Source organism: Ctenopharyngodon idella, chromosome 16, assembly GCF_019924925.1.
Source record: "Ctenopharyngodon idella isolate HZGC_01 chromosome 16, HZGC01, whole genome shotgun sequence".
NCBI classification, from domain to species: Eukaryota; Metazoa; Chordata; class Actinopteri; order Cypriniformes; family Xenocyprididae; genus Ctenopharyngodon; species Ctenopharyngodon idella.
Window position 1 is genome coordinate 26,632,815 of NC_067235.1, and position 101,048 is coordinate 26,733,862.

Here is a 101,048-nt window from a genome sequence, read left to right on the forward strand (position 1 = left end):
CTAACAAACGTTTCAGGAAGTGTGTGGATCTGTGTCCCAGGTTTCTGACACCCGATGACACACACAATCTGTGCATTTTCTGTCTGGGAGAAGAGCATGCACGGAGAGTGCTCGAGGGCGCTGTCTGTGTAAACTGTGAGCGTCTGCCTATTAGGACGCTCCGCTCTCGTCTGGCCCTCTTCTCGAGGGAAGAGGGGCCAGCATCTGTGCCTGGTGGTTCTGGTCCCGCCTGTGCTGAGGCAGAGCGGCGGCTGAAATCATGAGGCTCTCAGGTGGAGCTCGCTGAGGAGTTTGAGAGAGGTGTAAATCTCTCGCAACCCCCAGTGGCTGACGAGGGTGAGCTGTTGGATGATGATGATGTCCTCTCGTTGACATCATCAGATCCAGCAGCGAGTGCTCTTCTGGCGTTAAGCCCAAGAGAGCAGGAGATGGCTGTTGAAGAGGAAGCAGGCGAGCCTGCTGAAACTTCAAAGCCTCCCTGCCCTGCGTATGCGGAGCTGCTCGAGGTTATGGAGCACGCTTCTGGCAGGCTGCAGCTGCCTTGGGAGAGTGTTAAGAAAGGGGCTGCATGCGGACGGCTCGACGAGCGGTTCCTTTCTGGCCACAACCCGACAGCCCCCGTGAGCCTTCCATTCCATCCTGATCTACATGTTGAGATCAAGAAGGCATGGAAGAACCCATGCTCGGCTCGTATTCACTGGCTAATTTCACTGATGTTGAGGGATTGAGCCAGCATGGGTATGTGTCGATGCCCCCTATCCTCCTCCTCGGAGCAGGTCCCAGAGAAGGCGGGACTCCAGGAAGAAGAAGCAGGATTTGAGGGAGGTAATCAATCGCAGACGCCAGCAGCATTAGTGATTGATTTCCTCTCCATGAGGGTAGTTATATCTACACTCTCCTCTCTTCTTCCACCTCCTGAGTAATGGTTAATTTGACCCAGGCGCTTCTTACATTCAGGCTGAAGGCTGGGCCCATGATGAATATATTTCTGATGGCTCGCCTTCTGGCTTGATAGTGAAGGGGCTCTTTCAGGCTTGAAAGAACCATAGATTCCATCCTTCTATGATGGTAAGTCTTCATTCTTCGAGCCGCAGGGAGTAAGCTTGGTCTATTTTATATTAAAATGTGTCGACCTTAGTCTTCCTGTATAGTTTTTTCCTGGGTCTGTAAAAAGTAAGGGGATTCAGGGCCCTGAAGTTCCCATTAGCTTGGTTATCTTTGTGTTGGTTATATGGCCACCTTTACAGCCACCATATGGTAGAGTAGCTTTCTTCTCTGGTCATAGCTAGAGTTTGTATTAAAGATTGGCACTCTTTACTTCAGATAGATCTATGTTAAGCGTCAGCCTTTGGGGCCGCCTGACATTGTTTGGCTTGGGTTGAGCATCGCTCCTCTGAGCTCTTGTTTTTAGAGATTTTCAGAGTTGCCACCTCTCTATTGAGAGTTTAAGAGGCAGATCTATGCTTTTGTGTGGCCAGATAGGCCCACAGCTATAGCTGGCCTAGGCTAGAACTAGGGTTTAGGTGATATACTGAAGCATTTCACCCTATGTATTACTTCCCCTGTCAGGAGAGTGTAGTTTCCTAGTTCTGGCCTCCTCTTATCAGAGTTGTCAGGCCAAGGCCCGTTACCCCTTTGGTGTAGGTGCAAGATAGATAGCAGCTAAGGTAGCAGGCTATTGCTAGTCTCCCTGGTGCCATTGTCTCAGGTGGTAGGCCCTATCGCTATGTGACTAAGAGAATTCTAGTGTTGCTGAGGCCCCACTTTTCTAGAACTTTCATTCTATACTTTGTTTAGTCTTTTCCCCTGAACCCCTTGAATTAACATTCAAGTTTGAGTGAAACGGTGTTAGCTTTCATTAAGCTCCTGTTCCCTAGGGTTCAGTACAGATATCTACTGTCTTTGGTGAAAAGCGTCCACCCTTGAAATTCAGGGTAGTATGAATAAAAAGTAAAGCGTTCCCCTGTTTCTCAGGGTTGTTAATGCTTTAGTTCTAGTTTTTGCCCTACACGATGTGAGCCCAATAACTCTATTGCTGCCACAGGTTAGCACCTGTTTCTGTAGTAGTAGGCTTTGTTCTGGCCTCCTTCAGAGCATGGTGACTAAGTTTGTACTCCCCTTGCTATAAGGGTAAAAACTGTTTTTTACTGAGTATATGGCCTGTTGGAATGCATAGCTCAGGTTGAGTTTGTTCAAGGAACCTCTCTATTCAGTTTGGCTCCTATGTAGCTCCCTTTAGAGTTAAACACTGCCACAAGATTTGATTGTGTTGTTTGGAGTAGAAGGCTTTGTTTTTGGGCCTCCTTCAGAGTACAATAGCTTGTTGTTTCACAAGTTTTGTTGGTAGATGTTTAATTAGAGTTTGCTCACTTAAAACTAGCACTGCCACAGGTTTATGCCCGTGATCATTTGAATTAGTAGGCTGGTGCTGGCCTCCTTCAGAGCATGGCAGCATATATTCTTTGTACTCCCCTTACTGTAAGGGTAAAAAGTGTTTTTACTGAGTAAATTGCCTCTTGGAATGTGTAGATTTTAAGCTCAGGTTGAGTTAAGCTATGTAACCTCACTTGATAGTTTAGTTCTCTGATTACGCTCCCTTAGAGCTTAGACACTGCCACTGGCTGACGCCCGTGTCTTTCTGGAGTAGTAGGCCATGTTTGGGCCTCTTTCAGAGCATGTTGGCATAGTTTGTACTCCTCTTGCTTAAAGAGTATAAGTCTTTTACTGAGTACATTGTGTAATGTGTTGAATAGATTTAAGCTCAGATTGAGTTAAATAGTTAACCTCACTGGATAGTTTGGTTCTCATATTGGCTCCCTTAGAGCTTAGATACTGCCACTAGCTGACGCCACGTGCCTTTCTGGAGTCGCAGGCCCTGTTTGGGCCTCCTTCAAGAACATGATGGCGTAGGTCTGTACTCCTCTTGCTTAAAGAGTAAAAAGTGTTTTTACTGAGTACATTGCATGGTGGAAATTAGCTCAGGTCGAGTTAAATTAGTTAACCTCACTGGATAGTTTGGTTCTCAGATTTGGCTTCCTTAGAGCTTAGACACTGCCACTGGCTGACGCCTGTGTCTTTCTGGAATAGTTGGCCCTGTCCGGGCCTCTTTCAGAGCAGAGTGGCGTGGTTTCTACTTGTCATGCTTAGAGAGTAAAGAGTGTTTTACTGAGTACATTGCCTGTTGGAATGTGTTCAATTAGAATTAAGCTCAGGTTGAGTTAAATAGTTAACCTCACTGGAGAGTTTGGTAATCATATTGGCTCCCTTAGAACTTATACACTGCCACGAGCTGATGCCACGTTCACGTCATGTTGCAGGCCCCTTCCTGGGCCTCCATGATTTTGTGCCTACAGTACGGTTTATCTGTTAGGTTGAGCCCAGTACTCCCCTCGTTTGAGGGTTGGTCTGCATAGTACTTAGCTCCCTAAGTCTGGTCAGTGGTTGAAGGCCTCTCTGAGGCCTCCCTATTCGAGATCAGCCCCCTAGGCTGGTTGTACTCCCCTTGTTTGGGGTCTCTTTAGAGTGCACAGCCTCCTCAGTGCAAATAATCAGGCGATGAGTAGATCCTAGGATTGAGCGAAGTGTTACTCCCCTCATTGGTAAGGGTATAAAGCGCTAAGCTGAGTCCTGCGCTCCAGGATACCCGTCTCTAGGTTCTGGTCTGAGTTGGTTACTGCCTTTTTGCAGTCCCTCTTACTGGATGTTTTCTCTGAAGAATGTGAATTGAGACTCTGTGATCAGACAGGTTGTTGGCCAAGACTAGGTTGTTTTTAGACCAGGTCGGCCTCCCTGGTAGCATTCAGGGTTGACGTTGTTCCCCTGACAAGTGACTGGCTAGGGTTCCTTCGGGCCCCCTGGCCACATTCCCTTAGAGGTACCCTCTTTTCTCTGAAAAGAAGTTTGGTCCCAGAAGCATTTGAGCGGCCTTGGTAGGCCTTCTGTGGAAGGCCTCTTTGAGGCTTATAGCTTGGGCTGTTGGCCATAGGGAATGCTGTCACTGACAGCCTATGTATGACCCGTAGGGGGAGTGGTTCTGGCATTTCAGTTGAAATTGCTAGTTCTGACGTTTGTCTAGCCATCTTTTGCATGCACTCCCCTCAAACATGGCAGCGTGGGTATATCGTTCCCCATATGCGTTTCAAACGCAGTGTAGAGTTCCTTTTCGAAAGGGAACGTCTCAGGTTACGTATGTAACCATGGTTCCCTGAGAACAGGGAACAAGACACTGCGTTACCTGCCATGCATCGGGGCTGCCTGCTGAACAGTCCCTTCAGACTATAAGGTACTGACTGCTTCTCTAGGCGCTCCTTTTATACTTCCGGGTCGCGTCTATGATGACGTCATAGGCTGTAGCCGGCCAATAGGATTGGTGAGATTTGATATTGCTTTCAGACACCGGTTCACGTGATGACGTTCCCCATATGCGTTTCAAACGCAGTGTCTCGTTCCCTGTTCTCAGGGAACCATGGTTACATACGTAACCTGAGACGATTTCTTTCCCGACATAGGCTACTGTAATTACCACAAGAACCCGCAGTTAACAATCTGACTAAGTGACTTTGCGAGTTTACGAGTTTTTTTTCTGCGACTAACTGTCTAATAAAATGTTGGTCGACTAAGACTCTTCTCGTTGACTAACGTTTAGTTGACTATTAGATTCACAGATTCAAACCTGCTCTTGAAATACACCTATACTAAAGCTGATATTATGTATTAGTCTGTTATCTTGCTCTCTTTGACTGGTATATTAGGAATTTGAATATTGATTGTTTTATTAGTCCTAAATTTTATCTTGAGTCTGTAAATGTGACATATAACTGACTGATCGCCTGACAACAAACTTTGCTGGTTATTAACCTGGACTGCCTATAATCAAAATGGGTGAGTTATTTGCATTGCAGCAAAATTATCAATTTGAATAAGTCAATGAGATACTTCAAACAAAACTGCCTGCACTCCTTTCAGCACACCTCTGTTTGATCTAGGCCTTTGTGGAAAACATACACAGTATAGTGTAGGGTAGGGTAAGTTAGGGTGTGTGTGTGTGTGTGTGTGTGTGTGCATTTGTGCTTTGCAATGAATTTTATCAAAACATAACATAAATTTCATTTTCAGACAGACTTTTAGATTACATAAATGACTTTTTCAAAGGGTACTTTACCTGAAATCATTTTGTGAGATTTTTGTTTTGGTTACTGCACATTCATAAAAGATGACAGCATTTGTAAAACAGAGGCGTGACAGAATCATTTGTGCCAAATAATGTTACAAAGCGATTCTCCTATAAGGACATATTTGCATGCTTGTTTGCATAGAGAAAGTAGGTCAACTGCAGTAGAGCTTGATTCAACATGTACAAAAAGTCTGATTAGAAGGAAAAATAATTTGTTACTTTCTTATAACATTTTTTATATACACTCAAAAAATTATTTATTGATGAAATGAATTGAGTAAACTCAACTAATCTTGCAGCAGACCTCTGCACAGACCCCTACGGCCAGCTTCGATTCTGCCCCACCATATGCCGGTGTGATGTATCCTAATCTTCAAGCAGAAGGAACTGGATGAAATATTCTGAAATATACCAATCCACAATCTGACTTGTGATGCAGCCTGGAATTAAACCACGCCCATGTTGGTTTTTGGGCCAGAGAAGAACTGGCCCCCTGACCTTCTCCCAAGGTTTTTTCCCTATTTCTGTCACTGATGGGAGTTTGGGTTTCTTGCCACTGTCACCTTTGGCTTACTTAGTAGGGGAAACTTAATATTCAGCAATATTATTTACTTGGATGCACTGATTGGATGAGAACTGAACTGAGCTGGACGATGACAACATTTTTAGAGCTGCTTTACAGCAGAATTGAACTCTGTTTGCATCATTGAATCATTATTTTTCTGTTTATCCCCGTAAAGATGCTTTGAAAAAATCTGTACTGTATAAAGCGCTATCAAGCCTAAATAAAGGTTAATAACTTGATCTAAATTACTTTCTTCTTTCTGATGAACACAGCCTTGTTTACGATGGATGGATGTGGCTGGAAACACCGGGGGGTTAATAAAGTCCTTCTGATGTGAAGCGATGCATTTGTGTAAAAAAAAAAAAAAAAAAAATCCATATTTTTCTCCTGGGGGGAGCCGTGTGAAGAAAGTGTAAAACTCTCGCAGTTCAAAAAGTTTGCACTACGTCATTCGCCTTCCCTGTTCAACTTACGGAAAATGCTTAACTGACGCGACACTTTCTTTGTGAGTTGAATACGGAAGGCGGTCTGGCAGAAGCTAGATATTTTACTTCATAACTTGTTAAATATGGATATTTTTTTTTATATACAAATGCATCGCTTCACTTCAGAAGGACTTTATTAACCCCCCGTGTGAAGTACATGATGGATGTGGATGGAAGCACTTTCTTCAGCTCATACTCTTTGGTATCGCTCACTGCAATTATAAGGCTTGGATGCATCAGGATATTTATTAATATTTATTAGTAAATCTCTGATTGTGTTCATCAGAAAAAAGAAAGTCATATACAGCTAGGATGGCTTGAGGGTGAGTAAAGCTTGGGGTAATTTTCATTTAAAAGTGAACTAATCCTTTAATGGCAAAAAGTGTCCCAAGTAACCTATATATATATATTTTTATTTTTCACATATTTATGTGATATAATAAAGTAGCATAACATGCAATCACTGATATAAATATTTTATATAAATGTGTATTACCCTCAAAATGTGATATAATGTAAATAATAGAATTATATTTTATCCCCCCCCCCCCCCCCCCCCCAACACACACAAAATAATATATTGAAACACAACATGCACTCATTGATTTAAATAAATTTATTTTGAACAAATTTTAAAATAATTAGCCTTCATGATATAATAAATGCAATAATTGGTATAAATTGTCATATAAAAACTAAATGAAAAGAAAAAAGTGAGAGGTACACATGAGTGATCACAAGAGGGTTTTATTAGTGTCCACAGAACTATAAATTACACTTTTGCAAAACGTCTGTAAAGTAAATACTGTTTGTTAAAAAAGACAAACATTTTGCACAATACCATTTTTACTGTGTCATACTGTCTTAAAGCATATAAAATTGTTGGCAACATTATAGAGAACAGTGTGAGACACTGAGAGGTACAGTCAAACCAAAAATTACATTTCTGATATATTTTTACTAGTGTGCAGGACACTATAGTTCATTTATGTAAGTGAGGATAGCAAAATAAAGTAAACTGTGACATATTATACCCAAAAATTCTTCATACAGTGGACTACCAGTAAAATTTATACAAATTTGGAACCAAAAATTATTCAGACACTTTGACCTGACCATGTTTTGCTTAAGTGTTAGCTGACATAATTAAGATAATTTTTTTTCTGACAAAGTTTAACTCCGAGATCTTGTCATATTTTATTACCATTTTTTTAAACTATAGTGAATAAACTGTATTAATAAATGAAATGTTCAAGGTGTCTGAATAAATTTTGGTTTAACTGTACTTTGGGACCTTATAAGAGGCATGTGAGGAGAGTGTGTGAAGGACGTGTGTGTTCACTTATCCTGACACCCTCTGCCCCTTCCCCTACACTTTTCCTTGCCGTGCTTTTTCATATAGTAGGCCCTGGCAAGACCAGCAATACACTGACTGAATTCACGGAAGTTCACTTCTCCATCATGGTTCTTATCCAGTTCTTCCATGACCTCCTTAATATTCTCTGGATCCACTTTATCCTGAGACAGACGTAGAGGGAGGAATGTCAATCCTGTTATTACTTACATACCACTCATAGCTGTATTGCAAAAAACGAGGAACAACTAAAGGCAGCAGTGTCTATGAGATACTAAAAAAGTATGCTAGCAAGCGAAATAGAGCAGGAATGGAGAGCAGGAATATTTTCGAGTTTTCTTTCATACGTTACGACTCATTCGTGTAAACCCTTCTCACGACAGGTTGCCGTAATAAGCCTTGACTGCCCAACGACTGCACAACATTATGCAATAGATTTGTTGCAACATGTTGGAGGTGTTCACCTCCCCTAACCAATGACTTCCTTTCTCAAAACTTCATCTTTATTTCTCTGTATCTCTCTCATTCTCACCTTAAATTCAGGACTGGTCAGTTGGGCTTTAATAAGCTGTCCGAGTTCAGCATTACTGAGCTGGGACTTTTGTTCATCTGTTCCTGCATACTCCTCAAACACCTCCACTATGGCCACAATGGCTTTCTCCAGCTTAGACATGTCTATGAGAAAGAGATCAAGATAAAAAAATTCATGAATGGCGACTAAAGCCAGTTAGAACCTCTTAATGCACATTTATCATCCTAAAGTCACCACAAAGAAGTTCTTTGGCCAATGCAAAACAACACACATTTATATTTTCTGCAAGACATACCCACAAAATGATGGTCTAAAACTCAGGAATGCAATTTTAGCTGCACTGTGAAAATACAAAGTGTCTAAATGAAATGAGATTTTGAAGAATGTTTTTGTCCATACAATGAAAGTCAATGGAGTCCAGTGTTTTTTTGGGTCCCACTGACTTTCATTGAATAGACAAAAATAATTGACATTTCTAAAATATCCTCTTCCGTGTTCCACAGAAGAAAGAATGTCATCCAGGTTTGGAATGACATGATGGTGAGTTAATTATAAGTTATAAATTGTGAGTAAGTTATGTAAGAAGATATTGTGCTGTAAATTCCTCTAGGCTTCTAAAATCTTCTTCTGTTCTGCCCTATTTTTGTAGCTGTTAGTCTATATTTCCTACTTTTTGCACTTTCCTTTTCTCTTTCTCTCTTCCTATTTTCTTGCACTTACCTCAACGCTGTGGTCCCAAAGAAGTTATGATGATTTTTTGTTGGAGTAAATCGTCTGCTGCTTTTAAAGCACAGATTTTACTCTCCACAGCACACACGCACACACAGTGGTAAGAATGATTCATTCTTGGAGGATCCGTAGCACACCCATACCAGTCTTGACGAGACTCATGCTTCATAAAATAATACATTATGTAACTTGTAACACTTTTTAGATTCAGAGATAGTTATGCAATTTGATTATAGTAAATAAACATTTTTTAAATATAAATATGTTGGGGATTTCCCAATTCAGACTGCATGGGGGAATATGAGTCACACTTTATAGGACATGAGTTACTCTTTCGCTCTTCTGGGTGTTACCCATGCACGCTGAATTCCATATTTCCATGTTTGTTTGTTTTTTGTTTTTCTGATGTGACTGCATGCCCTTTCTTTAAACATTCTTTTAAAAAAGTTTCAGTTTCAACATTTAGGATAAAGCTGAAAGACTCATTGTGTAGCTGTGACGTTGTTGGCTATGTTTTCTTGGAGGCTTGAATCACAAGCTTCAAACGAATAATTTGCAGTAAACAGAGACACGCTTATCCTCTCTAAATCTAGCCTTCAGACATCAAAGAATGCCTGATATTTGCAAAAAATGGCCTCAGATCATTTTAAAGGAGACTACATGCAGCTGTACACAGAAACGCTAACAACGACGAAGCCATCTGCAGACATGCATACAATGGTGCACAAAACCACACACTAGACAATGACTCATCATCCTGAACACTGATGACCGCTCGGTTGTGCAGCAATAGGATTTTTTTTTTAGCATTTCTCTTAAGCTTTTTCTTCTTGACATAAATACTAAGACACTGACTCATCATCCAGTGTCATAATATAGTGATATGAGTATAGTTTTGGAGACCGAAGAAGTAAACACCCGAATAAACAGACACACCCTTTCTAATTCACTTAACCTAACATACTTATCACATATCCTTCCTTTATTGATAATCACAGAATATTTTTATATATTTGCAGAACACAACCAAGATGGTAACACTAACAATAAATTAAATAACAGTGTATGTAAACCCCACAAAGTCTTAACCTCTGAGAAAAATGTGGAGTGTTAACAAAAAGGGTGTGTGCTTTTTAAGTGTGCTCTATTTAATTGTCTTTTGTTCAGTGCAGGTTCTTCTACATTGTACGGTAAGCATATATAAACTGTCAGTGTTTTTACTGTACTGCACGTACACACACCTAGACAAATATGCACATAAAAAAGGAGCATTATAGGAGCCATTAAAAAAAAAAAAAAAAATGGGGCACTCTTTATTTTAGTGACCTTGTTTAACAGTGACCTTGTTACATATGTTATATTTACTTAACAGTAAATTATGCATAATTACATGCAACTAATCCTGAACCAAATTCTGTTCCTAACCCTAAGTACATGTTGGTTAATTAATACACTGTAACACACCTTAAAATAAAGTATAACCAAAAATGATAATATACTATAATAAAGTAAAAAAAAGAAAGAACGTCAAGTCAAGTCACCTTTATTTATATAATGGTTTTTACAATGCAGAAGTGGTGTCACTTTGTCTGACATGATAATACTGATGTGTTGGAAAACAAAAATGTTGTCTATGTTAGCAATGTCAGTTAAAATAATTAATCACAGACATTCAGCAAAACAAAGGTCTAAACTTAACCAACAGACAAGTTTGATCTCATCTGTGGAGTTATTGTAGGAAAAAAAAAAACGTATTGTAGGCTTATTTGTCTACGACACATACCTGAATTGGGACACAGCTATAAAGGGAGGGGAGAAGAGGAAGAGCGAGTTGATGGAAGAACTCATAACGTGTGGAATACTGCTGACATCTAGTGATCACCTTCCTGAACTATAACTATAGACCAGAACAGCGCCATAAAAGGTATAAAAGCGAAGTTGTAAGACTTACCGTGTTTTCAAAGGCATCCAGGGTAAAAGCTGTACGCTCCTAGATCACTTATAATTTTACATAGCTCATGTTGTGTGATTCGTAAGCAAAACAATCCAAAAACACATTAAATAACAGAACAACCCACTGAAGAAATGTCTGTCTATCCCTCACAGCTTCACTTTAATTCCCGTTAGAAATCAAAGATGGCGCTGCTGTGAATAATGTCTATATGATCACATGACAGACACGCTTCAATTCACTTTTACAAGAAATAAAAAATAAATAAAAGTGTCCATGTGTCATTCAGTTTGTTTGTGCCTAATGCATTTTATATGTATTATATAATGTACTATAAATATGTGCATAATAATAATAATTATTATTGTATCGATATAGCCTACTCATTGTAGTTATACTGAAGATCTAAGGTATGTATTTATGTATTTTAAGTCCAGACAAATCATACGGAGGAGGAAAAAAAAACATTATAGCACTTAGTCCCATGATCTCATGTGGCTGACACACCCTAAGAGTCATTTATGGTTGCAAGGCAACGCAACTGTTTACACGGATTTCAAACACCCACATAGTCTATTGTCGGTGGTTCCTGAAGGGGGAGGGGTTGCACATTTTAAAACCACCAAAGTTGTTTGAATCAACAGATCCTAAAAGTATATTTTATTATGAAAATGAATTCATACTTGTATCTACAATAAACACCAGCTTACAAGAACTCTGATCGCAGACTTCATGATGTCCAGTGAGGTTAAAATATAAATAAATAAAAATAGTAAAAAAAAAAACAAAAAAAAAAACATGAGTATAATGTTCCACAGATCACATAGTAATGACAGACTCAAGGAAAATGAGATTCGTGAATGTCATGACAGGTTTACATAAAATATTGTTATGCCTGTAGTTCAAAGTTAAATCTGTGTTTGGTGTGTTTATTGAATGTCTGATGTGTAAACGGTGGATTTAGGTAAAACAAAAAGTGAGGGCCGGGATGATTATTGTAGAGGAGAGTTTTCTATTCAAAATAGAAAGCATTCAGAAACAACATATTGTAATTTTTCATATTCTTGGTCATATTTTAGTTATGAAACTAATTTCAGGACAATAAAAAGTGTTTATTTAAATATGGTCATATATTTTATGTTTATATTAAGGCATTTCTGTGTAGTTGTGGTTGTTGTCATCCCATTTGAGTGTATAGTTTCAGTCATTTCTGGGAAAGGCAAAGCTAATTGTTTTGTAGCCCTCTCTCTCACCATGTTAAGCCATTAGAAAACAGAAGAAATACAACACAGAAACATAAAAAAAAGTTAAGTTCCAGTGTGTCTGCACCCTTAAGTCAATCATAAAGGACATTTTGCATTCTCTCTTCAAAATGTCTCCAAGAGTCTCATTGGAATAATGTCTGACATGATTTCTTAATAATTTTGCAAAGAATTGTAGAATCCAGCCCTGAACAGTATGGAGGCAAAGGAGGACCAAAAAATATCTGGAAAATCATTGAGTGTTTATTTCCATGGTGGAACTTACAGGACTTCTGAGAATGATATCTTTTGTGTCTAATGCAAATACTACTTATAGACGAGTTTCTTGTATACAAACAATACTGGATGTGTGTGCATCCAGGGGGCAAAACCACTAACGAGTCTTATGCCGGAAAAATGTGTAACGTGGCTTAATGTACTAAGACAAAGGTATTAACAAACCGAACTCTGTAAACATCATACTAATAAACCATACTATGTACAGCAAAGCAGATGAGCCCAGAATATGAACGCAATTCGTTTGATTACACGTTGTGTTTTCCTCCCATAAGAAAACCGTTATAAAGAAAAAGCTTAACGTCACTTAATGACCAATTTTTCTGTATAGTATGCTTTGTTAGTATAGTGTTGTTTACTAAGCTTGGTCTTTTAATGTCACTGTCTTAGTACATTAAGCCATGTTAAGCGTTTTCTTTATGGGAGGAAAATGCTTAATTAAACATGTTGCGTTCATATTATTGTTCATATTATTATGTTCATCTGCTTTTCTGTACATAGTTTGCTTTATTAGTATAGTGTTTACTAAGTTTGGTCTTTTAATGTGACTGTCTTAGTACATTAAGCCACGTTAAGCGCTTTCTTTATGGGAGGAAAATGCTTAGTTGCGTTCATATTATTGTTCATATTATTATGTTCATCTGATTTTCTGTAGGCCTACATAGTATGCTTTATTAGTATGGTGTTTACTAAGTTTGGTTTGTTAATAACTGTCTTAGTAAAGTAAGCCACGTTAAGCTTTTTCACGTTAAACATTTTAGAACATCCCATTATGGTGAATTCTGCATGCACCTCACAGGAGGTAACAGAAAAGAGGTGGATGCATATCTCTGCAGGTAGCCTACTACAACATCTGTTCTGCCGAATTATTTATCACCATTAATGAAGCCCACAAAGAATATTATATCGTTTTTAAACAGTACTTGGAGGTGCATGCAATTCTAGTTGTAACGTTAATCATCAGGTCTCGAATGAAATTGTCCAACTAAGTTTGCTAATCATAAAAACCTGACATACCCTATGAATGTATGAACTTACCTGGTTTTGTTGGTTGTTGAGCCTTTCTATCCTAAATGTTTACGACAAGGCTACATCACGACCCACCACATTTGAAAGAAAATTGATACTGTAAACAAACTGTACAAGACATGAGATGTGTGACAGCTAGCTAGGTGTGTGACAGTGAGGAAATGGCTAACATCAATTACTTTGAAAGCCTAGGTAGCGCGGACTCCACCGATTATATTAAGAAATGAACTCTCAGTAATGATGAGACATTGCTTTTCTGCCCCCTAGTTGCACGTGCATCTCTGTGATGACGGTGCACAGAAACCCCTCTATAAAAACTAAAAGTAAATTTGAACATCACTGAACAAAAATGACAAAACATCCTCTTTTGCAAAACATACATACAGTGTAACTACAGTAACAACTTCAAATCGAGGCATGTGGCTGAAAGTGTAAAATATATTAACAAAATGATGAAGCAGAAAAACAGACATTCCTTTTTCCCTTCATGTTTGGCTATTTATTGCTTTTGACAACCGCTGCCTTCTGGTAGAGCTGTTCACAGGCAATGGACAGGCCCACCACAAGAGACACAAACTCTTCAAAATTCACCTCTCCATCTCCATTAGCATCCAGATCCCTCATAATCTTGTCTACGGCAGCAGGGTCCTTCTGAGACTGGAAGAAACAAAAGATACATGTTTGCAATATAATAGAATTGAAAGTAGGTTTCCACAGATGATGGAGAAAGAGTGAAATATGAAGAAGATCTGAAAGGTACAGATGCTCAGGACTGTCCTGCACCGTACTGCACTTGCTTGAGGGGGCTCCACGATCGTGAATGGCCTGGGGGCCGCTTCCGTTACCTCACAATGGGCCCCACCCCATGCTTCAGACAGCCCTGCCCTTGCTATACCATTAGAAGGCCCTGATCATTACAGAGCCCAAGCCCATTTTTAAAGTTGTCCCGCCTTGGGTGTATGTCAGAAGGAATGTTGTACCTTCAGAAAGCTAGACAGCTCTTTCTCCATCAGCAATTTGAGCTCTTTGCGACTCAGGGATGCTTTGCTACCCTCTGTGTCAGCATAACGGTGAAACACCACGATCAGGGTCTCCATTGCTCTTTCCAGATCAGACGGCATTGTGACTGTAAACAGTGAGAGATAATGTGTTAGTTTTTGTGTTTGACCCCTTAATCAAACTGAATATTATGCAAACAGTCCATTGTTCTATTCCTATTGGGAAGATTGGGAAACAGAAGTGGATTTTTCCATTTGGAAATAAGCCAAAGTGTGAGTAATGTCAACCAGATGTCATGCCAAATAGATGCAGGAAAAATCAAGGCATTCATTATTAGTAGGCCTATATCCTAATGCAACGGTTTAAATTATTTCAAAATAAATAAGTTGTTTAAACTTAATATCGAACTTTTAATCTACCTATAAAAACGATTAGATTAAATTACGTAAGTGACACTGACGGCCATAAAATCTGTGCATCCACGCATATACACACCATTTAAAAAGTGTATTCGCATTTCAAAGTTCTTTCCTACTATCACTTAACAAGTAGAGAAACACTACAATACTAAGGTAAAAACTTTTAAAAAGTGCTCTCGGTTAGTAACTAAGCAAAGTTTTACTATGCCTTTATTTAAATGTCAACGTGTTTCTGAATAGTAAAAGTTTTCGTACTTACGTTGATAAAAGGCAGAGGATCACCTGAAGATAAAAGAACGAACTAAATGTCCTGCACAAGAGCTGCTCAAGAAGCAGCGCAGGAATTTATAGCGGGGCACCGCCCGGATGATGACTGTGAGGCTGGGTGAGTCTGTGACTAGGAACTTTAGCCTAAATGTTCACTGTTCAGGGCTTAAAGCTACAGAATACGCTGACTGGGGTTTACAGTACAAACGCGAATGAATGTTAGCCAGTGTATGTAAATGAATTTAACAGTGCTGCTGGTACAGATTTATTAATGAAGAATTCCACTCTAACCAACTCTGCTGGAACAAAACACACCTTAAATAAGCATAAGGTGGTTTGCTCTGGTTTCCTGGATTCAATGGATTTTGAAACACGTGAAACCAGTTAGACCATCGAAAACCAGCTAAAACCAGCAATCACCCTTGTGAAAAAGAAGTGTGCTTAATTGTATGGAATGTGCACATGTAGTGTACTTCAAAGCTTAGATTTTAAAATGTACTTGCAGATAATATAACATTAATGAAATAAAAGGCCACTTAAATGTACTTAAAGACATTGTGTATCATATATGTACATGCATATGTATACATTATATACATGAGGTATCATACTGTAGGCGTAGGTTGGTAGAGACCTATGTGATTTCACTCATTGGTACTATGTTAGACAGTAATTATTTATGGGAATATTAAAGGAAGCATGGAGAGATAATAAGGACAGCATCTATGAACTGGCTGCTCTTTGGACATCTATGTTGAATAAATCTACCACAATATTTCTGTAATGGACATGTTTATGAAAATGATGTTTCTTTCAGTCTGGTTGCTCTTAAGGCATTTGTTGTTGTTGTCATCCCATTTGAGTGTATAGTTTCAGTCATTTCTGGGAAAGGCAAAGCTTGTTTTGTAGCACTTCTGTCACCATGATAAGCCATTAGAAAACAGAAGAAATACAACACAGAAACATACAAAAGACTAAAGATGTTAAACATTCTGTCAGGTAGCCTATATAGTGTGTCAAATAGCTAAGAAATTGCAGTCTAATCTCAAGATAAATAAATTCATTTTAATGTGGTGTATATTTGGACATAATTATGCATAAAAGTAAAACATGGCCGATCAGTAATTTTATATTCCAATGCTTGTGCTTGTGTAAAGAGATTTATGGCTTTAAAGCTTTAATTTAATGCTGATACATCTAATCAGCTGTTTAACATCATGGCCAAATGTGCATATAAAGGACAAAAAGAGAACGCATTTTGTAGAATGATCCTTATAATATAAATGTCAATTCAAGCAAAAGTTCTCAGAGGCGTAGTTCTGGAAAATATTCCATGTTAAGATTGTATTTGATGCTCTTGAACTCAATCTAAGATGTCTTTAAGTTCCAGTGTGTTTGCACCCTTAAGTCAATCGTAAAGGACGTTTTGCATTCTCTCTTCAAAACGTCTCCAAGAGTCTCATCGGAATAATGTCCAATGTGGTTTCTTAATAATTTTGCATAGAATTGTGGAATCCAGCCCTGAACAATATGGAGGCAAAGGAGAACCAAAAAAAAAAAAAAGAAAATCTGGAAAATCACTGAGTGTTTATTTCCATGGTGAAACTTACAGGACTTCTGAGAACGATATATTTTGTGTCTAATGCAAATACTTATAAAAACTACAAGTAAATTTGAACATCACTAGACAAAAATGACAAAACATACATACATACAGTGTAACTGTAGTAACAACTTCAAATCGAGGCATGTGGCTGAAAGCGTAAAATATATTAACAAAATGACGAAACAGAAAAACAGACATTCCTTTTTCCCTTCATGTTTGGCTATTTAATGCTTTTTGACACCCGCTGCTTGTATCTGCTTCTGGTAGAGCTGTTCACAGGCAATGGACAGGCCCACCACAAGAGACACAAACTCTTCAAAATTCACCTCTCCATCTCCATTAGAGTCCAGATCCTTCATAATCCTGTCTATGGCAGCAGGGTCCTTCTGAGACTGGAAGAAACAAAAGATACATGTTTGCAATATAATAGAATTGGAAGTAGGTTTCCACAGAAGATCTGAAAGATACAGTATAGATGCTCAGGACTGTCCTGCACCGTCCTGCAATTGGGCCCTTGCTTGAGGGGGCCCCATGATTACGAATGGACCAGGGGGGCGCTTACACTACCTCACACTGGGCCCCGCCCCATGCTTCGGACAGCCCTGCCCTTGCTATACCATTAGAAGGCCCTGATCATTACAGAGCCCAAGCCAATGTTTAAAGTTGTCCCACCTTGGGTGTATGTCAGAAGGAATGTTGTACCTTCAGAAAGCTAGACAGCTCTTTCTCCATCAGCAATTTGAGCTCTTTGCGACTCAGGGATGCTTTGCTACCCTCTGTGTCAGCATAACGGTGAAACACCATGATCAGAGTCTCCATTGCTTTTTCCAGATCAGACGGCATTGTGACTGTAAACAGTGAGAGATAATGTGTTAGTTTTTGTGTTTGACCCCTTAATCAAACTGAATATTATGCAAACAGACCATTGTTCTCCTCCTATTGGGAAGATTGGGAAACAGAGGTGGATTTTTCCATTTGGAAATAAGCCAAAGTGTGAGTAATGCCAACCAGATGTCATGCCAAATGCAGGAAAAATCAAGGCATTCATTATTAGTAGGCCTATATCCTAATGCAACGGTTTAAATTATTTCAAAATAAATAAGTTGTTTTAATTTAATATCGAACTTTTAATCTACCTATAAAAACGATTAGATTAAATTAAGTAAGTGACACTGACGGCCATAAAATCTGTGCATCCACGCGTATACATACCATTTAAAAAGTGTATTCGCATTTCAAAGTTCTTTCCTACTATCATTTAACAAGTAGAGAAACACTACAATACTAAGGTAAAAACTTTTTAAAAAGTGCTCTCGGTTAGTAACTAAGCGAAACAAAGTTGTACTATGTCTTTATTTAATCAACGTGTTTCTGAATAGTAAAAGTTTTCGTACTTACGTTGATAATAGGCAGAGGATCACCTGAAGATGAAAGAACGTACTAAATATCCTGTGCGAGAGCTGGTCAAGAAGCAGAGCAGGAATTTATAGCGGGGCACCGCCCGGATGATGAGTGTGAGTAAGTCTGCGGCTAGGAACTGTAAATGTTAACTGTTTAGGTCTTAACGTTACAGTGGGCTACAAACGCGAATGAATGCAAGCCAGTGTATGTAGATTAATTTAACAGTGCTGCTGGTACAGATTTCTGCTGTAACAAAAACACACCTTAAAATAAGGTGTTTTGCTCTGGTTTTCTGGATTCAGGGGATTTTGAAGCACGTGAAACCATCCAGCAAATCACCCAAGAAGTGTGCTTAATTGTATGGAATGTGCACTTGTAGTGTACCTCAAATATTAGATTTTAAAATGTACTTGCAGATAATATAATATTAATGAAATAAAAGGCCACTTAAATGTACTTAAAGAAAGTAGACTTTCATGACTGTTTCATTAAGTACAGTGCACATTGTAATAATGGAAAATTAAACAAATTTTTATTTAAGGTACATTTAAATTTATTGTCATCTTTTGTAGTTCTTTAAATGCTGTAAGTATTCTTATTTTGATGTGTTGACTAACACAATACAGCATATGTAAATTTGATTATAATTTTACCTGTAGTGTGTTTTTTGATTTTACATTTTAAATTGCAACTTGCAAACCTTTAATTAAAATTACATTTAAATAGCCTACCATAATGCTTGTCAGTACATTCAGCTGTACATATTTAAATGACAATAGAATTGTGCAATTAAATATAAAAATTCCTATAAGTCCTATAAGTGGCTCGAAAATAGCACTAAGTTCAACTAGGCCTAATGTCATTAAATATAAATGTATTATGTAATATATATATATATATATATATATATATATATACACTAACATATTTTTAACATTATACATTGTCAGTGCATTCGTATTCATGTTCTGTTCTGAATGTTTCACAAGAAGGACCAGCCCTTTAATTCCTTTCCAGTATTTCCTAAGTGAATGACTCAAAGCTTTCACAATGCTTCTCATCTGATAACACAACATGTCTCACTCTCCATTTTGAACTGTTAGTAAAGGATACTTGCCTGGGCATTATTTTTAAGGGATGGGCTGCTGATTTTGGCAAGGATATGGTCTGTTCTGACCTGCACAGTAGACTTGAAGGGATGTCTCTACCAAGCACAGAAAGTGCCTTTAAAGAGAACATTCTGTCATCATTTACTCACCCTGAAGTTGTTTCAAATCTCTATGAATTTCTTTCTTCTGCTGAAAAAGAAGATATTGTGAAGAATGTCAGTAACCAAACAGTTGATGAACCCCATTTACTTCCATAGTATTTTTCCCCCATACTATGGAAGTCAATGGGGTCCATCAACTGTTAGGTTACCCATGTTCTTCAAAATATAATCTTTTGTGTTCAGCAGAAGAAAGAAATTCATACAGGTTTGGAACCACTTGAGGTTGAATATCATTTTTGGGTGAACTATCTCTTTAACTAATTAGTTCATGTAAGAAAAGATAAAATCATCATTCAAGTGACAAACAACACTAGCTATAGGTGTGTTTGGTAACAGCATGGCTGTGGAGAGCGTCAATATGTTCAGCCCGAATTCATGAATTCACAGACCTAATAATTCAATATTTATATAATTCAGGGAAAGTTATTCAGACACTGTTATATATCATATCACTTTGTGATACACTGTTATACATTGTATCACTTTGGAAACTAAATTTAATCTTTATTAGTAAGACATGGGAACGAAAAGGGGAAGAGAGAGAACAGTCATGGGTGGATGACACATGGTGTTTTGAGCAAGCGTGACTGTTATCATAGTAACCATGTTGAATTCCATTCCGAGTACAGCTCTGGAGTTTTTTTGCCACTGCAATTCTCTCAAGTTAAATACCTTTCAAGCAAGGGCATGAAGTTTTTTTTTTTTTTTTTTATGTGGCCAAACTGATAGTTCGGTCCACAAAGGACTAAAACAGATATACATCTATTCATTAATGCTATAAAGAAAAAAAAAACAAAAAAAACATTAACTTTAACAAATACAGCATTGCTCCATCCAGACACAAAATCTAAATGCAAAATAACTAAACTAGTTACTGTACAAATGGAGTTCCATCAGTTTTTTGTCCTTCTGAAAATTCAGTGCTTACGTTCATATAGCCTGGGAGAACTATTTCGACAGAGCACAGCAGTTTCACAACTATCTGCCTGGTTTTCATTTGAAATGCATTGAAAATATTTGGGTGAGATTCAACTGTGGTAGAGGCGCATACTTTTAATTCCATGCTAATTTGAAGCTTATCTGCGGTTTGAGCTTTAAGGACCGAGTAGGTTAAATAAAGTAGAAAGCTGACAATGACTGAGATTTTTGTGCAAGATCAGTAGCAGGACTGAGTCAGTTGAGTCCCAGGATGCAATGTGAGGCCTTAGGCAGGAAACCAGCACAGTTTAGCAAACACAAAGGGGGGAGAACACTGAAAACACCCCGCAGGTTAGTCATCTGGAGTCTAACAATTTACACTGCAATAATAATTATTCCTAAATCAACTGCAGTGAAAATTATTTTCATATTGGCCATGTTTCTGTGTTACAGAAAATTCACATTAAAGTCATGATGAAACTTTGCTTCCATATTGTGATGCACAGTGAAATTTAGGCCAGGGACTTGATTTGATCCATCAGATGTTGATTGATTGAATGAACTGAACGTGAGCTTGATGTCAAATTTAAGAAAAAGGTGGGGTTTAAGAGGACTAAATGATTGAAGAAGTCCGGCATACGCCATTCTGCCGTTTCTCTGGAAGATCGAGTAATGGCATTCTGATTAAACAATACAAGGTACCTATGCATGAATGAATCGTTCACAATAAGATGCATTTCGAAAATAGAAAGAGTGAGTTTCCATTTTGTGCCCACTTTAACAGGAAAACAAGAGTAGCTCTCAGAAGGGCCCATGATTCTTTTATCAACTTTTAATAACAAACCCTTTAAACAAAAGCATTTTTGTATGTAAACAGAACCAAAAATCACACATCTATGACTGGTATGACAAATTAATTTAGTTGTCTTTCATTGTAGATGGAATGGATAAAAAAAAAAAAAAGTCTGCTGTTGGCAAACACATCAGATTGCAGCGGTGTGGTGACTGAATGGGTGACTGATGTCGTAAGTGCTTCAGTTCTTCCTTTTGCCCTTGCTGGTGGGTTTGGCAGGAGCTGGAGCAGGTGCTGCCTGGTAAAGAGCTGCTGACACTTTGTTGATGTAGTACAGTGCAAACACAGAGAAGATCAGGCTATATGAGAGAGAACAGAGAAACAAAGAACAAATTAACATTGTTGAATGAAGTGTATTTGGCAGATTCGACAGGTAGCCTATACAGTGCGTGCAGAATTATTAGGCAAGTTGATTTTCTGATCATATTTTTTTCCAGGCACATCTTACCAATTCCAAACCACATTAATCTTAATATCTATTAATTTTGTATTTAATCATTTATGTGTGATATATAATTGTTCATGAAGGCTGGAAATAAAAAACGCCTTATATTCAGGTGTGCAGAATTATTAAGTACGTTTACTTTTACAGATAAAAAGAGCCAAAAAAGAGATTTAACTCGGACTGAAAAGTATTAAATGCTCATGAGAAGGATGCAATACTAGAAATTGCAAAGTTAAGGCATGACCATTGGACGGTGAAATGCTCCTTGGATCAGCAGGGTCAGACAAAAACAGGTGGAGAACAAAAGACACATGTTAACTGCAAAAGAATTAAGAATTAAGGTGAATAATTAAGTGTGAGACCATCAGGAACCCTTTAGTCTCCAGAGCCACCATTTTCCAGAACTGCAACCTACCTGGAGTCTCCAGAAGTGCAAGGTGTCAGGATCTCAGAGACTTAGGTTAGGTAAAGAATCCTAAAAAATGATTCCCACTTAATAAGAAATCACAAGCTGAAGTGTTGTGAAATACATGAGTACTGTTTTTTTTATAGGCTTTATAGACAGACAGATTGAGAGTGACTCTTGAAGGACCAGCACCACATCCTCTTGTACCACTGTTTGAAGAATTTATCTTCCAGAATCTGGCAGTAAGTTTTGGGAGTATATTTTTAGTCCATCTCCTACCCTGAAGTCTGTTTCACAGAGATGGACTAAAAATGAACTTACAAAAAGTCTCTGAGATCCTGATGGTCTCACACTTAATTCTTCACCTTAATTCTTATGCAGTTAACATGTGTCTTTTCTTCTCCACCTGTTTTTGTCTGACCCTGCTGACCCAATGAGCATTTCACTGTCCAATGGTCATGCCTTAACTGCAATTTCTAGTATTGCATTAGTATTGCATCCTTTTCATGAGCATTTAATAATTTGTCTTTTCAGTCTGAGTTAAATGTCGTTTTTTTGGCTCATTTTATCTGTAAAAGCATATTTCTGCACACCTGAATAAGGCATTTTTCATTTCTAGCCTTCATGAACAATTATATATCACTTTATAATATATATATATATATATATATATATATATATATATTTATTATAAACAGAAATTATACAATTAATTTCTTATATAATAATACAAAATAATAATACAAAATAATGTTTTTTTTGTTATCATCAAGAATATAATGCAACATCCAAAACAACATAACATCAAACATCGTAATATGATTATCATATTTATGAGGAATAAATCCAACAAAAGAAAAAAAAGAAAACCGAAGGAGAAAATCGATTACTTTAAACATAAGTAACTCACCACGTTGTCACGCACACACGATGCACCAAACCAGACGCAAACAGAGAGAGGCACAGGCACACGGCAACTAAGAGAGATGAAATATTTTTCAGGCAAGTACATATATTAATTCTTACTTCAAATCATTCAGATTTCATTTTCTATCAAAATGTGTATTTTTACATTATTAAAATATCATTATTAAAATATTCAGGTTTAATATACACTGTCGTAAGTTTTTTATTTTTTATTTTTTCATGGTTTTTATAAGTCTCTTATGCTCACCAAGGCTGCATATATTTGATTGTAAAAACAGTAATTTGTGAAATATTATTACAACGTTGAAAACAGTTTTGCTGCTTAATATTTTTGTGGTAAGTGTGGTTTTTCAGGATTCTTTGATGAATAGAAAATTTAAGAGAACAGCATTTATTTGAGATTTTTTGTAACAGTCACTGTTTCCTGTCACTTTTAAATTTATTTAATGCATCCTTTCTGAACAAAATTAACTTTAAAAAAAACAACCTCACAGACACTTTTTAATGGTAGTGTATTTACATTCATTTAAACTTTCTGCAGGTGGGGACTCCGGAGGAGGATACACCAGACAATAGCAGTATTAACATAAGGTTTAGTCATTCACTTACTCTCTGGGAAGATTTTGGCTTGGAAGCCTTTACCGAAGACAAGGTTTTCCAGGTTATTGAAAGCCTGTAATTGTGGGTTAAGAACTAACACACACACACAAAAAAAGCAAACTAAGCAAAAACGTAATATTACAAACTATGACTGTATGCATGGCAAAGCAGCAGAAGGATACTGTAAGAGAGCAGACAAACAGCACAGACCCCAGGAAGCCCCCCAGGATAGTCAGCCACTCTGAAGAGCCCAGCTGCCGACTGAACATCTGCATTCCTGCAAACACCAGCACGGACAGCAGACTGGACAACACCAGGGATGTGCTTGTGTTCACCGCTATAACAACAGAGAGACAGAGACAGAGAGAGAGAGAGAGTGTATGTGGAAGCACCAGTATAAAAAAAACAAACAATATTATTACCAGTAATAAGAATACTATTACTTTTTATTTATTAGTCATTATTGTGTATCATACCGATAAATAATATTTAAAACTTTATAAAACGTTAACAAGTAATTAAAAAACAAACAAAGAAAGAAATCCTTCTCTGAAATGCATTTTAATTTGAATATATTAAGAAAGAATTAAGAAAAAGTAAGCGTACAGTTCTTGACAGATTATTTGGTTCCGCGAAGGGCTAGTGTTCATTACGGAAGAATTAAATTGGGAACGAGGGAAGATTAATAAACATTTTGTCATCTATTGTTTTACAGACAGTAAACTATTACTACGTTTAAATTACGTAGACGAAGGGAAAAAAACATTAATGTAAAGGGGAAAAACTTACTATGGATATATTAGGAAGCAGGTAAATGTGCAAGAACTTGGACACGTCAGTGTACGCTTTTTAAAACGTTCCGTGTGGAAACAATCAGCGGAGCTACAATTTTCATCTAATGCTTTTCTTTTTATTAGTAAACGCACACCGAATTAGCTTACTATCATTATCATTCTTTCGCCTTTTCTACGAATACTATGCCAATGACAACTAAAAACGTATTAAATGTTTTAGCATAGGTTAGCGGTGGGCTAAACGCCATCCAGGCTGTATTTTTTCTTCTTTTGTTTTTTTGTCAAAACACAAAGGGACGATTCAAACACAATTCAACTCATTGTTAATGTTCACAAAGCGATATAAATGAGGAGCTGCAGTAGGCTCATATTTTGCGTTTAAGTGCTAAAAACTTTTAACAAGCCTACCCGTGTACTGTCTGTCATTTTTGAACATGCGTGCAAAATAGCGTAAAGAACCGTGCAAATTTCACCGTTTGAAATAGTAAATATAAAAGCTAAGCTCACCCATATTCGACTGTAATGAGGTAAAGAGACGGGTTTAACTCCTCTCTGTTCAGTCTCGGGGCCAGCAGAGCAAAGATGACGTGCTGCTAACGTGTAAAAACTGTGCAAAGTGCAAACTCCCTGCACAAACCCTACAGCTCCATCTAGTGGACAGAAGCGTGCAGCACATTTATCGCCACATAATCTTAATGCATAAATATTCCTAAGGGGCAATATTTGAACTGGAATTGATTTTCTGTGGCTTTTTATCTTCTATGAGAAGATATTTGAAATACGTAAAAAAAAAAAACAGTGTATTTATATCAAAAACTATAAGATCAAATAAACAAAGGCCTACACAAGTTATAACAATAAACACTATATATTATATTATTTTATATTATATTATATTATATTATATTATATTATATTATATTATTTTATATTATATTATATTATATTATATTATATTAAATTCGTTCCACCCAAGCGGCTGTCTCATGCCTGCTCAGCATCCACGCGCATGCTCTTTCCACGCGCATGATCTCCTCCTGAACACCTCATAACATCCATCGCCTGCCCCTACATGGATGGCTCAACATCCGTCAGAATAGAACACAACAAGCACTGTTGGAAAACCCCTAAATCACCATGGATTGCGTTAAATTGGACCTCTCAGTTATAGGCTGTTAGACACAAATATCGTCAATTTCAGTTGCAGGTTGAATTTCGTTTTATTTCGCGGTGTCCTGATCTTATAAACCGTTGGTTGTTTTTAATTATTCTATATATAGAAAAAGGGCGCTCAATAAAAGCGTTTATTTGCTATTAATCTAACAAACGGCATAGTTCCAGCAATGGCAGATGCGGAGTTGCAAACCTTTACATCCATAATGGACGCCCTCGTGCGCATAAGCGTAAGTACCTTTGCATGATTAAAACCACATATTTACACGTTATCTATTATTTGCATGCGGCTGTTATTTAACACACAAATGCACGCAATGTTAATGGTCAGCTTTCTAATAGGCTAAAGGGACATTTCAGTGGTTTTCATGTCCATATCTAACATTAAAAATATGGTTAAACCCCCTATTCTGTGCTGAGAGTATTCATTTGTTCGATAATGAATAACACCTGTAAGCAGAAACCGAGTATATATGTATTTTTTTTATCCACTTCTGCTATACCATCTTCTAAAACGCGTGTAGGCCACGGCTGCTTTTCCTCTGGTCTGATATATTTGTTCTTAAGCGTGTAGGCCTAATATATAACACAATACGCGTAATTATTTTCCCGTTAATACATGATTGAATAGACTGGAATCCTTAGAATCTGATAATGCATATCAGACGCTTGTGCGACATATACACTTATTTAAATGTTAGAGAAGACTTAAAGGAAAAATAAAGGAGCCTTTAAAATCTATATTAAAAAAGGCCTTATCGCTGCATGTTGCCATAGAGACGGGATGCAAGAGGGCTGAGGCCGCGAGGCAGCAGAGCCTCTGTGGGAAACGTCTGGAAGAGGGGCACGTGGACTCACTGGAAAAACTAGAGTCAGTGTATAAAAGAGGAACACGAGACAGCTGGGCGAATTTAATTATTTGAATGGCTTACTGACAGAATAAAATGTATATGCTGTCAGCTCTGGGGGAAATAATTGCTAGGTACTGAACATAAAACAGCTTAAAATAGCTTAAATTGATTTGATGGTCTCCTAGGCTGCTCTGTTGGCTGCTGTAGAGGTGTTTAGGGCACTTTTCAGCTGGTCAGCATTGGAAATCATCTTGCTAACCAGCCAAACCAGCTGAGCACCTGCCTGACTAGGATGGGAGAACAGTAAAGTTCGGTATTTTCTTTTTCAGTAGGGAAACCTTTTTTTAAGGATGGAGACTAATAGTGCAGAGTGCAGCAGTGCCCGTTTTTTTTAGCAGCCTTGGTTCCAGAAGTTTAATTTGAATCAAAACATTTTGAAAATCAGACAAAAACACACAAGACTGTGTATTCAACTGCTTTAATAAGGGGGAAAAAAAAACAATGAAGAAACATTGTTTATACTATTGGTTTAAACATGTTGATTGTACAATATATTTTACATTTATGGCAAAATATGCATATTAATTAGGGGTGTAACAATATATTGTGTCGCAATATAAAAATGCAGCAATATTTATCGTGGATAGTGACAATCTGTACCCTCATGTCAATCCACACCCGTAAGACCTTCGTTCATCTTCGGAACACAAATTAGGATATTTTTGATGAAATCCAATGGCTCGGTGAGGCCTGCATTGACAGCAAGATAATTAACACTTTCAGATGCCCAGAAAGCTACTAAAGACATATTTAAAACAGTTCATGTGACTACAGTGTTTCAACCTTAATGTTATGAAGCGACGAGAATACTTTTTGTGTACCAAAAAAACAAAATAACAAGTTTATTCAACAATATCTAGCAATTCAAAACACTGCTTCATGAAGCTTTACAAATCTTTTGTTTCGAATCAGTGGTTCGGAGCACCAAAGTCATGTGGTTTCAGTAAATGAGGCTTTGTTATGTCATAAGTGTTTAGCAGTTTGATACATGCTCCGATCCACTGATTCGAAACAAAAGATTGGTAAAGCTTCATGAAGCAGTGTTTTGAAATTGCCCATCACTAGATATTGTTGAATAAAGTCGTTATTTTGTTTTTTTTGGCACACAAAACTGAACTGTTTTAAATATAACTTTAGTACCTTTCTAGGCGTTTGAAAGTGTAAATTAACTTGCTTTCAATGCAGGCCTCACTGAGCCATCGGATTTTATCAAAAATATCTTAATTTGTGTTCCGAAGATGAACGAAGGTCTTATGAGTGAGGCTGTACGATTCTGGCCACGATTTGGCCGTCTGAGACAAATGTTGAGAATCCTAAAAGCCTTCTCAGATCCTAGACCAAAATCTGAAGTCTTTGATGACTAGTTTGACATGTTCGCCGACAGCCGATTAATGACCTTTGCGATCAAATCTTACCTCATATGAAATTCTGGCAGTGTCAGAAGATTTGACGCACAGTCCTGCTGTGTGACTTCTCCTACGACAACCATCAAATCAAAAACAATAGGAGCGCAGAACCTGATCATGCAATTATTGAGACAACAACAAACTACCACTTGCTCCACACACATCGCCTTCGCTTTTTTTCCATTTTTCTTTTCAAGACAAGCCATGACCAACATTAACGCTAGAGATAGTTTTTCTTTGCTGGCCACCATTTCAATTCCGCATGTGATGCAGCTCACAGTCAACAAACGTGTCACCGATTGATGATGTAAAACACCGGACGAGTCTTCTTGCATGCGTCTGTTTTTAACACGTCTTGACTGCCGTACAGTCTGACATTAAAGACAACCGAGATACTTTTACTTATAAATCGTACAGTGTGCATCTGGCTTAACCCAACTGTTGCTCTCTATTATCATTTTTTAAATTTAGATTCCACTGATGTAGAATTATCATTGTTGCTTTATGAGTATGATCACATTCAAAAAATAATTAAAATGTTCACTTCCTTAAATATGACTCTAAGTTAATGGCAAATATGAAACTCGGGTGGCTGGAATGAAAATAAACAAGATTTCTGTGAACTTGATTTGTATTACAGAAGCCAAAATCAAGTTTTTCGAGTTTGAGGAATGACACTTCTGTACCTCCAGCCATGTTAAATGTTTAAGTTGCATTTACACATCCCTCTTGGAAAGACCAAAGATGACTAACACATTTGAATGGATTTGTCAAAGCAGAAACAGCTCTTAAATCTCTCAATTGTCAATAAAATGTAGCTACTACAAATGTCAGTCATATGTGTGAATACATAGCAGACTTCATGATTTGAATGTTGCATAAAAGTATTTCCATTACTGGGAAAAAGTAATCAGAGTAATATGTAGGTAAAACTAGAAAGAAGGAAGTACTTTTAATAAACAACATGACTGTTTGTTTGTGTGTGTGATCTTTTTTGACATTTAAATTATTTTATGCAAATATTCTGACCTTTATGACACATTCATACTGACCAGCATATGCCCATGTTTATCTGACAAAAACTCAGTCCATATCACAATCCATAATCAGTTTCAGTCATTAAAATGTAAAAAAAAAAGTTATACTCCAAGTACACTAAAGAAAAAATAGGTATAGAAACAATTTTCACTCAGAAATTGCTGTTATATTTCACAAACAGTTATAAAGAAACATAACAACAAACATATAAATTATATTATATTATATATAATGTGTAGAGAGACAGTGTTGTATGTGCTTACATGTTTGATTGCATGTTTTCCACTTCTAAATATTTGTTAAATCTGTCCCTTTCTTTGTCTAGTCCAATATGAAGAGTATAGAGAGAGAGCTGCACTGTCCCGTGTGTGAGGAGATGGTGAAGCAGCCCATAGTGTTGCCATGTATGCACAGTGTGTGTGTGCTGTGTGCGGCAGAAGTCCTGGTTCAGAGAGGATACCCACCCCCCGAGCTCCCCCCAGAGCCCAACACACCCACCTCAAGCCCCAACACACGCTCGCCCCGACAGACACGCCGACCTCCGCCCAAAACAGACCGCCTAGACCGGGTGATCAGAACAGGTTTGTGTGTTCATAAATAGACACCAAGATCAAAATTACAAGAGGCTCTCTGAGATTATCAAAACTGATTTGTCAATCAATCAGTCAGTTCTGCAGTCGAGTATTTTTTTATTGACCACTAAACTATACACTACCATTTAAAAGTTTGGGGTCGGTATTATTTAAAAAAAAAAAAAAAATTTCTCACCAAGGCTGCATTTATTATATTCAAAATACAGTAAAAACTACAATAATGATATTGATTTAGTGATGGCAAAGCTGAATTTTCAGTATCATTACTTCAGTCTTCAGTGTCACATTTTAATTTGCTGATTTGCTGCTCAGAAAACATTTCTTATTATTATCAATGTTGAAAACAGTTGTGCTGCTTAAGATATTTGTGGAAACAGTGATACACTGTTTCAGGATTTTTTGATGAATAGAAAGTTCGAAAGAACAGCATTTATTAAATTAGAAATCTATGTAACATTCAAGTTAAATCAATTTAATGCATCCTTGATGAACAAAACTATTAAAAATATCCTACTAACCCAAACTTTTAAATGGTGTTTTATATTACCATTTTACATGATAACTAATATTACACTCATGTATTGTTTTGTGGTCATTTTAATCTCCCATAATCAAATAATTTCAGCTCAAATCAATTAATTATGATCATTTAAATGATTTGTTTGATTATCATTTAATAATTATAATTTATTCATTATTTTATTTATTTAAATTAATAATATAAATTATTTATTTAAAAATATTTTAATTATATTACATAATAGGCATGCCAGTTTAATTATTTATTTGGTTGTAATTTAATAATTATAATATTTATTAAAAAATAATTTAGTTATTTATTTAAATTACTTATTTAAAGATATTTATTTATTTCATTATATTAAATAACATTTAAAGGGTTAGTTCACCCAAAAATGAAAATTCTGTCATTAATTACTCACCCTCATGTCGTTCCACACCCGTAAGACTTCGGAACACAAATTAAGATATTTTTGATTAAATCCGAGAGGTTTATGACTCAATATCATTCATAGACAGCAATATCCACCACTTTCAAGGTCCAAAAAGGTATATGAGAATGACATAGAAGAGAAGATATTGTTGAATAAAGTCATCATTTTTGTTTTGTTTTTGCGTACAAAAAGTATTCTCGTCACTTCATAAAGTTAAGGTTGAATTACTGCAGTCAAGTCGACTGTTTTAACAATATCTTTAGTACCTTTCTGAGCCTTGAAAGTGGTGGTTATATTGCTGTCTATGGATAAGTCATATACTTCTCGGATTTCATCAAAAATATCTTAATTTGTGTTTCGAAGATGAACAAAGGTCTTATGGGTTTGGAACGACATGAAGGTGAATAATCAATGACAGAATTTTCATTTTTGTGTGAACTAACCCTTTAAAATGATGACATCATGATGCGATTTAGCTTTTAGTTTCAGCTCTGTGCAAAAAATGTATAGATGCTACTGTATCATTCAGATGTATTGCATCTGTACAGCACTTTGCAGGTGCGTGCGTGTTTAAAAGTAGCAGCCATCGTGATGGGCTGATTCTGAATGTGTCAGCACACACAGGGCCTTTGGATTCTGTTCTCTTTCTGCATTGATTAGCTTTTCCTTTCTTCTTCCTGCCTTAGATTTATAGGGGCTAAAAGAAGCTTTCATGTGGAAACAGCTTTTTTATCTGTATCTCTCTCTCTTTTTGTGCAGTGTGTGGGACACATCCAGGACGGAGGCGTAAAGACACCCCTCCTGTGATCATGCTGTTCCCCTGTCCCACCTGCGGAAAAGATGTGGAGCTGGGAGAGAGAGGGCTTGCAGATTGTCTGAGAAACCTCACGCTGGAGCGCATAGTGGAGAGGTCTCGCTCACATACACACGCACACACACACACACACACACACACACACTCTTCCTCAGAGAATTCCTGCTTTTATTAAGTGGAGCTACATTGAAATTGAATTCCGGTAACTGTACTGTAAGATGTAGAAATGTTGTTCTACTGGTTTTGAACAATAGATCAGATGTTCTGAACTTGCTTCTATTCATAGGCACATCACCATAGAGCTCTTTGAATATTCGCACGCAGTCTCACTACGTGGACCAATCAAATCACCTTACTGGCATAGCAAAATGAGGTCAAGAAAAGGCAGAGATAGAAAAATATTTAGTTTCTTCCTTCCAGTAAAGAGCTTGCATGGCTCCTATTCCATACTATAGTAAAATGTGCATAAGCAAATCTGGCCCTAAAAACACCACAAGATTGTCAATTGTAACTTAAAATAAGCAAGAGAAGTCATATATAACTCAAATTTAAAAATGTTATTCAAAACATGTATAACTTTCTGTCTTCCATGGAACACAAAACGGAACCATTCTTTTCCATATAAAGAAAGTAAATTTAGGCTGAAAAAGTAACATAAAAGCAGTCAATATGACTGATGCCATATATTGCAAGCATTCCAAAGCTACAGGATAGCTTTATGTGAAAAAAAGACCTAAATTTTGTCATTATTCAATGAAAATTGCATCAGCATCTATTAAAATTTGATGCCTTTAGATGCAACATGTCAGGTTTGATGTTGCAATGTCAAAGTAATATCACCAATTTTTATTAATGATTATGTGTCACATGACTATGAAGACCTACACATGATATGCAGAGAGAAAAAAAAACAAGATACCTTGGCCACAAAGTAAGAATTCATTCCTCCATTTTAGTTACATCGTAGTCATGATTTAACTAAAATGAGAGAGAAAATAAATACAGAGTGGAAACAAATTCTTAATACTTTGACATGAAATCTATTTTTTCTTGGCTGTCTGGCACAAGACTTTTTCTATGTAATGTAAAAAAAAAAAAAATGAAAAAGATATTTAAAATATGTATGTTAAATATATATATATATATATATATATATATATATATATATACAGTCAAACCAAAATATAACATTAAGATAAAAATAAATATTTACATATTAAATAACTAAAATATTTAAATAAAGACATGATGTTCCTTTTAACATCTATAATAAATAAAATAAACAAATCAATTCTAAAGATAGGTAATACAACAATTCCTTCCTCTTAGATATGTAGTTTAGATGTGTAGTAAAAAAGACACTGAGCATGAATATTTGTTAGTTGAACTACCCCTTTAAAAGAGAAGTTGTGAGAGGTAAATGTAAGTGAAGTGCTGATGTTTTGTTTTATGCAGTCTTTGGACTGCTGAGATGCATCTACACCACAATACACCACACATACAAACAAACACATGCTATACTTTATGTACACATACAAATATATAATACAATTAAACAAGCATGTGTACATGTAACCCAAGCCATACGTGTTTACTTTTCAGATTAGCCTCAATGCACAGTAGATGACTGATGTCTGTCTTTCTCCATGTGTGTAGGTACAGGCACACAGTGAGTCTTGGCAGCATGGCAGTCATGTGTCAGTTCTGTAAACCTCCTCAGGCTCTGGAGGCCACCAAAGGCTGCGCTGACTGCAGGTCCAACTTCTGTAACGAGTGCTTCAAACTGTACCACCCCTGGGGCACACCACGAGCCCAACACGAACACATCCTGCCCACACACAGCTTCAGACCCAAGGTACATGGGACTCTTCTGAGAGACGACCACTACTAATGGGCCACAAACATACAGAAAAGTCTTTGAGTCACACATATAACTCCAGATCAGACTGTGTTAACATCCAGGGTCCAAAATCGTTTTTTTTTTTTTTCACACCTACCAGTGTTTTAAGAAAATTTACCAGCCACATATACCATTTAAACGATTTTTGTTGTTGTTGTTGTAAGAAATTAATACTTTTATTTAGCAATGATGCTTTAAATTGATCAAAATTGAAAGTTTTGCATTTTCTATTTATCAAAGAATCCTGAAAAAAAGTATCACGGTTTGTGTCAACGTTGATGATAATGAGAAATATTTCTTGAGCAGCAAATCATCATGTGACACTGAAGACTGAAGTAATGATGCTGAAAATTCAGTTTTGCCTTCACAGGAATAAATTACATTTTAAAATATATTAAAATAGAAAACAGTTATTTTAAATTGTAATAATATTTCATTATATTACTGTTTTTTTTTCTGTATTTTGAACATATAAATGCAGCCTTAGTAAGCATAAAACATTTCTTTCAAAAACAAACAAAAAAAATTGTGCTGGCCCAAACTTTTAAATGCATAATGTGTATATGCAAGACAATATTTGGCATTATTTTTTAAAATTATTTAGAACATATATTGTTGTCCCTATGACAATGTATTTTTCAGCAATTTTTTCCATTTTATAGACCTAGACTGTCACAAAAACATGAAGACATAAGATTTTTTTTACATAAATGTCTACTAAATAGCACAAAACACTGAAAAACATATTGACCTTAAATTTTGTAGAAAAAAAGCCTTTGCCAACCCTATGCAAATAATTAATCCAAATATAAAAACATATTCAAATAATTATTCAAATTTTGTTCTTTTCCACAGCACACAAGCACACAAAGGATTTATGATAAACCTATTAGTCTCAAAAGTTCCCCTTAATCTCATTTCCCCCCTCTCTGTCTTTTCCCCTGTCCATTTATCTTCTCTCTCACTCAATTGCAGGTATTAGTTTGTGTGGAACATGAGCAGGAGAGGTTGCAGTTTTACTGCAGGTCTTGTCAGCGTCTGTTGTGTCCACTTTGTAAACTCCGTCGATCCCACAGTGGACACAAGATCATTCCTATTGCGTTGGCTTACCAAACTCTAAAGGTATCTGTTATACGCTCTATAGTCTTTAGACTACAAACATCGTAATTATGCCCAACATGTCCTTCTTTCCTGTATAAAATGGTTATTTGGGCTAATCTTTCTAAGCTCTAGCCCTGCACAGCTCTAAATGATCAAGGATAGAGGGGAAAGGATTTCCTCTCAATGACTAGGCAGCTAGCAGAAGCTCTACAGTGTTGTCAGTGTTTACTGTAACTCATCTTACTCCATGTTGTGAAATCACAGGAGAAGATCACCAAAGAGATGAACTACGTCTTGGGCAATCAGGATTCTATACAGGCACAGATCACCCAAGTAGAAAGCGGCATTGCTCAGACTGAGGTACACAGCACTGTTGTTTTAATTATACTTTCAGTGTTTATGAGACACATACTTCAGCTTAGAGTAGAAACAGAGCAGGGATGAAGTTGCAGGATTTTACCTGGATCCAGGACAGGAGTGGTTTTGTCAGTGTCCTGTTTTTTTCCTTGGCTCTACAGACTTTTAACTGTCAGAATGACAAAAGATGGAAATTGCGAAATATTATTGAATATCATAATAACTGAAAAATGTATTTCAAAAATATAATTTTGGCCAAATGTGATGGTGGGGATGACCAAGATCCATTCTGGAAATTAAGGAAATATGTAAAATTTTATAGGTCACACTTCAGTTTAGGGTCCAATTCTCACTATTAACTACGACTTCTGCCTCAATAAACTCCTAATTACTGCTTATTAATAGTTAGTAAGGTAGTTTAGGTATGGAGTAGGATTCAAGGATTAGTTTACTTCAGAATTAAAATTTCCTGATAATTTACTCACCCCCATGTCATCCAAGATGTTTATGTCTTTCTTTCTTCAGTCGAAAAGAAATTAAGGTTTTTGAGGAAAACATTCCAGGATTTTTCTCCGTATAGTGGACTTCAATGGAGTACAATGGGTTGAAGGTCCAAATTGCAGTTTCAGTGCAGCTTCAAAGGGCTCTACACGATCCCAGACAAGGAATAAGGGTCTTATCTAGTGAAACGATCTGTCATTTTCTAAAAAAATAAATAGAAATCTATATACTTTTTAACCACAAATGCTCATCTTGCACTGCTCTGCGATCCGCCACGCATTATGTAATCACGTTGGAAAGGTCACGCGTGACCTGGGTGGAAGTACCGCAGTAGGGTGAAAAACTCCATCTCATTTTCTCTTCCAACTTCAAAATCGTCCGACATTGTTGTTTTACCTTTTTTTTTGTAAGGGCGTTTGACTTAGTCTTTGCACGTTTGCTTTGTAGACACTGGATCGGTACTTTCGCCTACGTCACGCGTGACCTTTCCAACATGATAACGTAATGCGTGGCGCATGGCAGAGTTAGTGTAAGATGAGAATTTGTGGTTAAAAAGTATATACATTTTTATTTCTTTAGAAAATGACCGATCATTTCACTAGACAAGACCTTTATTCCTCATCTGGGATCGTGTAGAGCCCTTTGAAGCTGCATTTAAACTGCAATTTGGACCTTCAACTCCATTGAAGTCCACTATATGGAGAAAAATCCTGGAATGTTTTCCTCAAAAACCTTAATTTCTTTTCGACTGAAGAAAGAAAGACATAAACATCTTGGATGATATGGGGGTGAGTAAATTTTAATTCTGAAGAGAACTAATCCTTTAAGGTATGTAGAATATGGTCATGCAGAATAAGGCATTAATATGTGCCTTATAAGTACTAATAAACAGCCATTTTGCTAATATGCATGCTAATAAGCAACTAGTTAATAGTGAGAATTAGATCCTAAACTAAAGTGTTACCATTTTAATTAAATGGTAACACTTGGTGTTAAATGGTTTTAATACTTTTTTATTATTATTATTCATTATTTAATGTAATATTTATTATTATTTATTTTAATGTAATATTAATTACATGTAAATATTTTAAATTTAAAATATATGAATTATAAAATATCAAATAAATTAAATATTTCGATATTAAATTATTAAAATAATTATGACACTTAAAAAGACATAATGTTTCTTTTATGTGGCTAATAGGTCACTGTCTCTCCAGGAGTATCCTGTGTTTTTCAGTGGTGTTAAAGACTTTTAGAAGTCTAAATTTATTTTTGAAAAATAATGATGACCAAATGTGATGGTGAGGATGATCAAAAAAAAAAATTAAAAACAGGTTTAAAGTATTTAAATTTAACTGATAATTATTTATTATAATTAATTTATTTTAAAATATTATTTAATTTAACATTTATACTATTTAATTGAAACATTTTAAATATAAAATATATAAATTTTAAAATAAATTATTTACATATTAAATTATTAATATATTTATGATGTTTAAAAAGCTGTCAAGCTTCGTTTTTTCCTTTTTCTGTGCTGTTCAATGTCTTTATCTCTGTGTTCAGGTGAACAGCGCAGTGGCTAAGGAGCAGTTGAATCAGTGTGTGAGTGAATTGCGTGGTGTGCTGGCGGAGCGTCAGGGGGCCTTGGCCATGTTGATGGAGGGGGCTCGTGTCCAGCGGACAGCGGCTCTGAACGCACAGCTCTCAGAAAAACAGAGTCTTTTGGAAAACGCAGGGCTGCTCACATACACTCAGGAGCTTCTAAAGGAAACCGACCAGCCGTGCTTTGTGCAGGCTGCCAGAGTCACGCACAACAGGTTAGATGGATTATGTGAATCTGTTCATTTATGAAATACGAAACCCACAATGGCCTATTTTGTGTTTCCATTGAACCACTTTCAATAAGGTACACAAACGTTGGTATATTATGTTACACATAGTCAACTGGTTCACAAAGAGCTTCTTTTATATTCATTTAAGTTTTACTTGATTTTATCTTCTCCTCAGACTGGTAAAAGCAATAGAACATCTTCAGCATTTCTCTCTATCTGCTGATCCCTCATTTCGACACTATCAGATGGACGTTTCCAGAGAGCTCCAAGCACTCAGCAGCATGGACTTTATACAAGGTTTTCATAAAAACTATTTATAGCTAGCATTTCAATGCACGTGGATTTGAATTCACATCTAACGTGACCCCTTATTTTCCTTCTTCAGCCCCATTGGCTCCTGTGATTGACACTCAAAAGACCCTGGCCTATAACGAGCTCTATTTGTGCTGGCGCCTCCCACAGGACTCCGCCCCTGCCTGGCACTACTCAGTGGAGTATCAGAGGAAAGTGGGCGGAGCTGGAGCATTATGGGGCAGAGTATGGTCTGAAGGAAGCTCAGGAAGTAATGGCAGCCACTGTTCTTGGCAGCGTCTGGATGATGTGGGTGGCACCAGTGCAGTGATTGACAAGCTAGAGATGGACAGTGTGTATGTCCTGAGAGTTCGAGGCTGTAATAAGGCAGGGTTTGGAGAGTACAGCGAGGAGGTGTATCTACACACACCTCCTGCACCAGGTAAGACACATCCACTCACAAATATACAAACACACTTGCATTTGAACCACTTCAAAATATCAGTTTTTCTGAGACATTTATTTCCCTCAAGGTCCCCAGTTTCTCACATATTGAATGCTTTGTTTTTATTTTGCATCGTTTCCACTCATTCTACTATGACTTGCAATTTATATCCTCTATTTCTCATTCTCCAGTTATCCATTCATTCATCATTTTTTGTTTATTCATTTATCTATTGAATGATTCAGTAATTGACTGATTGATTCAATTATATCAATTCATCCATCCTCTTTTTATCTATCCATAATTTCATTCACTGATTAATTTATTCATGTCTGTTTATTTACTTGTCCATCCATCCATCCATTAAATGATTCATTCATATCAATTTTTCCATTCTTTCACTGATTTATACATCTGTTTGTTCATTTGTTTCACTTGTTCATCCATCCATCTATATCAATTCATTCATCCATTTGATTAATTCATTTATTTATGAATTCATGTTCATTTATATCAATTCATCCATCCATCCCCTGATCGATCTATCATTGATTGATTTATTGATCCATTCATATCACAATTCTATTACATCACACTGAACCTATTCTTGTTTTGTGCTATTATGTGCATATCATATTCTTTTTTGTTTTCTCTCATAGTTAATTCTGTTGCTTATCGTTAGTATATTTCTCAGTACTTATCCACAACTCTTTGACACATCTTTTTTTTTTTTTGCTCTTCTCTCTGTATTATTTCTCCTTGTGCTTCCTGTTATTCTCCACCTTCCTTTGTTCCTATTATCTCTGCTGTTTCTTTGACTTGTATTCCTATTTAACTGGAATATCAGCTGCTTGATCTCCTCTGAATCCTAGAGTCCTGGAATATGTACAATGTTCCTGCTGTCCTCTTTGTTTCCCCTCTTTTTTCTAAATTTCCAATCCCATTTCTTCCCTTTTATGCTTATCCTTACATATCCCCCCTCTGTTTCTTTCTATCTCCTGTTTATATGTTGTTTCACTCCCTTATCCTTTTTTCGTTTTGTGTTCTGCTCCCTATGACCTGGCCTTTCCAACCCTCTCCTCCACTCCTCTCCTCCTGCATACCTAAATCTCAGTGTTGTCGTTTTGCCTGGATTCGCGCTGGGGCCTGCATGCGGAGCGGGTAGCGCTGGGGAAAGGGCAGACGTACGCCCGGAGTGTTCCTGGGATGACTCTGTTGCAGGCAGCTGATCGGGCCCTCACCTCATGTCACCTCACCTCTGACCTCCTTGTGGCTGATGTTTCCATCACACAGGGAAGACACTATTGGGCATGCTCAGTGGAGCCTGGATCCTACCTGGTTAAGGTGAACATACACTACCATTCAGCAGCTGCAAATGAATGCAGCTTTTGTGAGCCTAAGAGACTTCTATCAAAACCATTAAAAATCTTACCAATTACAAACATTTGAGCAGTAGTGTACTGTATATCTAATTTTGCAAACAGTTTTTTTTTTTTATGTTTAATGGATTTTTTTCTTTCTGTGAAATTATAAGATAAGATTATGCCAAATTACTTGTTTTTTCCCAAGAATTGAATTAATGAATTTTTAATTTTTTCATTATATCACCTTGACATTTCTGACATTATTCCCTCATTATACACTTCATGTTCATCATAGAAGTGTATTCAAGTTATTATATGTATGAATTTTATTATATTTTATATACACCGATCAGGCATAACATTATGACCACCTTCCTAATATTGTGTTGGTCCCCCTTTTGCTGCCAAAACAGCCCTGACCCATCGAGGCATGGACTTCACTAGACCCCTGAAGGTGTGCTGTGGTATCTGGCACCAAGATGTTAGCAGCAGATCCTTTAAGTCCTGTAAGTTGTGAGTTGGGGCCTCCATGGATCGGACTTGTTTGTTCAGTACATCCCACAGATGCTCGAATGGATTGAGATCTGGGGAATTTGGAGGCCAAGTCAACACCTCAAACTTCTTGTTGTGCTCCTCGAACCATTCCTGAACCATTTTTGCTTTGTGGCAGGATACATTATCCTGCTGAAAGAGGCCACAGCCACCAGGGAATACTGTTTCCATGAAAGGGTGTACATGGTCTGCAACAATGCTTAGGTAGGTAGTACGTGTCAAAGTAACATCCACATGGATAGCAGGTCCCAAGGTTTCCCAGCAGAACATTGCCCAAAGCATCACACTGCCTCCGCTGGCTTGCCTTCTTCTCACAGTGCATCCTGGTGCCATGTGTTCACCAGGTAAGCGACGCACACGCACCCGACCATCCATGTGATGTAAAAGAAAACGTGATTCATTAGACCAGGCCACCTTCTTCCATTGCTCCGTGGTCCAGTTCTGATGCTTACGTGCTTTCGGCGGTGAACAGGGGTCAGCATGGGCACCCTGACTGGTCTGCGGCTATGCAGCCCCATACGCAACAAACTGCAATGCACTGTGTATTCTTACACCTTTCTATCAGAACCAGCATTAACTTCTTGAGCAATTTGAGTTACAGTAGCTCATCTGTTGGATCGAACCACACGGGCCAGTCTTCGCTCCCCACGTGCATCAATGAGCCTTTGGCCGCCCATGACCCTGTTGCCGGTTAAACACGGTTCCTTCTTTGGTCCACTTTTGATAGACACTGACCACTGCAGACCAGGAACACCCCACAAGAGCTGCAGTTTTGGAGATGCTCTGACCCAGTCGTTTAGCCATCACAATTTGGCCCTTGTCAAACTCGCTCAAATCCTTACACTTGCCCATTTTCTTGCTTCTAACACATCAACTTTGAGGACAATATGTTCACTTGCTGCCTAATATATCCCACCCACTAACAGGTGACATTGATAATCAGTGTTATTCACTTCACCTGTCAGTGGTCAAGATGTTATGAGGATCGGGCGGAAACCTTGAATCTCCATATTTTGTAATTTCATTACTATTTGTCACCTTTTGTACCTGCCTGTGCAAATAATTATTTAACCAATGAAAAGTATTGAAAAGAACTTGTGACCAAACCTCCCAACTCCATTGGATCCTCAAACTGTCGGTTAAAACCTCAACTCCATCCGCCTCTACCGTGCATAATAAACTGGTTCTTTGAATAAATACAGCGTTTTCTATGTGTGTAGGTGGGAGTGGGTGTTGAAGCAAAACTGCAGGAGTGGTTCCATCTTCCACAAGACATGGCAAGTCCACGGTGAGGAGAAACAGAACCTTTTTAAATGTATAAGAGTTGATTGAGGATAACTTTTTTTGTAGGCAGTATTATTGATGATTTTTATTTTTCCCCCACCATTTTACTGTAGGTACGATCCAGACAGCGGTCATGACAGCGGCGCAGAGGACGCCCAAGACTGCCCCCCTCCATTCTGTTTCCTCACAATGGGCATGGGCAAGATTTTACTACCTAAGTGTGGGGCATCCAACACTTCTACTGGCCCCCTCACTGCCCCCCTTCCACCTCGCCTCGGACTGTGTCTGGACTTTGAGAAGGGTCGGCTCACTTTCTACGACGCACACTCTCTGCGAGTGCTGTGGGAGGGGACTGTTGATTGCTCCGCCCCTGTTTGCCCAGCCTTCTGTTTCATTGGTGGAGGGGCTCTGCAGCTACAGGAGCTAATAGCCAATCGCAGTACAGAGCAGAACCCGCCAAGAAGAGTGACCATCCAAACACGAGCCACCGATGCCGGCCACTGAAACGTCTGATCGCTTTAAAACTAGTCAAATCAGCACCTTTAGGCAAATATTCTTTTATTGTTTTCTATCGACTTTGTTTACAAGCTTATTTCATAGCTAATGATGCATTGATTGATGATATTTTATAATAAGATTAATTTAATTTCAGAGTATACACATTAAAAATGGTTCTGGATGCTAACAACATGTAGCATGCTAACAACATGTAGGTCAGCATTAAATAATGAGGAATCGTTCATTTTTATGGCTACAAAATCAAAAACAATGGAAATATAGTCCATGTTTGATTCAGGTTGACTCGTGGTAAATTCATTTTGAACATTCTTATAAAAACGAATGATTCCTCGCTATTTACAAACTCGTTTTCCAGCATTGTTAGCATGCGAACCGCCCAAAATGGGCGTGCTAATAGTTAGTAAACACCTTTATTTATTCATTAACAATATATGTGCTCTTTACAGGAATGTCTTGACATGTGATCATGTTGCAGTTCATATCCATTTGAGATGTTTGACAGCTGTCCTGTTGATCAGTTTCATGTTTTTGAGTATTTCCCGACATCCTTGAATTGTATTGCTACTTTGAAGCTCAACCAAGATGTCAAACCTTGGTTGGACATGTTGTATTGGTATCAGTCACTGTTCTGTGCATAGAGACCTTGTCTGTTTGGTTTGTTTGGGCCAAAACAGGGTTGACAGTTAAAGTGAAACTAAAAGAACAATGAAAAGAACCTGCTTTTGTGAGATCCTTACAGGTGCCTGCTCTAATGTTATTCAGCGACTCTCCCATTTGAATGTCCTAAATAATAATCTTCAAAACACAACAGTCTTTGACAACCCTCATACTTTTTCAGGCTTTTTTTCATAATCATGACTGTTATGGTCATTTTTTTTTTTTTTTTTTTTAATTATTATTTTTTTGCAGACTGGGTATGGCAACAACAATTTAGCAGGTAAAGTTGATTTTCAGAAATGGATGCTGCTTATGACCGTGCAACTGTCAGTTGTGAGTCTGTGTGTCGATGTGAGAGGGCATTTTTGAATTGTATGCTGAACTTCAGATGTATTTATGGTGCGTGTGCGTGAGTGTGTGATATGTTATTGCAATAAAGACAGTTGCTGAAAGCTCTGGTTTTGGCCATGTTTTCCGCTATTTGAGTGCATTGTTACAGATTCAGGTCACGTTGTGTGAATTTATATTGATGTTGAGGATATTATGTAGCATTTCTTAAACATACTGGCCCTTTGAAAACAGGCAAAATGTTTGTAAAATAATGGCAGAAGTGAAATAAAGCATCAATGTGTATCACTTGTATTAATTTCATTCCCCTGTGATTTTTATTCTGAATAAGCGGCTGTTCACACAGAACACGTTTCTGCATTCCAATGTATTGCGTTTCCATTGTTTTTCCATGTAAATATGAGCTAGGTGAACGTGTTTGACTGTTGCGCTTGCGTATGGCACAGAGTTATAAAAATGCAGCCCTCGAGTAAAACACGCGTCTTAAGATTTAGCTTTTCCCTCCATTCCACTGCCCTGTGTCTTGTGTTTTTAAATGCAAAAATGCATTCTGTGTGAATCTGTCCTATAAGGAAGTTTACAGCAAAAAAAAAAAAAAAAAAGCAGGTGATACAGATCACACAATTCTTTTTCTTGCATTGCAGTTTGGCAGTTTCTCTTCAGACTTGATTACTGCTCCCATTTACTTTAACAATTAACAGCATCTTTATGCTGATTTCAGTGCTTTGCTTTTGGACATTTCTGTCTTTCTATCTTTTGAAACCTCTCTTTTGCGCTCTATCTGGCAAGAACGTCCAAACAAGGTGTCTTGAAGGTGAGATTTGCTCTATATACATGCAAGACAGATTAAAATTATGACGGATATTTCAACTTTAGTAAATGCACCGTATTCCTCAGGCATGTCATCAAAATCATTAGATGAAATAGGCACATACTCATTTTGATGGCAAGTATAACCTCATTAAACAATCTAGAGGTTAAGATGTTATACTAACTTGGATGTATGGAAAAGCTTTTCACTTTTTCTCTACTAAATAAACTAAATGAACAGCTTTTCAAACAACTGGTTTCATGGTTTCACTGGTTTCTCTTTCATTTTGATGTACAACTTTACATCAAGATAAAGACTGATTGACTGAAAAATAACCGAAAATCATGGTCAAAATGGACAAACAAATTGTTTTTCCTCACCCAAACTGTGAACTTAACACCCTATTGCACACAAAACTGACAGGATATTTTAAAAATATGCTCAGATATATAGTCAGTCATACTCAGGTCATGACAGGTCTACTGTGCATCTACATATCTGGCCATTGCAATCTGTAAAACATAAATTGAATAGTGGTAAAATCACTTATTATGATAGAACCACATTACTGTAATAGTTTATCATCTATTAGCAGGTTCCTTTCATATGATGTGAATTTTTGACTGTCAGACAGTCCCACAACAGATTGTGGCTGTTGTCAGTTATTAAAGCAAAAGTAAAAGAATGCTATTTATAAAAAGCTGCTTGTTGGTCCCGTTTTTGTTTAGTCCTTACAGGTGATCTGAAGTTACACATTCGATTCACCCCATTTCAACGTCTATTTTAATGCACTACTGTCTTCATTGATCTGGCATATTTATCAACGTTGTGGTCATGATTGGGAAACGCAATTTGCGAGAGTGTGCGTGGCAGTCTGAGAACATGAAACATACAACAACATTATATGTTGATTTATATATGAATGTTGCTTTCCTTAATCATTGCCTTTGCACTGACATCAAAAGTGAATAAAAGCATAGCATATTTCACTTGTTTATATGTAAATAAATATATATCATAGATCATGAAGTTTCATGCCATTGATCAGGAACAAGGAAGAACATATCGACAAACCAGTCACACCTCCATAACTTGTTTTTTTTTTTTTTTTCTCTCCAGTCTCTTCTGGCTTTTTTTTTTTTTTTTTTTTCCTGTATCAAATGTGAAAAAAGGTGGTCATATGCAAATCACACGCCTAGTTTTTCTCATCTCCTTCGGAGCAGCTGGCAGTTTCTCTTCAGACTTGATACAGGTAAGAAGCACCTGCACTCATCTACTTTTCTCTACACAACCTGTTCTCTCTTATTCAGTGTTCTTGTTTTCTGTTTTCCCTCTGATGTGTTTTCAAACTCATGTTGACTTCAAGCTATAACTCTATAACATTTCTCTAACATATCTGCATGTTGGTTTAGGAGATTAATAACATATCACTGCACATTGAGCACAATATAACAACTGTATAAACCTGATAGATCAGTTCGCATAAAAGAATGAAAACATACCAGGTAAAGTGAGACTTTCTAATAATCTGTCATCAGTGTTGTTTTAAAAATAGGATTTAAATGGCTAAAACTTCATCCCTCACTGTTTTTTTAGTAAGCAAATTGATGAATATCTGCATATTGATAGATGATGAGCTTTAAAAAAACATACATTCAACCTAAAAATGTTACTCAATTTACCTTCATGTGGTTTCAAACCTGTATGACTTTTTTCTTTTGTAGAACACAAAGGATGTTAGGAAAAATTACAGTTTCAGTCACCATTAACTTTCATTTAATCTTTTACAGAAAGTGAATGGTGACTGAAACTATCATTCTGCCAAATTTTTCCTTTTATATTCCACTGAAGAAAGAAAGTGATGACAGAAATTACATTTTTGTGGTGAAATATCTTTTAAAATGTTCCACTTTACCACTATTTACATATAAACACAAGCATTGGTTGTTAAAACACACGCGAGCTCTGTCACTGCGGTCGGCATTTTTAGTTTACCAAAAGCTTGCACAACCGGATCGACAGCTTGAATAATTCACTTCAGTCAGTGAGTGTTTAAAAAAAAAAAAAAAATCACACCGTCACGTTTACATTCTTTTCAAAATGATTGTATTGCACTGATGGAAAGATTGAGCCACTGAGTAACCAACGAGGACGCAAAGATGTTTTCCTGATGTTTATCTTGAAATGTTTTTATGTTGGCCAATTAAATGGTGCCAAAATTCAGGACTATTTGACTTTCTTAACTTAAATTTTAGTTTTATTTACTAAAATATAAAGGCAGCTGTATATTTCCATGTCTATTAAAGGGATAGTTCACCCAAAAATGAAAATTCTGTAATCATTTACTAACCCTCAAGTTGTTCCAAACCTGTATATTTCTTTGTTCTGCTGAACACAAAGGAAGGTATTTGGAAGAATGTTTGTAACCAAAGAGATCCCGTTGTCTACCATAGTAGGAAATAAAATATTATGGTAGTCAACGGGGAGCGAGATCTGCTTGGTTACAAACATTCTTCCAAGTATCTTCCTTTGTGTTCAGCAGAACAATGAAATATATACAGGTTTGGAACAACTTGAGGGGGAGTAAATGATGACAGAATTTTCAATTTTGGGTGAACTATCCCTTTAAGACCCATTTATACTGTGTGAAATAAATATAAAGCTGAAGAACTAAATTCTAAGCATTATGAGGACGCTTAGGCATTACAAACATTAACATCATGAATTGCTCTGAATTGGGAAAACCACTATACAGATAATAATGGACTTGAATTGAAGACTGCAAATTATTATTCTCTGGTGAACATTTAAGTTTGTTTTTTTTCTACACACTTTTAAAGTTAGATGTGTAAACCTGAAAACATTTTCAGTTAAATTTATTTTTGCATAGTGCTTATTACAATAAATATCATTTCAAAACTATTCTTATAAGTAAAGAAGGAAATGAACACTCATTTAATTATTTAACCTCCTGCTTTTTTAGAAAGCAGCATTACACAACAATAAAATCAACTGAATAAATAAAACAAGTGTTTATTTCATGAATATTGTAAGTTAACTGAGCGTTGACAGCATGGAACAATGTACTAGCAAATCTGGGATATTTAAAATACACATAAAATGACAATTTCTGCTCTCAATTATTAAGTTTCCTAATTTTCTTCTCTTGTCTTTTACAGCCTCTTGTTCTCCTAAAACATCTGCAACAATGGCAAAATCTGGCCAGCTGGTGGCAGTGTTGAGCCTGTGTCTGCTGGCTGCTGTGGTGAACGCTCAGGGTGAGTGTCCAATCAGTTTTTCTCTCATTGGAGATCATACTGAACTTGTACTTTCTAGTCTTAATCACAGTTATCTGCATCAGGTTTTTTTTTTTTTTAATTATTATTATTTACATTTCAGTGCTTTGCCATGTCATTCAATCATGATATCTCTTTTTCCTATGGATCTAAAACTTAATTTGCTTTCTCTTTCTGATATAATAGACAACACACCTCCACCTCCTCCTAGTATCGGAAATCAGATCTGCACATTCTACACTCAGGGTGGGACCCTCCTTCTGGACGGGCCGAAGGTCTTTGAAATGATGCTGATCGAGTTTGGAAGGGCAATCCAGGTCTGCATACATTTTATCAAATCAATTAGAAAAATCAGCAAACATTATTATATGATGTTTATATAAATAGCCAGTGCTAAGGGGTTCATGGAAAATGTAGGTACATACCCTGCCAACTGAACACAAAGTAAATATTTTCCAAATAATTTAATTATTTGCTTTAGCACTATGACCATTTAAAAACCAGTTAATTAACTTTGTCTTTTAATTATTTTCTCTCACAGTAAAAATGAGTCTTTTATGTATGAAAATTTATATTTAGCTGCCTTTATATTTTAGCAAGGGGGATTTTTCAAGAGGATTGTCAAATTTTGCTATCTTTAGCATCGAAATGGCTAAAAATGGTACATGCACAACATTATTCTCTCTCTCTCGATAGACCTTGACTCCAATGGTGACTCAGCAATGGATAGACGAAGTAGATGATGATCATGACAAACGTCTCAACATGGCAGAGTGTGCCAAACTCGTCCAGAGAGTCTCTGATTCCATTCAGAGGCCTCCTCCACAATAAAGAAGACATATCGACTGGATGAAGTTGCTTATACATGTACGGAAGTATATGTCATAAAAAAAAAAAAATGTCTCACAAACGCTTATTTAGTATGTAGGTCAATAGTTTAATCTCATGTAGGCTAATCTTTGACACACACTGCGATGTATCATTAAAATTTAAATAAAGCAATGAATTGTTTGATGAATTACTTTAAAACCAGGAGTTATCTTGTAAAAGTATCTTTGGAAAATGAAGAAATAAAACTTGGTCAAAAACACAGTTGTGATCTATGACGTTCCGACTGCACCGCCATTTTGTAGCTACTTTCATACACAGGTTTGGCTGTTGCTGGCAATGAAAACAAAAATAAGTAAAATAATAAATTATCTTATCCTTACTACCACCGACAACATACCATATGGATAAAGTTAAGTAGTTCTTTAGCTAGCGTTAATATTGTTGTTCTTTGAATATTCCTAAGTTAAGTACCTACCGATAGCCATCTTTACACGTGGATCAACACTCTGAGTTTTATGTAAATTACACTGATGCTAGTGGGATTTAGAGAGTAGTTTACATAATAATTAAATAACTTACCGGACCAAAGAAAAAGAAGCAACTTGGGAATCACTGCTCGAGATTTCTCTACGCTAGTATAGTAGCCTAAACATCCCGGGCAAAATTCCACATACGACGCCTTGCCACTTGGTGGCAGTGTGGATGATGCTCTAGTGTCCACTGTAGTGGTTGGCTGATGTGCAACTATGCCATGAAATTCCATGCACACGCAAGAAAATGGCTTTTTGAATAGCTGTCTACTGTATTGACATCTATGTGTGAAAGGGTTAAAACACTTTTATATAAAAAACAAACAAACAGATAAAAAAAACATTATATTTTCTTTTTAGTAGGGAAATGTTCCTCATGCTTTGCATGAGATTGCAGGGATTCCTACTGAAATGACTGCATTTGGCCTGCAGAATTTCAATTTCGTGATCTAATCAGGCCCTGGATGTCATAACTACACCATCTGGCTGCAAAACGCATCCATTCAAATTTAGGCCTATCTGTGTAGACAATCATTTTTTTCTGCAAGCAACATTAAAATCATATTATAGTAGATAAGTTACTGGTGCACAAATATTTTTGGAGAGCTCTTAAAAGTGTGAATGTTATTTATTTTTACTCTGTTTGCTGCCTTAGACATCACAGCTCATGACAGTGGCTAGTGAAGGACAAGCTGAGCAACTGCCATTGAAATGAATGGGAATGCTAACAGATATTATTAGGTATTATAAAACGGTTAGTTCCTGTCCTTGATTCTGATTGGTCAATAGCTGTGTTTTATTCACGATAAATCACGGCTATGACCACTTCACCCATCGGTTCTGTGTATCACTACACAACACCCTTAGCTATCACTTTAAGCAACGTAAACTGTATGTTCTCAATTGATATTGTTCATTGAAACTTACTGTATTATGCAGAAGAGTGTTGTGAGAAAGAGATAGAGTGAGCGAGTTTATTACCTGCATTCAGATTTAGCATTTTCCTTCAGGTCAGTCCAATGTTCATAATAAAAATCTGTTTAAATGTCCGATGTATTATCTTGTCCTTTTAACAGTTAAGGGGTTTTCACGTGACTGACAGCGTTAGTCAAAGCATTTGTCAGTTGCATCTTGTTCTGTGTGCACAACAATTCAGTCTTTTCAATATAAAAGTCTTCGTTACTGACTGACACACTCATAAAGACAGTCTTTGCTGCCATCTAATGGCGTAATAATGTAACTTCTGTTGCTGTTCACGGTCAGGGACTGTTTTTTCCGACGGAAGGAAGGCTTTTAGTAAGAGTTTACTTCATGAAAGTTGCATTGTTACATATTCTTGACTTTAATATTTGTATTGTGTGGTAACCGTTTTATAAAAGCAATAAGGTACTCGAGGCTAGTGCTGTATCGTGAATAAGTCACAGCTGAAGGGGTTGCAGGCACTCCGCTTGCGTCGTGCATAACAACGCCCTTCAGCCGTGACTTATTCATGATACAGCACAGCCTCTCGTACCTTATTGCTTACTTATAGACCTTCTTGGTCTCAGAAACCTTCACTGATCTGAACACCTTAAATGATCTGAAGTGAGGTTGGGAGAGAGAGTGTAGTAGGCTTGAAAGGAAAATTCAGGCAATGGAGTGCTATTTAGTATAGAAAAATAAAGTAAAGCTTGAAATAGCAGCTTGAGTGTCTTGAGTCTGCATACTGTTGATCATAAATGCCTGCCTAAAGCAACTGCATGAAATGGAAAGACAGAGAAGATGGTGAGACAGTTGAACAGGAGAAAAACAAGGTCACCATTACAGTCTGTGACCTTTGACCTTAACCTGTTTTACTTGCAGAAGTTTAACCTGAAATCTGTGACAGAGGTCAGCAGGTGCCAGAGGGCTGTTGCCTGTCTGTGCCTGTGTCTTCTGCTCTCTGTCTCATGTTTATTACTTTTCTCTCTAGATTTGAAGAATGGAGTCTACCTATAAAAAACATGTTGGTACAACTTGTGGTGCTTCTGGCGTCTTTGTTAGCTCATCTATAGTGCTGGCCTAAAGACAGAAGCAGACAAATGCAAACAAGCACGAGGAGACAGAGATAATTAAGGCTGTTAGGAAAAAAGAGATGTGAATGAGATGAAAGTAAACAGAACAAACAAGATACAGGAGAAGAGAAGGGCTGAAGGAAAAAACGGGTGAGCAGCACATTCCTCTTCCTCTGTCTCCGCTTCCCTTGTTCGGGCTCTTCAAAACAACAGCTGGAGCTCTCACAGGTGTGTTTTACTTGCTGAAAGCTGAAACATATGAGCTGACATTGCACACACACACATAGACTCACACACATGCCAGCATGCTGATGCAGCAAACACACACTACTGTTTTTCTGAGATCAGCAAACAGAAGTTGAAAGTGCTCCTTCTGCACATTTATAACATTTATTTGGATCATCACTGAGATGCACAGATGACAAGAAGTATCTTAGAAGTATCTTAGGGGCCGTTTAGACGACACTTTTTATGCATTAATTTTTTATGCATTTTGGCCGTTCATTTACACGACAATGGTGTTTTGGTGGCCTGAAAATGCAAACTTTTGAAAACAGGCTTCAAAGTGCAAGTTTTTGAAAACAATCTCCGTGTAAACAACAATCCGTTTTCACGGATTCGTGTGAATGGGGATCGTTTTGACAATGAGTATATAACAATTAGTTCAAACTTTGACCCTTGGAGGGCAGTAATACACTTAGCAGCGTTTACACTGCCGGAATTCTAGTAGAGAAGAAGAGAGCTAGTTCAAGACAAGCGTTTGTGGTTAAAAGTATATATATATATTTTTTATTTGTTTTTAGAAAATGACATATAGTTTTGCTAGGTAAGACAATTTTTTTCTCATCTGGGATCGTGTAGAACGCTTTGAAGCTGCACTGAAACTGTAATTTTGACCTTCAACCATTTGAAGCCAATAGGCTATGCACGGTTACTTCCTGGTTGTCGTTAAGCCAGCTTGGGCATTTCCGGTGAACTGTTAGCTGTTATTTAGTCGCTGTACATCCACACAAAACCATCAATGGTTGACTTTTTAATGTTATATTAATATTTTAATGCAGTAATCACATTTACCTAATTTGCCAATAAACCAGTTTTATTGATTGCAATAAAGACGAAGCTATTGGGACTGTTTAAAAACGCTGTTTTTTCCCCAGCACTTCAAATGTTATTTTTAATGTGATGACCACAAACATTATTTGTTCATCCTTCTGAGATTGTCCTCATTGTAAAACCGAACGTTTAAAAATGTAGGAAATTCAACATTTGATAGAAAACACTTATTTAAAAATAAAAAAGACAATAATTACCACTTTAACCAGCAGGTGGCGGCAAAGTAGCATTTATTTGCGCATATATCAGCCATTTCCTCTAATCGTTTTTCACTTCGTTTTTTGACTAAATATTAAACATTATAAAATAACTTGGTTTAAAAATACATTTTGTCAATGTGAAGTATGAAATACTCAAAAAATCTTAAGAAAAACAATAACTTTTCTTGTGAATGAATGACGCAGAAAGTGAGCACCGCGCTTTCCCTTTGTATTCACAGCAGCTGTCAGTCAGTGCAGCGCAAGATCAATGATTTCAGCACACTTGTAAAAACACTCATTTTATTCAATTAATCTAAGTAAAGTGCACAATAAATATTTAATTTTTGAAGCTTTTTTTCACATAAAAGTGTGAAAACTGATGGTCGAATTGAATTTAGCCGAGGAGAAACAATGAGGTACGTCTTTATTTATTTATTTTTTATGCTGTCTTATGTTTGAATAACTAAATTAATGTTATGCCTGACTATTTAAGTGACTATATTCTGATTATAAACTAAGTATTACACTACTGATGCTCAACACACCAGCAAATGACATAATCACCGGAAGTTTTCGAGCTGGCTTATATTACTGCAGAAGTTCTAAAGAACTGTCCGTGCATATAGCCCACTTCTTTTCTACTGAAGAAAGAAAGACATAAACATCTTGGATGACATTGGGGTGAGTAAATTATCAGGAAATTTTAATATGAAAGTGAATTAATCCTTTAAGCCACCACACTTCAAAATGTATGTTTTACAAAATATCAAACAGAATTCTGCAAATACATGACACTGGAACTATCTTTACTTTTCTGATCCCCTTTTTTGGTCAGATTTTATATAATATAATATAATGTCACTCAGTAAAAATGTTTTGGGGATTTTATTAATAATTTTTCATATTAGTAACTATATTGAAGTCAAACTTGATTTTATTCATCAATTTTTTTTTTTTTAATTTTAAGACATTTAAAATTAAATTTAATATTTATATTTGTATAAATGTATTAATAATACTTTATATTTAATGTATTAATAATATTTTATATTTAATAAAATAATATTTTCAATATTATTTAATATGACTGAATCTAACTAGTTTAAACCTACAAAAGTCCCTTTTAAGGTTAGATCAAGTAGAAATAGATCATTAAGGTACTTGCTTTTCTATTGTAGTAACACCAGAAAAATATATTTTTTGTATTTTTTATTTTTTTTTTGTTCTAGAGTGTGTGTTGTCCCTGTACTCAAAAATCAGATAGTCTCCAACAACAACGACAAAAAAAAAAAAAAAAAACAGTCATGAGCAGAATTTATGATGCATTCTGACATGCATAAACAAAAACTAATCATTGATCAAGTATTTATCTGAATGACTGAAAATGTCAGTGAGAAAATGCATACTTAGCAACCTAGACAGCCTAGACAGGTGGTGTGTATGTTTGTGTGTGTATCCCAGAGACAGTCTCTGCTGCAGGAAACAGTGGTATCCTGTTTTGCAGTAGACTCCTATTGTTGCACTGATTAAACATACACTAATACACGCTCCCACACGTACACACCACAGCTACTGCGCTGTTAGTGATGAGAACAGAGCAAAGTGTCCGAGATCAATCAGATGTGATTCATAATGAACACATTTGCCCGGATGCCTTCACACAAGCGTCCCCGTCAAGAAACACTGGACACCGTACAGCAACACACACACAATCTTGAGCATTGTGAGTGTTGTCTAGTCTTTCTGTCTCCACATGGTCATCCATTACTCCTGACCGTCCAGCCCCTGTCTGTTTATTTATCTGTCTATTGTGTAACAGAGATGGTTTACACTGTAATTACACTAAATTGTTTCCTAATTTCAGCTTGATGAGCTTGTCATTGTGTGGGCGCCATTGTGTGGGCTTTTCATAGGGAAATGACGACGGTCTCTGACCAAATCATATATATATATATATATATATATATATATTTTTTTTTTTTTTTTTTTTTTTTGTGTGTGTAAATTATGGACTTCTCCTTTAACACAGGGTATACCTGAACCCCACACCTTCCTCCCCCCCACACACAGCAATTAAGTTGAAAAGCTGTCCAATCCTGCAGAAGTGACCCAAAATTTCACAGATCTCTCTTCATTTTCTGTTCATTTACTGAACTACATTCTTCTAAATCAGCAACTCTTAACTAGTTTTGCTTCTGGACCCAGATGTTACATTAATTGGTGTCATAGCTTAGAGATGAAAACAAAAATGCACCTAAAATCAATAGTTTAATGAAGTGTATAGGCCAAATAATACGCAACATTTTTAACATGTCATAGCTTGAATAGGAAAAATTATCATTTTGGTTGTGATCTACTATTCAAAAGGTCAGTAAGATCTTTTTTAAAGGGATAGTTCACCCAAAAATGAAAATTCTGTCATCATTTACTCACCCTGAAGTTGTTCTAAACATGTATGAGTTTCGTTGTTCTATGGAAGTTAAAAGAAGATATTATGAAGAATGTCAGTAACCAAACAGTTTGGTCCCCTTTGACTTCCATAGTGTTTTTTTTTTTTTTTTTTTTTTTCAAACTATGGAAGTCAATGGGGACTGTTTAAAGGGTGAGTTCACCCAAAAATGAAATTTTTGTCATTAATTACTCACCCTCATGTCGTTCCACAGCCGTAAGACCTTTGTTCATCTTCTGAACACAAATTAAGATATTTTTGATTAAACCTGAGGGTATCTGATCCACACATAGGCAGCAACGTCATTGCACCTTTTGAGGTCCAGAAAGGTAGTTGAAAACATGGTTAAAATAGTCAACGTGACTACAGTGGTTGAACCTTAATGTTATGAAGCGACGAGAATACTTTTTGTGCGCAAAAACAAAACAAAAATAACGACTTTATTCAACAATTTGAACCATTGTCATACGTAGTGAACTCAGTGCAGGCTTCCTTGTTTACGTCCGAATGCCAGCTCCTTATTGGCCGTATCCTGTGTCAGCATTACATGCATGCGTCATGCTGCTCACATGTTCAGCTTTGGCCTACTGAGTTGACATTCGGACATAAACAAGGAAGCCTGCACTACTATTTTTGATTTCATCAAAAATATCGTAATTTGTGTTCCGAAGATGAACGAAGATCTTACGGGTGTGGAACGACATGAGGGCGAATACTTAATGACAGAAATTTCATTTTTGGGTGAACTAACCCTTTAAATACCCACATTCTCCAAAATATTTTCTTTTGTGTTCAACAGAACAAAGAAACTCATGGACCTGTGACCCATTTTGGTTTGAGAACCACTGATCTTCTACATGTTAACATTTACATACAATGACTGAAGACTAAAAAATGCTTTTGTCTACATGCACGAGAGTGCCTTAGTGATCATTGTTTCTCTCACAAAAGAGGTTTTGCCAATCACTAACTTTCTTATTCTTTCAAAAACACTCTCCTGATTAACAATCACCCCCCACAATCCTTTTCCCCTTTCATGTCTTTCTCTGAGAGGCAGACAGGAAAAGCATGTAAAGACTCCATAGGCACTGAGAATCAGCAAACACATGGTTCCCACTCGCTCATGTTAACCAAGACAAACTACAAACAAGTAAACACACACGCTCACTCACAAACATTTGACGAGAGCTCTACAAAACCAAACACCTAATAGCGGGAGATAAATGTGCTGTTATTTCCCACAGAAATTAAAATGTCTGTCAGTACGCGTTACGCCTCGGCTTTTGAGCGTATTTTAGTTTTCATTGCTCACAATCAGCACTGATCCTCTTTGAGACCAGAACAAAATCCTCTCACATTCCCCTGCTAAGCTCTCATAACTTCTTACCTCAGTCTCAGCCAGACATTGAAGGTTATGTTATATAAAAATTTATTTTAGCCATTTTTTTTTTTTCAGAACACTTCAAAAAGAACATCCCACTAAATCCCCTCTGATGTAATATACACAGTTGCATAGGATATAAAATAGTACAAAGAAACAAAGACATTTAAGCTTAAAGTAAAACACAGAACATAATCATACAACACAGAAACCATAAACAATACAATAAAACAATGTTGATATGCTTTAAATCATCATAAGAACCATTTTTATTCACAAAGTCTTCAAGTCTTGGAGACTTGAAAAGACTTCAGTGAACAACGTACCATAATGTAGTGATGTACATTAAGACCCAATAAGAGTTTCTGCCTGTCACAGATCAAACCTGTTTAGCATATGCAAAACAACATTAACAGCCAATGACTGCTTAAGATTTTCATCTTACCATCTTATGGGTTATGATTATGTAATTTAGTGAATTTGCCGAATATTCTTCCCCCATTGTGCCTGTCACCTCAACTCACATAAATAAAGCCTTCAGATTTTGTGTGACTTTGGTGTTCTCTAAAGGTGAGGAACGTGTAAAGTTATTGTTTAATTAAATAATTGTTTTTATGGGCTTATTGTGAAGTATGGTATTCTGACAGTCACAAAGACAAGAAAAAAAAGACCTTTTTGTTCCAACTACAAAACAAGAACCATGAAAAGAGGTGCGCAAGATTCCCTTTTTCTTCTGCGACAGATATTCTTAATCCAACGTCATTCACTCAAACTAATGTTCTCTGTTTCTGTTGTTCTTTTCCACACAAAGGACACAACGTTTTAACACACAAAGTTTCATTTGGGGTTTGTTACTTGAGTTGGATGCTGATTAAATAGCTGCCAAACTGCCATTTGGACACAATTAAGAATGATATTATAATAAAGTGGTCTATGATTAATGAACGATTCTGTAAACACTACATTCATTACTTAAGTAACAGAATGTGACACTTTCCTAAAGGACACTCTGAATAGTATGTACCCAAGATAAAAAAAAAAAAAACACACCTGCTGAATACTAACACATGATTTCAAAAGAAAGGGCTGTAACAGGAAACAAGTTTGAGTTCTTGGTTCGGGGTGTGTCATGTTTACAGGTTTGAACACTTATTAACTAAGAAATACCTGCCAAACAAACTTAGAGCATCCTTATCCCTATAAGGATCAACCAAGAGAAAAAGTGAAAATGATCAGTTACTCAAGAGAATTCACCAGAAATTAATGTACTGTCATTATTTACTCATCCACAGGTCGTTACAAACCTGTATGACTCTTTTCTTTCAAGAAATTCTGAGGACTCTTCCAGGAAGCACAAAGAAATTATTTTCCATCCAATTACAAAAAATGGGTACAGGAACCTTTAAAGCCATAAAAGTATCCTAAAATAGATCTAAAACACATAATATTGTCTGATAATCTTTCCCTCCAGTGAGTTCAAGAGCCAGATTAGTCATATTTGAGAATGACTCATTCAGACGAATCATTAGATTCATTAAAAGATCACTCAAAAGAACAGTCCGTTCATGAAACAGGTCCCAAAAAAAGCTAAGAATAAGATTTTCAGGTAATAATGGCTTAAAAATGTGTCACATAAATCTTAACTTATGGCTTCAGAAAACCTGTGACATATGGGAATATGATGACTACTACAGTTCCTTAGATGGTGCTTTTGTGTCTTTTTTAAACACTAAAAGCTCCAGTCCCAATTCTTTGAAATTGCATGGAAAAAACATTATCCTCTTTTGTGAGCAGAAATAAAGTTAAACATATATATATATATATATATATGAGGGATAGTTCACTCAAAAAAATTAAAGTTCTCATCATTGAAGTCATAATTTACTCACCCTCATGTTGAACCTGTATGGCTTTATTTCTTCTGTGGAACACAAAAGAATATATTCTAAAGAACGTTGGCAGCCAGACAGTTTTGGTCACCATTGACTTCCAATGCATGGACAAAAAACAAAAACAGTAAAGACATTTCTCAAAATATCTTTTATGTTCCACCAATGAAAGAAAGTCAAACAGATTTGGAATAACGTGAGAAAGAGTAAATGGTGACAGCGATATAATTTTAGGGCAAACTATCCCTTTAACTAAAAGACAGAATTTACGGTGGCAGTTTCACTAGATGTTTGAGTTTATAAGGTATCATGACAGTCTGATGTCAAAAAGACCAAGAAGCTCTTCTGGCTTGGGTAAAGGAAAGTGGAAAAGGCACTTAATTAGATTCAATGTAAATCCCCTCTCAGATTTGGATGAGTTTATAGGAGGGCTTGTTTGAAAGGACTGCTCCGAACTGCCAGAAAAGGAAGAAGCGGATGAGGCTAGTAAAGATGCCAGGGGTGTTGGGTACCTGAAAAACAAACAAAAAAAATACATGATGCTTTCTCCTTTACCTCAAAACACTGTCTCAGGGCAGTCTCTTCATTGTCTTACCATGATATAATAGTCTTGGAGCTGAAGGCCATACAGCGTCCATGATGTGGATGTGAAGAATGTAGCAACAGTCAGGGAAAAAGACAAGCGCTCCACAGACTTTGTTCGCACGATATCCAACTATTGGAAATGAAGCACACAAAAGTTTTTTTGTTTTGTTTTTTTCTCTGGGAGGAGAAAGATTCTTTTGCTTTTTTTTTTAATCAACAGAAAATACACAGGAAACATTATAAAACGATTAGTTCCTGTCCTTGATTCTGATTGGTCAATAGCTGTGTTTTATTCACGATAAATCACGGCTATGACCGCTTCACCCAACGGTTCTGTGTATCACTACACAACACCCTTAGCAACCACTCTTAGCAACGTAAACTGTATGTTCTCAATTGATATTGTTCATTGAAGCTTACTGTATTATGTAGAAGAGTATTGTGAGAAAAAGATTGAGTGAGCGAGTTTATTACCTGCATTCAGATTTAGCATTCTCCTTCAGGTCAGTCCAATGTTCATAATAAAAATCTGTTTAAATGTCTGATGTATTATCTTGTCCTTTTAACAGTTAAGGGGTTTTCCCGTGACTGACAGCGCTAGCCAAAGCATTTGTCAGTTGCATCTTGTTCCGTGTTCACAACAATTCAGTCTTTTCAATATAAAAGTCTTCACTACTGACTGACACACTCATAAAGACAGTCTTTGCCACCATCTAATGGCGTAATAATGTAACTTCTGTTGCTGTTCACGGTCAGGGACTATTTTTTCCGGCGGAAGGAAGGCTTTTAGTGAAAGTTTGATACATATTTTTGGCTTTAATATTTGTATTGTGTGGTAACCGTTTTATAAAAGCAATAAGGTACTCGAGGCTACTGCTGTATCCACCTCGCGTTGTGCCTAACAACGCCCTTCAGCTGTGACTTATTCATGATACAGCACAGCTTCTGGTACCTTATTGCTTACGTAAATAATGAAAATGAAATTTGACGCAGGCAGGACTCAAACACTTCAGCACCAAGGATCAGTAAATCTAGAGCACATGTGCTCGCCACTGCATTACAGCTCCAACCAGAACATGTTATTTACACTCAGGCAAAGTTTCTCCTATAACAAGCCACTATTGACACTTGCAGACAGTGATGGAGGGAAAAACAGGAAGCAACAAAAGGAGGTACGAGAATGACAGGAAATACACCACAGGGCACATGACAGATAGACAGAGCTGGACTGATAAATATGGCAGAGGGAAAGATCCAAAACAGGAAGACTGTGAGAGGGCACAGAAAAGAAGAATGGATAGAGTGATAAACAAAAGATGGAATGTCACTACAAGACTTCACACCATTTTCCTGAGGAAACGACAAGATAAGGACTATTTTAGAGTTGATCTATGCTTTATGCAATATGTAAGGGTGTCACAGTTAACATTAATGTATGTAATAATGTTTAACTTTTAACATTCAAAACACATGAATGCACACAGCAGAGTTTGCAAAGCGTCATGAGACGAGAGACGGCGTTAAATTAACTCATGTCTCAAAGCACATAACATTACAATAATAATTAACTTAACAACTTACAGAGCTCTGACGTGTACCACCTGACTGCTGCAGATTCATTTCGGCATTGCCATCCCTTAAAGGTGCAATATGTAAAAATTCTGTCCTCTAGAGGTCGCTAGATCTATAGGCTATTCAAAACAAATGCGTAGCTTGATGACGGCAAGTTTGAGCGTGGAATCTTGGGACATGTGGTCTTTACCTCACAGCCGGTGGAGAATCGGGATAGGATTCGGGAAGAAATCATGTTCATAGATGAGATCATTAACGTTACTGTAGTATGAAGCAGAGCAGGACCGAGTACTGTGGGAGCTGAATGAGGCCGCTGGAGCGATTGCGCAACTTTTATTATGCCACAATCGCCGGCGCCACTTCCGCTTTTCCGGTCATGAGTATGAGGTAACGCAGCTTTGTTTATCATACGAGATACATTTGAGAGTGTTGAAAATGATGTTTGTTATTCGGTTGTTAAGTCTGACGTCACGCGGCAGCGCTTCCGGGTCCAAACACTCTATCTCATACCACAAGAAAACAACAAACGGTGCTAATATACACACATAATGTGGTGTAATACTACCAAAAAATTATAATCATAACCTTTATCTCCATACCAAAATCCCAGATGGCCAGACAGTGATTTATCTTATAAATCTTTAAAATATTAATGTCTGTGACGCTGTGAGCACGGAGACTGTTGTGTAGACTGTAAGTATTTTAAATGTTTAACTTTTTAAAATGTTAAATGTTTAATATGAATAAATAGCGCTCATAAACGTCGAGATAGCATTCTCAAGTGAAACGAGCCGGGGCTTGGACCCAGAAACTTAACATGTGGATAACATCACTCTGTGCGTTCGCTCGGCGGCTGCTGTGAGACACTTGTTTGAGACACACTGCAGTAAGATAGATCGATTTTAGAATATCATATTAAATGCTGGATGGCATGAAATTAATTTTAAAAACATATTGTATGACGGAGAAAATGCTGTATTACTGTTACTAAAAATAAAGCTGCATCTGATCATGCTATGTTAGCTACTTGACAAAATAGTGTTTTTCTCTGAGGCATGGTAAAGCATGGTACTCGCAAAAAATCAAGAAAATTAGACTTAAACAATAAGACTAAACATGTTGAGCTATATAACAGTAATTCGTTTTGTCTATAAATATATCAAAACAGTTGTTCCCTTGTCTATTAAAACATGTAAATATTAAAGCGTCTTTGGTGTTTCCATGATTTCCACAAAATATAACTGGAAACCGAGGATAACAGACAGGCGACGGACAATTGACAGGCGACTCCTCACACGTCCCGGAGCCTTGGTTAAAATTGCAATTTTCTCACGATTTACAAATAGTTGGAAACATTTGGGATATTGTAAGTACTCAAGTGAACAAAATATATAACACTGGCCTAGTGTGTGTGCGTGTGTACTCACAAGATCAGCGAGCGGAGAGAGGTACATGCTGATGGTGAACACACTGCAGGCGAGACCCAACTGAGAGAGTTGAGATTCTCCAGGAGGAATCACCATAGTAAAATACACCCAGCCCACACACAACACAATCCCCATCACCAGTGTCTGTGAGTACACTCGCCTCTGAAACACACAGGTACAGCATACCTTTTAGAAATATTAATAATATTTGTTGTATATACAGTGGGTTACAAACATCTGAGTCCACAATAAAAAATGTGGGATCCAACTTCAACTTTAAATCTGAAAATAAACTATAAAGATCTCAAATTGTCATGCTTATAATGTAACTTGTAATTAATTAATTTATTTTTATAAAAAAAAATTACCTTTTTAATTTTTTTTTAAACTTTTCACACGGATTGGTATTCTAATAACATAAGTTGTAATTAAAAATATGAATTAAAGGATTAGTTCACTTTCAAATGAAAATTACTCCAAGCTTTACTCACCCTCAAGCCATCCTAGGTGTATATGACTTTCTTCTTTCTGGTGAACATAAAATTTATTAATAAATATCCTGATGCATCCAAGCTTTATAATGGCAGTGAGCGGGATCAAAGAGTATGAGCTGAAGAAAGTGCTTCCATCCACATCCATCTATCATAAACGTACTTCACACAGCTCCAGGGAGTTAATAAAGGCCTTCTGAAGTGAAGCGATGCATTTGTGTAAAAAAAAAAAATTCATATTTAACAAGTTATGAAGTAAAATATCTAGCTTCCGCCAGACCGCCTTCCCTATTCAACTTATGGAAAAAGCTTAACTGACGTGACACCAGTTTACACTTTCTTCGTAACTTGAATACGGAAGGCGGTCTTGCGGAAGCTGGGAATTTTACTTCATAACTTGTTAAATATGGATTTTTTTTTTTACACAAATGCATTGTTTCGCTTTAGAAGGCCTTTATTAACACCCCAGAGCCGTGTGGAGTACACGTTTATGATGGATGAAAGCACTCATACTCACTGATACTGCTCACTGCCATTATAAAGCTCGGATGCGTCAGGATATTTATTAATATTTCTCTGATTGTGTTCATTAGAAAGAAGAAAGTCATATACACCTAGGATGGCTTAAGGATGAGTAAAACTTGGGGTAATTTTCATTTAAAAGTGAACTAACCCTTTAACTGTTAAATAAAACTTTGCACTCAAAATGTTAGATGACGATATCATTTGTAAATAAAAAATATTAAATTATGATTTGTAATTAAAATTTTCTATTAAATTAGAAACATGCTAAACAATCATATTCTGCACCCTACTGTGTAATTAATAACTAAATGACAAACCTTCTCTTTGGTATAATGACAGTAGGTGATGATGTATAAGGTCTGTAAAGAGGCCCCAATGATGTTTACAGAAATCACCGTACCATCTCCCTTTAGTAATCCATAGTAAAGCCAACCTAGATTACTAAACACACACAGATATACAAACTGATCATTCAGACTGAATGGACTTTCAATGCATGATGACCATATCATACATGAAGTTGCATGCACGTATACAGTAACAAATGAATACTGCAGGTGTCAAATAGCAAATACATACTTTAAGCATGTGGTAAGGAAGGGCAGAAACTGAACGTTATCTGCACACTGTGTGGCCTTCATTTTCTTCAAGTCTGTCCTGCAAAAACAGAGATGGTATGTAATGTGAGAAATATTATCTTGGAGCAACAGTAGGTTATGCAAATGCAAATCATATGCTTCATATTTTGCACTGTAAATGCATGCAATAAATTTAGCACAGCCTCCAAATGTTTATATGCTCAAGTTGCATATAAGGATGTTAAAATGTACTATAGTTTCAGGCAAAATACTATAGCTACTACAGTTATTGTTAATACTGTAAAATCTTAATATTGTGAGCTCTTGCTGATATTATTGGCTAATATCAAGCTACCATAGGTTTGCTGTAGTATCGATAATTATAGTATGTTTGCAGAAACTTTTGAGGGGGTTTATTGAGCTTGAGTGAAGGCAGCCTCTATGCGCAACAACGTTATATATGCCACTAGTTAATAAATAAAAAGTTTAATAGCGAACTTCGTTTATTCAAAGCATTTTAATTTAAAGAAAACTCAAGGAAGTAGCGAAATGCCACCAGATACGAACATTATTAAAACCGTATGCGTGTACAACTGATATGATATTCAACTGATATGATTTGTCATAAATATAAAGTAGCAGAAATATAAGTAACTTACAATCCCGTCGTGAACATCCCGACGGTGAATATGATGCACGCACATGATAGCAGCTGCAGAAAATCCATAGACTGAAAAAGAGAAAAATGTGATGTGCTTTTGTACTGATAGCTACCTGTGCAATCAAGCTAATAAATTATATTTACAAAACCTATGAATCCAGCACTCATGCAACGCTGACGTTTACTTTCTCTGTTTCCGTGTTTGTAATCAGAGTGAATCGCTTCCTTCGCTCTGATTGGTTATTCACCGAATGACGCTCTCTAGCGTCATTTTGTAGTCCGGTTGTGTAGTGAAATAAGAGTAGGTGATTTAAACGGAGTAATTTTAATATGGTTGCCACGTATTTTGTTTTTAATAAAGTGCGATTTAAAACTCTGTAGTTTTTAAAAGTACACGTTTGAGGTGAAGAGCTCTGTCCAAAGCACAGCCGCTTTCTGAAATGTTGAAAAGACGAAATAAATTAGTTTGAACACCAGTGTTGTGTTTTCTAAAATAAATAATATGCATCAGGAAAAGTGTTTTAACTACACTCCCACATGAAAAAAATACTATAGTAATTTATAGTAAATACTATAGTGTTTTTGAACTTGAATTAATTTGTTGTGGTAATTCTATAGTTGCTGTGATAATATAACAACTAAAGTAATATAAACAAATTACTTTACCCAATACTGTACAGTTTTCTACAACTATAGGGTATATTATACTACAATAAATACACTTCAGTTTACTGTAATAAAAACTAAAGCATGCTACAGTATTTATTACAGTTGATCAGTTCACTATAGTTAATACTACAGTATGCTGTAGCATTCATTAACAAAGTGTTGCAAATACTAATTGTAGTATACTACAATTTACTATAGTATGGTTCAAAAACACTATAGTATTTACAATAAATTACTACAGTATTTTTCAATACAAGCATGTTGATCTTTATTAAAATAAATTTCAATGGTTTAATTCTGTTGTATAGGCTAATTGTATCAATACTGTCTTGGAAATATTATCATTCTTTCATAATCTATTTTTGCATTTAAGTGATCTTAATCTGTGATTCATGACAATTAATTATAGAAATTATTACAGAAACTATAGAATTGATGCAAATTCAAAATAATAACCCATACAATGTGATCTAAACCATAAACAAACTAATTTAATATCATTTTTCAATAATGTAAAAATAATTTATATCACAATTTGACCCCTTATGAAAATGTTTTGTCAAAATATTAATTGTATTTAAGAAACATAAAATGCTATGAAAATGACAAAAGAGCAATACAAAACAAGAAAAGGAGACTGTTATTTTATTCCAAAGACAAAATTCTCCTCTCGGAATTATATATAAATATAAAACAAGTTTTCTAAAAGTCCAGGGGTGCAAAAATAGCCAGTGCTGAGAAACACCTAGGCTACATAGTGAGTGAACATCTTTAGAAAATGGAAAAAAAGTCATGTATGTTTCATTGACATGTTTAGTTAAATACAGAAGATGTATCTTGTGTTGAATGTTCTCAAACGTCAAAGAAAAAGCTGAGAGCGCCGAGGAAAATGCGCAAGTTACGTCCTGGCACCCAAGTGCCACTTTACTCTCCCCCCTGCAACCTCTCTCTTCTTTCATTCATCTCAACCCCACCTGAATGTTTGGTTAAAAGCTGTGAAGTCCTGGCCAGGAAAAAGATGAAAAGGGTATGAATGAGGACAGGAAGAAAGTTTGACGATGGTGTTTTGACAGTGTTAAACTTTACTCTGAGGCCTCAACAAATTCCACAGAAAGTCTGTGCTGCTCCAAAACACATGTTTTCTTTGAATCAAATAAACAATATTTATTAAAAAACATTTCACACATTTTCATAATTAACAAATGTCTTTATTTTATATAACTCTCAGTATGTACATTTTTACATAACTATGTACAAGTTTATAAACCAATACAGTAAAAAACAACTTTTTACAAAAGAAATTGTTCTTTTAACTTATTTGAGAGAATTTATTAAACCATTTGAATTGTGCCTTTCGTACTCTCTGTCAGAAGGCCAGCTTCTCTCTCTCTCACTCACAAACAGCACAACCAATCATTCCTGTTCGAAACCAAATGTTATGAATGAAAACAAATCTGATCTCATCTATAACATAATGCCAGTACATTTTGTAGGGTGTGTTCACATTACATCACAGAAACCAACTGAAACTACAGCAACACGAGATCCAAAACACAGGAAACTGTTCGATTACTGTTCAAGATTTACAAACACTGTTATATGCACAAACATCAATTCCTTAAGGTGCAACGTCAGGGTCAGTTTTAAGATAAATCCTGTGATCTCTGGCTCAAATCAGCAGAGTAGACCAAAGGTCTCTATCAAACACAACATCTAGCCTATTGTTCTTTCTTGTGATCACAATTCCAGTTATACAGCTGATGGTTACAGCTCTCCAAACTTTAAGGTTTGTTCTGAATCACATTGGTAAATACATTTGTGATGAATCAGGAGCACATATGGTCTACAAAAGTAAAATAAAAAGAGCTGATGGGGGAACAGAATTGTAGAACGATAAATACTCTTCAAAAAGAGAGAAGGTTCTTCAAAAACACCTTTCTCTGGTCACGTCACTCTCACAAACACAAATACAAACACGTCACTCAGCAACTTGCACACCAGCACCAAAACTTCAGTTTGTATAAAAATTCTTCGTATAAAATCTATTTTCAGAGCCGGTAACCAGCACCGGCTTTAAAGTCTGTTGTGTCCTAACGGACCAGCGTCCATAAAGTCGTCTTATATCAGGCTCAGTGGAGGAGCAGAAAGATGAGTATAGAGATCAACGTGACGAAACTTGAGACGGGTGCCACACGAACGCCTGAACTGCCCACGCTCCTCTGCACAACTGGGATCATGGCAATAGGGTCATCTGAAAGTAGAAGAGAAGGATGATGAGTACATTTCGTGACCGTGTAACTTGCGTAAAGTCACTCTAACACCTTGGCTTGGAAAGTCTAAAAATTCCACATCTTTTCTTAAGCAAATGGACACACTGCCAGAAGCAAAGAGAAGAGTGACAGATGAGAAGTTCTCACCTGCTGGAAGCCTGTTTGATGGGTTATGTACTCCTCCAGCAGCCTTTACTTCCATCTCATCTTCCTTCTCAACTGTCTTTTTCTTGTTCTTGTTCTTGGAACCTAGAATTAAATGATATAGTTGGGCTGTTAGTAAGGCTTCGGTTGTCCTTGTAATTCAGTAAAGATTGCAAAAATGTCTAGTTGGTAATGTGAAGAACTGATATGACTTACCATGAGGTCCAACTACATCCACCTTCAGTCTCAAACACTCCTGCCCATGATGGTGAAGAGGTTTGGCTGTAGAAAACAAAGAACATTTAGAATTGGAATCTGAAGTACTATAATTAAATAATAATAAATAATTTAATGTGCTAATAAATGATAATACGGGCATTTTGTATTTACGTTGGTTTCATAAGGATAAGTGAGTGTACATATAATTATTTTCAAAAGTTAAAATAATTAAAATGTAATAATTTAAATATATTTTTAAAACGTAAAAAAACCCAAACATTTTTAACAAATTTCCTGAATTATTAATTAAATATCATTTAGCTTTCGGGAGTCACACCACATGACATCATGACGAAGTTCATTCCTGTTTTATGAGTTTTATTGTTGCTTTGTTTCTGCACATTATGTTTTTTTTTCTTCTGACTTATTGGTCACACCACATCAGGGTTGCCAGGTATTCACAACAAAACACTCAAAGCTAGCCCAAAACTAGCCCAATCGCGTTTCCGGGGATCCTCCGGTAAAAATTGCGTCCCGTGGGGTAAAATCCATGTTTTTTGGTGGGGTTCCCCTGTAAAATTAGTATTCCAGGGGCTAAATATCACGTTATTTGGGTCACTTCAACCCACGGACATGAAAAACAACCCACGGCAACACAGTTAAAGTAGTCCAATTCCGAGGGAAAACTGCGGACTTGGCAACACTGCACCACATGCACTTTGATTTGGCGGACTTAAGTTTTCAAATATTAATAAGCAGTAAAGCAGTTTTGCGAAACAGATTTTGAATAAATGAACAGATCAAGTTTTTGGTTTAAAGTGATTTACACCATCACTTAATTGAGGTAAATGGTTCTAAAATTGCGCAAATATGTGTGCTGAGTTTTTGCATACTTTCACAAATGCAGACGTGGATACTTACAAATATAGTAGTAACTCTCTCCCTGGCGGAACTCCTTGCCCAGAGTGAAGGGAGTGAAGCGCTGGAACTTCTCAGAGAACTTCTCTGGTGCGTGAGGAGCGAAGGGTCTGGAACACTCCCAGCGCAGCTGGTCGAAGGACTGTGGCTTGCAGTTCTCATAGTCCTCCAGCTCCACCATATAGAGCACGTACCGCTCGGCCTCCTGGGATGGGATCTCGCCACGTGTGTAGTGAGGGCAGATGATGTCTAGGTAGTCATTAATGCGGACCTCCACGGTGTAATCATCCCATAGGAAACTGGAAAAATAAAAAATAAAAAAATAAATAAAAATCCATGAATGGCTGTCAACTTATAAAACTGATAAACTAAACACAGACACACCTAAAATGGCTCAAAAAAGAAACTTAATGTTCACAAACAAACAGAAACAGTGACACGAAACTGCCTCAGGCAAGTATAATCAGAAAAACCAAAAGTGAGAGTTACACCCTGATGCACATGCGTGAGTGACTAGTGTTCACCCTTCACCTGCTGCTTTTATTTGAGTGAAACACCCTGTAAAATCCCTCTTTTCTTTTTCTTTTCTTTCTAGTCTGCATTTCGGTGTCACATTGGGTGAAGGAGTGTATAGGGAAATGTTCCAATTGTTTTCTTCAAGTCCTTCATGAAAAGATTTCCTTCTAATCCATTTCTCTTGACTTGATTTCCATCCGTATTTTGCTTTGTTTTGTAAACCTCTATAACTTTTTCTGTCCACTTATTTCATTTTAGAATGAACTTGAATCTCCTTTTTTCAGCTAACGTTTTGACACCCAAATATGATTGAGAGAAACCTCTTACGGGGCACCCCTTTTCCAATATATTTTACAATATAACAGCTGTTGTACATTTTTAAGTACAAAGCCTCTTTTAGACTGCATGAAATAAATATTCAGAATGACATTATAATAGACAAAATGCTATAAAAATTAACTAATGACATTAAAAAAAAAAAAAAAAAGGTGGTTAAATAACAAAAGCACTGAAGCCAAAGCAAATTACTTGCATAATATCTGGAAAATATATACTTTTTTTTTTTTTTTAACATTTTCAATTCAAGTCAGATTTATTACTTACTTATTAAAGCAATAATATTGCTTCAAGACAGATTATTATACTTTTTTTAAACATATTTTCAACATATTTTGTTAACATGTTAATTTTGACAGTTCTAAAATGCATTTTGTAAAAGCTTTTTTTTTTTGTGAAATCTTAAAAACCTTTGACTTTGTAATCCATCACAACCTCTTCCTTGTTCTCTTGGTAACAGAGATGGAGCCGCTTAGACAGACTGGCTCTTTGAATTGGCTCTACGTGTTTTTACAGCCTCCTCTCTTGTCTGTCTCTCCTTTTATTGTCGTCTCATTTGCTTTTCTCATTTTCGTCTGATCTAAGCTTCCCTGCTGCTGTTACCAGATGTACAAATGACAAATCCACAGGCCTTTCTGTATGTTGTTTTTTCTGTGTCTTTGCTTTCATGTTGTCATTGATTTATTATTGTGAATTTGTCTAACATTTCTGAATAACACACATCTGAATATTTTCTTAATAGATTCACCCCCACAGTGGCCATAAGACACCACTGTTCAAACCACATAAAGTATCTGATTGGCTGATTAGCTTTGTGACTGCTGTTACTTCTTCGACATCACATTTCCATATACCCAAAATCTTCAAACCCAATCACATTACCATAACATTTTCTCACACGTCCCTCATGTGAACCGCCAACGAAACACAAGGCAGTCTCTTTCCCCCCCAGCATGCCCTTTGCTCCATCACTTTCTCCCTTTTGGCACATGTATTTGTTGTTGTTGCCATTGGGAGCCGTGGTTATATGACGGACAGACACACAGGCTCCTGACGGGCCCCCCCGTTGTCCACTCCACCCCCCTTTATCTCTCTCTTTCCCACTGTGCCTCTGCGGTAAGCATTAGCCGACCTGTCTAAACAGCCTCGCGGTCTATTCAGATGGGGGGTAAACATACACATCACTGCGTTCATTAGCGCTGCTTAATGCAGAGATTAGAGTCAGTCTCGCACAGCTTCTAATCAGCAGCGTGTTCAAAAGACAGGGTGTACGCCTTGCTAAGCCTGCTGACTTTTCTCTGTGTGGGAAAGCGGTGTTTTTTTATGTGTATTCAATATGCCAATCAACAAACCAGAGCTGATGAGACCAAGTAAGGGTGGATGAGATGCTAAATATGCAGCTGGTCAAAGTGATTCTAAAACAAAAATCAGTGTGAACGGTTTCAGTTTTGCTCCGTTTTTCTTGAGAACTAGACTGTTTGGTTGATTGCCTTGTCTCACTTCCTTTGAAGTCCCTTTGAAGCAGTTGATCTGCTGCTGTTTGAAACCTGGTGGCAAGATCAAGACAACACCACAAATTGGGTGTCATTAACTCATCCCCCAAACATCATCCTAAGTCTAGTCTTTTTTTGGTCACCAAGGTGTTTGCCTTGGGATGCACAATATATTGGTACCATCTCGGTTAATGGCTAATATAAGATATATTATCATATTGGCTAATATACATAAATATTGCTGATGAATGTCATGGAACATTACATTCACGTATGGGGAAATAATTTTAATACTAAACATTATCCCCCGGCTTCACAGACAAGGTTTAAGCCTTGTCCCGGACTAAAATGCATGTTTGAGCTGTTTTAACTGAAAGTAACTTGCACTGACATATCGTAAAATATGTTAGTGCCACTGTTTTGTCTCAAGATGCACACCAGTAATGTTTTTTTTCTAAGGCACATTTATAAAAGATACTTAAATGTCCTAATTAAACTAAAGCCTAATCCTGGTTAGCCCTGTCTGTGAAACCAGGCCTAGGTCTATTATATCATTAAATATTATTATGACAATTATAAGAACGTTAATGTAATAGTTAGCAAATTCATAGAAATTCTGTATACTGTACATTGTTGTGATGCAATATATATTCTTTAAATATAAAAATAAATCAATCAAATTTATTTTTCATTCTGTACATTAGAAATGTTGTAATGCCCAAATACTCTCATAGCATTTAAAATTATTTTAGTTTGTAGTGTTTTATTTATTTTGACAAAATAGTATATAATATTAATTGGCCATTTATCAGATAATAATTGACTTATCTGTGCATCTCTAGTTTAATTTCATACCGAGAGGGTCTGGTGGGCCCTCACACTATGATTCCCATGCGCATCTAATCTCTCTGAGCTGATCCAAGGCCAGCCGCTGATATGTCAAACAATCACAGAGCAGCTCTGTTGTGCTTTTCCTCCTAGTGATCGGTCACTTCAAACGCCGCTGTGCCCGCTGTTTCCCGTGTGACACTTTGTTCTGTGGTGGGCCGAGCGTGAGAGTGACGCTGTTTTAAGAGGGGCACGGTTCCATGTAAACGTCACACGACTTAGGGCAGTGTCTGTACCTGCGGCCCCTGGGGGCCACATCACTCATCTGTTTATCACAAGACACAGAGGAGCCTGTGTTTAAATGTTTGTGTGTGGGCTTAAAGAGTCTGGGTTTAAAGTTGCACTCCGTAATTTGTTTACACAGACTAATTAGGTTGGTCACTTGAGCCGACGCGCTCGGTGTAGAATAAAACAGCAATTATTAGGCTACTAATATGACTGGAGTCTTCATTTTATGCAAGTGTCTTTTTATTTTTGAAATAAATAAATAAAATGTATTCACCAAGTATGCATTAAATTAATCAAAACTGAATGAAGACTAGAATAATGGCTGCTGAAAGTTCAGCTTTGCCAATACAGGAATAAATTACATTTTAAAATAGAAAACAGTTATTTTAAATTGTAATAATACACAACATTGCTGTTTTACTGTATTTTTGATTAAATAAATGCAGCCTTGGTGAGCATAACAGACTTTCAAATACATAAAAAACTACTTTATATGTAAAACTAAAGTTTAACTTGCTCTCAGATGCATGTTTGTCCCCGTTTGTCTGCTCTCCCCCTCTTTCACTTCTGGCTGAATGTTTATAACTGTCAGGCGGGTCAGTAATGTCAAAGTTCAGGGTCAGATTTTTCAGACACACCCTTACCGAGTCAGCAGGGCGCACACACAGAGAGAGAGAGAGACGGTCAGTGCTGTGTGCTTCAGAACAGATGTATTCACTGCCAACTGCACTATACTCGCTGTCAGCAGTTGAGACACACACACACACACACAGTTCAGGGTTCGGTTACTGAAAACCTTTAAGACCTGCTGCTTGTCATGACAAGTATTATGATCCTATTTTAGTGGCTTGTTCTCACACTATCAAGTAATAAAACCTGTCTGTTCAAGCACATACATGAAGCTTTCACACTATTTGTGTCTGTCTGGCTTTCTTTCTCCACTACAAGTATAATGTACAAAGACGTCTCGGTCTTACGCCTTCGTCCTGTTAAAGTCTGACAGGTGCTAAGTCACCACTAAGTCTTTTTAACCTCACCGCTCTCTCACTTTCTTTCCGAGTAGTATGTTCTTGTATTGTCCTTCTCGTCGATTACATGCCGGTAATTACCCCAGCCATAGCGGAACGGGTCGGAATGCCAGCCAGCTAATCCGCTCTTCCAAACCAGGGATTATCACACTGAGCACACGGATCACACCGCTGCTATTCACCAGCACCAGACCCATCCAATATGGCCCATTTGCAGGGGTTAAAGTGGGGGTGGGAGGGGGATACAGATGCATGTTTGTGAGGGAGTGGGGGTAGGGCTGCACAATAATATTGTATTTACTGAAATATCACAAATGTACAAATCACAATAGCTTAATATTTTAATACTTAGAGTTATGAAAAATTAAAGTTTTAGGTCAATGCAGATAGCAGAGATAAATGATTGTCTCACATACACTAAGAAAACAGGGTCCATTTTTTGTGCTAATATGAAGGAATTTTAGGTGTTTTACCTGTATTTTGAATCGCTTTGTGTTGTGTTTTAGGGTTAAAAGAAATGTCGGTAAACTTCACGGATAATATCCTTACAGAAAATTCTACTGATTTTTAAAATAATTGTACACCATGTCACAATTTTGTTCAGTATCGTGCAGAAGTGGAGGATGTGTGATTATATGGATATGAGTCTATATCAGTGAGACTTTGTGTGAGTTTAGAGCAGACAACCAACATTTCACCCCATCCATCAATGTCCTTTTGCTCCACCCCGGTCTGTATATATATCTTATATATATATATATATATACACACACACACTATCTTTCTATCTTCCATCCCCCCCCCACCCCTTCCTCTATCTTCTCCACCCTCTTTCTTTCTCTATTATGTTTAAAATCACATTATAAACCTGGGCCTCTTCATTCAGGCTAATTTTTTGGAGAAACAGTTCTTTCTTTCTTTCTGACCTCTAACCCGTCACCCATCCCCCTGTCCTATCTTTCTCAGTCCGTTCCTTACAAATGCCTGATTTCCCCCTCCTCCGTTTCTCTTTCACTTTTAAATGGATGCTAATTGCCTGCTGATACGCTAGCTTGTTGTTTGGTAGCATACTGTGAGCTTTATTCAAAGTCAGCACCTTTATCACAAAAAGTACCTGTGAAATAAAACAATATAGTCACTAAGAGAAATGAAAATGATCATCAAGTACTGTAAGCATTCTGTAGGTGGCGACAGTGAGCTGCTAAAGACACTGAAGACAGATGCTTGACTTGAGGTAAATAAGTAACACCAGGAAACTGGTTCTTTTGTTTACATTTGTGATCTCACACACTTTACTACGCCGACAATTACGCAATCTAGCATACTACAGACAGAAAAACAGGAAAACTCCAACTCAACAGGGCAGTGGGAATCAAAACAGTAATCAGGGACTGAACAAGATAGACAAAGGGGGCTGTGTGGGAAAAAAAGTGTATGGAAAGATGGAGCAAGGAGGGTATAAGGACATATAAAGAGACATAGTAAGGAAGTCTGGGCTGGAGATAAGGAAAAGAGAGGAAGAGCTTAGAATAAAGGGCGTTAAGGGTTAAATTGAGTGAAAAACACCAAGAAATGTATGAAACAGGCCCAGAGTCATTTATATACATAAAAAAAAAAAACTGAACTAGACCAACAGATTATTTCCGCTCATTATTAATCATCATTACTTAACCAGTTGAGACCCTAAAATGGAGCTCTAATCTGCAGAAAAACAACAGAAATGATCCGGAAAAAGCTATGGTTTCATAATCAATCAGCCCCCTAGGTGGTAGAACGTTCTATAATGCTTTGTGGAATTATGGATTATATTTTCCATACACATCCATTTCTGTGTAAAGCGGGATTATACAGCACTGGATTACACTGGAGTCTATAAATATATACAGTGATTTCTGTGTGAATGTGTTCCAGCCAGATTACACACATCTACGTATAATCTGAGGCTGAACCGTCCGTTTCACAGATTACAGACCTGCCTACGTAGCCGGCCGTGTCTGCGTGTGTGTATGAGCCAGAGACAGAGAACAAGAGGGGGGGTAAAGAAGATAGATTTACAGCCTGTCTGTGGAATCTGTCTGGATATGTACGCTGATCTGTCTGCTCCCCTCCTCCTCAAGACAATACAGCACTAAATGCTCTGATACATGTAAAAGATCAAACAAAGTGAATCTGGCAAGGAGGAGATGGACAAAGAGGAAATGGGGTGGACAATGAGTGGACAGCTGAAAGGTCAAGTATAGCAACATGTTTGCTGGAAGGAATCCCAGTCTACTAAATATACCCGAATCGCACATTCCCCCTGCATGCGAGCCAGCAAAACTTTGACGAGGTAACACATATGACAACATGTATGCGAAAATAAACACATGATTCAGGGCAAGTGTAATGATTTGATGATGCTAACATGATGAGACTGTGTACTTCCCCTTCAGCGCGCTTAGTGTGCAAGCGTAGGCATGCGAGGAGCACAAAAACAGACCGTCAAAAACAACGTCCATATGTCAATCCAGACCTGAAAATCCAGTCTCCTCGGGACGCAGACTCACGCACATACCCGTCAAACCGGAGCATCAGCTTGCCAAAGGCCACGTGTAGGAGATTAAATCATTACCGTTCACTCGCACCCACTCGGTTACAAAAACAGTCTAGTGTGTGTTTGTGTTTGTTTGCGTGCAAACGCCTTTACGCCACAGGTAGAATCAGATGATCACGGCAATTAATATTTAACACCTATCTGGCATTGATTAGCCGAGCCTCACTAATCCACTTACATACTAACTGATTGAGTTTCACAGGGCTGATTGAACAATCACTGGCTTTGATGGGGGTCGTTCAAAGGGAAGAAAAGCAAAAGGAGAAACCTGAAAATCTGATTAAGGCAAATTGTTTCTTTTTACTTAGAATATAAGATTAATAAGAAAGGTTTATCTTGGAAAAAGACGAAGTGAAAACACAAGATCCCACCACACCTTCCAGATTATGACCAGCTCAAGAAGGGATTATATTTACAGTTCTAGTTTTGATGTGTGGGCGTTTGTTTCTAACCTTTTCAGTGCTAAAAAAGCAACATTGTCATGGTCACTGCGTATGAGTGCGAGTGCGAGAACGAGAGCTTTAAAAGAAGAGATTCGCACAGATTTTTAATGTAGAGATTTTCTGAGGGCTTAGCGTTTTGTTATTACAAATTTTCTTGTTGTGGTTATGCAACCCTTTTCATGGATGTGGACCATGTTGGGATTAGGGACTGGTCCATGCACCAGACTGCTGCCACATAATCCCCTCCATCTCCATTGAAGTCTCTAACTCAAATTACCAGTTCTTCTTTTTTATACCCAAATCCAAGCAGCTCCTATTACTCCACTTTCTCTTCCGCCTCATTCTTTTCACAGCAGGTCCTAAAAAGAGAGTATGGTCTCTATTACATGATTTCTTGAAGCTATCCCTCCTCCAGTCTGTCTTCAGGCACAGCTGCTGCTTCTCTCTCTCTGCTGGCTGATACTGAGCCAGGCTCTTCTGAGACCGTGTCTGGTTAAAGCTGGTACACTCATGTTGCGCAACTACGACATTGATAAATTACTCACTGAAAGCCAACTGAATCACAACAGACGGTGTGAATCACCTGTGACATCACGAAAACTTCCAATCGGTCATGACTATGAGCACGAACTCAGTTCATTTATTACCAGTTAACTTTTATGACAACAGGTTTATCATTGTGTACGTGAAAAATCCTGACAACAACAATGAGAAGGCGGGAAAAGATGCCAAGCACATAGTCAAAGGTTTTGTTTTACAACCAACAAGCTTCTGATATCCACCAAAAGCCCATTTTCTTGTTCTTGAGTTTCCTGCTAAAAGCGTAATAAATCGCTCTGATTGTTGTCATTCGTATTGATTTCTCTAAAGTGCATGATGACCTGTCCTTCCTCACTAGAAGGTGAGAGTACAATCGCAGTCATTTGATGAAACACACATCTAAGTGCTTTAGGGTTTATACAACCCCCGATTTGTAAACTGTAACAGTAACAACTTGATATCATACTAAGAGTAACAAGATACCTCCCATAAAAAGCGCAAGCTACTACTAGATATATTAGTCCAGTGTGCTCATGTCTGTTTATTTATTGCTTTCTATATGTATCTGTAAAAGTTTGGCTATATTTACTAAAAAAAATATGTTTTGCTGTACATCTACAGGTTTGTGTGAAGGATACAGTATGGTAAATATCATGTCTGTCAATAAGATGCCCGCACAAATAGGCCTATAGTAAAACTAACATGTGTGTGTATATATTTAGGCTGATCTGTCTGTCCATCTGTCTGGTTTCTTTCCATGTACTTCTCTGCCCAGCTGCTGTCTCTTATACAAAAATGATCATGTCATTCACTAACACATGTTAAAGGTTAGACTGGAGGCAGATATAATCAAAGCAATGAAGTGATAACTAAATGCGTGATAACTAAACTGAAAGCATAAACAACTTGAACTAACACAACTTGCAAGCCAGGGTAATAATTTGAGAAGTTAAAAAGTCAAATGGTAGAATTATGCGTTTTCCTTATCTAAACATGCTACGTTCCCCACAGTATGAAAAGAGTGGAGCAAATAACGAGAAACTGCAACAAAACATTGCATACACCAGATAAAATAAGATATAGCCGCTATAGGTTTGTTAAACTATTTAGACTGTTAATGCAGAGCATATAATACGTTATACTGCGTACTTTATGGCTAGTTTACATACAGGCTTTTAGTTGGACAGCTTGTGTTAGTGTACTATGCAGAGATTTCAGATATCACAGAAGAATACTAACAAGAGTTACATCATATAAAAGGCAAAATGATTTATATAAAGGTGGGAAAGACAGCGGAAAGGTTTCACACAAACAAAGGAGTATGTAGTAAAATCTTACTTTGCGTTCGAGCTGTTCCAGTAAACACTGTGTCGCTCCGCAGACGCGTACCAGGCGCTGACGCTCACCGCAAGACACACCAGCCACAGAACATCCATTGAGTCCGGGATATAATGCTCTTCAAAGCAATATATACGAGTGCAAAAGATTGTTTTGCACGTTGAAGATGCAAATATAAATGTGCACTACTGCAGTGCAAGAATCGCTGAAACGCTTAATGATTCGGTTTGCTTGAATAACAGGTTTGTATGAGTCTCTAGCAGAAACAGTCGCGGTAAAGCCTGGAGAAATGTGCGCTCAGTTCCCTTTATCAATCAGCTATTTAAGCCACGCCTTTCAAGCGCAAGCAGCCAATAAAAAAACATGGAAGCTTTTTTCCCCGACACGCCTCTACGCACAGGCTGTCAATTCAAGTGAACAGATGACACATAAATCAGTGCTATTTTAGTATTATTTATATACTATAGTTTTTATTGATATTTAGATTTTCTTTTATATTTTAAGTTTTTGCTTTAATTGTAGTTTCATTTTTAGTCATTTTGTGCTTTGTCTTTTTCGTTATTTTTGTATTACTACTTAGTGTTTTTATTCCAGTTTTAGTTTTTTGTTCAGCTTTAGTTTATTACCAGTTAATTCAGAGCTTCAACGAATATTTAAATATTAAAATGTAGTTGTCTAACTGAATCTAAACTTTATATACACTATATATTTATATATACTGAATATATATATATATATATATATATATATATATATATATATATATATACACTGAAATCAGTTGTAGCTCTGAATTACTAACTGGTAATAAATTAATAAATAAACTAAACCTGAACAAAAAAAAAAAAAACTAAAACTGGAATAAAAACACTAAATAGTAATATTAAAAAAATGAAAATGATAAAGCACAAAATGACTAAAAATGAAACCTCAATTAAAGTAAAAACTGAAAATATTTTTGAAAAAAATCTAAATCTCAATAAAAACTATAGTATATAAAAAATACTATAATAGCACTGATTATAGCAACAATAGCAAAATATTTGTGTGTTTATATATTATATATTTGTTTCTTATTTTCAATTTCTTATTGTGTTACTGTTTTTTTTAGGTTTTCCTAAATACAAGCCTGAAACTGCAACATTCACTAGCGTATGAAATCCTGTTTACTGGATATATCCCTGTTCCGCATTAATCAGTATGACAGCAAGTTGAGTAATTTACCGTGGTGTGGGCAGTCTTTTTCAGTTATGAAATATTACATTTGGAAATTGTGCATTGTGTAGAATGACAAACAAAGCAGGCTTTTCCTGGGTATCAATCCAAAAAATTGTAATCCCTAAAATCCCCTTTTTCACCTGATAACGGTATTATGACATCAGCACTACAGTCATCGGGGCTTTTCCCCCTCATCCCACCTCCACAGGGGGGACCCTCTAATCCAGGCCTGGCTACTCATCCTGAGGTCCCAGTGGAGAGCAATTATCCTCACTTATGTCCAGGTCTTTTTGACTTGAGGGTAGAAAGGTGAGCCGAGTGAATAGTATGTCTACCTGCGGACTATTTTGGGCTGGGCTAGGCAGGGCTGGGCAGGTTCATGCATGTTCCATGTTGTTGGAGGCTTCAGTTTGGGACGATTAGTCAAGGCTGAGTGTGTATATATGAGTGAGGTGAGGGTGCTTTTCCGTCTGCTTTGAGAGCAATGCGTCACCTTCGCCAGGTGAACAGGGACATTATGGATGAAGTTTTTGACTATTCAGTCTGAGCATTGCAGAATCAAGTATGCTTATGAGCTCCATCAGCGTAGGAGGTAGAGCTCGGAGCAAATGTTCAGGAACAGATCTACCCACAGCAGGCTTCCCTTTACAGCCGGGCTTGGCATCGAGCACTGAGCCCAATCACAGTCTATGACAGAAGCTGAAATTCCTCTCAGCCTTATTCTCTCTTTTCTTTGCTCTTGTACACACTGTCTTTTTTGTTCTCTCACTTTCCTCCTACACAGTAGCCGATGCTGTCTATAAAGTGTGGATAGATCTGTGTGGGACTGTTTAGCATTTGTTGGGCCATACTGTCCACTTGTGTGTGTATGAATGTGAATGGGCAGTTGTCCAGCGTTCTGAACGGTGGCTGAACAAAGGCCACATTTGAATAACGGACTGCAGCTTTACAAAGCGATCAAGGTGTAAACGGCTTCACCATTCAGCCTGGAAACCCTGCATCCAGTACAACACAAATTCTCTAATGTCCTGTTAATGTTAGTATGTAAAAGTGCTCCTTCATTGTTATTGCAGCATTCAGCCAAAGTGTGTCCATTTCAATGGCCCTCAGAGTCATTTAGCGAGGTATAACTGCTTGCAGGATATCCCAACAAAGCTTTCATGATGAAAAATGAGAAGATGGTTAATTTAATAACAACACATTATGAAGTGCTGTTTAGAGTTAATTTAGCGTTTAAGCTGTCAAGTTGCTAATGCATATCCTCATGGGCTCAGGAGATCTCATCTGTGCAACAAAGAAAATTATTCACAGCTTTGATTAGCTTCTAACTTCAGATGGGAATGATGAAATACCTCATGAAAAATGTATTTATTCCTCATCGTGAAACAAGCCCATAGCTGTTATCCAGAGCCGAATGCATCTCTATGGAACACTTACTTTGTTTGTTAGTTGCCTGACATGCAAAATTAGCTCCATAGTTATGCAACAAAAGAACTGGCAACAATAATAATATTGACAAACTTTGGTCAACCTTTGCACGCTTCAAGCTGTGTCTGCCCTTCGGGCACCTGCAGAAACTATTTATACAATGTTTTGGTTTCTAGGCCTCATCTGAGTGAATAATTACTGTGACTTAATTACTTTTTTGCTAATAGCGTTTAACACTTGTTCCTGAAATTGTGAAATGGTTGAAGTGGGTGGGTTAATGAATCTATGATCAAATATGGAAAAGATGGGTTTATGTGGTTATATGATAAAGGTGAAGACCTAGGTAAGGTGTAAAAGCCGTTAAGGGTTTGGTTAGAAATGGGAGTGGATCTATTTTTCATTGCGTTAAGATACACCCCGAGGCATATAGAGAACATGCTATTACGAAACACTAAAAGGGAGAGATGGAAAGAAAAACACTGAGAGGGAGAAATGGAGAGCAAAATAGATTTACTTTGAAAATTGCATAATATAAATGAACAAAAATGATGGATGACCTGGAGAACGGAGTAGGTGTTCATGTAGGAGAAAATCAACAGTTAGAGAACTAAATATTCAGAGTGCAAAAATAGAGAAGAGGAAAAAGCCTGACACTCCTCATATAGGGTTATCAATCAGTTTTACCTATGTGGACTGCTGCCACAAAGAAACTTTCCACAATGATCTGATGTTAGAAAATAATATGTATGATGGCTGCGTTTATTTGATCAAAAATACAGAAAAACAGTACTATTGGGAAATATTATTAGAACTTAAATTTTTTAAATATATTTTAAATAATGCTGTCAATCGATTAAAATTAACTAATTAATCGCACATTTTTTTGTCACATTTTTAATCGCGATTAATTACAGAAAGCCAAATTATGAAGGAAAAAAACGGATGCTGCATTAAAGGGTTAGTTCACCCAAAAATGAAAATTATGTCATTAATTACTCACCCTCATGTCGTTCCACACCCGTAAGACCTTCGTTCATTTTCGGAACACAAATTAAGATATTTTTGATAAAATCCGATGGCTCAGTGAGGCCTGCATCACCAGCAATAACACTCCCTTTTTCAATGCCCAGAAAGCTACTAAAAACATATTTAAAACAGTTCATGTGACTACAGTGGTTCAACCTTAATATTATAAAGCAACTAGAATACCTTTTGTGTGCCAAAAATAACAAAATAGCGACTTTATTCAACAATATCTAGTGATGTACGATTTCAAAACACTGCTTCATGAAGCTTCGAAGCTTTACGAATCATTTGTTTCGAATCAGTGGTTCGGAGCGTGTATCAAACTGCCAGAGTCACGTGAACTACTGAAGTTTCAAAACACTTATGACGTAACAAAGTTACTGAAATCATTTTTGGCGCTCTGAACCACTGATTCAAAAACAAATGATTTGTTAATCTTCAAAGCTTCATGAAGTGTGAAATTACACTTTATTTTTTAGATCATGTTAATAACATGACAGTTGGTGTTAAATCCTGAATTAAAAAGTTTTACTCAGATTTTCAACATCTCAGACTTTTGGTCTTCAATGGATGTAGTATAAGAATATTTCTTATTCATGCACGTGGACACATATACAGAGAAACAGTTTTAAAATGAATCTGGCAAGCTGTATTGAAACCAAAGCCTGCTTTGTATGACCTCCATCTGAGGTCATCAATTAGAAACACCACAGTCTGACCCCGTGGCACACATACACACTTCTGTCACTCTATTTAACTCCCTGGTTGGTCACACTCTGTCTCATTGCGGCACACTCCAACAAGCTGTTCTCTTTTTGCGGATACAATGGGATGATCCTTCATTAGCATACAGGTGGTCTGCATTGTGGGCCCGGCTCTGGTTGAAGACACACTCCTCTACAATGGAGCTCCTGTTACTTCACAGGGGGCAAATGAAGGACCACGAATATGTTCAAAAGCTGATGTTCACACATACTCGCACACTCCTGTTTCAACTCTTAAACACAGGCCAATTATTAACTGAACTATTCTCTGCACAGACGTTCAGTCATTTTCTCTGCCTCTTCCTAATCATTTCTCTTCGTCGCTTCTCCATGTGTCCTTTCTTTGGTTCTTGAAGCACTCTTAATGTTTATTATGTGACTCATTAATGTCTCCTAGCTTGTTTAAGCCATTGCTCATTTTCCATGTTCTTTTCAACCATATATCATTTATTCTCTCTACCTATGCTTGAACTTTTCTTCTCTTGTAATGAACATGAGATTTGTTTTTGATCTGAAAGATCAAAAGATTGCCAATTAAATTTTACCCTTCTCATTTTATTTACTTATTTATATATATAAAGTTGCACAATTATTGCAGGTAAAAGTGTTTTAAAACACTGGTAGAAATCATGCATTCACAAACTAACTCATGCTTGCTTTAAAGTGAAAATTTGATTATTACAGCCACCTTTATGTCATTTGCAACTCATATAAAGAAGTTCATGGAAATCACAAAAATGATCAGGAGCCATCACATTTTACATTTATATCATGAACGTGTGATTTTTTTTCTTGTCATATTTAATCTTATTTTAGAAAAAAAGTGTAATGTGTCAGTTTTTAAGGGGGCACCAATGGCAGTCCTGGCTCACATGGTGCCAGATCTATATTTTCCGGGCACATTCTTGTCTATTTAAGCATGTTTCTCTTGCTCACTCTCAGTTTGCATAAAATCCTGTCTAAATTTAGAGGTGGTCAGAAGGCTTAGTGTTGTGATTATAAATTTTCTTGTTTTGGTTATGCAAGCGCAAGCTTTATCATGAATGTGGACCATGTCAGGATTAAAAGCAGCAGAGGAAAGATTGGTCTATATGCCAGAGTTTGTCTTTATTTCTCTCTCTTTCTTCTTCAGCACCTCCTCCGACACACACACGCGCACACACACACACACACACACACACACACACACACACACACACACACACACACACACACACACACACACACAAACGCACACACAAACACACCCACCCACACACCACCACCATTACCATTACCAGTAATTATCATCCATATCTGATCGCTGTTGTTTTTTTTCCTTGTTTCATCAGGTGTCATCTGTCAAGTCTCTGTTTTTCCTCATTCTGATCTTAGAGAGCAGTTATTTTGCTTCTGTGTTGTCTGTCTTTCTTCAGTTACACTCACATAAACACACTCAGACCTGTGGGGATAGTTCTTAAACCATTGTATTTTAGAAAAAATAAAACAAAATGCTGACTTATAAATCTCAGGCTGTAAAATTGTACAAAAACACCCCAAATGTTTAAACAAGAATATTCGATGACCTGTCTCTACATTTCTTCCCAGAAAAAGTCTGAACAACCACAACTTACACGGTTTTAGGAGCCAATATGACAAAAATTAAATAAGCAATGCTGATTTTAGGAATATTCATTGTAAATTTATGCAATAAACTTATATAAATAAGGAATAATCGCTCCTAAATAGACAAAATAGTCCTTGGCTGCTGCTTTGTTCAGTATAGAACAGCACATAATGAAAAATCTTTCACATTAACAATTCTCTGACTGACTGAGTTGTGAAACTGAGTAGAGAAACAGAAATCACTGGCTGTGCTGTTGTCATGACATTCTTGTTTCTGTCGGCTGCGCATGAGAATAAACAAGCGGCAGAGATGCAGAACTGAGTATTGTTCATAGGGTTGTGATTCCTGTCTAAACAGATGGTATATATGAGATGCTCTATGTGAAGAAATCCTGTACGTTTATAATTTATGTCTCATTTACACTAACGTTCAAAAGTTTGGGGTGTTTCTGAAATAAGGCTCTTATGCTCACAAAGGCTGCATTTATTTAATAAAAAATACAGAAAAATTGTGAAATATTATTACAATTTAGCTGTTTAGCTGTTTACTATTTTACTATTTTTAATTTTTTATTTAATTTAATTTTTATTCCTGTGATGGCAAAGCTGAATTTTTATCAGCCATTATTTTAGTCTTCAGTATCACATGATCCTTCAGAAATCATTCAAATATGATTATTTTGTGCTCAAGAAAACTTTCTTATTATCAATGTTGAAAATAGTTGTGCTGCCTAATGTTGTGGAAACCTGTCAGGATTATGTTCTGTTTAGTCTTAGGGTACGTTTACACAACAACGATATGCTTAAAACGGAGAAGTTTTTCCTTTGAGTTTTCTGAGTACAGATGACACCATTGTCCCCATTCACACGCATCCGCGAAAATGACTAAAAACGCTGTATTCTGCTGGCAGGCCATAAGATGGCAATGAAACACCATAGACTGAACATGTAATACGTATGTGCATGACACATCATCGTTTCCACAGATTCGCATTTTTGTTGTTTACGCGGAGACCGTTTTCAAAAGCGTGCATTTTCAGGCACCCAAAATGCCGTTGTCATGTAAATGAACAGCCAAAATGCATTAAAAGTTTTATGTTTTTAGTTGAAAACGGTGTCATGTAAACGGCCCCTTAATTCCATGGTTTTCTTGACACTGTTTTGCTTGTGTTCGCTATTCATTTGTTTCTATGGTTACCAATGAGTTTATTGATTAGTCCCACCTGTCTCTTGTTCAATTCCTCATTATCCCTGAGTATTTCTAGACCTCAGTTTGATTGACTTTTTTGTCTTGCATTGCACCACTGTTATGTGATCTCCAGAGTTCTCCAGTGTGGATTATCTTAATTGTTTTGTGTTTATTAAAAAGAAGTACTGCAATAGATCCCTCTTCTCTTCATTTGTTTACCCAACTGTGACAAAACCATGACACATTTTTCAGGATTCTTTTATGAACAGAAAGTTCAGTAGCAAACAAAACAAAACCCTGACCCCAACTTTTGATCAGCGGTATATAGGCCTACATAAAGGCCGGAACACACCAAGCCGAAGCCGACGCCGACGCCGACGAACTAGTGGCGACGAAAGCAGACTGCGGGGTTGGCTCACGTCGGCAGTGTCTGTGTCCAAAGTTGCCCTGACACACCAAACCGACGCTCGACACCCGACGGCCAAGTAGCACGTCATTCTGCGCCTGCGCAAGATGAAATGCATTTCCGTACCAGCAGGTGGCAGTAGCTGAACGGCCAATCAGAATGATCAGATTCAACATTTCGAATCGGCCAAAAAAAAGCCGACGAGGACCAACTTCAGCCGACGGTGCGGAACACTCTGAGAAAACTTAGTCGGCCGACGAGCAAAAACTGCCCGACGGCTGACCGTCGGCTTGGTGTGTTCCGGCCTTAAGGCCCACTGAAGTGCTTTGGAACACGCAGAATTATTCAATATGTTGACGTAATTTCAGCTGAAACAGGAAGACAGGGCAGGACATATCGAACAGCTCCTCCCCTTTTCTAAAATAGTTTCCTTCTAATCTCTATCCATTTCTCCTCCTAATCTCCTCCATATCACTTCAAAATATAGCATTCTGTGCAGAATTCAAATGGGTCCGATATGTTTTGTGGTCTGCGCCGACTCGCGGATATGATCCGCTCTGTGCTATCATGTCTCTGGACTGGAGCAGATTGTGTGCGCTGCGGTTTGCGTGACATAACGTGAAACCAGACTTCATTAGCCTCAATAGAAAGCATATTTACACTGTCTTAATCGTTCTCTATCCCCTATATAGTGCACTATGTGCCGTTCACCATGTAGAAAATAGTAAATGTGTGAACAAGTGACTGATTTCAGCCGCAGCTTTAGCGTCTATTTATAATGTAGGGGACGGGACGCTTTAGATTGTAGAGAGCATTTGATTGGACAGAAGATCTAATGAGAAGTTGAAGTCTGCAGTGATGTCATGAAAATCTGTGATCCATTTTAGCGGAAGTGAGAGACTGTAAGTTTGAATGCTTATATCTTCTAAAAATGTTTTTTTTTTTTTCATTGTTTTGGAACACACTAGCTTATTCATAATCTTAAGGCTAACATATTCATACTAAAAGCTAAAAAACTTAAATTTTTATTTCAGGGGGACTTTAAGATTGTTCAAGTTTGCAAGAAAATTACACCAAAAAGAAAAATAAAAATATTCATGAAATACAATTGTCTAGATGGCCAGATATATAGACGAACTCTGAAAAAGTCTATGCTACATTACGCCACCATGAAGACTCACTTAAACTCAACATTTTCTTTCAGTCTTCTGTCCTCAGGTCTCTTTGTCTCAGCAACTCAACACGTGTTTACACTCAATTCATCAGCAGTGAAAGACACATATTCAAGGACCCCAGATGGGCTGATTTTATTGTGGAGGCGAGACACGACGGGTGACAATTTACACACACTCATGATCACACATCACTGTATGCGTATATTTGGCTTTCTGTAATGTTCAAACACAAGAACAGAAGATATAACAGGAACAAAAAGGCAGACAGAGAGATGCTGGATCATACTCTGAGCTGAAGTGTAGTCATTGTTTAGAGAATCATCACCATGACTCAGACGAACACAACTGCATACACACTGACACACTTTTTTTAAAACCATAAATGCTTCTGATTATGTATCTGCATTAAAATAGAAGTAGCATTGTCATACAGTCAGATGCCAGCACTACTGGAAAGCACATGCTGAATAGAAATGAGAATCAGAAATAATCATGTTCTGTTTTTCATGTCACAACAGATGCTTCCAAAGCTTTGTGTATTCAGGCATCACAAATCTGCCTTTAAACCTGAATTAATGATAGCTACTACATAATTAGTTGCATTACATTTATGCATTTATAGAAGACACCTTTATCCAAAACGATATTAAAGTATTAGTTCACTTCAAAATTAAAATTTCCTGATAATTTACTCACCCCCATGTCATCCAAGATGTTCATGTCTTTCTTTCTTCAGTCGAAAAGAAATTAAGGTTTTTGAGAAAAACATTCCAGGATTTTTCTCCATATAGTGGACTTCAACAGCTACCAACGGGTTGAAGGTCCAAATTGCAGTTTCAATGCAGCTTCAAAGGGCTCTACACGATCCCAGACGAGGAATAAGGGTCTTATATAGCGAAACGATCTGTCATTTTCTAAAATAAAATTAAAATTTCTATATTTTTTAACCACAAATGCTCGTCTTGCACTGCTCTGCGATCCACCACGCATTACGCAATCACGTTGGAAAGGTCATGCTGATGCTTATGCGGAAGTACCGTGGTAGGGCGAAAAAATTGAAAAAAATCGTCCGACATAATAATTTTACCTTTTTTTGTAAAAGGGGTTTGACTTAGTCTTTGCACGTTCGTTTGTAGATACTGGATCGGTACTTCCCTATGTCACGCATGACAATGGCGCATCACATTGCTAGTGCAAGATAAGCATTTGTGGTTAAAATGTATATACATTTTTATTTTTTTTTAGAAAATGACTGATCGTTTTGCTAGATAAGACCTTTATTCCTCGGCTGGGATCGTGTAGAGCCCTTTGAAGCCGCATTGAAACTGCAATTTGGACCTTCAACCCTTTGGTAGTCATTGACGTCTACTATATGGAGAAAAATCCTGAAATGTTTTCCTCAAAAACCTTAATTTCTTTTCGACTGAAGACAGAAAGACAAACATCTTGGATGACTAATCCTTTAAGGATGCATTGGTATTGCATGTGGCTAGCATCACCAATGCCAAACGTTTGATTCTCACAACACAATTACTATTAAACGCACTCTAAGCATCTGCCAAATGCATACGTCTAGATGTACTTCCTGCTTTATGTGCAGTTGTAGATGCTGAGCTGAACTGTAAGTGAGGTGTTAAATGACGAAGGCTGATTTAAATTCATGAGGTCGTGACCTGGTGGAGCTTTACACTTCAAACATGCTCGCTTACATGCGTGTGTGACTGGTGTGTTCATGAACATGTGTATCATAAAAATACACACATTCCATAACAGTTGTAACATGAGAGTATATTCTGTAAATACATGCTCAAGAATGTTTGCCATATGCTGCACAAATCAATCCATTTTAATCCACTGCATTTAAAAGACCTATAGGCCTATTTAGCACTGCCAAAATGTTTAATAATGATTAATCATTTTAAAGGGAAAATATTCAGTTCCTTTTAGATAAAAGAAAACAAAATAATAGGCCTTTGTGTAATTATTAGGTTCGGGAATTTGTGTGGGTGACAAATAGCGTAAATTTATGCAGTGCTCTTTACTCATCTCACAACAGCCTCTGCATTTGTCAAAGCCCAAAGCACAAATGAAACAAATTTGCAATGGTTCAATAATAAAAAACACTTTCTACACAATTTATGCATTTAAACTTACACTTGTTAAGAAGTATATGCTAATGGCCTTCAGCTGATGTTCAAACTTTATTAATGATATTGGGGTGATATTTTTCAAATAGAATATGATCATTTATTTTCACTATTCAAGAATGCAGACTTTTTGAATAGTTTCATTTACATGGAACACAGCAAAGTGGAATAAAAAACAGCATTATCTAAAAAAGCAGAACTTATTTTAAAAAGAGTGCAGCATGCGCAAGATGCTGCAAAATACCTTGTTCAAACACCATCTAGGGCAGGGCTGGGCTCTCGAGATCCAATTTCCTGAGAGCTTAGTTCCAACCCTGATCAAACTCACCTGCCTGTAGCTTTAGAGTAATTCTGAAGTCCTTGATTAGCTTGTTCAGGTGTGTTTGATTAGAGTTGGGGCTAAACTTTGCAAGAAAATGGATCTCGAGGGTCAGAGTTGCCCACCCCTAGTCTAGGGCAAAAGCAGTGCAGTGGAATGGGGGGAAAAAAAGCATTCTGTGTGGACGGCCAAAGGTTTCAGTTTTACATAGGCCTATCACACAGAACAGAATGAAAATTATGTGATTAAGCGGTTAATCGAAATTGGTGTTGCATTTATACAACAGTTCAATAAACAACAAGTTAATATTGAGTAACTTAGCCTGCAGTTTAGGCACATTATTTCCAGTTGCTTTCATGATTCAAAGACTCATTTATTAAACATAGCCATTTGAATCCATGTTTTGAACAAATCGGTTGACTCACTTGTAAAGTTGTCACTTGCCACCACCTAGACCTACTGGCGTAATGATTTAATTTGCATAAAAAGTCACAAATTTTCACCCCAATGCACAGACTGACAGTCTGTCTGGAATGCACTAAAACTGAAATGAATGATACAAACAGTCTCAGTGTGGACGAACTAGGCAAATTCCTAATGGAATTTTTTGTATTGTGGGAATTGGACGCCACGGGCCCTATTTTAACAATCTAAGCACATGGTCTGAAGTGCATGGCAGGTGCGCTTAGGGCGTGTCCGAAATCCTCTTTTGTTAGTTTAACGACGGAAAAAATGGTTGCATGGTCCAAAAGGGTTGTACCTAGTCTCTTATGCTGCCTTTGGAAATTTGATAATTCCCACTTCTGAAGTCATAATTACGAAATGGGAGGGTGTCCATGTGCAGTTTTTACCTAGGAAACTCGTATTTACGATGATTCCGAGAACACGTGAAGGCAGCATTAATGAGTAATGGGTGTGTTTTGGGTGTAATGTGCAATAAACCAATCAGAGTCTCATCTCCCATTCCCTTTAAAAGCCAGTAGCGCTTGCTTTCTGCAAGTGGAAAGACTGAACACTTCTCCAGAGAGGAATCCTTTTATGTTTAATATTTAAAAATGTTTGTGTGCTGCTGGCCTTGAAAGGTGCAATCACGTTGCTGCCTATATGTGTAGTTCAGATACCTCTTGGATTTCCTGTGTGTGTAACAATCAGAGTGTACGAGTATTGTGCACCCACCTATAGGTGTATATTACTAACGTGCCTTTTAAATAACAATAAAAAAAAAAAAAAAAAATACTGCGCCATTGACCAACAAAAACCTGGTCTAAAGTCAATGGTAGTAAACGCAGTATTATTATTTTTTTTGTCGTTTTCAATTGCCACAAAATAGCAACACGCCAACAATGCACCTGAACACACCTTGTTTTCAGACCAGCACGCCCATGGGCGAACAGATGGAGATGTGAGTCCATTTGCTATTTAAACAACGTGGGCGCTGGACATGAAAATGATAACTGCATCAGGCTGAAACTAGCAAAAAACACTTGCGCCTGGTGTCGCATTGTGCAGGGTATATGATAGGGCCCCATGTGTCGTTCCAAACACAAGCAATATTAATCCCTTCACCTCATGCAAGAGTTTGTATGTGACTATTTGCTGCATATATGAGTATGGGAGAGTTTGAGTTCACATAACCTAAATTATTCTTTGTTTTGATATATTACAAATTTTCTTCATGTATAAAAATATGTACATTAAAGGGTTAGTTCACCCAAAAATGAAATTTCTGTCATTAATTACTCACCCTCATGTCGTTCCAAACCCGTAAGACCTTCGTTCATCTTCGGAACACAAATTAAGATATTTTTGATGAAATCTGAGAGGTATCTGAATGATGTTTTATTAACAAAGTTCGGGAGGAACAGGTGCAGATAATTAACCTAATTAGCTCAGGTGGAGAGCATTCAGTTAATCAATGCAACCATGAAAAGAGGTATAAATGCAGCAGACTTACCTCTGTTCTGAACTGTCTGACAGTTCATCAGCATCCCTCCTCCACCCCTTCTCCTCACTTCAGTTCTATCTACTTCTACCACAAGGGGGGAGTACTCTGGGTTTGGGCCAAAATTTCCGAGCTCGGAGCCCTCCCCCGGACAGCACGCCAAATGTGCATAACTCTTACTGTACTCAATTATATGTAAATGTGAAGTCATAAAACTACACATACAGGCAACAACATCTTTCAAGGCCCAGTAAGGTAGCAAATTCATTGTTATAATAGTCCATGTGACTACAGTGGTTCAACCTTAATGTTATGTAGCGACCAGAATACTTTTTGTGCGTAAAAACAACACAAAAATAACTATTCAACAATTTCTTCTCTTTCCTGTCATTCTCCTACTCTGTTTATGTTGTAGACACAATGCAGTGCTTCCATGTTCTATATCAGATTATGACCATGTGACCCAGCAAGGCAAGTCCTCGCCATTTATTTTTAAGCTAGATGGTGGGAGAGTAGCATATAAATAGAACAATTCAAGTTGTTCTTTTTGTTGTGATATATTACACATGTACTTCATATTAAGTTTTGTTAGTTTAATAATAGAGACGACAAGAACGCTGTTCAACCAATCAAATTCAAGTCCTCTAACTATTAATTTTATAATATCAAATTGAATAAATGCATTAAAGTGTAAAAAAATGGCACCTGTAAACATATTTATTTAATCTTATCCGTTAACATTGACAACCTAGTTTCCTTTACATGCACTTTCACACTTGCTTTGTCCCTCATGTTCAAAAAAGTACACAAAATGTAGATTTTAATACATGGTGTACAAGTAACTGTGTCAGAGTGATCCACTCTGTGTATTTATGTATGTGTGGGAGAGAGGTAAAGAATAAGTGTGTATTGCACACCAGGCTCTGACCACACTAGCCTCTGTGGTCTAGTCATGGTTTCTCATGTCCTCTTTCCCTCCTTCTCGTTCACCTTTTCACCCTTGTCTCTCTCTCTTCTGGCCTTTTCTTAATTTCAGAGTATTTCAGTCTCATTGTGTACAATAATTGTTAGATACCATTGTTGCAACACAGCATTTTCTGTTTTTGCAACTGACAGCTCTTTTTCTCTGCTTTGGTGTGATTTATCTTGCAGTTGCCTTGAATGTGTGAGAATCAATCCGTGATTCTACATTGAAAAAAGCAGTAGTACTTTACAATAAGACTAACATTAGTTAATGCATTAAAGGCAGCATGAAATGGAAGTCTTTTCTTCCCAATTGCAACATATCTGAGTGAAATGGCTTCTCGAATGAGAAAATGTAGGGCGGGACTTGATTTTGTCCATCAGGAATTGATTGGATTGTTGGATTGTTGTCATTTGCTATTGCTGTGATCTCAGAAAACACATCATCAGAAAAGAGATGTCGCTGCAAGAGTAAGGGGAGGGGAGGTTACTTTGATTAAAGATTACAGGGGCACATGAATTTAAAAAAAGAAAAAGTAGTCAATTTTGACTTCATGGTGACTTTAAGTATCACGATTAACTAACATTTTTGTTGTATGGTTGTGTAGTTAGTGTGGATGTGCTATGCGATTGTGTCGTGTTGTTTGTTTGGCGGGGTGTTTGGGACAGCCTGTGTTATTGGCAGCAGGAAGTGTGTGAAACTTGTTGCATAAGTGACACGTAATTAACAAGAACTCAGCGTCTAACACTTACTCTGCCCATGAAGGGCTCTCCCTCTGGCCATACACACACCAACACACACACACATGCACCTGGTGCTGGATATTTGGGACGGTCTGTTCTGTATTATGGATCTTCCCACAGGACATAAACCAGAAACACAGACGATTGATATTATGAGCTCATGCAAGTGTGTGTGTGTGTGTGTGTGTGACTATTTGCTGCAAACATGAGTACAAATAGATGTGTGGTTTTGTGTGAGCAAATAGTTGCAATGGTGTAATTAGACTAAGAGCAGGCTTGATCATTTGCCAAGATTTTGTTACCTCAAGGGTATATTTTCTGATCAAAATTTACATTTTTATAAAGGCTATTTATTAAATAATGTGTTAAAGTGCCTATATTATGCTGTTTTGGATATTAAGCAGTGTGTAATATAGCTGTTTGTGAATGTAAAAGGTCTGCAAAGTTTCAAACATCGCAGTGCATAATAATTGGATGTATTGTCTCCCAAAAAAAAGAAACAATTCTGAACTTCTTGAAATGAGTCGTCAGTAATTTCAGTCTTACTTCTTGCACAAACCTATGTAGGTTTGTAAAAATTTGCATAATGCCAGCCTATGGTCTTCATTGGCTGCCCGTGAACAACATCTACTATGACCCGCTCTCAAACACAGTAGCTGTAGCTAAGGCCTGGATTAGTTTGTTTCATGTTGTCGAAAATGTGCTGTTTTCTGTGCTGCGAAAGCAAGAATGAGGACTCAGGCTTGAATTGATATGATAAAATCAGTGTATACAAGTGCTGAGGAAGCCTCTGATGCTGAAATTCAGATATGGTAATGAATGTTTCATTTCTGACATGCACTGTAAGTGGTAGACCAATCAAAAAATACTTGAACGTCTGACCAATCAGAGCAGAGTAGGCTCTCAGAAAGGAGGGGTTTAGAGAGACCGAATCCTTTTTTTTAAACCATTTTAGAGACATGAGAAAATAAGTGTTCTTTGACCTTACACTCATAAGAATAAAGGTTTCAAAAGGGGGGTTTCACAGTGATGCCATAGGAGAACCATTTTGGGTTCCTCAAAGAGCTGTTCACTTAAAGGGTTAGTTCACCCAAAAATGAAAATTTGTTCCACACCCGTAAGACCTTCGTTCATCTTCAGAACACAAATTAAAGGGGTGGTTCATTGCGATTTCACTTTTTTGACTTTAGTTAGTGTGTAATGTTGCTGCTTGAGCATAAACAGTATCTGCAAAGTTATGTCTTTTAAAGTTATGGCAGTTTAATGCCTACAAAAACGACCAGTTTGGACTACAACGAGCTTTTTCCCGGGTTGGTGACATCATAAATCCTGCAATTAACATAAACACTGCCCCCGGGAACACGCAAAAAAGTGTCAGAGGCCATGTTGCGTGCATACAAGTCTTCTTCCTAGGGACGCAGAGCGTTTTTAGGAGAAGGGAAACAGCGGTGTAGAATAAAGGTAAAACATATGAAAAATACAGCGTTTTTTTAAAAAACAAAGCATTGAGACATGTTAAACTGCGCCCCATAAACACGATCACGATTATTTAAAACAGTTCATGTGACTATAGTGGTTCAACCTTAATGTTATGAAGCGATGAGAATACTTTTTGTGCACCAAAAAAAAACAAATAACGACTTTATTCAACAATATCTAGTGATGGGCGATTTCAAAACACTGCTTCATGAAGCTTTGAAGCTTAACAAATCTTTTGTTTCGAATCAAACTGCCAAAGTCACGTGATTTCAGTAAACGAGGCTTCGTTACATCATAAGTGTTTCTAAATTTCAATGGTTCACCACTGGGAGGCGTGACTTTGGCAGTTTGATACAAGCTCCGAACCACTGATTCGAAACAAAAGATCCGTTAACCTTCAAAGCTTCATGAAGCGCGTGTGTTTTGAAATCGGCCATCACTAGATATTGTTGAATAAAGTCATTATTTAGTTTTTTTAGCGCACAAAAAGTATTCTTGTCACTTCATAACATTAAGGTTGAACCACTGTAGTCACATTAACTGTTTTAAATGTCTTTAGTAGCTTTCTGGGCATTGAAAGTGTTAATTGTCTTGCTGGCAATGCAGGCCTTACTGAGCCATCAGATTTTATGAAAAATATCTTAATTTGTGTTCCGAAGATGAACGAAGGTCTTACAGATGTAGAACGACATGAGGGTGAGTAATTAATGACATCATTTTCATTTTTGGGTGAACTAACCCTTTAACAATTCTTAAAAGACCATTTTTTTAATTAGTGTAAAGGACATTTAATAATCTAAGGAACGCTTTTCCACTATAATAGCCTTTTGTGGAATAGAAAAATTCCATGGATGTTTCCATGGATGGATGTTCCATGGATGTTTAAGGTTTTTCATGGAACCATCAATGCCAATAAAGAACCTTTATTTTTAAGTATAGATGCATGTAAACCTATTGTAGGAGACTTCCAAAACGAAATTAGGAACCTTTAATTTAATTTTGTTTTTTTATTGATTTTCCAACCATTGAAGCATTTCAAGCCTGAAGTTCCACTTTGTTTTTATGGCAGCGGTTAACGCAGTGCACAACGCAATGGATCAGAATGCGCATTTTCATTAAGGATGTGAATTTAACATTGGATCTGGAGTTTCAACATACACTTTTCAAAATGGAATGTTTTTTACATTGATAAATTGGTGCAGTGATGATTGGTGCAACTTGATGCATGAACACATACTGAAATTGACAGTTTATTGACAGTGTATATCCCGAGGTAAGGGGATATACACTGTAGACAACTGCAACTACATACACTCAACAGTTTGATTTTGTAGGACAGGACTATTTTAAGCAGTATGTCAGCATGTAGTATTCAGAACACAAGGTGCATGTGAAGAATTGTGCTGTTTTTACAAAGGATTATTGCTCTAATCTGATGACTGTTATGTTTTCTACAAGGAATAACAGAACACTATGTACTTGCAAACATGTGGAAATAAACATTTAATAAACATTTAATAACAAAACATGAATCACAAATTCTGAAAAACAGTTAATAAAATCTCTTACAAATCTGGGTTCCTTGTCTGATATTGTCATATTAGGTGGGTCGTTCTTTTTTGAGGGTCAAAGGTCAAAGCCAGCACTGCAAAAAAATAACTTTTTATCTGGTATTTTTTTTTTAAACATCCTTAAAATGTTTTATTGTTATTTTTAATGTCTTTCTTGATTCATTATGACAAAATGTACACCATTTGAATTATATTATTATATTATATATAATTTATATATCATTTAGAATTTTTAGAAAATATATCCTTTTTTTTAAAAATTTCTTGACCGAATGGCAATCTCAAATCTAAAAAAAAATGTAGTGAGGTTTATGCTTAAAAACAATAAACTTTATTCAAGATAAGTCTTAAAATCATACAATGTTGCCTCTCAGTTAAAAGTCTTGTTTTCAGGATGTTATCTTTATCGGACAACTATCCTGTAATGCCATGGCTGAATTGGTCAGTGTTATGGAAGCATATGTGTGCTTGTGTTTGTGGGTCGGTGTGATTGAGTAGATTAGGATCTCCATTACAGAACACACGGTGTGACGTTTGCCTGGGGGGATTGCTGTTTATTTAACCCAATTAAAGGATTAGCTTGTCTACGCACTAGCCATCGATAACACTCACACCGGAAACCAGGGAGCAATTATGGGTTTAGAACAAAGAGCATGTCCAGTGACCACAGCAGAGCCTCTCTGACTAGCCACATCACTGGCTACATAATATGTGTGAGCCTGTGTGATATAGATTTATTTTTCATAATACATTTAGTTACCTTTAGTTTTGTTTATTTACAAATTTACTTTATTATCAAAATATGAATCAAGACATTAAGCATGACCCAGCTAACAAACATATTTTCTTAGAACATTTTGCTAACGTTCCCATTAAAGGGTTAGTTCACCCAAAATAATGTCATTTATTACTCACCCTTATGTCGTTCTACACCCAAAAGACCTTCATTCATCTTCGGAACGTAAATTAAGATATTTTTGATGAAATCCGATGGCTCAGTGAGGCCTCTATTGCCAGCAATGTCACCGAACTTCTCAAGATCCAGAAAGCTACTAAAAACATATTTAAAACAGTTCATGTGAGTTCAGTGGTTCTATCTTAATATTATAAAGCGACGAGAATACTTTTTGTGCACCAAAAAAACAAAATAATGACTTTATTCAACAATATCTAGTGATGGGCAATATCTAGTGACTAGCGATTTCAAAACACTGCTTTGAAGCTTTACGAATCTTTTGTTACTAATCAGTTGTTCGGAGCACCAAAGTCACGTGATTTCAGCAGTTTGGCAGTTTGATACGCGATCTGTATCACTGATTCAAAACAAAAGATTCGTAAAGCTTTGAAGCAGTGTTTTGAAATCAGCCATCACTAGATGTTGAAAAGTCTTTATTTTGTTTTTTTGGCCCACAAAAAGTATTCTCGTCGCTTTATAATATTAAGGTAGAACCACTGAACTCACATGAACTGTTTTAAATATGTTTTGAGTACCTTTCTGGATCTTGAGAGGTTCGGTGACATTGCTGGCAATAGAGGCCTCACTGAGCCATCGGATTTCATCAAAAAATATCTTAATTTGTGTTCTGAAGATGAACGAAGGTCTTAGATTTTTGGGTGAACTAACCCTCTAAGTTATAGAAACGTTATTTATGAATGTTCTCTGAACAGTTTGTTAATGTTTTAAAAATGTTTTTTCTTTGGTTATGCGAACATTGAGGGAACATTCCTTTTTACTTTTGCATGTTCTCTGAACATTCTGAAACAAGTAGTAACATTTAATGAACATCCAACTAAAATGTTTCAGGAAAAAAAACGTTCCATAAATGTATAAATAATGTTTTTGTGCTAATGTTTTGAGGAAATTATTAAAGACCAGATATTTTTAGCCCACATTCTATTAACATCACTGGAAGATTGTTTATTACTTTGAGAGAACCTTGCCAGAATGTTAACTAGTTAGCTGGGGATATACCTATGTAACTGGTTCTACTCGCACCCACTCTGGACGGATTCGAACCAGTGTCATGGGATGCAGGCGTGCTAACAAGGACACTAAAGACCGTAGCCTGTAACGTCAGTCGCTACTGTGCCAGGGGAGTGAGGTTTACTTGCACAGCTCTTTACTAGCTGGCCTCTGTTACACTTAGCACACTAAACCTCACTACCATCTGGGTCACGACACCAATGTAACTGGTCCTACTCACACCGCTCCAAGCGGTATTCGAACCAATGTCACTGGCATGGCATGGGAGGTGGGTGTGCTAGCAAGGATGCTAAAGACCACAGCCTCACAGTTACTAAAGGTGATGATACACGGGGCAACTTTTTGAGCAATGTTGCCAGGCAGTGTTGCTTGGGCACTTTCCCATTGAGAATGGGCTCATTTTTTTAAATCCTTAGATTTTTGAATTTTTATTGCATAATTTCTTCAGTAAAACAGATGTCAAATTAATGCAGACAGCATGTGCAAATAAACATGACTTTCAGTGGGCACAGTTTGTTCTTAGTGAATTCCCCCCTTAGTCTTCAAATGCGGAACATGTACTGAGCAAATGTAACAAACATCTGGATGCATTTACTTGACAAATAAAGTTGCACTCTTCACTTTTTTCTTGTGAGAGAAGCAGACTTAAAACTAAACATTTGATGTATATTTACAAAACAAAAATTGTTATTATATACTATGTTATTATAAAATAATGATCTATTTTGTCTCCATTGTGTTCTTGTGTCATGTCATCTGGATTTTAATTTTCTATTATTCTAATAGTCAACATCAAAATTTGAAATATATATGAATCTATATCTCTGGTCCTTTAAATGACCACCATTTCTTTGCCTTTGCTGTTTTTAAAATTGTTTTGTAGTGATTTTTAAACATATTTCATGTAGCAAATTGCTGTTTAAAATGGTTTAAGATGAAGCAGAGCATGTTACATTTCAGGATATGTCAACTATCTAAAAAATTATTTTAACTACCCATTTGAATGAGGAATATGATTAGTATATGGCACACAATGCAAAATACATTTTTTTTTTTCCAGAGGTTTCTTGCTTGTTTTCCAGGTTGTAGTTTTGTGTGCTGCTGGAGATGTACTGTGACATGTTTTCGCTTTCATTTACCTCCCTTTTCTTCCCTTCCAGTGTTTCCTCTATTCTGGGATGGTCCTAATTACAGTCCTCTTATGTGTGGCTGGACTTTGTGGCAGTACCAAGAGGCCTCTCACTCGCTCTCACTGACTCATATGCTCCTTCAACCTTTCATTATGTCACTCCTCTGTATTTCTGATTTACATCCATTCACATCCTATTACTCCTCCACTACCAAGGCTGATTTCTTTCCACACTTTCTCTCTCTTTCTATTGAGTTTGTTCAGCTTGACCACCCCTTCCACCTACATATACCTGACATTAACAGGCATTTACTGCTCCTGTATCTCGTGTTTATTCTGAGCATGTATTACAGTAGTAAATCTGTCAATGAGAGCCACCTGATCTGGAATGAGTTTTGTTACATTAATCATATAGCAATATACTAAAAATACCTTAACAATCACTTAGCAATGCCCTGGCAACCATCTAAAATATCCTAGCATCTTATTACAAATGAAAATCTTAAAATAAATCTAGTCATTGATAATTAGCTTCTACAAAAATTAATGCAAGTACAACCCAATATCCATTTGACAACCCATTGGGACATTTTGTAAAATGCAATAAAATCAAGAATCTGAAATCAACCAATCACTTCACATCACACTTTCACATCACGTTTCCTTTTAATTGCACTTTTTAATCATCTGGGAATTGAGGATACTAATTGTTGCAGTTTTGCAAGTGGAATTTTTCCCCAATCTCGCCTAATACAAGTCAGCTGCTCAACAGTCTGTGGTCATCGTTGTCTGATTCTCCTTTTCATGATGGGCCACATATTTTCAATAAGATATCTGGACTGCAACTCTGTTGTAGCACATGCAGAATGTGGCCTGGCATCGTCTTGTCTTTGGGACTGAAAACTCAATGTCTGTTTTCCCCCAAAACAAGTTAAACGTGGACTCATCTGACCACAGCGTACATTTCACTGTCTTTTGGACCATTTGAGATGAGCTCGGACACAGAGAACTTGGCAGCATCTCTGCATAGAATTGATGTATAGCTTTGTCCTTGCGCAACAGAGATTCAAGTTGCATTTCTTGATGTAGCAGCAGACTGTGTAAAGTGACAATGGTTTTCCAAAGTACTCCCGAGCCCATGTGGCTATTTTTTTAACACAGTAGCATGATGGTTTCTCATGCAATGCCATCTGAGGGCTCGAAGGTCATGCACATTCAACTGAAGTTTCCTGTCTTGCCCTACACAGACTAAGATTTCTCTGGATTCCCTGAATCTTTTCACAATATATGTATGGTAGATGGTGAAAGACCTAAATACTTTGCAATCTTGCATTGAGAAATGTGATTTTTGAATTGTTTGACAATTCTCTCATGAAATTTGGTACAAAGTGGTGAGCAATGACCCATCTTTGCTTGCAAAGGCTGAGTCTTTGGTGGATGCTTCTTTTATACCCAGACACGATACTGTATCAAAACAGTTTAACTTGGATATTCTGTAATCTTTTCATTTTTATTTTGCCTCTGTCCCAGCTTTTCTGGAGTGTGTTGCAGCCATCATTTACAAAATGCAATTAATTTGGCCAATGAAAACAGAGAATTTTTTTCTTTGTACTTTTGCCAGTTAAATAAAGGTCCAAGAGAATTAACAAATAACAGATTCTTGATTTTATTACGTTTTACAAAATGTCCCAACTTTTCTGGTATTGGGGTTGTAGATGACGGCCTCAGAGCTTCATATGTGGGTCCAGTTCAGGTCTTTGGGCTCAGTCAGACATGCACACACACAAGCCAAACTAAAGATATGGGAGAATAATATGATAAGAACAAAATAAAATATATTCCATGGACAGAGACCAGGGCTGTTTACCCCAGTATATCTGCAGATTACAGTGTGTGAATAAGCACTGAATAAGTCATCAGAGATCACTGTAGCTTAATATGCCTGGAGCAACTCAACTAGGTCACACTCAGCAATGATTAAACCAACCAAACAACTGAATCACACACTTCTGTAGAAACTTAATCAAGATCACATGACCCAACTCTGTTCAGACACACACATTGATTTCAGCTCAGACAAATCTGTGACCACACGCACACAGACCCAAACATACCCTCTCCTGACCGCCCAGACTGACTTTATCTGTGACCACACACGCATCCAAACATACCCTCTCCTGACCTGCCTGACACTCATTCATACCCTAGAGCGAGCACTTCTAGCTGTGCCACGTTTTATCCTAAACACGCTTCTGACCCCAACATGAGCTTATCATTCAGAAATGCTTCGATTCTCTGTGCGTAATCCTCTGTCTGGCCTGCCAAATGTCCAGCACACCCTATTCTGGCCTGAATATACAAATCACAGATCACCAACACTGGCCCTGATTTCATAGTTCTGCCCAGTAATGAATCAGTGTCTCCTCCTGTCAGTCCAACCCAGATTTCCACCCAATCCCTACAGAATTATAACTCAGTCTCAAAGCATTTTAACACACAAACACAAAGAATAGTTACAAAAACAATATACGTGAAACAATCAGATTTTGTGTGTAGTGCACCAGTTCCATTAAAAAAAAAGTTTAGTGATATGCATTCTTCAACGAATGGAATATCGTACTAAAAAACTCTTGGGTTTTCTGCAATACTAAATACTAAAGTGGAGGTCACACTACACTTTTCCTTCCATTCACTTCCATTCATAAGCATCTGAATGCTAGAGACCGCATTTCACTGCGTTTAAGTTTGGTGAACTCTGACCTGCAAATTTGTATCATGTGAAGACGTGACCAATAGAATACCGGTGTATAAGTAAGCAATAAGGTACGAGAGGCTGTGCTGTATCGTGAATAAGTCACGCTGTTAAACCCCTTCAGCCGTGACTTATTCACGGTACAGCACAAGCCTTGAGTACCTTATTGCTTTTATAAAACAGTTACCACACAATACAAATATTAAAGCCAAAAATATGTATCAATGCAACTTTCATGAAGTAAACTTTCACTAAAAGCCTTCCTTCCGCCGGAAAAAATAGTCCCTGACCGTGAACAGCAACAGAAGTTACATTATTACGCCATTAGATGGCGGCAAAGACGGTCTTTATGAGTGTGTCAGTCAGTAGCGAAGACTTTTACATTGAAAAGACTGAATTGTTGTGAACACAGAACAAGACGCAACTGACAAATGCTTTGACTAGCGCTGTCAGACATGGGAAAACCCCTTAACTGTTAAAAGGACAAGATAATACATCGGACATTTAAACAGATTTTTTATTATGAACATAGGACTGACCTGAAGGAAAATGCTAAATCTGAATACAGGTAATAAACTCACTCACTCGATCTCTTTCTCACAACACTCTTCTACATAATACAGTAAGCTTTAATAAACAATATCAATTGAGAACATACAGTTTACGTTGCTAAGAGTGGTTGCTAAGGGTGTTGTGTAGTGATACACAGAACCGTTGGGTGAAGCGGTCATAGCTGTGTTTTATCGTTAATAAAACACAACTATTGACCAATCAGAATCAAGGACAGGAACTAACCATTTTATAAATCAAAAGAACACAAACTTTCAAGCTGCAGGTTTGCAGCTTTGCAGGAAAGTGGCGTAGTATTTTTACATATCGGATTTATTATTATTTCTTATA

General features: G+C 37.1%; 8 protein-coding genes across 12 annotated transcripts; 2 read left to right on the forward strand and 6 right to left on the reverse strand.

Annotated features, from left to right (window-relative positions):
* Window positions 1–6,954: 6,954 nt before the first annotated feature.
* Window positions 6,955–10,976, reverse strand: s100w (S100 calcium binding protein W). Of its 2 annotated transcripts, none has more exons than XM_051866783.1 (3): window positions 10,790–10,976; window positions 8,110–8,252; window positions 6,955–7,741 (listed from the first exon to the last, which is right to left on the reverse strand). In XM_051866783.1, exons 2-3 carry the CDS (start codon window positions 8,248–8,250, stop codon window positions 7,562–7,564), a joined length of 321 nt encoding a protein of 106 aa, XP_051722743.1. In that variant the 5' UTR covers window positions 8,251–8,252; window positions 10,790–10,976; the 3' UTR covers window positions 6,955–7,561. The 2 variants fall into 2 exon arrangements, with proteins under 2 accessions (XP_051722743.1, XP_051722742.1); XM_051866782.1 differs by lacking the exon at window positions 10,790–10,976 and adding an exon at window positions 8,830–8,998.
* A 1,298-nt stretch (window positions 10,977–12,274) lies between these two features.
* On the reverse strand, window positions 12,275–15,250 carry LOC127497942 (protein S100-A1-like). The gene is made up of 3 exons (XM_051866785.1): window positions 15,034–15,250; window positions 14,337–14,482; window positions 12,275–14,013 (listed from the first exon to the last, which is right to left on the reverse strand). The coding sequence occupies exons 2-3, from the start codon at window positions 14,475–14,477 to the stop codon at window positions 13,852–13,854; spliced, it is 303 nt and encodes a 100-aa protein (XP_051722745.1). The 5' UTR covers window positions 14,478–14,482; window positions 15,034–15,250; the 3' UTR covers window positions 12,275–13,851.
* A 1,359-nt stretch (window positions 15,251–16,609) lies between these two features.
* s100a10b (S100 calcium binding protein A10b) lies at window positions 16,610–18,294 on the reverse strand. Its single transcript, XM_051866784.1, has 3 exons — window positions 18,046–18,294; window positions 17,350–17,495; window positions 16,610–17,039 (listed from the first exon to the last, which is right to left on the reverse strand). The coding sequence occupies exons 2-3, from the start codon at window positions 17,488–17,490 to the stop codon at window positions 16,872–16,874; spliced, it is 309 nt and encodes a 102-aa protein (XP_051722744.1). The 5' UTR covers window positions 17,491–17,495; window positions 18,046–18,294; the 3' UTR covers window positions 16,610–16,871.
* A 2,759-nt stretch (window positions 18,295–21,053) lies between these two features.
* On the reverse strand, window positions 21,054–24,932 carry krtcap2 (keratinocyte associated protein 2). Its single transcript, XM_051866780.1, has 5 exons — window positions 24,769–24,932; window positions 23,650–23,804; window positions 23,477–23,540; window positions 22,851–22,917; window positions 21,054–21,388 (listed from the first exon to the last, which is right to left on the reverse strand). Exons 1-5 carry the CDS (start codon window positions 24,770–24,772, stop codon window positions 21,271–21,273), a joined length of 408 nt encoding a protein of 135 aa, XP_051722740.1. The 5' UTR covers window positions 24,773–24,932; the 3' UTR covers window positions 21,054–21,270.
* A 355-nt stretch (window positions 24,933–25,287) lies between these two features.
* trim46a (tripartite motif containing 46a) lies at window positions 25,288–42,610 on the forward strand. Of its 3 annotated transcripts, XM_051866740.1 has the most exons (12): window positions 25,289–25,664; window positions 29,115–29,370; window positions 31,095–31,245; window positions 32,806–33,004; window positions 34,025–34,171; window positions 34,415–34,510; window positions 36,584–36,837; window positions 37,028–37,149; window positions 37,238–37,585; window positions 38,703–38,932; window positions 40,725–40,792; window positions 40,902–42,610. In XM_051866740.1, exons 1-12 carry the CDS (start codon window positions 25,605–25,607, stop codon window positions 41,290–41,292), a joined length of 2,322 nt encoding a protein of 773 aa, XP_051722700.1. In that variant the 5' UTR covers window positions 25,289–25,604; the 3' UTR covers window positions 41,293–42,610. The 3 variants fall into 3 exon arrangements, with proteins under 3 accessions (XP_051722701.1, XP_051722703.1, XP_051722700.1); XM_051866741.1 differs by lacking the exon at window positions 38,703–38,932 and having other exon boundaries at window positions 25,288–25,664; window positions 40,902–41,050; XM_051866743.1 differs by lacking the exons at window positions 40,725–40,792; window positions 40,902–42,610 and having other exon boundaries at window positions 25,288–25,664; window positions 38,436–38,912.
* Window positions 42,611–44,325: 1,715 nt separating this feature from the next.
* Window positions 44,326–47,511, forward strand: si:dkey-247k7.2 (uncharacterized protein LOC797677 homolog). Its single transcript, XM_051866781.1, has 4 exons — window positions 44,326–44,375; window positions 46,303–46,401; window positions 46,606–46,736; window positions 47,116–47,511. The coding sequence occupies exons 2-4, from the start codon at window positions 46,332–46,334 to the stop codon at window positions 47,248–47,250; spliced, it is 336 nt and encodes a 111-aa protein (XP_051722741.1). The 5' UTR covers window positions 44,326–44,375; window positions 46,303–46,331; the 3' UTR covers window positions 47,251–47,511.
* Window positions 47,512–54,987: 7,476 nt separating this feature from the next.
* On the reverse strand, window positions 54,988–62,926 carry slc50a1 (solute carrier family 50 member 1). Of its 2 annotated transcripts, XM_051866773.1 has the most exons (7): window positions 62,834–62,926; window positions 62,683–62,753; window positions 62,025–62,102; window positions 61,763–61,886; window positions 60,430–60,591; window positions 57,441–57,560; window positions 54,988–57,357 (listed from the first exon to the last, which is right to left on the reverse strand). In XM_051866773.1, exons 2-7 carry the CDS (start codon window positions 62,748–62,750, stop codon window positions 57,250–57,252), a joined length of 660 nt encoding a protein of 219 aa, XP_051722733.1. In that variant the 5' UTR covers window positions 62,751–62,753; window positions 62,834–62,926; the 3' UTR covers window positions 54,988–57,249. The 2 variants fall into 2 exon arrangements, with proteins under 2 accessions (XP_051722733.1, XP_051722734.1); XM_051866774.1 differs by lacking the exon at window positions 60,430–60,591 and having other exon boundaries at window positions 62,683–62,898.
* Window positions 62,927–64,539: 1,613 nt separating this feature from the next.
* Window positions 64,540–76,603, reverse strand: efna1b (ephrin-A1b). The gene is made up of 5 exons (XM_051866772.1): window positions 76,308–76,603; window positions 66,908–67,203; window positions 65,984–66,049; window positions 65,771–65,872; window positions 64,540–65,604 (listed from the first exon to the last, which is right to left on the reverse strand). Exons 1-5 carry the CDS (start codon window positions 76,403–76,405, stop codon window positions 65,483–65,485), a joined length of 684 nt encoding a protein of 227 aa, XP_051722732.1. The 5' UTR covers window positions 76,406–76,603; the 3' UTR covers window positions 64,540–65,482.
* Window positions 76,604–101,048: the final 24,445 nt, after the last annotated feature.

What these genes read in the sequence shown, in the direction of transcription:
- s100w (XM_051866783.1), bottom strand. Translation starts at nt 8,250, where the DNA reads ATGTCTAAGCTGGAGAAAGCCATTGTGGCCATAGTGGAGGTGTTTGAG. An exon ending in TGACCAGTCCTGAATTTAAG is followed by an intron (nt 7,742 to 8,109) that starts GTGAGAATGAGA and finishes CGTCTGTCTCAG; the next exon opens with GATAAAGTGGATCCAGAGAA.
- LOC127497942 (XM_051866785.1), bottom strand. Translation starts at nt 14,477, where the DNA reads ATGCCGTCTGATCTGGAAAGAGCAATGGAGACCCTGATCGTGGTGTTT. An exon ending in AGCTGTCTAGCTTTCTGAAG is followed by an intron (nt 14,014 to 14,336) that starts GTACAACATTCC and finishes TGTTTCTTCCAG; the next exon opens with TCTCAGAAGGACCCTGCTGC.
- s100a10b (XM_051866784.1), bottom strand. Translation starts at nt 17,490, where the DNA reads ATGCCGTCTGATCTGGAAAAAGCAATGGAGACTCTGATCATGGTGTTT. An exon ending in AGCTGTCTAGCTTTCTGAAG is followed by an intron (nt 17,040 to 17,349) that starts GTACAACATTCC and finishes TGTTTCTTCCAG; the next exon opens with TCTCAGAAGGACCCTGCTGC.
- krtcap2 (XM_051866780.1), bottom strand. An exon ending in AGCCAAAATCTTCCCAGAGA is followed by an intron (nt 22,918 to 23,476) that starts GTAAGTGAATGA and finishes CATCTCTCTTAG; the next exon opens with TTGCCGTGTGCCTGTGCCTC. An exon ending in CGTGTGTGCGTGACAACGTG is followed by an intron (nt 21,389 to 22,850) that starts GTGAGTTACTTA and finishes TCTCTCATATAG; the next exon opens with CCTGATCTTCTCTGTGTTTG.
- trim46a (XM_051866740.1), top strand. Translation starts at nt 25,605, where the DNA reads ATGGCAGATGCGGAGTTGCAAACCTTTACATCCATAATGGACGCCCTC. An exon ending in CTGGAGCGCATAGTGGAGAG is followed by an intron (nt 31,246 to 32,805) that starts GTCTCGCTCACA and finishes CCATGTGTGTAG; the next exon opens with GTACAGGCACACAGTGAGTC. An exon ending in TGGCTTACCAAACTCTAAAG is followed by an intron (nt 34,172 to 34,414) that starts GTATCTGTTATA and finishes GTGAAATCACAG; the next exon opens with GAGAAGATCACCAAAGAGAT.
- si:dkey-247k7.2 (XM_051866781.1), top strand. Translation starts at nt 46,332, where the DNA reads ATGGCAAAATCTGGCCAGCTGGTGGCAGTGTTGAGCCTGTGTCTGCTG. An exon ending in TGCTGTGGTGAACGCTCAGG is followed by an intron (nt 46,402 to 46,605) that starts GTGAGTGTCCAA and finishes CTGATATAATAG; the next exon opens with ACAACACACCTCCACCTCCT. An exon ending in AGTTTGGAAGGGCAATCCAG is followed by an intron (nt 46,737 to 47,115) that starts GTCTGCATACAT and finishes CTCTCTCGATAG; the next exon opens with ACCTTGACTCCAATGGTGAC.
- slc50a1 (XM_051866773.1), bottom strand. Translation starts at nt 62,750, where the DNA reads ATGGATTTTCTGCAGCTGCTATCATGTGCGTGCATCATATTCACCGTC. An exon ending in TTCCTTACCACATGCTTAAA is followed by an intron (nt 61,887 to 62,024) that starts GTATGTATTTGC and finishes GTGTGTGTTTAG; the next exon opens with TAATCTAGGTTGGCTTTACT. An exon ending in TCTCTCCGCTCGCTGATCTT is followed by an intron (nt 57,561 to 60,429) that starts GTGAGTACACAC and finishes CATTTCCAATAG; the next exon opens with TTGGATATCGTGCGAACAAA.
- efna1b (XM_051866772.1), bottom strand. Translation starts at nt 76,405, where the DNA reads ATGGATGTTCTGTGGCTGGTGTGTCTTGCGGTGAGCGTCAGCGCCTGG. An exon ending in AGAGAGTTACTACTATATTT is followed by an intron (nt 66,050 to 66,907) that starts GTAAGTATCCAC and finishes TGTTTTCTACAG; the next exon opens with CCAAACCTCTTCACCATCAT. An exon ending in ATCAAACAGGCTTCCAGCAG is followed by an intron (nt 65,605 to 65,770) that starts GTGAGAACTTCT and finishes TTCTACTTTCAG; the next exon opens with ATGACCCTATTGCCATGATC.